Source organism: Lissotriton vulgaris, chromosome 1_1 (assembly GCF_964263255.1).
Source record: "Lissotriton vulgaris chromosome 1_1, aLisVul1.2, whole genome shotgun sequence".
Classification (NCBI taxonomy): Eukaryota; Metazoa; Chordata; class Amphibia; order Caudata; family Salamandridae; genus Lissotriton; species Lissotriton vulgaris.
Genome location: NC_141685.1, coordinates 823,134,467 through 823,278,645, shown reverse-complemented (window position 1 = coordinate 823,278,645; position 144,179 = coordinate 823,134,467).

Genomic DNA, 144,179 nt, shown 5'->3' with positions numbered 1-144,179 from the left:
AAGGTTTTTTTGGGGGGTTTAGGGACGGGTAGTAGCTAGGGGAAATGAGGGATGTTAAGGTTCAGGGAAGGGTAGTAAATTGCGATAATAAAGGGTTTGTAGAGTTCATGAAAAGTTTCCTGTTTTGAGGTAGTAATGAGTTTTTAGTTTTCAGCTAAGGGTAGTGTTAAGGAGTTCTAAGGGGTTTTTAGTGTTCAGGGAAGTGTAGCAGTAAGGGATGGTAAGAATTATTTAGGCTTCATGGATGGGTAGAGTTTAGAAATAGCAAGGTTTTTTTAGGGTTCAGAGAATAATAGGTTAATGGGTTAGTAAGTGCTTTAAGGGGTTCAGTGAAGGTAGCGTTAAGGTGTAGAATTGTATTATTCGGGCTCAGGAAAGGGTGGTGTTAAAGGGCAGTAAGTGGTGTTAGGGTTCAAGGAAGGTGCCTTAAGTTATAGTAGAGTGCTTGCAATAATTTCAGTCCATCATCCACTTTGGTTTTGCTTTGTTCGCCCTAAGTTGGCAGGGTATGCCCAGACGTGGGTCCCTTTCTCATTTTGCCACTGGATTCAAGCAAGCCTGGCTGATGACAGCTGATTAGCCAGAAACCGGCCCCAGGATGCTTGTTTTCTGTCCAGAGAAGACATGGCTTGGCAATTCGGGCTGGACTGTTTCCATGAGGCACAGGGTCAGACTGATTTGCATATGGCCATGTCTGAACTGGGGTGACGGAGTGAGCTCCGTCACCGTGATGTCACTGACCATGTCATGAATAATCTAATATGTGTCATCATCAGCAGTGCATTGCGGGTGTGCGAAATATAGTTAGTCCAACTAACTATATAGGAGCAATTTCAATGGTTTTGTATGAGTGAAATGTCCAGCAAACTATAACACCCCTAAAACTTTTTTTGAGTGAATTTCAAAGTTTCTTTTAAAGCTAATTCCTAACTATATAAGGCCTGAAACCTATGGTTTTTTCAGTGAATTTCAAAGGTTTTTTAAATGCTAATTCCTAACTATATAAGGCCTGAAACCTATGGTTTTTTAAGGAATTTGCAAGGTTTTTTAAATGCTAATTCCTAACTATATAAGACCTGAAACCTATGGTTTTTTTAAGTGAATTTGCAAGGTTTTTTAAATGCTAATTCCTAACTATATAAGGCCTGAAACCTATGGTTTTTTAAGTGAATTTACAAGGTTTTTTAAATGCTAATTCCTAACTATATATGGCCTGAAACCTATGTTTTTTTCATTGAATTTGCAAGGTTTTTTAAATGCTAGCTCCTAACTATATATGGCCTTATACCTATAGTTTTTTCAGTAAATTTGCAAGGTTTTTTAAGTGCTAATTCCTAACTATATCTGGCGTGAAACCTATTTTTTTTTTCAAAAAACTTCAAAGGTTTTGTAAATGCAAATTCTATTAGCAAATAACATTTTTATAAGTTAATATCCTTCTGGTACCACCTGAGCAGCCATCTCATTTCTCAGTAGAACTGAGGCACAAGAGAGCACAAAACAATAGTGGAAAATGCAAAAAGGGGGCAGGGTAGAGACCCCCTGACCCCCTAACCCTTCTCAGGTTGTCCCAGAAGGACCCCCAAGGGAAAAATGTTTTTGATGAAATCACGGGGTGCGCGCACCCCGCGATGTTTTTTTTTTTAATGCCTTTGGGGGTCCTTCTCGGACCCCCTGAGAAGGGCCAGGGGGTTGGGGGGTCTTTACTCTGCCCCCTTTTTGTGTTTTCCACTCTTGTTTTAGGCTCTCTTAAACCTCAGTTCTCCTGAGAAACAAGATGGTGGCCAACTCTTCCTGGTTTGGACAGTTTGGAATGTTGACAGTCGACTGCCAGCTAATCAGGATCGTGCTCCCGCACGCAAGGGTACGCGCACGTACGCGTACGGTACGCGTACGGTGCGCGGACCCGTAAGCTCATATAGATATATGTGTTTTAGAACCTAATTTTCATAAAAACAACTGGAGAAAATTTCACCAAACATAGCAAAGGCACATCTGCGTACCAGTCCCTACAATTTTGCCAAATTTGGAGTAATTCCGTACAGCGGTTCGGGCTGTAGACTTGTCAGACCGTCCTATGGAAATTAACATGGGGAAAACACGTTTTGGGACCCCCTTTTTACTCAGCCCCCACTTCACGAACCCCCCCGAAACATTCAGGGAAGGAGCGCAGCGCAGCGAGACCATTTTAAGGAAAATGACAGGCAGATCCCTCAATCGGCGCTAAAGTTATTCCCAATAGAATGTTCAGAACTTCCTATGGTAGTCGATCCTAACTATATATACCTACTGGCTATCGGCAGTAGGTTATATATATATATATATATATATATATATATATATATATATATATATATATATATATAATCCAAGGAAAACCAGGTTAACGTTGCGCTCTCAGGAAAAAGACAAAGCGAATCCAAAGTGTAATATTAGCAGTTTATTACACAACGCGTTTCAGCATAGAAGCCTTGTTCACGTGTAACCACAACACAAGTGACTCCGGTATTTAAACATAAGTTTTCGCGCAATATCAGACCAACAACATAAGCATAGGACTAATCCCCATGTAAGAGGGCAGATTGGCAGACATGTTGTGTGGTACTATACTGCCACGTTGTTGTTTTGTTGATATCGCGCGTAAACTTTTTTGCTCGATAAATGACTGGGCCAAAACACACTGTGATTTTGTTGTATAATAATCTTTTACCTTCATATACGTGATATCAGTAGAACACTTTGACAGCCAGTGTACTATTACACCTTTCCAACATGTCTGCCATTCTGCCCTCTTACATGGGGATTAGTCCTATGCTTATGTTGTTGGTCTGATATTGCGCGAAAACTTATGTTTAAATACCGGAGTCACTTGTGTTGTGGTTACACGTGAACAAGGCTTCTATGCTGAAACGCGTTGTGTAATAAACTGCTAATATTACACTTTGGATTCGCTTTGTCTTTTTCCTGAGAGCGCAACGTTAACCTGGTTTTCCTTGGATTATTGAAATTACCGGACTGCTTCGCCGGCATTTGCGCCAACTCCCACGGGTCCCAGCACTCCAGAAGAAGCGTTTTCTGGTCCTCTATATATATATATATATATATATATATATCCAGTCAAAACATCTCTAAATTACTTTGGAAAACTTGAGCATGTGTCAGACCTGTCTTTGAAACAAGCAGGATTGGAGGAGTATATATATATATATATATATATATATATATATATATATATATATGTATATATATATATATATATATATATATATCCAGTCAAAACATCTCCTCCGTGCGGATTCGATTAAGCAGGACACAGCGGGGCTTCATTTTTCTGAACTTTATTAAAAACTGGTTTGCATGACCGGTTTCGGCTGATAGCCTTTTTCAAATGCTTTCAGTCCAGCATCCTTTCGCCCACTTTAATAGATTGTTTGCTCCGACTTGCCACGTGGTGAATAACTCACTGCACCTGTGGTGGTTGGCTCACCGCACTTTATCATCCTTAGCGAATAACAAGGGACTACCAGTCCCATAATGCCGCAGAGTGATGTCTCCGTGCCGCGCCGTGGGTGATTAGATGTAATCCATTCAGGAATTGAATGCCCCTTGCTTTCATCCACCAACCTCCGTCTTATTACACAGTCTGTTAAAGCGCCGCTTTCAACCACAGCGCTTCCGTTCTTCGTACAGATTAGCTGTTTCAGGTCAGGTTCCGACTCTTGAGAGGGTACGGTGGAGGGCCAGGAAACAATACCGCTTCAACGATTAACCTCAGTTCTTTCCCATGATTTACTGGCCGCTTCTCTGAAAGGGTCCTGCCTTTGCGTCATAGGGAACGCAAATAACATCCAGTCAAAACATCTCCTCCCTGCGGATTCGATTAAGCAGGACACAGCGGGGCTTCATTTTTCTGAACTTTATTACAAACTGGTTTGTATGACCGATTTCAGCTGATAGCCTTTTTCAAATGCTTTCAGTCCAGCATCCTTTCGCCCACTCTAATAGATTGTTTGCTCCACCTTGCCACGTGGTGAATAACTCACTGCACCTGTGGCGGTTGGCTCACCGCACTTCGTCATCCTTAGCGAATAACAAGGGACTACCAGTCCCATAATGCCGCAGGGTGATGTCTCCGTGCCGTGGGGTGGGTGATTAGATGTAATCCATTCAGGAATTGAATGCCCCTTGCTTTCATCCACCAACCTCCGTCTTATACACACACACATTGAAAATTTGGGGGGGTTCCGTCAAGGGGGGGCCGAGAAAAAAGGGGGGTCCTAAAACACGTTTTTCCCATTCATTTTTCCATAGGGCCTTTGGCCTCACTTTTAGCTCGAACGGCTGAATGGATTTACACGAAACTTGGCAAAATTGTAGGGACTGTTTGCCCGATGTGCCTTTGCTAGGTCTCAATATATGTGCTTCAGTGGATTTTGAGAAATTAACGTTTAAAAAAACAGATATATCTGTGACAGCGTCCCAGATAGCGCACCAGATCGCGTACTTTTCGCGTAACGGAGCTTTGCGTAGCGAAGCTGATTGGCTCTCCGGTGTCTGTCAACATTCTAAACAGTCCGGTGCGGCCGCTATCTTGTCTCTCGGTAGGATCGAGAGACAAGAGGAGGAGAAAAACGAAGGGGGAATTTAATGAAAGGGGGCAAGGTAGATCCTTCTTGACCCCCTAGGAATGATGTTGGGGTTATTAAAGGGTCCCGTGGGGCAAATAATAAAAATTTGATTTTTCGCGGTAGAAGCGCTTCTCGGTTCGCGAACCGGGTCGCAAACTGGTAGCGAACCGTGAATTCGCCATTTTGTGTTTCGATTTAATTAAATTACTAGGTATAAGGGGGTACGGGAGACGTATCCTGACCCCTTATGTTTTCTGAGGGTGGCTGAGGAGGCTCATATATGTTGATACATGTCTTCCAGCGGCTGTGCGTGAGCGAGTTTTTTTTTTTTTGCTGCGTGACGTCTGTTAACGTTCGATTCGATGGAAATCAGGAACTGTTGACCGCCTATTTGTCACTGCGATTAAATATTTTGTTAAAAATAATTGTTATAAATTAATCCTTATTGATAAACATTGTCTGCGCCATCTTGCCTTTTTTGCAATGCCACACTTTTGTTGAGCACGGCAGCCATTTTAGATGCCTTGACCAGACCCACTCTCTGCACGCCGCCGATCCTCAGCATGGCTCCCCACCCTCGCAAGCATCTCCCCCACGCACTGGTCACCCCCGCTCTCTCTCTCATGCATGGGCCAGAAAACTCCTCCCATCTGCGCTGTTCTTCTCTGAGAATCACACCCTGTGCCCGCCCGACACCTCCCTTTCACCCTATTCACTACCGCACCCTCTGACACTCCTCTTCCTCTGTGTCCGATTGTCCAGGCCGGTCCCAGGCTATCTCCTAGCCCTGCAGATGTAGTTTATGGCCCCAGCTGTAGAGAATCACCCCTCTTCAAAGGAGTTACAGTAGATCAAGGCCCCCACCCGATGAGATCCGTCACACCACACGCGTTCCTACTATCTGATAACCATCCTGTATTGTACTTGGGGAGGGGATTCTCACTGTGAGGGTATGTGGGTCCGAGCCTGAAGCGGAAGATTCCAGGGATGCCTCTTTGTACATCAAAGTTTTTACAATTATGTGTCACATTATAAATATATAGCACTCCAACAAAGTTGTAGGATTATAACATTTTAATAACTTATAAATATATACAACGCAACAAAAACAGTAAATACATTTAAACATTTTTAAAAAAAAGAAGCAACAATGGTCAGTAGCTGTGTTTTGTGCGAATAGTCCCAAGGCAGCACAACGTGCTGAGTTCTGGACGGCACCCAGGTGATGTCACCTGGGTGCCGCACTGGTTTTTGGTATCCTACAATGCAGCTCTGAAAAACAGCGTGGGGCGTCCCGGGTGGTGCGGGGGGAAGCCTCGTCAGTAGCGGTCTGTTGTGCGAATAGTCTCAAGGCAGCAGAACGCGCTGAGATGTGGATGGCAACCAGGTGATGTCCAGTAAGTTGCCGCACTGGTTTTGGCATCCTACGATGCTGCTCCGAAAAACGGCGTGGGCGCCCCGGGGGGGGGGGGGGGGGAGGCGGCGTGAACGGGCCTCCCCAGGTGGAGGCTCGTCTGCTGTACTGGGGCGCCCCTTTACCGTTTCAGTTGCCATTCTGCTCGCTTTTGCTACACTGTGCCTCATCCTCCATTCAGCTGTTTATCGCCCGCTCTTGCGGCTACAGCGTCTCGCTCACCATGTAGTTGAGTTGCGCCCACTCTTGCGGTGCAGCGATCGGCGGCTGCCACAGGACTCTTAAAATGGCGGACGGCTCTTCGGATTTGGGCCTGGTCCACTAAAATGGCCCTGGGACACCTTGGAACTCGGATGTCCCCTGAGCCTTGAAGATTTTACAAAAGTCTTGGGGGCCCCGACTCCTGCAGGCTTCCGGTGAGGAGCGGCTGCCATGATTGCTCGTGGAATGACCACGACGGAGCCACGAGATGGTGGTGCTCTCATGCTGACGCCAGCTTCAGTCTGAAACATCCAGAAACAAGGTGGGGCTTTCATCGTTTGGGAAAAAAAAAATGTTTTAATCCAATGAAAAGTGTTATTTTTAGGTCATATGATCAAGCCTTCTATCATTAGGAAACCAAAAGTAAAATGAACCAATGAAAAGTTTTATAAACAAGTCACATGACCTGTTATGCTTACGTTACGCGCTGCTATAAAAAGCGTAGAAAATCCGTTGGCACGTGAGGCGGCGTCAGTAGCGGACCGATGTGCGAATAGGCCGAAGGCAGCACAACGCGCCAAGATCCGGATGGCACCGAGGTGGTGTTCAGCAAGTTGTCGGACTGGTGTGGCCATCCTACAATGCTGCGCCGAAAGTCGGCGTGGGGCACCCCGTTGGCCTGTGAGGTCGCGTCAGTCAGTGGGGGCTGTTTGAGGATCTGACTGAATTGGAAAGCAATGTGATGCTGTGCGTCGCCCCCAAGATGGCGGCTCCTCGGCTGCAGTGGGGCGCCCCTTGGTGTTTCACTCGCTATCCAGCTGAGTTGCGTCCGCACTTGCGGCTACAGTAGGCCGAAGGCAGCACAACGCGCCGAGATCTGGATGGCACCGAGGTGGTGTCTAGCAAGTTGCCGCACTGGTGTGGCCATCCTACAATGCTGCGCCGAAAGTCGGCGTGGGGTGCCCCGTTGGCTTATGAGGTGGTGTCAGTAGCGGACTGATGTGTGAATAGGTCGGAACCAGCACAAGGCGCCAAGATCCGGATGGCAAGTCCTGGATGTTGGGTGCCATAGTTGAGAGTTCTGAGCAGTGCTTTTAACACTGTCTGAAGCTTATTTGCACCTGCTGCAGCTTCACTATTGCCCTGGTGTGGCCAAAGATCGCCCATGACATAGGCGGCCGGCTTCCGAGGTCTGGCGGAACTTTTTTCCTTTTCCTTTCTGCATCTTGTCCCACAATCCGTTTGACCTGAAGACACAACCAGGTCCCTGAATGTGTGCAGGGGGACGCTATTGATTGAATCAAAATGGCGGCTTCACACAAAGCTGACTGAAGCGTTGCTGGTGATGCTATACAGACAAAAACTGGTTTTCAGTTTGTACATTCTTCAGGATTTTTCCATCCAAGGCTGGTTGAGAGTTTGTAGAACAACGGCTTCAGATCTTGCCCTCCCCTCTTTTGACTGTTGGTTCTTGTTGCCTATCTCTTCTGTTGTCATTTAACTGAACCTTTTTTGACTGCCGAAAGGGGTTCTGGTCCGACCGCTGGTTGGTGGAGAAATTTTGACTATATCCTGGACCTGCCCGGCCTCGCCCAAAATGGCGCCGGTATAAATGGGACTCGTAACTCCTTGTTGTGTACTGGTTGTACATCTTTGATATCACGAGATACGTATGCAGTTTTGAAGCACATGGCGGGCGGGGACGAGAATTGATTGAATATTTCAACATCCTTATTGATATTAAGTTCTGATGTGTTATTGATTACTGTACTATTGAAAGTTCGAATTAACGTCACCCATGGTACTTGCCCTGTCGTATTTTAATTACAAAATGTACGTCCAACGATTCCGCAACTGTTAGACACCTTAGTTCTTGCAACCTAATGGCCCGCTTGTTACGTTCCTCTACAGAGTAAATGTCTCCTCATCATATACGATTCCAGTTTGCTCCGTGGCCGGCCCACGTGGTTATAGGCCCGTATTTGTATACTGACATTTTCACAATAAAGGTTTTTAAAACAAAACATGGTAGTAGTATTTACATTGGTAAAGTTTTTAATTTTAGTCACTGTTTTCGAATCAGTAAAAGGCAAGTGAAATAAAGCAGTCTAATTACATGACGGATAAAAGGTATAATACGCAGGAACGCAGTAAAGATAAATGGTCAAGGGCTGTTGTGTTTTTTACTCCTGCAACATAAAGTGATCAATAAGAATCTGATATTCAGGCGTATCGGCGACTAAGACAGCAGGCCGAGCATCTTTTGCTCAACGGCTCCGTCATGGGACGAAGAAACGCCCGTTTGCTAGAAAAAGGAATATATTTTACTTGCAGGACAGTTGTAAATTTTCCGGGAAAGTACATTAGCCTGGAACATTATAATATATATGTTTAAGAAAAAATAATGTTCGAAAGCAATAAAAAGCGTAATTTTTAGGTCATATGACCAAGCCTTTCATCATTAGAATAACAAAAGTAAAATGAACCAATGAAAAGTTTTATAAACAAGTCACATGACCTGTTATGCTTACGTTACGCGCCGTGCCCCGGATCGCTTCCGGGAAGCTGCGCTTCGCGCACCGGAGCACTTCCGGGTGCGCTAACGCGGCGTGTCATATAACGCATTACGCGACAACGTAGGTCCAGAATATACTCAAAATGTCTCCACCAACCAGCGGTCGGAGCACAACCCCTTTCAGCAGTCTAAAAAGTTCTGTTAAATGACAACAGAAGGGACAGGCAACAAGAACCATCAGTCAAAGAGGGGAGGGCAAGTTCTTCCCTACCGGGTCACGTTGGGGTGCTACCGGAACTGATCGAATTGGTAGTCTACAGTGTTTCTGGATGTTTCAGACTGAAGCTGGCGTCAGCATGAGAGCACCACCATCTCGTAGCTCAGTCGTGGCCATTCCACGAGCAATCATGGCAGCCGCTCCCCACCAGAAGCCTGCGGGAGTCGGGGGCCCCCAAGACTTTTGTAGAATCTTCAAGGCTCAGGGGACGCTTTCGAGAATGGGGCCCAAGCCCTAGCAGACAAGCGTCTGAGTTCCAAGGTGTCCCAGGGCCATTTTAGTGGATCACGCCCAAATCTGAAGAGCCGGCCGCCATTTGGAGAGTCTTGTGGCAGCCGCCTATCGCTGCATCGCAAGAGTGGGAGCAACTCAACTACATGGTGAGCGAGACGCTGTAGTCGCAAGAGCGGGCGGTAAACAGCTGAATGGCGGAAGAGGCACAGTGTAGCAAAAGCGGGCGGAATGGCAACTAAAACGGTAAAGGGGCGCCCCACTACAGCGTGTCTTCAGGTCAAACGGATTGTGGGACAAGGTCCAGAATGGAAGAGTCATCAAAAGGCAAAAAGTTCCGCCGGACCCCGGGAGCCGGCCGACTATGTCGGGGGCGATCTTAGGCCACACCAGGGCAACACGACTTGGGGAGGGGGCAGGAGCCAAGCGCCCCCTCCCAGTCCGCGCCACCACACCGTATGTTGAAAATCTGAAGCCATCGTTCTACAAACTCTCAACCAGCCTTGGATGGAAAAATCTTGAAGAATGTACAAACTGAAAACCAGTTTTCGTCTGCATAGCATCAGCAGCAACGCTTGCTATCAGAGTGCATGAGTTTCATGCTCGATCGATTGAGCTAGCCGGATCAGGCAACAAAAAGTATAAAATAGTTATGTAAATAGTCATTTAATAAAATGTTTTACCCTGTTACTTTGCTGGTGTGTTGTATATATTTATAATATTTGCATAGAGTTTATCGTTATTTTGGGCGGGGTGGGTGGCGGAGCCGAGCTGTCTTGCAGCCATCATGGTGTGGATCTCAGTTCATCTCACTATTTTCGTATTTCTCATGAAGGGTTGTTCCTAATGTTTCTATTTTAGCGAGGTCAAAAAGAGATCTCATTAGTGGCCTACTGATTTTGCTCGATTACTTTTGTTTTTTTACACGATTTTTCACTATCTGCAAAGACTAAACAGAGTATTGCGACTTTGTGCTTCTTTGTAAATAGAGAATGAACCAAAGAGAATCAATTCTAAAACAGTAAATGCTTGGATAACAATCAATCAAATGGAGAGACAAGCAGGCACGACGGATTACAACGGGGGCAAAGGCCTGCGTTAACTACCCTTCACTATCTGCAAAGAGAGAGTACTGCTAAGAGAAAAGTGAGGGGGGGAGAGAGGGGGGGCAGCGTTCAAAGTACATCAGCGTGCATAAATACGAAAATGTTTTTACCTATCACGTACTTGACATTTGACAGCTTTTGATATTTGCTATTAAAAAACCATTGAAATTCACTGAAAAAAACATAGGTTTTAGCCCATATATAGTTAGGGATTAGCATTCACAAAACCTTAATTTACTCGCACAAAACCATAGAAATTTGCATATATAGTTAGATGCAATAACTATATATCGCGCAACCGCAACCCACTGCTGATGATGTCACATATTACATCATTCATGACATGGTCAGTGACATCACTGATGACATCACTGATGACATCTCAAATGACATCACTGATGACATCACTGATGACACCTCAAATGACATCACTTATGACATCACTGATGACATCTCAAATGACATCTTAAATGACATCATTGATGACATCTCATTTGACATTACTCATCACATCACTGATGATATCATTCATGTGATAATACGATGAACCTCTTCAGATTCTAATATAACCTTAGATACAATCAGTGTAAACAGACACTCACAGACTGTCACTCATCCATGGAGTTACTCACACACCTAGTCACTCATGTATAACATCAATCACACCTCCATTTCATCAACTATACAGTTATACACACCTTACTTATTCAAACATATACTAACACATATTTACTCTCTTATACAATCCCTGATACAAGTTTACAATGATCCATACAGCCACTCACACATTCACTGGCTCATATGCACAGTAATTTATATATGACAACTCTCACATGTACTGTGTTTTACATATGTACTTACTTTGACATGTAGCACTGAGATATACATTCACTCACCAATACACCCATGAACACAGTCAACAACCCATACAGTTGTTTCCACATGCAGTTTTGAATCCATACATCTAGTGAATCAACTGTTGACACATCTATGCACAGAGTCACACACCTCCCAGCCACTCACACACACACACACTCTCCCATACAAATACTTGGGCAACCAATCAATAACCCATATAGTTACTCATATAGCTACTGATCAACACATGCAGCAGTTTACAGAACTACAGTAATAATGATGCACAAATTAAGACAGTTTAGTCACTAACCCATGCACTCAGTGAGACACATTTAATCATTCTCTCATACAGTCAGTCATGCACCTACTAAATCCTTCATCCAAACACTTATACATCCACTCATTCTTCAATATGTAAGACATATTTTAACTTTACAGAAACATACAGTCACTGGATGTTGTCATTTGAGATGTCATCAGTGATGTCATAAGTGATGTCATTTGAGGTGTCATCAGTGATGTCATCAGTGATGTCATTTGAGATGTCATCAGTGATGTCATCAGTGATGTCACTGACCATGTCATGAATGATGTAATATGTGACATCATCAGCAGTGGGTTGCGGTTGCGCGATATATAGTTATTGCATCTAACTATATATGCAAATTTCTATGGTTTTGTGCGAGTAAATTAAGGTTTTGTAAATGCTAATCCCTAACTATATATGGGCTAAAACCTATGGTTTTTTCAGTGAATATATATATATATACATATATATACATATATGCAAAAAAACTGAGTTTGCTGCTTCTTTTTTGCATCATTTTTGTGGCACTTTTAGCCTGAAAGCGTTTTGTTTTGACTTATACTGGGTGCTCCCTTATGTCTGAACAAAGCTATACCTCTCTTAAGAGCTCTTATGAGAGAGAAACACCTGTCAGGGGATGCTTTTATTAATTTCAGTTTGGCTTGGATGATATTTTACCCATCCAAAGCTGTAATACTCTGCCTGGAGTGGTAAAAGGTTTTGATCATTCTACTGCTCGGCATGGATAGCACTGGCTAATCCTATGCTTAAAGACTTCGCTGTAGAAATGGCAAAATACTTTTTCCCTTTTTATCTCGGCATGAATGGCCCTGTGCTATTCCTATGCTTAAAGACTTTGATAGAAAAGCAGAGATTTGAGGTGCGCAAATTTAGAGTGTCACTGTTGTTGAGGGTGCTCTATACAGGAGCTGCTTTCCACCTAAACTTGAGAATTACCCAGAGTTCTCTTCTTCTTTTTTGCATAATTTATGCATCACTCTATGCCTGAAAGAGTTTTGACTTACACTGGGTTCCCCAATTAGTTAAGATATCGCTCTAAACCCATCATGTTTCTTCGTTCTAAAAATATTCCCCAAGAGGGGTTCATTGTGCTTTGAGTCTTATCGACATGTGCATGAAAGAAAAAAAGTTTGCCCATGATCCTATACATAGCTTATTCATGAGTGCCATTAAAGTAGGTAGCAGTAAAACATGCCACTTATGGCACTTAGAAGTGGCAGAAGTGTAGTATGAAGTGCTATCAAGCAAATATAAAATACACCACACAATGTGGCATGCCGGGAAATTCACGTTGTTTTTAAACAGCAGCAAAAAATGAAAGGCATCACCCACCTGAGGATAACACCGTCACGGCAACCAGCACACTACAAGATCCAGCATGCCCTTAAGCACAGTCAGCCCGTGGGGGTGGCCACTGGATGGCGAAACATCTTAAAGGAGCCGAGCTGAATAGTGGACTGCTAAGCCTGTGTAATGCCTGGTCTCTCTCCCTGACGAAGGTCGAAGTGTCGACCGAAATGCATTGGAACCCGGCCGTGCTGCAACATGGAAATAAATGGTTTTAAAGTGATGAAATTGTGTGCGGCTCAACTTCCTTTCCACCTGAGAGGTTTTTGTTCGATATATATACATATATATATATACGCAAAAAAACTGAGTTTGCTGCTTCTTTTTTGCATCATTTTTGTGGCACTTTTAGCCTGAAAGCGTTTTGTTTTGACTTATACTGGGTGCTCCCTTATGTCTGAACAAAGCTATACCTCTCTTAAGAGCTCTTATGAGAGAGAAACACCTGTCAGGGGATGCTTTTATTAATTTCAGTTTGGCTTGGATGATATTTTACCCATCCAAAGCTGTAATACTCTGCCTGGAGCTGTAAAAGGTTTTGATCATTCTACTGCTCGGCATGGATAGCACTGGCTAATCCTATGCTTAAAGACTTCGCTGTAGAAATGGCAAAATACTTTTTCCCTTTTTATCTCGGCATGAATGGCCCTGTGCTATTCCTATGCTTAAAGACTTTGATAGAAAAGCAGAGATTTGAGGTGCGCAAATTTAGAGTGTCACTGTTGTTGAGGGTGCTCTATACAGGAGCTGCTTTCCACCTAAACTTGAGAATTACCCAGAGTTCTCTTCTTCTTTTTTGCATAATTTATGCATCACTCTATGCCTGAAAGAGTTTTGACTTACACTGGGTTCCCCAATTAGTTAAGATATCGCTCTAAACCCATCATGTTTCTTCGTTCTAAAAAAATTCCCCAAGAGGGGTTCATTGTGCTTTGAGTCTTATCGACATGTGCATGAAAGAAAAAAAGTTTGCCCATGATCCTATACATAGCTTATTCATGAGTGCCATTAAAGTAGGTAGCAGGAAAACATGCCACTTATGGCACTTAGAAGTGGCAGAAGTGTAGTATGAAGTGCTATCAAGCAAATATAAAATACACCACACAATGTGGCATGCCGGGAAATTCACGTCGTTTTTAAACAGCAGCAAAAAATGAAAGGCATCACCCACCTGAGGATAACACCATCACGGCAACCAGCACACTACAAGATCCAGCATGCCCTTAAGCACAGTCAGCCCGTGGGGGTGGCCACTGGATGGCGAAACATCTTAAAGGAGCCGAGCTGAATAGTGGACTGCTAAGCCTGTGTAATGCCTGGTCTCTCTCCCTGACGAAGGTCGAAGTGTCGACCGAAATGCATTGAAACCCGGCCGTGCTGCAACATGGAAATAAATGGTTTTAAAGTGATGAAATTGTGTGCGGCTCAACTTCCTTTCCACCTGAGAGGTTTTTGTTCGATATATATAAATATATATATATACGCAAAAAAACTGAGTTTGCTGCTTCTTTTTTGCATCATTTTTGTGGCAGTTTTAGCCTGAAAGCGTTTTGTTTTGACTTATTCTGGGTGCTCCCTTATGTCTGGACAAAGCTATACCTCTCTTAAGAGCTCTAATGAGAGAGAAACACCTGTCAGGGGTTACTTTTATTCATTTCAGTTTGGCTTGGATGATATTTTACCCATCCAAAGCTGTAATACTCTGCCTGGAGTGGTAAAAGGTTTTGATCATTCTACTGCTCGGCATGGATAGCACTGGCTAATCCTATGCTTAAAGACTTCGCTGTAGAAATGGCAAAATACTTTTTCCCTTTCTATCTCGGCATGGATGGCACTGTGCTATTCCTATGCTTAAAGACTTTGATAGAAAAGAAGAGATTTGAGGTGAGCAAATTTAGAGTGTCACTGTTGTTGAGGGTGCTCTATTCAGGAGCTGCTTTCCACCTAAACTTGAGAACTACCCAGAGTTCTCTGCTTCTTTTTTGCATAATTTATGCATCACTCTATGCCTGAAAGAGTTTGGACTTACACTTGGTTCTCCAATTGGTTAAGATATCGCTCTAAACCCATCATGTTTCTTCGTTCTAAAATAATTCCCTAAGAGGGGTTCATTGTGCTTTGAGTCTTATTGACATGTGCATGAAAGAAAAAAAGTTTGCCCATGATCCTATACATAGCTTATACATGAGTGCCATTAAAGTAGGTAGCAGGAAAAAATGCCACTTATGGTGCATAGAAGTGGCAGAAGTGTAGTATGAAGTGCTATCAAGCAAATATAAAATACACCACACAAGGTACTCAGAACGTGTAATATTGTCAAATTTCATGGAACTTTGATAAGCTTGCTGAACAAAATGATACGATTCTAACCAACCCATGTTGTATACATTATTAGGGGGTTCAAACTACAAAACTCAGGGCCACACTTACGGCTATGTCACACAACGCAGTACAGCACCAAATGCTTATGCATTGCACTACACTGGTGACATGGAAGGACTCATATACGGGGAACTGACCTAGGGCAGTGTCACAAGTCTTCCTGTTGCACTGCCCTTTGCCAATGTGAAAAGGCATGAATGCACCATATTTATTTAATACAGTGCATTCCTATCCTCCCCCCCTGCGCACAATTAGCAGCCTAGCACCAGTGCAGGCAACCTAGCATCATGGCGCAAGGGTGTCTGCTCTGCATGCAGGATTGTTTCGGTGCAGGAAGGGGCACTTTCCTTCACAAAAACAATCCTGAGAGGCATTTTCCTCTTTCTATGTGTGCTGCAGAATGCAGCACACATGGAAAGAAGAGAAAAAGAGGAGAAATACAAATTTTTCTCCTCGCAATGCCTGCTCTGCCGAGGCAAAAGGTTTTGGCACTGCCCCAGGTTTACGTGATTAAGTAAATTTGGGGCGGCATCAAAATCCATGGGTATCGGTGAGAAAACCCACCGCCACACTGATGTAATACGACTCCGGCACAGAGTATAGTAATGTAGCGACTGGCGCTACTTTGTCTTACTTCATATCGATGAGGCCATGCAAAGCCATGCAAAATGGCTGTGCGTGGCCTCATAGAAATGATTGAAAGGCTTGCGCTGCTGCAGCGTCAAAACAAAGTGACGCTCCAGCGACGCAAGCCTTCATAAATAAGAGCCCCAAGATTGGAGGAAAGTGTCATATCTTCAGAGATATGGCACTCTCCTCCCTTCTCCCTAGTGCTTGTGCACAATCAGGCTGCTGCACACCACCCATGCACTTTTGCACCTAAGTGCAAGGGTGCCTGCATGAGTTTAGCATAGATTTGGTACAGGAAGGGTACCTTTCCAGTACAAAATGTTATGCCAAGACAACCTGTACACATTTTGCCACTTTGTATGTGTGCTGTGCAGTGAAGCACACATGCCTATTCAGAATGGAGACGATTTACAAAAGGGGGTGGTGGTGATGAACAGAGTGTCTGAGTTAAACAGACCACTCTTACCCAGTCCAAAGATCAGGGCTTGATCCATCACCGTTATTTATCTCACTGCCCCATCCCAGCTCAGAACCTGGCTATATGCAAATCAGTCTGTCCCTGGCCCAGTGCATCATGGGAACAGGGCAGACTAAACTACCAAGCCAATTCTTCACCAGAAAGGAGACAAGCTACCGGGGACCGGTTTCTGGCATTTCAGCCTTCTTCGGCCCGGCTTGCTTGAATCCTGATGGAGCAGTGAGAAAGGGACTCATGTCTGAGTATACCCTGCCACACCTATAGTGGCCAAAAACGATTTACAAAAGGGGGTGGTGATGAACAGAGTGTCTGAGTTAAACAGACCACTCTTACCCAGTCCAAAGATCAGAGCTTGATCCATCACCGTTATTTATCTCACTGCCCCATCCCAGCTCAGAACCTGGCTATATGCAAATCAGTCTGTCCCTGGCCCAGTGCATCATGGGAACAGGGCAGACTAAACTACCAAGCCAATTCTTCACCAGAAAGGAGACAAGCTACCGGGGACCGGTTTCTGGCATTTCAGCCTTCTTCGGCCCGGCTTGCTTGAATCCTGATGGAGCAGTGAGAAAGGGACTCATGTCTGAGTATACCCTGCCACACCTATAGTGGCCAAAAAGGATTTACAAAAGGGGGTGGTGATGAACAGAGTGTCTGAGTTAAACAGACCACTCTTACCCAGTCCAAAGATCAGGGCTTGATCCATCACCGTTATTTATCTCACTGCCCCATCCCAGCTCAGAACCTGGCTATATGCAAATCAGTCTGTCCCTGGCCCAGTGCATCATGGGAACAGGGCAGACTAAACTACCAAGCCAATTCTTCACCAGAAAGGAGACAAGCTACCGGGGACCGGTTTCTGGCATTTCAGCCTTCTTCGGCCCGGCTTGCTTGAATCCTGATGGAGCAGTGAGAAAGGGACTCATGTCTGAGTATACCCTGCCAGAAACCGGTCCCCGGGAGCTTGTTTCCTTCCCAGTGTAAGAATTGGCTTTTGTAGTTTGGTTTGCCCTGTTCCCATCATGCACTGGGACAGGAACAGACTAATTTGCATACAGCCAGGTTCTGAAACTGGGATGGTGCAGTGAGCTAAAAAACGGTGTTGGATCTAGCCCTGATCTCTTGACTGGGTGAGAGCTTTCTGCTTAATTCAGAGACTCTGTCCCTCACCACCCCTTGTTGTAAATATTTTTGTCCACCCTAAGCGTGGAAGGGTATTCTCAGATGTGAGACCCTTGCTCATTGCACCATCAGGATTCAAGCAAACCGGGCCGAAGACGGCTGTAATGCCAGAAACCGGTCCCCGGGAGCTTGTTTCCTTCCCAGTGTAAGAATTGGCTTTTGTAGTTTGGTTTGCCCTGTTCCCATCATGCACTGGGACAGGAACAGACTAATTTGCATACAGCCAGGTTCTGAAACTGGGATGGTGCAGTGAGCTAAAAAACGGTGTTGGATCTAGCCCTGATCTCTTGACTGGGTGAGAGCTTTCTGCTTAATTCAGAGACTCTGTCCCTCACCACCCCTTGTTGTAAATATTTTTGTCTACCCTAAGCGTGGAAGGGTATTCTCAGATGTGAGACCCTTGCTCATTGCACCATCAGGATTCAAGCAAACCGGGCCGAAGACGGCTGTAATGCCAGAAACCGGTCCCCGGGAGCTTGTTTCCTTCCCAGTGTAAGAATTGGCTTTTGTAGTTTGGTTTGCCCTGTTCCCATCATGCACTGGGACAGGAACAGACTAATTTGCATACAGCCAGGTTCTGAAACTGGGATGGTGCAGTGAGCTAAAAAACGGTGTTGGATCTAGCCCTGATCTCTTGACTGGGTGAGAGCTTTCTGCTTAATTCCGAGACTCTGTCCCTCACCACCCCTTGTTGTAAATATTTTTGTCCACCCTAAGCGTGGAAGGGTATTCTCAGATGTGAGACCCTTGCTCATTGCACCATCAGGATTCAAGCAAACCGGGCCGAAGACGGCTGTAATGCCAGAAACCGGTCCCCGGGAGCTTGTTTCCTTCCCAGTGTAAGAATTGGCTTTTGTAGTTTGGTTTGCCCTGTTCCCATCATGCACTGGGACAGGAACAGACTAATTTGCATACAGCCAGGTTCTGAAACTGGGATGGTGCAGTGAGCTAAAAAACGGTGTTGGATCTAGCCCTGATCTCTTGACTGGGTGAGAGCTTTCTGCTTAATTCAGAGACTCTGTCCCTCACCACACCTTGTTGTAAATATTTTTGTCCACCCTAAGCGTGGAAGGGTATTCTCAGATGTGAGACCCTTGCTCATTGCACCATCAGGATTCAAGCAAACCGGGCCGAAGACGGCTGTAATGCCAGAAACCGGTCCCCGGGAGCTTGTTTCCTTCCCAGTGTAAGAATTGGCTTTTGTAGTTTGGTTTGCCCTGTTCCCATCATGCACTGGGACAGGAACAGACTAATTTGCATACAGCCAGGTTCTGAAACTGGGATGGTGCAGTGAGCTAAAAAACGCTGTTGGATCTAGCCCTGATCTCTTGACTGGGTGAGAGCTTTCTGCTTAATTCAGAGACTCTGTCCCTCACCACCCCTTGTTGTAAATATTTTTGTCCACCCTAAGCGTGGAAGGGTATTCTCAGATGTGAGACCCTTGCTCATTGCACCATCAGGATTCAAGCAAACCGGGCCGAAGACGGCTGTAATGCCAGAAACCGGTCCCCGGGAGCTTGTTTCCTTCCCAGTGTAAGAATTGGCTTTTGTAGTTTGGTTTGCCCTGTTCCCATCATGCACTGGGACAGGAACAGACTAATTTGCATACAGCCAGGTTCTGAAACTGGGATGGTGCAGTGAGCTAAAAAACGGTGTTGGATCTAGCCCTGATCTCTTGACTGGGTGAGAGCTTTCTGCTTAATTCAGAGACTCTGTCCCTCACCACCCCTTGTTGTAAATATTTTTGTCCACCCTAAGCGTGGAAGGGTATTCTCAGATGTGAGACCCTTGCTCATTGCACCATCAGGATTCAAGCAAACCGGGCCGAAGACGGCTGTAATGCCAGAAACCGGTCCCCGGGAGCTTGTTTCCTTCCCAGTGTAAGAATTGGCTTTTGTAGTTTGGTTTGCCCTGTTCCCATCATGCACTGGGACAGGAACAGACTAATTTGCATACAGCCAGGTTCTGAAACTGGGATGGTGCAGTGAGCTAAAAAACGGTGTTGGATCTAGCCCTGATCTCTTGACTGGGTGAGAGCTTTCTGCTTAATTCAGAGACTCTGTCCCTCACCACCCCTTGTTGTAAATATTTTTGTCCACCCTAAGCGTGGAAGGGTATTCTCAGATGTGAGACCCTTGCTCATTGCACCATCAGGATTCAAGCAAACCGGGCCGAAGACGGCTGTAATGCCAGAAACCGGTCCCCGGGAGCTTGTTTCCTTCCCAGTGTAAGAATTGGCTTTTGTAGTTTGGTTTGCCCTGTTCCCATCATGCACTGGGACAGGAACAGACTAATTTGCATACAGCCAGGTTCTGAAACTGGGATGGTGCAGTGAGCTAAAAAACGGTGTTGGATCTAGCCCTGATCTCTTGACTGGGTGAGAGCTTTCTGCTTAATTCAGAGACTCTGTCCCTCACCACCCCTTGTTGTAAATATTTTTGTCCACCCTAAGCGTGGAAGGGTATTCTCAGATGTGAGACCCTTGCTCATTGCACCATCAGGATTCAAGCAAACCGGGCCGAAGACGGCTGTAATGCCAGAAACCGGTCCCCGGGAGCTTGTTTCCTTCCCAGTGTAAGAATTGGCTTTTGTAGTTTGGTTTGCCCTGTTCCCATCATGCACTGGGACAGGAACAGACTAATTTGCATACAGCCAGGTTCTGAAACTGGGATGGTGCAGTGAGCTAAAAAACGGTGTTGGATCTAGCCCTGATCTCTTGACTGGGTGAGAGCTTTCTGCTTAATTCAGAGACTCTGTCCCTCACCACCCCTTGTTGTAAATATTTTTGTCCACCCTAAGCGTGGAAGGGTATTCTCAGATGTGAGACCCTTGCTCATTGCACCATCAGGATTCAAGCAAACCGGGCCGAAGATGGCTGTAATGCCAGAAACCGGTCCCCGGGAGCTTGTTTCCTTCCCAGTGTAAGAATTGGCTTTTGTAGTTTGGTTTGCCCTGTTCCCATCATGCACTGGGACAGGAACAGACTAATTTGCATACAGCCAGGTTCTGAAACTGGGATGGTGCAGTGAGCTAAAAAACGGTGTTGGATCTAGCCCTGATCTCTTGACTGGGTGAGAGCTTTCTGCTTAATTCAGAGACTCTGTCCCTCACCACCCCTTGTTGTAAATATTTTTGTCCACCCTAAGCGTGGAAGGGTATTCTCAGATGTGAGACCCTTGCTCATTGGACCATCAGGATTCAAGCAAACCGGGCCGAAGACGGCTGTAATGCCAGAAACCGGTCCCCGGGAGCTTTTTTCCTTCCCAGTGTAAGAATTGGCTTTTGTAGTTTGGTTTGCCCTGTTCCCATCATGCACTGGGACAGGAACAGACTCATTTGCATACAGCCAGGTTCTGAAACTGGGATGGTGCAGTGAGCTAAAAAACGGTGTTGGATCTAGCCCTGATCTCTTGACTGGGTGAGAGCTTTCTGCTTAATTCAGAGACTCTGTCCCTCACCACCCCTTGTTGTAAATATTTTTGTCCACCCTAAGCGTGGAAGGGTATTCTCAGATGTGAGACCCTTGCTCATTGCACCATCAGGATTCAAGCAAACCGGGCCGAAGACGGCTGTAATGCCAGAAACCGGTCCCCGGGAGCTTGTTTCCTTCCCAGTGTAAGAATTGGCTTTTGTAGTTTGGTTTGCCCTGTTCCCATCATGCACTGGGACAGGAACAGACTAATTTGCATACAGCCAGGTTCTGAAATTGGGATGGTGCAGTGAGCTAAAAAACGGTGTTGGATCTAGCCCTGATCTCTTGACTGGGTGAGAGCTTTCTGCTTAATTCAGAGACTCTGTCCCTCACCACCCCTTGTTGTAAATATTTTTGTCCACCCTAAGCGTGGAAGGGTATTCTCAGATGTGAGACCCTTGCTCATTGCACCATCAGGATTCAAGCAAACCGGGCCGAAGACGGCTGTAATGCCAGAAACCGGTCCCCGGGAGCTTGTTTCCTTCCCAGTGTAAGAATTGGCTTTTGTAGTTTGGTTTGCCCTGTTCCCATCATGCACTGGGACAGGAACAGACTAATTTGCATACAGCCAGGTTCTGAAACTGGGATGGTGCAGTGAGCTAAAAAACGGTGTTGGATCTAGCCCTGATCTCTTGACTGGGTGAGAGCTTTCTGCTTAATTCAGAGACTCTGTCCCTCACCACCCCTTGTTGTAAATATTTTTGTCCACCCTAAGCGTGGAAGGGTATTCTCAGATGTGAGACCCTTGCTCATTGCACCATCAGGATTCAAGCAAACCGGGCCGAAGACGGCTGTAATGCCAGAAACCGGTCCCCGGGAGCTTGTTTCCTTCCCAGTGTAAGAATTGGCTTTTGTAGTTTGGTTTGCCCTGTTCCCATCATGCACTGGGACAGGAACAGACTAATTTGCATACAGCCAGGTTCTGAAACTGGGATGGTGCAGTGAGCTAAAAAACGGTGTTGGATCTAGCCCTGATCTCTTGACTGGGTGAGAGCTTTCTGCTTAATTCAGAGACTCTGTCCCTCACCACCCCTTGTTGTAAATATTCAGAATGGAGAGCAGAAATAAAAGTATTTCTTCTTTTAACTTCAGAGTGGCGTCATTTTTTGGCATTAACTGCTTCATTGTGGCATTCGTTTTTTGACACAAACCCCTGTCTATTATTGTCAGTAAATAGGATTTTATGTAAAGAATAATTGGTGGTTGAACGGGAACACCTATGTACTACCCATGCTACGCCCTACTGAGGCAGCGCACGAAACAAGTTTTGCGCCGGAAAGCAAATCCAACAAAAAGCGTTTTGCACTGGTTTGCGTCACTTTTGTGACAGAACGCTGGCACAAAAGGTTTGTAAATCTGGCTCACAATGTTGCTTATTGCGGCACTTTTGGAGACATTTAGCACAAAAATAATTTGGACACAATAGTTTACCGACGCTATCCTGGCCTCACTTTGCCCCACTTGTTTTTTCAGGCAAAACTGTAGCAAATCTGGGCACAAATGTCAATCCAGTTAGTAAAAGACTAGCAGCTAGATTCATGAAGCATTTTTGCGGGCGCAAACGGTGCGAATCGCAGAATTCGGCCGTTTGCACCCGCAAAAATGACATTTGAAATTCATAATTGGGTCATGTACTCGCAATTTGAGAAATCGCAAAAAATTGCGATTTCTCAAATTGCGATCGCATTCAAGGAATCTCAATTTGAGATTCTTTAAGTGCTATTCATGACCCAATAAAAAATTCTGAATTCGCTATTTTGTCCCGCTATTTACCGCAAAGTCAGACTTCGTGGTAAATAGCGAAAACTGAGAAAAATGCAGTTTTGTGCATTTTTCTCAGTTGTATGTTACACACACACATGTCCTTTGGACATGTGCGTGCGCAACATAAGTCTAAATTTACATTTCAGGGGTGCTACAGGGTGTCCTTTGGACACCCCTAGCACCCTTGAAATCGCATCCTTATTTGCGATTAGCAAATTGCTAATCGCAAATAAGGAATAACTCCCCATTCAATCCTATGGGCCTTAGGCCCATAGGATTGAATGGGGAGTTATTCCTTATTTGCGGTTAGCAATTTGCTAATCGCAAATAAGGAATGTGTAGGAATCGTAATTTATTTTGCGATTCCTACATGAATCCCGTTTTGCGAGTCTGTAATAGCGATTCCTTATTATTCGCAATTACAGACTCGCAAAACATGCCGATGATGAATCGGGCTGTAAATGAACACATGACTGAGTCTTGTGAGATGCCCTGGAATGACTAAGGTTTAAATGACTTGCAGAAAAGGGGAGTTTTGCGACCGTCGATGTGACCTAACAATTGCTTTGCATTATGATGCCATTGGTAGCAGATCTGGACCTAGCTCCTTCCGTGCTGAAGCACAAAACGATGAAAGTGCACACAGTTCAAGGAGCATCTTTAATATCCATGGAAGCACATTTACAGCCACAATACGGGCAGCATCAGGGATGCTCCTAAAACTGACATGTTTAACGATTCTTCAAAGCATCTCACAAATGCGCCCTTCATAAACCCCGACCATATAAAACTCTTAGCAATAATGGTTGGAGAATCTGTCATTGACTTTGGAAACCATCTCTTTTTTGTGTAACAGCAATGGTAAGATTCTAAATGGGCTGACGTTTTTTCAAAGCATTCACATTTGAAAACGTTGAGGATCTTTGCTCTTGTCAGGGGAGGATTCCATTGGCTTCCTTTCCAGAGACATGTGCCAATTAAGGTCCTCCATATTAAGCTTTCAGACTTTCATGTTATTGGTCCTTCTTAGCCACAGGGAAATTTATGGCAATGGCCTGTTTGATCCCTTCTTCCAGGCTATCAGTTGCTCCTTTTTCTTGAGCATTTAGATGGCATGTAGGTCTGTCTGATACACCGGAATCTTGTTTCTAGGACACATCAGCATATTGTTCAACATAGAGGTTAGATTTATGTGAAGGTGATGAATAAATCTGGAGTGTGACCATAGGGTTTGTGTAGTCGTAGGTGGTATGCAAAACCGGCCCCCAGTAACAACAAGCATTTACAATGCAATGGTCTCGGCGTTTTTAAAGTTAGAGCTATTGCATTGCTCATGACAATTTTTTATTTATGTTATTGTTTTTAAAACATATAAATAAATGGCATTGTCATTTACAATGCCAATAGCTTAATCTCTCGCAAATGCGAGACCTATTGCATTTGCACCCACACACAGAGCCACACACACAAAGCCACCCACACACACATATAGAGCCACGCACACACATGCAGACAGAGCCGCGCACACACACACAGACAGAGCTGTGCACACACACACACAGACAGAGCCACGCACACACACACAGACAGAGCCACACACACAGACAGAGCCGCGTACATACACACAGACAGAGCTGCGCACACACACACAGACAGAGCCGCGCACACACACACACACACACACACAGAAAGAGCCGCGCACACACACACAGACAGAGCCGCGCACACACACACAGACAGAGCCACGCACACACACAGACAGAGCTACGCACACACACACAGACAGAGCCACGCACACACACAGACAGAGCCACGCACACACACAGACAGAGCCAGGCACACACACAGACAGAGCCACCCACACACACAGAGCCACGCACACAGACAGAGCCACACACACAGAGGCACTGAAAAACCGGGATGACAAGCAGGGAACAGAGGCACAGAAAAAACGGGGGAACAGAGGCATAGAATACCGGGGGAATAGAGGTACAGAAAAACCGGGAGAACAGAGGCACAGAAAAAACGGGATGACAAGCAGGGAACAGAGGCACAGAAACACCGGGATGACAAGCAGGGAACAGAGGCACAGAAAAACCGGGGGAACAGAGGCACAGAAAATCCAGGTTGACAAGCAGGGAACAGATGCACAGAAAAACCAGGATGACAAGCAGGGAACAGAGGCATAGAAAAACTGGGATGACAAGCAGGGTACAGAGGCACAGAAAAACCGAGGGAACAGAGGCACAAAAAACCAGGATGACAAGCAGGGAACAGAGGCACAGAAAAACCGGGATGACAAGCAGAGAACAGGGGCACAGAAAAACCAGGATGACAAGCAGGGAACAGAGGCACAGACAAACCAGGAGGACAAGGGGGGAACAGAGGCACAGAAAAACCGGGATTACAAGCAGGGAACAGAGGCACAGAAGAACCGGGATGACAAGGGGGGAACAGAGGCACAAAAAAAAGGGATGACAAGCAGGGAACAGAGGCACAGAAAAACCGGGATGACAAGCAAGCCGGGATGACAAGCAGGGAACAGAGGCACAGAAAAACCGGGATGACAACCAGGGAACAGAGGCATAGAAAAAACGGGATTACAAGCAGGGAGCAGAGGCACAGAAAAACCGGGGGAACAGAGGCACAGAAAAACCGGAATGACAAGCAGGGAACTGAGGCACAGAAAAACCGGGATGACAAGCAGGGAACAGAGGCACAGAAAAACTGGGGGAACAGAGGCACAGAAAAACCGGGGGAACAGAGGCACAGAAAAACCGGGATGGCAAGCAGGGAACAGAGGCACAGAAAAACCGGGATGACAAGCAGGGAACAGAGGCACAGAAAAAACGGGGGAACAGAGGCACAGAATACCGGGGGAATAGAGGTAGAAAAACCAGGAGAACAGAGGCACAGAAAAAACGGGATGACAAGCAGGGAACAGAGGCAAAGAAAAACCGGGTTGACAAGCAGGGAACAGAGGCACAGAAAAACCGGGGGAACAGAGGCACAGAAAATCTGGGTTGACAAGCAGGGAACAGATGCACAGAAAAACCAGGATGACAAGCAGGGAACAGAGGCATAGAAAAACTGGGATGACAAGCAGGGAACAGAGGCACAGAAAAACCGGGGGAACAGAGGCACAGAAAACCGGGATGACAAGCAGGGAACAGAGGCACAGAAAAACTGGGATGACAAGCAGAGAACAGGGGCACAGAAAAACCAGGATGACAAGCAGGGAACAGAGGCACAGACAAACCAGGAGGACCAGGGGGGAACAGAGGCACAGAAAAACCGGGATGACAAGCAGGGAACAGAGGCACAGAAAAACCGAGATGACAAGCAGGGAACAGAGGCACAGAAAAACCGGGATGACAAGCAAGCCGGGATGACAAGCAGGGAACAGAGGCACAGAAAAACCGGGATGACAAGCAGGGAACAGAGGCATAGAAAAAATGGGATTACAAGCAGGGAGCAGAGGCACAGAAAAACCGGGGGAACAGAGGCACAGAAAAACCGGGATGACAAGCAGGGAACAGAGGCACAGAAAAACCGGGATGACAAGCAGGGAACAGAGGCACAGAAAAACCGGGGGAACAGAGGAACAGAAAAACCGGGATGACAAGCAGGGAACAGGGGAACAGAAAAACCGGGATGACAAGCAGGGAACAGAGGCACAGAAAAACCGGGATGACAAGCAGGGAACAGAAAAACACACAAGATGATGGTGGTGTGGAGTGCAAATAAACTATGGATTTAGGCCCAGATCTCTGTACTGGGGTGAATGTATGACATTGTTCTGCATTCTGTCCATCAACTGTGGTTTTTGCATTTGTCACCCTGAGTGGGATGGGTATGCTCAGACGTGAGTACCATGCTCTCCACACCACTGGAGTCAAGCTATCCTGACTGAAGACGGGTGATAGCCAGAAACCGGTCCTAGGATGCTTGATTCTGGTCCAGGAAAGACATGGCTTGGCAGTTCGGGCTGGACTGTTCCCATGAGGCACAGGGTCAAAGCTGATTTGCATGTCTGAACTGGGGTGGTGTGGAGTGCAAAAAAACGATTGATTTAGGCCCAGATCTCTGTACTGGGGTGAATGTATGACATTGTTCTGCATTCTGTCCATCAACTGTGGTTTTTGCACTTGTCACCCCAAGTGGGATGGGTATGCTCAGACGTGAGTACCATGCTCTCCACACCACTGGAGTCAAGCTATCCTGGCTGAAGACGGCTGAAAGCCAGACACCGGTCCTTGGATGCTTGATTCCGGTCCAGGAAAGACATGGCTTGGCAGTTCGGGCTGGACTGTTCCCATGAGGCACAGGGTCAAGGCTGATTTGCATATGGCAATGTCTGAACTGGGGTGGTGTTGAGTGCAAAAAAATGATGGATTTAGGCCCAGATCTCTGTTCTGGGGTGAATGTATGACATTGTTCTGCATTCTGTCCGTCAACTGTGGTTTTTGCATTTGTCACCCCAAGTGGGATGGGTATGCTCAGATGTGAGTCCCATGCTCTCCACACTACTGGAGTCATGCTATCCTGGCTGAAGACGGCTGATAGCCAGAAACCGGTCCTAGGATGCTTGATTCCGGTCCAGGAAAGACATGGCTTGGCAGTTCGAGCTGGACTGTTCCCATGAGGCACAGGGTCAAAGCTGATTTGCATATGGCCATGTCTGAACTGGGGTGGTGTCGAGTGCAAAAAAATGATGGATTTAGGCCCAGATCTCTGTACTGGGGTGAATGTATGACATTGTTCTGCATTCTGTCCATCAACTGTGGTTTAAGCAGGGAACAGAGGCACAGAAAAACCGGGTAGACAAGCAGGGAACAGAGGCACGAAAAACCGGATCACAAGCAGGGAAACAGAGGCAGGAAAACAAGAACACGGGCACAATCAGGGAAACAGAGGCACGAAAAACCGGATCAAAAGCGGGGAAACAAAGGCACGAAAACAAGAAAATGGGCACAATCAGGGAACCCGAGGCAAGAAAGAAACTTACCGGCTTTGGGGGGGGAAGTCCCTCGAAGACTTCCTCGGCTGCCGGTGTGAAATCCTGTGGCTGAGAGGCGGGCGGGAAACCGAGCAGCACCAATATGTTTCTCCGAGGCGAGGCAGAAATGCCTCGGAGAAAGCATCGTCATTTTCTGGTTTGGGGGCGTGGTTTTCTTTCTCTCCTCTTCCCATTGGCTGGAAGATAACATTCCAGCCAATGGGAAGAGGAGAGAAAGAAAACAAGAAAGAAGCAAAAAAAGACGCCCCGAATCGGAAAAAGACGGGGCTTGAATGGAGTGACGCCCCTCTCCTCCAATGGCTGGCCTCCGTTTAGGAAGCCAGCCAATGGAGAAGAGGGGCGGGTTCAAGCCCCCATACTAAGAAACATTAAATCTCGGACCGAGACTGCGCAAGCGCAGCCTATGGTCCTCGACCTAAAAACGGCTCCCACTGATCCAAAACGAGCCCCGACCCTCGGTGCCTGCTACGGCCAGTCCAGCCCTGGTTAGGGGCCAACTTTGAAACTGTAGACTGGAAGCTGGTTTGGGTTGCTGTTAGGATTGTGTATAATGTGTGATGGTAACACTGTAGTTTGCGGTTTAGGAACCTTGGGAAGATGGTTTACACTCATTCTGCATAACAGGTTTAAGTGATGAGTGAATGTATGACAAATGAGTGTGCTGCCTTTTAAAGGAGAGAGAGTCTAGGGGCTCTTCTTACAGTTTGTATATTGGGAGGGATATTTTGAGTATGAATATATCACAGGCTAGGGTATGCCATGAGTATGCCAGATGTATGCAGGGGAGCCCTGAAGACTGTAGTGGTGTAGCTCCACAATCACCAGGGAAGTGATACAGCTCTGTGGCCTGTAGAAAGAGAGGTGAAGAGAAGAAGGTGTATCCAGAAGGGACCCATACTTAAGAGGGGGCACCCCTCTTATGTATGGGCCCCTCACCTTTTGGCCAACATGAAGAGTGTCTGTCAGGCTGAGCATAGGTCAGCCTGACAGACGTTCATTATGTTTAAGTCAGAGGGCCAGGTGCAAACATGCTCTAAATGCGCAGGCGCCTGGCTGCCTGAGCTTCACTTCACTGGGCTGAAGATGTCACAGCCCTGTGGGCATGGCCTCCTCAGCCTGGCAAAGCACTTGAAGTACCTCCCACGAATGACAAGGGGGGGCATCACTTACAACCTCAGACCTGGGTGCCTCTGTTTAAAACCCTGAATTGCCCAGGGCCAAGTGTCAATCAGTGATACCTCGTCACAGAGTGCGGTGGGGTCAGCAGTCTTACTGACCCCATCCCGCTCTGTGATGAGGTAGGGACTGCCACCTCCTCTCATTGGCAGACCTAAGGTCAGCCAATGAGTGGAGGCTTCTGCCCCAATTTTCCAGGAACCTCAGTGGCCGAGATCTCTGCCGCAGCCGGTAAGTTACTTTTTTAAAAGCTTGATGTGTGCATGCATGTGTGTATGTATGCATACATGTGTATTTGTGCATGCGTGCTTGTGAATCGTGGGTGTATATGTGCATACTTGTGAATGCACAGGGTGTGAGTGAGTGTGCATGTAGATAGTTGTGTGTATGTATGTGCATGTGTATCCCATCTGCTCCCCTCCTGTTCGAATTACTGCCCACCACTCCTTGTGTCTGTATGCGTGGTATTTGTTCCTGATTGTTCATGGAAATGAACTCAGTGCTTGAGGTTTGCCTTTTCGAATGAGGAGAGAGATTGAAACTTATGTCTAAGGAACTCTCACCACATCTTCATGGTGTTCATTCTTGTGGCACACATGTAAAGGTGAATCTGGGTCTGAGCAGACATTCCGTGCATTTAAGAGACACAGGGGCACTTGGAGAGGGTGTAATATAGCATTTGAAAAAAGTGAGCCAAGCTGGACCTTTCAGTGATGCTCAAACATAGGTTCTACCACAAGGATAAATAACTGTGTGGGTGGACAGGGCAACAAGGAGTTCCACATGTTGACACTCAAGGTAAATGGTAAACCCACAAATATAGACAGTTTTTCACTCCAATCATCCTAGACTATTCAAGCTAAGAGTGAAGGTAAGTTCAGATCATTATCCAAAAGAAGGGTATGGAGGTAAAAACTAGAGGTATTGCAGATCCCTTGCCTTTCACCCACATCTGTTTTAACGTGTCTAGTATTCCAAGTGCTTAATTTATAAAGAAATGTAAGTGCCAAGGCCCAAGGTCTTCCACTGTAGTTGGCAACATCCACAGCTTCTGCCACTGCTGCTGAATATCAGTGCCAACATCACTTACTAATCTGTTTACTTAAGTGTGACATTTTGGGATAATGCAGGTCATCCAAGCTTTGGGAACGGCCTGGAAGTGCTGGTTCTACATATGCGTTTTAGTGTATAGAATTACTGAACACTCTACCGAAGTGCACTGCTCAAAAATAGGCAAGGAGGGGCTTGGCAAACAGCATGGCGGTGTAAGACGCGCTTTTGCCGAGCTCCAGCGGAAAGCACCATCCAATGATAATTCCAGCAGTTTACAGGCTCTGAGAACACCTATTTTTACACCTCAGGTGTTGCTGACACCCTAACCGCACTCGAGGAGGACTTTTGAGCAGTTTCTTGTCTTGGAGCCACTGATCTAGGTCCCGGAGAGACGCCGTACCCGTGCTGACTTAATGGCGCCGGCGTGGCCCTGAGCTGATACGCAACGTTTACTCCAGAGCGCAAAGCCTTGGGGACCCGCTCGTGAGGATTATCAGCCTCCGGGTGTGCCTGCCCTGAGCTCCTGCAGGGAGGTGCAGTGGGGGCTCTTCTCCGATGCCTGCTATACGCTGTCAGACTGTGTAGCACCTGTAGACGCGGCCTCTTGCTGATCGGCTCCACAAGGGAGGTGCGTCCTGTTGCTGGGGGCCTGCAGCCTGGGACGGCGATCGAGGAGCGCTGCACCACGCAACAACCCCAGGTGAGCTGGGCGGCCATGGGATTCTGCGCCACCCAGTAGCAAGGCCTGGGGGTCGGAACTCTGGCAGAGGGGGCACAACAGATCGGCATAGAGTGGTAAGCGGCGACGGACCCCTGCATGATTGAGGCCTGCGGGGGTGAACCCTTCTGCTCCCTGAGACCATGCCTTCGCCTCCCCCCCTTTTCTTCTGTGAGCTGGGGCCGGAACTGAGCTGGAATAGGAGTTGACTGTCTATGTAGGAGGGCGGCCCTCAACCACACGCTGTGTGAGCCTGCTGAGACCTGGGCCCCCGTCGCTACAGGGAGGACAGTGGCACACATCCTGCACCATGCTGTGCCGGCGAGGGGTTCGGAGGAACTGAAGTGGGGACAGCCCTTCTTCAACTGCCCTCCCATTAAGGGGGGTGCTTTTGCTTGGCCTTGGTGGCTCTGATAGGCCTGGACCCCTGGGTGCATGTGGGGGTGGCCCTGTAAAGTGCCTCTGTTCGACGGTATCGGCTGGAGGGCCCAGAAATTGGCAGATTTGGTGAAGGAGCGAAAATACCCTGGTGGGAATGAACAGCCCTCAGCTGAGATGGCGCAGGGCTCTGCAGCCTGGGGTTCCCTAGAGAGATTGTCCTGCAGGGGGGTGGTGGAGAACTATTCCCCCCTCCAGCATCACAGCACTGAACCCCGGCCTTGACGTCCTGCATCACGAGCCCCACTCCTGAGAGCTACGAATATGGGTAAGGACAAAGACCCAAAGCCGCTGTGACAGGGGAAAATGGATCGCTATACAAAGGTAATCACCCCCCCCCGGAGGAACGGCTGGCTGCTTGCACCGATACGGACACTTTCCTCCAGGCAATCCAGTCTTCTAGGACGGCATTGAAGGGGAAGATGGGAGAGGTGGGCACATAGGTGACGCTCATGAGGCAAGACCTACAAAACCTGGTGGCCAGGGTCACAGAATCAGAGACCAGGTTGGGTGAGGCTTAAGATGCCCTTCAGGACCTCCGCAAAGGCATGGCAGACCTCCGGTCCTCGACCAAAGTGCAAGAAGCAACAACCTTCACTTCGTGGGCTTTAGAGAAGGCATCGAAGGGACAAATATGATGGAATTTCTTCACTCTTGGCTCTGCCACACCTTCCCAACAGATCTGTTCTCCTCTTGTTTCGTCATAGAAAGGGTGCATAGGACTCTTATGGTGCGGCCAACCATGAGGGCACAGCCGCGCCCAGTTATAGTGCGTTTTTTGAACTTTCTAGACAGAAACATGATCCTTCAAGAAGCGAGGAAAATCGGAGATATCAGACACGAGAACACACATATAATGATTTTCCTGGACTATAGCAGGGAGGTTCAGAAGACATGGCGGACCTTTGATTCGGTGAAAATAAAGCTTAGAGAGCGCAAAATTCAATATATGCTCCTATTCCCCGCAAAACTGAAAGTGTTATTCCTGGGGAAGACCCATTTCTTCCAAACACAAAGGAAGCGTGGCAATGGATCGAGGAAAGGCCCATCTTGAAGCAACCGGAAATCCCACCACGTCGTAGCCAACCATCGTCAGGGAACACCCAGCGAACCTGGGATCATCACGGAACGCACCGTCCCCGGGGTAACCGGAGAAGCCGTCTGAAGGAGGTGACGTCTTATGCATCAAGGGGTAGCAGCAGGATCCGGCGGCCTAGTGGTCGTTCACTGGACTCTCACCTGTCAGCGGGTTCACACACCCTCTCCCTCCAGACCACCCTGAACCTGGCACAGAGACAGACACTAGAGACATCACATCCGGAGACGAAAGCAAAGACGAGCCCTCTCTGCATCCCTTGGCCGCCGCAATAGTGGCATTGGAGCAAGACGTGGGGACAGAAACTTTGGTATCACAAGGGGACCCCCCTGACTCACACTCCTGAGTATGAGCCTTTGGGACTGGCCATGGCATCAGAATAGCACGATGGAGCTTGTTGATTGGACACCCCCCCCCCCCCCTCGAGATATATAGACAGCGAGTCCTGCAGATGAGAAGCCGGGAATGGCCATTGACTTGGGCTTTGGAAAGCCCTTTCTTTTACATTTTTCTTCTTCCTGCTTTTCTTCTCCTCACTCCACTCTTACCTCCCCTTTTCCGCCCTTCCTGTCCTTGGCTCCTGCCTGTCCTTTGTTATTTCAGGACTGTTCTTTTTGGATTAATTGGGGTCGCTGCAGGAGTTTGAACTTGTAGTTGGGCACGGGCGGGCTACAGACCTCTACCGCCCTTATACACTACCTCGAGCACCTGGCAAGAGGTGTGATACTGAGGGAGGTGAGAGGTGGGGTGGGGGGTTGGGAGTAAGGGGTAACATTCAGGTTCTTTGTTGCTATGGTTCATTATGTTTTTGCTAAGGTACAGTCATGGAGGTTGGAGAACGTGCACAATCACCCACATTTTCCCGACAGGTTATTATTTAATCACTCACATACACGTGGCCCACCAATACACAATAATCGATCGTGAAGGGTCTAGAGGCTAGCCCCTTTACAGTGCTTACCTGGAATGTTAACGGCTTAAGTGACAAAATTAAGAGAGGACTGGTGTTGGCATTTATAAAACGCTCCCACCCGGATGTGGTGCTCTTGCAGGAAACCCATCTCTTTTTTTTATTATTTTTTTTTTATTGATTACCTGGTGCAGACCATTGAAAACAATATACAATAACCAAAAAAAACAGCCATACACGTATCACATAGTTAAAAACAAGACAGATATAAATAAATTCACATTTCAAGAGATACACATACAAAAGCAATACGACAGTTCAACTGCGTCAGAGGTAAAAACCATAAAAATCAAGTAAGACCTCCTAAAATCCCAATTCATATTATAGGCAAGATTCTCTCCACGTTTTTAAAGGGGCCCATAGGTTTTGCCCTAGTTCTCTCATTCTCCTACCTCTTCCCCTATATAGGGCTGTCTCAATATTGTGAATCCCTAGCAGGCGAGAGTGCCACATCTGGAAGGAGGGAGCCACGATATCCTTCCAACCTGCTGCCAGAATAATCCGGAGGATCGCCACAGACAAAAAAACAAACGCTTCTTCCTCCTTATTCAGACTTAATTTGCTATCAGACCCTAGGATCATTAGGGTTGGGGATAGGATGATCTTAATGCCTAGCAGCCCCTCCCAGAATTTCTGGATATTAATAAGAATCTCTGATAGCTTTTGACAGTAATCAAACATATGGGCACGATCAACTGGTCCCTCAGAGCATCTAGGACATTTGTCGTCTTCCCTCTTACCCCACCCAAATAGCTTAGCCGGGGTAAAATATAGGTTGGATAACGTCTTATAATGCTGGGCTCTCAAATTCGTAGAGCGGAACCATTTCCCAGCTAATTTGAGAGCTTTGTCTAGATCAACGTCTGGATCCCCTAATTTCACCATCCAGGCTGTTTCCATTTTATCCACTTCATCTAGGAGAGTTGAAATTAGGACTTTATATATCGGGTTAATTTTAACACCCCCACCTAATACATATTCCACCACATTGTTTTTACCCCCTGGAGCAATGGGTGGTATAATCCTTAATAGCGTTTTGTGTATCTGCAAGAATTTAAAACCTTGCGAAGCGGAGATTCAATATTTTCTTTGAATCTCATTAAAGCTCAGCATCGTATTTCCACCAAACAAATCTCCCAATCTTCTGATTCCTTGTCCCTCCCACAATCTCCAAAGTCTATCCATATTAACATATGGAAACAAGCTAGAGTTCCAAAGTGAGGTATAATAGTTAATTTTCGGGATTCCCAGATGCTTCTGGATGCATTTCCGGACCCTCCAAGCGCTTTCCAATATCTTGTATTGTTTTTTATTATAATAACGTGTGTCCGTTTTACGCAACAAGACACTGGTCGTTTCTTTGCCTAGCAGCAGCTCAAAAATGGAAGGGGGGTCATTTACCCCTGAAGAAAAGTCAGATCCGCTTGACATGCCATCTAATAAGATAGCCATCTGACTGAAAAGACAGCTCAACATATAAAATCTAATATTAGGAGCCGCTAGCCCCCCTTATCCAGTGGGAGTGAGAGATGCTTCATAGACCGTCTACTTTTGCCATAGTTCCAGATACAATTCGCAAAGGCTGCCTCTATAGACTTTAGCACTTCCTCCCCAACCACCAATGGGATAGTATGAAAAAGATACAGTATCTTGGGGAACATGGTCATCTTAATAACATTAACTCTGCCTATTGTAGACAGGTGTATACAGTCGATTCTTTTTAACTCTGCCGTAATTGAATTAAGTGCTAGCAGGAAATTCTCCTTAACAATTGAATCTACCCTGGAATTGATCCTAACCCCCAAATATACTGCTGATTCCAGATATCTACCATCCCCTTTGGAATATTATTAGAACAAATTATCTGGGTTTTTGATTCATTGAGATGGTATCCTGAATATTGACCAAATAGCCTGCTCTGGGTCTGGCGTTGTTATGGCCAGATCATCTGCATACGCCAATATTTTGATTTCAAACCCATTGCACACCACAGGATTAATATTCTCACATTCTGAGATCTTTCTAACCAGAGGATCGATGTACAAAGTTAATAAAATTGGCGAGCAGGGGCAACCCTGTCGGGTCCCTCGAGATATGTAGATTTCCTCAGAGCTATCACCCATTAGTTGAACTTTTGCTACTGGCTCGACATACATGGCTTTATTAGCCCTCAAGACATTAGGGCCAAATCCCCTTTGCTCCAATATCCCCCACAAATAGCTCCAGGTGACACGATCGAAGGCCTTTTCCGCGTCCAGGATGGAAACCCATCTCAAGGGCACAAAGTGTGAGTTCCTTGCACGGGGTCTATATGGTCCTGGCACATGTGGGGTACATCTCAGGTTCTGGAGGAGTTGCTATCTTGATTAAAAAATCACTGCCTTTCCGGATCACACTGGACATGGATAGATCCCCAGGGAACCTATGTGGGATTGACAGGGACATGAGGAAGGAGAAATGCCACTATCCTCTCTGTTTATGCCCCACCGAAGCTGCAGACCAGGACCCTACACGGGGTGACAGACATACTGCTAAGACACTGGGATCGATGCACATCATTGGGGGTGACTTTAATGACGTGATGCATGTCCCTCTAGACCGCTCAGGCTCTCAAGCTCACCCCTGTTACACAATTAGCCCACCTGGCCAACACTCTGTGCCTGGTGGATGCATGGAGACACTTGCACCCAGGGGATCGACAGTACTCGTATTACTTGGGGTTGCACAGAGTCCATTAGCGATTGGATTATGTGTTGCTCCCCCAGGAAGCCATCCACGACATTTATGAGGTGGAATACATACCCCAGTGTTTGTCCAACCACTCGCCCCTATACGTTCTAGTGGACGAGAGGCCCGCACCAGTCAGGGGGTCTGGAGATTAGCGGCCTGGGACTTATAGAATAAGGAGGTGCGGACACTAAGGTCTTATTTGCTGAAAACGTGGGCTTGGTGCAGTCAGGGGTCATGATATGGGAAGCCTATAAAATACTGTTTTATTTATTTATTTATAAAGTTTTATATACCGCAAACTTGATTCCGAAGGATATCAGAGTGCTTTACAGTTAGAGGGAGAGGAAGGAAAAAGATCACAACAAGACTAAAATGGTGAAACTAATATGCATAAAATCATATAGTACATACATAACAGATCCTATCTAATTCAGGGTTAACGTAGATTGGGCTAGTCAATGATAAAATGACCTCAAGGGAGTGATGATACATAATGATGTAAGGGGGGCGAATACAATTGTAACAAACAGAATTACTAACCAATGCTGTAGTATTTACAGAGCGATTAGGGTCCATCGTGTTAAGGTAAGAACCTATTCATGAGAAATCTTTTTGCTTCCGATTTGAAAGCAACCTTGGAGGAGATTCTATGAATTTACGGTGGGAGAGAGTTCCAAATTTTTGGTGCAGCGCCAGAGAAGGTTCGTTGGTATGTTCTCTTTTTGAGGAAGATGAGAGCTTTCAAGAGGAGGGAGTTAGCACTCCTAGACAATCTGCACCCTCTGGATAGTACTAGTTTTTGCGCAATGTAGTTGGGGGTTTTGAAGTTGAGGGCTTTGTGGGATAGGCAGGCATTCTTCAGTTGAATTCTTTCTTCATAGGGCAGCGAGTTTAGAAATGTTAAGACCGGGGAGATGTGGGCATTTCGCTTGGTGTTCGTGATCAATCTGGCCGCCGCGTTCAGTGAAGCCTTTAGGGGGACCAGAGTGTATTTGGGGAGGCCACATAACCTAGCACTGCCATAGTCCAGTTTCGGCAGAACGAGCTCTTGGACCACTTGCTTGAAGTCAGATTGAGGTAAGAAGGGTTTGAGATTCCTGAGTGTTCTCAACACATGGTTAGCACCCTTGCACACGTTGCTAATATGGGTCTTCTAATTCAGATGCTTTTCCAGGGTGATTCCTAGAGATTTAGCTGAATCAATAATGCGGGGGAGCAGTTGAAAGCGGTGAGTTGGTTCATCCAGAGGTTCTATTTTAGGAGTTTGTTCGGGGGAGAATTGAGCAGGAATTCTGTTTTGGATGTATTTAACAGGAGGTGGTTCTCATTTAACCAGTTTCGGGTAGTCAGTAGGGTGGAGTTGAGTGAAATGATGTCATCCGGGGAGGAGATTTTCAGATAGAGTTGGGTGTCGTCTGCATACATGTGGAAGCGAATGTACAAGAATTTTAGAACATTAGCTAAGGGTTCAAGGAACAAGTTGAAAAGAATGGGAGATAGAGAGGACCCTTGGGGAGCCCCCATGGTGACGGGGATGGCAGGGAGAGGGAGTGGTTAGCTTTAACTCTTTGGGACCTGTGCTGCAGGAAGGATGAGAACCAAAGAAACACCTGACCAGAGAGGTCCATCCTATGTTCAAGAATGAATAAGAGGTTGTCGTGATTGACAGTGTCAAAGGCGAAAGAGAGGTCGAGTAGGAAAAGGAGGCAGGATTCATTGCGATCAAGCATCATTAAGATGTCATCCATCTCATGAGTGAGAGCCGATTCAGTGCTGTGCCCACTCCTAAAACCAGATTGGTGTTGGTCCAGAAGATTGAAATTTTCGATATGCGCACAAAGTTGAGACTGGATGCATTTTTCAAGGAGTTTGGCAAGTGTAGGGATACTGGAGATAGGTCTGAAGTTGTTAAGATCTGTAATGTCAGCTGTTGTTATTTTAAAAATAGGTGTTACCTAAGCCTCTTTTAGGCATTCAGGGATCGTGCCTTGTGACAGAGATGCATTGACGATCTTTGTCCAGAAGGGGGAGATTACTTCCTTAATTACTTTGAAGATGGTGGGTGGTAACGGGTCGTTGAAGTGATTAGATGGGTTAATGCTCCGAATGAACCTTTTTGATCTCTGTTTCAGTTAGGGGAATAAATGTATCCCAGGTAGCGTGTTCTTGATACCCCAGCTGACTGGTACTGTCTTGTCTAACAAGGCCAGGGGGGGTGCGGGTTCATTGGGTAGCAATAGAGCCTTCCTGTTCTCCAGATCGATGTTAATAAGTCTAGATTTCTCCATAAAGAAGGCAGCCAGATCATCACATGAGGGAGGAATGACTTCCGCAGCTGAACGGTTAGGGGCTTCCACAGATTGTCGTTTAACCAGTTCAAACAATTTCTTGGGTAGATTAGTCGCTTGGATACGTTGGGATCTGAAATATTCTGCTTTAGCTGTCTTGATTTGTTTGTTATACGCGCTTCTTGCTGATCTAAGGGTTTTTAGATGGTCCGCAGATGGTGTGGATCTCCAGTAACGTTTGATGGCCCTTAGATTGGGACGTTCCGAATTTAGGTTGCCATTGAACCAAGGTTTAGATCTTTTAGTAGGTGCATTCTTTTGTTGGAGTGGTGCTATAGAAACCATGATACTGGCAATAGAGGAGTTGTAGTTGTCTGTGAGTGCATTGACTTCATGTATTTCCCCTTGGGGAGAAAGGGCCCCCTTACAGCAGGTTGCTAGGTCAACTGTGTTGATATCTCTGAGGTCCCTTTTCCACATCTTTGGTTTAGTTGTTTGTGCCTTACACCGGAGAACCTCCGAGTTGAAATGGAATGAAATGATGTGATGATCCAACCAATTACATGGTATGATGGAGTCCAAAGTGATGTTATGACCTTTGGGGATGATGAGGTCTAGAGTTTCCCCTTTAGTGTGTGTGGGTTGGTCACAATTTTGAATTAAATCGTGATCATTCAAGAAGGACTTGAGGCATGATACTGCTTGGTCATTAGTATTTGACCAATGTACGTTAAAGTCCCCAAGGTAAATGTGGGGCTGAACTGAATCCACGTTGTCAGAGATGATTTCCATTAATTGCTCAATGAAGGGAAGATTGTCGCCTGGGGGTGATAGAAAGTGTGCAATTTGCAGACCAAATGATTGTTAGTAGAGATGTTGAGGCAAAGGTTTTCATGATTAGCTGGTGAGGAGGACTCTGCGAGGGAGACCGCAAGCGTGTTCCGATGTATACCGGCTAGACCACCTCCCTGCTTCATAACTCTATCTAGGCGAATTATGTCATGTGTGGGGGCACCAAAAGGTCTAAGATTGGAGTTAACGAAGGGTTGAGCCAGGTTTCAGTGAGGATAATGATATCTATCTCATTATGTTGTATGAGGTCGAAGATCTCGGAGGCGTGTTTGTTGGCAGACCTGCAATTGAGTAGTATGCACTTGAGTGGAGCCGGCGTGAGGGTGGGAGGAGTCTGAATGATGTTTACTCTCTTGAGGATGCCATTATTTATGACGCTGAGGTTGTGGTAGGGGTCTCTGTTGGGATTAGAATGAATGGTTTGAATTATACCCTTAGGACTCATGTTGCTATCTGTGTTAGACTGCTAAGACTTGAGTAGGTTGTCAATTTCTTTGGGCGTAAGGCTGGATGAGCTTCTTGGATGAGAGGCTGCGTTGGGTAGGGGAATGGAATTGGAGATAGAAGGGGAAGAGGGATGGTCACGGGGAGCTATGTCAATAGTGCTGGTGGGGGCTCTGGGCCAGTTAGGACTAGAGAGAAGGGGGCTTAACAAAGGGAGCTATTTGAGTGAAGGGGATTTCAAATTGTGGAGTTTGAGGGAGAGGAGGTGCATCTGGAGGGAGATATCGTCCAAGCGTGCCTGCAAGTCTGGGTATTGGGTAATGGGGGGGAAGTTGAGGAGGTTGAGTGTGGAGATCTGTGGAGGGGGTGGGTGTCTGAGTGTGTTAGGGGGGACTGAGGCGGTAATGGGTGGTTCAATATGAGAGGGGATGTCCCTGAATATAGTCGGTGTTCCAGGATGCATTGTCCAGGATGATGATTGAGTGTGGAAAACAGGAGAGAGGGTAGGGTGTCAAATTGTCAATAATGGAACAGAAGTGGTGATGGGAGATCCCAGAGGGGGAGAGGGGGTAGGCTTTTGTGTGTTAGAGGGGTCGGGGTAGAGATGAGAGATCCCAAAGCGGGGGTTCGTCACTGAGTACTAGAGGTGTACCAGACAACCATGGCAAAGAGGTTGGAAGTAGTGGTAAGGTTACTGGCCGCGAAGTCTGTAATTTGGGCCGTTCAGAGACCGGCAGGGGCAAAGGAGGGGTACTGGGAGAGGAGGGAGGTGAATCAGAGGAGGAAATGGGGGCATTGGTTTGGGGTGGCCTTGAAGTAGTTAGTGTTGAGGCTTGTCGTACAGGGGTTAAGTTGTTATTTATAAAGCTTTTGATATTCAAAAAGAGTTTATCGTACTGCTCAAGGTTTCGATTGGAAGCTTGAATGAGGACGATCCCATTGTTGTCGATTGTAATGGTGAGATCTACTTTGTGGATAGGGGAGGAAGTGATAGCAAGACTAAAACAGTGGGGAGTTTTTCTTATCTGTTTGCACTGGAAAAATTATATGAGAGATTTTCTCCATTGGGCTCTCCTATTAGTGTAGAAGATTAGCTTGCACAAGCTGTAGTCCTTAGACATACAGAAGTAATTATCTGATATAAGTGTTTCTGGGTTTCTTTTTTTTATGCTGTGATAGAGCCCAGAACCGTATAGCCTGGGAAAAGGGGAAGGCTGAGGAAGAACTCGCCGCATTGGAAGCCCAAATTCTTACCCTAGAATGGCGGCACCTCACACATAGAGACTCGCAGCTGTTGAGGCAGTTAACGGACGCGCACCACCAATATAGGGCTCTTGCCATGCAGGAGGCTAAGGCACAGGCCCAAGCAACCTTGCATAGGCTGTACAACGTGGGTGACAAATCGGGAAAGCTCCTGGCATGGCTTAGCCGTAAAGAGATGGAAGCTTGTTGGGTGGAGAGCACGGTAGACTCCCAAGGAATTGCACAGACACAAGATACACAGATAGTACAGACGTTTGAGTCCTACTATCAGCGCTTCTGCGAAGCCAGAGACCTGAAGGCGCCTGCGTCCATATCCGACTATCTGATGGGCATTCAATCCCCATCATTGGGCGATGATGATAGAGAGGGCCTAGATTCGGACATAACTATAGACTAAATCAGAATTGCTATAACTGGGAAGGCCCCGGGCCCAAATGGCCTTCCTGCAGAATTTTACAAGAAATGCGCCGATCTCAAAGGTACACACCCCCTGCAGCTTTTCCAGGATACCTCTCAAGAGGGAATCCTACCTCTGGATCTGTGAATGGCCACGATTACCTATCCACAAGCAGGGGAAGCCCCCCACGGACTGTGCTTCCTATCGCCCCATCTCCCTCCTTAATATGGAGGGACAAATATTAGCGACTATCCTGGCCCTGCAACCTCGTCAGGTCATCACTAACCTTGTACACCAAGACCAAACGGGCTTCCTACCCTATTGGTTAACACGGCTGAACCTACGAAGGACCCACAACTGGCTTATGGTGGTTGCGTTCACTTTGTCCACAAAAAGACCACAACCCACAACGATCCTCAACCTACTCTGCGAAGAAACTGGAACAAAATCACCACCGACCAGATCTCCTCATCGCTTCTTCAAAACCCCCCTGCCCACTCTTCGAACCCCAACCAAGCAGCCATTAACCTCACTCAATGGCTAACCAACAGCGCCGACAACCTAGCACATCTGAAAAAACATCAAATCAAACTAGGCAGCAAAAACGCCCCCTGGTTCAACGATGATCTTAAGAAATCCAAGAAACTCTGTCGCTCCCTTGAGAAGGCCTGGAAAAAAGACCCAAACACCAGCACCAGGGACGCCTTCAAAAATGCCACCCGCATACACCACCAACTGATCCGGACTGCCAAGAAAGCCGCATTCAAAGACCGACTAGACAACAACGCCCATAACAGCAAGGAATTATTCAACATCGTCAAAGAGTTTACCAACCCTACTGCCAACTCCAACGACATCACTCCCTCTCAAACCCTTTGCGACTCCCTAGCTTCGTTCTTCCACGACAAAATCGCAGACATCCACAACAGCTTCGACAACCAACCCGGAGACCAACCCACCCAACCTTCTGCCGTACCTTCACCCCCCTTGAACATCCTTAATGACTGGAACCCAATCTCCACTGAGGACACCATCCGCCTGATGAACTCCATCCACTCAGGATCCCCAACAGACCCATGCCCTCAACACATCTTCAACAAAGCAGACTCCATCATAGCACCACACCTCCGAGACGTCATCAACTGCTCCCTCAACTCCGCCATCTTCCCGGAAAGCTAGAAACACGCCGAACTCAGCGCCCTTCTGAAAAAACCCACAGCTGACCCCACCGAACTCAAAAACTACCGCCCCATCTCGCTCCTTCCATTCCCGGCCAAAGTCATCGAGAAAGCTGTCAACAACCAGCTCGCCGCCTTCCTCGAAACCAACAAATCCCTCGACTCCTCACAGTCCGGCTTCCGAGCCAAACACAGCACTGAGACCGCACTCATCGCAGCAACAGACGACATTCGAACTCTACTGGACAATGGAGACACAGTCGTCCTCATCCTCCTCGACCTCTCCGCAGCCTTCGACACAGTCTGTCATAGCACCCTGTTACAACGCCTCAGAAACATCGGAATCCAAGGAAAAGCACTGGAATGGATCACCTCGTTCCTTGCCGGAAGAACTCAGAGAGTCCGCCTCCCACCATTTAAGTCAGAGGCCACTGAAGTCATTTGCGGCGTGCCACAAGGATCTTCACTCAGCCCCACCCTCTTCAACGTATACATGAGCCCCCTCGCGGCCATCGCACGCCAACACAACCTCAACATTATCTCCTACGCTGATGACACTCAACTGATCCTCTCACTCACCAAAGACCCTAACACCGCCAAAACCAACCTACATGAAGGAATGAAAGAAGTAGCTGAGTGGATGAAGCACAGCCGTCTGAAACTGAACTCAGACAAAACAGAAGTCCTTATCTTAGGTACCTCCCCCTCCGCCTGGGACGACTCTTGGTGGCCAGAGGCCCTTGGAAAAGCACCCATCCCGACGGACCACGCACGGAACCTGGGCGTCATCCTGGACTCCTCACTCTCGATGACCAGACAAGTCAACGCCGTTTCATCATCTTGCTTCAACATTCTTCGCATGCTCAAAAAAACATTTCGCTGGATCCCCACCGAAACTAGGAAAACGGTCACCCACGCACTGGTTACAAGCCGCCTGGACTACGGAAACACCCTATATGCCGGTACCACCGCAAAACTTCAGAAAAAACTCCAACGCATCCAGAACGCATCAGCCAGACTCATACTTGACATCCCGCGTAAAGACCACATTTCTGGTCACCTGAAAAACCTCCACTGGCTCCCCGTCAATAAGAGGATAACATTCCGCCTCCTAACCCACGCACACAAAGCACTTTACGAACTTGGACCCGAATGCCTCAACACACGACTTTCCTTCTACACCCCCTCCCGCCAGCTACGCTCTTCCAACCAAGCCCTTGCTGCTGTACCTCGCATCAACAAAACCACCATGGGAGGAAGGTCCTTCTCCTACCTGGCGGCTAAAACCTGGAACTCACTTCCCATTCACCTTTGCCTCACTCAGAACCACCTAGCATTCAGAAAGCAACTTAAAACCTGGATATTCGACATGTAATTCCCCACCCTTCTTCAAGCGCCTTGAGACCCTCTGGGTATGTAGCGCGCTATATAAATTAATTGACTTGACTTGACTTGACAGGACCGAGACGACCTACACTTGCTACTGTCCCTAGATGCGGAAAAGGCGTTTGAGACGGTACACTGGCCCTTCCTCAAGGCCACCCTGGTTAAATTTGGTATAGGCCCTAAGTTATGGCAGTGGATAGGGCTTTTATACAGGGATCCTCGGGCAAGGGTAAAGGTGAATGGCCAGATCACTGATGATTTCCCCATCAGCATGGGCACCCAACAGGGATGTCCACTCTCCCCACTGTTGCAGGGATTCTGCTCCTACACAGAACTGTGCACAGAGACCCAGGACCTCAGTGAATTGTGATGGACCAAAAAACTCACCTCAGTACCTAGAACCCTAACCGACTAGCATCAGTCTCACATTAGCTCCTCGTCCTATAGCAAAGGAACCAATGATTAGACAACCCAGAACATGCGACTTAGGCTATACTCAGGAATGGTGGGAATCAAGAACACTCTTTCGTTTGTTATTTTCATACCAGTCCACAACAGGAGTAAAAAGATTCACAGGAAAGGTTAAAATATTTATTTTCAACGACGTGCTCCAAGATGCAGTATCTTTGCTAACATAAGCAGACATATGATTAGAAATAATATGATCAGCATTGTTACAATTCCATAAAATACAAAAGGAGAAATCATATTACAATGATGGTGAAAACAGGTTTTATAGTGCCTAGTTAACACTCTCCCTAGCTGGGAACTATGTTTTATAAAATATAGAAGGTCTCTTAGGCTTGTTTGGGGGACCCCATACCTCCAAGATCAGCAGGAGTAGATCACATCAGGAGCTGCAAACGCTCTCTGTCTCTCTGGAAAAACGGGTTTCTTCCAAGTGTCTGAAATCATGGTTACAGTGCAATATTGAATGTGCCAGAATCGCCGTTGGCTGCAGCTGCATGTATGTTATGTCTAAGACGTGAGCTGATCAGCCCAAACAACAGCTACCTTGTTATGATAACCTTGGAGGCTTTAGCACTTACTGTGCAGACTAGCGTCGCGATGTAATTCTAGGGATGCCGAAAACAAGCCATTCTCGTGTGAAGCATTTCACGAAGCCTAACTTACAATAACAGCTATATGCAGAAGCAAAAGGTAAAATGGCGTTTAAACTTCTAATAAGCCTATGCTAACTTAACAATGTGCGCAACAAGGCCCAGCCCTCACTTCACCCTCCCTTGATCAGAGAACGCACAAGAAGGGGGGCAATTTTAGAAGAGTTCAAGTTCGAATGAAACAGAACCAAGTTCAAAATTTTGCCAAATTGCATAATTGGGAGTAAATTCCGAATTAGTAACCAAAAAAAAATCTTTCAAAACCCAACAGGCGTGAAAAAATGAAGAAATGAAGAAATAAATCATGAGTCCAGTACGTGTCTATGAAGCAGAAAAAATGTTACTTCAATCCAACAGCGTATAGGCACAATACGTTGCAACCGCCTCTAACAGGAAGTCATTGTTAGCATCAGCGAACATTTCAGCCATCCAATTCAGTAGTGGAAAAGAGCATCAATGTTCTTCAACAGCTGGAACCTCTAGCACCATCAGAGGACAACTCGGGTATTCTTCGAGATAACTTTGTGCCGGGAAGTCATGGGCTGCAGTCCATATTCCAATTGCCTAGAACTCCATGAGCCACTGCGCAGGTCATAATCCTGACACCAGAACAGTCTAGTTCATGAGAAACTAAGGGACTCATTAGTAGATCATAATCCGGGTTAGGAGACACTGTATTGCAGAGACACGAAACCAGAGCCCATCCAAAACTGCAATCCAGGCAGTGGAAAACTGGCTGCAGGCACGTAAAGTACGAAAACCGGAAAGATAAACCATATGCAACACTCAAAGTAGCGATCCATAGTATTCATGCATCCGGTTACGAAGTTGGATCAGCCGGGGCAGATTGTCGTGCGGCACAGAATGCACAACCATTTTGTAGCAAGCAAATTAACAGCTGTACACCGGCAGCCAAGGCGAGAATTAACGGGAAACCGCCAAAGATGCTGGAAAAATAGAATGAAAAAATGCCGGTATCACACCAAATATAGTTTGAAATGAAGTCACAAGGCCAGAACTTACTTCTTTAAAAAGTGTACCAAGCCTGTGGCTTTGAATATAGTGTGAATCAATGCGCCAAAATTCAGGGGGAGATCAGTATTGAGCAAGGCATGTACCTCAGTACGAATGTTAGCCACGTGAAGGACGAATGTTTCACGTGCTGATGTAAGGGTAATTTCTTTTTGAGACAAAAGAGACCTTATTCTGCTCATCTAGTTGAACTCTGCTTTCAAGGTCGGAATGGAAGGCCAGATGGATACATCGAGCTTCCCATACGGAGGAGGAAACAGCACATTCTTACAACAGACTACACGTTGGGAGACAGTCACTATGTACGGTATCCCTGCCAGCATACCACAGCAATCTTCATTATTTAATAATAAATAACTACCATTTGCTAACAACGTGAAAGTAGGTGTAATAGCCGGGGCGGGTATACCTTTAAAATACAGGACAAATTCGGGGCTTCAGAATTACTCGCGCCGTGCAATTGTATATTCCTACAGACCAATGAGTGATCGGGTGTGGAAGTGCAATCTTCACCTTTTAAATAAACCTACTTTCCTTCCCTCAAGCACCTATAGGTAAGAGGCAGAAACCAAACTTCATGGAGATATGCGCTACCTAATGGTTCATATCTGCCTATGGCATAATGTTTCATGCATGCTTCGAATTTAAACAGTGGAAAAGGCAGCATTATTAACCCATGGATAACCCAAACAGCAAAAAAAATTCTGCCACAGAGAAAGGTAAAGGTTCTAACTTTTCAATATGCAATAGTGAAAATGTTGCATCTTTCATTGACATAAATTGTTGTTTAACAGTCAAATTAAATGGTAAAAATAGTGAGGAAGTGTTCATGTAGTCCCAAGGCACTTTCCCAGCCTTTAACGTTTGTAAAGTTCATGCAAACTGCATAATAGAACGCAATTGATTTTGGCCATGATACAAAACTGAGACTTCATCTTGCACAATATCAACGACAGGAGAAACATTTTTATCTAATGTGTAAATTAGCGAAGAAAGTGTGTTAATTCTATTATCTACAACTGCAAGCACTTTTTCTAAAATAGCCTGATCAATAGCTCTTAACCTAGAAGCAGCTTCAATTTGGGACAGTTTCCAAACTTCGTTGTAAACAGCATAAATCCATCTTTTGGATCTGCCTGCTGCAGGACCTTTCACTAAGTCATTCAAATGAACATCGTCAGTCAATTTAGACAAATGAAGCTTAACTGATGCTAAAGTGGAGTGTTTGAGCCAGCTCTGATATAGCTTGCCTACAGAATAGGTAGTGACAGAATGGTCACTCTCAAAACGGGGTTTCACCCTAACCTGTGTATAGCCAGGGGCCAAACCCAGAAAATTATGCTGGCATGAATCTGTACTTTTATGCCATAACAGCCAGCCTTGGGGATACAAACTGGAAATGTTAAACGACAATTTAGTAACAGAGTATATAAATCCCTAAGGGACCTACTGATGTGATCGTTCCATTCGGGGTATTCCCCCAAATCAGGAATCGAAGGAGCATTTAATTGTTTAGACGTAGCCAATACAAAGCAGGTGGTTTGTGAAATAGTCAAATTCAGAAACAACATATGGTTTGGGATGAGACATGCATGATGCAAAGCCTCAGTGCCTTGCACTTGCCAACTTTTAGAACCCCAAATAGATTTAAGATCAATCGTATCTTTCCACTGCTCATAGCCTCCTATTGCAAATTGGTCGATAAAGGACTTTGAATATAATATTTTAGTGTGAGTAAGTCTAACTTTGGAAGAGGACTTCTCCGTCACCTTAAAATAAAATGCATCAGGGTTGGATTGATTAAAATCAGTAAAGTAAGAAAACTTTTTCAAAAGAGTTTTGGAGCTGTCTTCAACGGGAGCGGGACAGTGTTCCAATTGTGTATAATTAACCACGTTCTTAAATGTATTTGCTTTGTGCAGAAAATGATTGCCATAGTGTTGGTAACAAAACAAGTCAGCATAATTTGCAGAATCTAGGTACAAATCTTCAGCATCAAAGGCAGCATAATATTTTAAATCCGAAAACAAAGCCTCTACTGCTTGGACGTCCCAATCATCAGAGCGTATATTTTGTTTAACCACATCCCTCATTGAAACACGAAGTACATTAAGGACATTAATAACCTCTGTGGGACCATGTATCTGAAATTTAACAGCATCCCATACAATCCCATCTAAGACAGGCCAAGCAGTGATATTCACAAAAGTCTGATCCCTCTTCATGATGTGTGATGAGAAGTGGGGTGCCAAAGTTCCATCAATCATTCTAATGGTAGATCTTTCTTTAACATAGTGTCCATTCGCAAGACGGAAAAAATACACCACAAATCCAATAGACATGAATGTAAAAATTGAAAAAAGCAACAGCCAAATGTAAGACCAGGGGGGAATCAAAAAATGTTTTTTAAACCAAACAGCAAAAATCGAAACTTTCGAGGGGGACTTTGATGTGGTAGAGTCAGTGTCAAATGAAAACGTGACTGATTAGCCACACAGGTCAGCAAATCGGGCATTGATAAGTCTGTAGGGTAAGTGTACTCAGTATCATCAAGAGGATCACCAGCCGGTGGATTCAATAAAGGATTCGTAACTGTAGGCATCTCAATGGCAACGTCAGGCCTGGTGGTAGGTGCCGGAGCCAAAACAGAGTTTCGCAGCATAGCTGGACAAGAGACCGCAGGTGTCATACTAAGAAGAATCTGACACTCTGTGTAGATTGACATTGTCAATGGAGATGTACCTGTTTTCCTTACGACCAGGAAGTGGAGGTAAAATTACTGTTCTTGTACCCTGCACGGCAAGTACAGGAACTGGCGCACGATACAAGGGGCCGAATTCCTTCTTGTTCTCGATCTTCTCTCGGACCAGTTCACCAACTCGGGGTAGCCAGCCAACTACCGGAATCTTCAACGCAGCATCAGTTGTGGAGGGCAAATGTTCCTTTGCAAGACTGTCATACGTCTTTTGTAGATTCTGGAAAACAGCACAATGTTCCTATACGTCAAAGGGAGCGGCAGGCGCCACCTGGTCTAGACCCTCAAGGTCCGGAACAAATATTTTGATGCCAAAGAGCATTTCGTATGGAGTCCTCCCACCCAGAGACCTTCTAGGGAGATTATTAAGTGCACGCTGAATGCTATTGAGGTGGGCTAGCCAGTTCCGGCCTGTACCTAAAACCTTAGCTGTCAAGGATTGCTTTAAGTCACGGTTCATCCGCTCCACAACACTATTGCCCTCAGGCCGGTATGGAGACGAAAATTTGACTTGGACCCCCAACTAACACATGGCATCCTTGTACGCCTTAGAGGCGAACTCTGGACCCTGGTCCGAGTAGAAGGTACCACATGCAAAAATTCCCACAAAGACAAGCAAATCCCTTACGACAGTTCGAGAATCAGAACCCCTTTGGGGCCACACCCACACAAAGCACGTGCAAAAATCAACTGCAACTAAGATGTACTTATACGCAGCATCAGAAGAGAAAGGACCTCAGTGATCTAAATAAACACAACCAAGTAGTTTATTAGATATATACAACTGTGTCTGGGGCGGCGTGCAGCAGTTGAAGGCCTAATCTGCTGGCAAATGTCACAATGAAGGACATAATCAAGCTTTTGTTTGCACAATCCACACCACCAGTAACGCTGTTGTAAAAGTGATACAGTAGCAGAGACGCCGGCATGAGCAGAGGCCATACCCTCGTGAGCAGCTATTATCAGTGTGGACCTGCGGTCTGCGTTGGGAATCAATCTGTCACCAATGTCGTTAATTCTCACATAAGGAACTTTATCAGGACTTAAGTGATAAGAGTACTTTGAAGGGAAACCTCTAGGGTAATTACTTCCCTTCTCTGTTGCGGCAATAGCTGCCAAGATGTCATCATCAATCTTACTTTTGGAACGTGTAACTGCTACAACTACATATGTCGCAACTGCTGTCTTCGCCGCCACATCAGTAAGACTATTGCCAACAGAGTGAACTCCAACACGCAGGTGACCAAGAGTATGAATCACAAATACGAGTGGCAGCCGTTCTATAAGCTCAGCCACTCGAACCCAGATAATTTTATGTTTTACTGTGCTACCTTTGGAATTTTGAGGTCAAAAGAACAAATTGTCATTGTAAGACTGCACACAGTAGTAAGAGTCACTTACGATAAGAGTAGTCACACTAGGATCAGCATACTCCAATGCAAGCATCAGAGCACGGAGCTCTGCCAATTGGGCGGTACAGTCCCCTAATTTCTGTTTATGCACGACATCAGACTTGAATTCTCCATTCACCATAGTACCAACCACTGTTGCGCAGGCTGAAGAATATGGGTGCTTTGAAACCGTCGCTGGTTGCGCCGAACCGTCAATGTAAATGATACAAAGAAAATCCTCCACCGGGCGCATGGTCAGAGGAGCCGGATGAACAAATTCATACTGCAAATACTCCTGAGTCTGCAAAGAAGAGTCGAAAATGAACGTGACCTCCGGAGATGTCAAGGACGTAGCTCATTATATCCACCTAGGGTGCTAAGCTTTTGAATTTGAAACATTGGCTTATGTCACTGCCTCCAAGGCAGGATACGGAGTATCAACTAAAATGCGATTTCCCTGCGACAGTGCACGTTCTTTCAGAATCGCCTATTTGCACTGCTGTCAAAACTTTTTCCACAGTGGAAAACCGCAACTCAGCCGAAGTGTACAAGTGTGACTTGTAAGTGATAGGGACTGTGTCACCTTCATTAAAAGCCAGGTACGTGAAACCCACTGCCCCAGGTACGATTCTTATCACCAGGTCGGTGTGGTTATCACGAGTCAATAAGAATTCAGATTCTAGAAGATCAGCCTGCAAAGATTGCAAAATGGCTGAATGAGCAGGCAGCCAGCACGATTTGTTGAAAGTTGGTTGTACCAAAGCGTAAAGAGGCTTGGTATGCTGGGCATATTCGGAAATGTAAGTACGCCAGAAATTCAAAAAGCCCAGTAAAGATTGTAGTTTCTTCAATTTTGTAGGAGTGCGCAGCTGTGCGCATTTCTCCAGGAAGTGAGGTGCTCAACCTCGACCTTCGTTGTTGAGCTCATAGCCCAGGAACAACACTGTGTACTCTGCAATGTGAGATTTTGCAAAGTTGAATTTGTAACAAAGTCCGCAAACTGATAAATTAATTATGCTGTCAAAGTCGTCTGTGAGATAAATGTCATCCACATACGAACATGCATCTGGGTCGAGTCTCTCCAAAAGAGAGAGTCTATGTGGGCAGCAAAGATGCCTGGACTGTTCTTATAGCCCAAAGCCAATCTTCTGAACTAGCTTTGTTTGCCACCGCAGGTAAAAGCTGTCCATTGACTACTACTAGAAGACAGGTTATGGCTGAAAAAGCCATAGGATATGTCCAGTGTGGTTTTAAACCTTTTACGCATGAGACTATCCACAAGGGCAGAACTGTGAGTGTTCTGTACCGCACAGGTCCGACAATGAGAGTTCAACTGCTGGTAATCCAACACCAAATGGTACGAGCCATCAGGCTTAGTTAGAGTAAAAAGAGGGTTATTCATCGGATACACACACGTTTCAATCACACCTTGATATTACAATTGTTCAAGGATTTCTTCCACGGGAGCTTTCGCTTCACGCCGCATTGGGTATTGGGGTTGAGGCTGTGGCATAGACCGCAATGGTATCTCATGTTGGGGGGAAAATGTGTCCCAGCCACAGTGAGTACGGTTCAAAGCTGGTGCAAGCACCTTAGCCCACTCTTTTGCAAACTGTAGGGCCTGCTCCTTAGGCACAGTGTGCACAAAACTAGGGAGGATCCCCTCCTCCCCTTGCGGAGCGACTAAAACAAAAGGTGGGGGCTAAGTCGGGCTCCGCCAACAAAATGTCATAGGTAGTAGTTAGATTCTCCCAAAATACCACTTTTATAGTACGTTGTATGTCACCTTCAATTAATAGGACTATTTCATAAAGTCTTTCAGGGGGAGCCACTCTAGTGTCAGCCGTCTCAACAACAACTAACGTGTCAGTTGCTGTCACCTTCAGAAGTGGACGCAAAGCTTCCAGCACTATGGTAATTTCCGCCACGCTGTCTAGTAGCTTCAGCGCCCACGTCTCGAAGCTGTGTTCTCACTATCCTTGGCATACCTCGCTGTTAAAGCAGCAACTTTCTTTTTCTGAAACTGGGGTCTTTGACGTGTAGAGTCATTCTGCTTGCCTTTACCGCCTGTCTTGCGGGGTTGCTTTTGTTTTGCACCCCGTCCTCTGCCGCCGTCTCCTCCACCGGTGGGTGAGACCGATGTTTTCTGCAAAGAGCGAGGAGAACGTTGATCAGGAACCTGAAAACGATCAGGTGACTTAATAGTAGCGCAGTCGAGCAATTCATAAGTAACCTCAGTAGACGTTGGCATTGGGGATGCAAGACTGGACCCCTGTTTCTGTTGCTGTTTCCCCTGTTTTTTATTCTTATTCCAATTCTGTTTTGGAACAAAAGGCTGTTCATCCTTATCAGATTTCGCCGCCTGAGTTTGCTTTTGCGCTGCTTTAGCAAAAGGCTTAACACCCAATCTGTTACGGCCAATGGTCTTATAAGCAGCCGTACAAAATGTCGGTAACTGACAGGGTTTCTCTGTATCTGGGACATCGCGCAAACCATTAGACACCTGGAAGCTTACCGCATCTGGAGTGCCGAAGCAATTAGCATAGACTGCCGCAAAAATCATACCCCATGTGTTACAATCAGTGACTTCCGGCACTAAGTCTTTCTGCAAACTAATTGTAAGATTCCTGTGTTTCTCAACAGGAGTCGTATTAGGAAACACGGCCTCCAGTTGGTCAAATTTCTCAGCAAGCCAAAAAGGCATTTCATCCTTATACTTGGAACGCTTGCCCATAACCGCATTCACTATGACGGGACTAAACTTCATCCCGCCCGGTCCAACTGAATACGCCGCAACACCAGGTGCCCCGCACTGGAAGTTGCGGGCAATGTATTGAACCAAGGCTCTAATAACCCCTATAGCAGAGGTATAAAGCGGCCTCAATTCAGCAACCAGAATCACCCCCGCATGGGGATGCGGTGTAAATCATGCCAAAACAGGCCAAGAAGCGCCTGGGATGGACAAAGGACCTAATCGAACCACCATTAAAGAGTGGGGGAGGGCGCCATTAAACCAAATTCGGTGCTGCCAAGCTGAAATCGGAATCTCATGTGCCCTATAAGGAGCGTACTCCATAGGCACGGCAGTGGGAGTGTACACATGACACTTATTAGTATCCGCGTTCACCACAGTTAAGGTAACCCAAGAGTAGAAAATCTCAAATGGGTATGCTGCGTCAGCACTCACCACAAAAACAACTACCATGCCCTCCAAGGGGACGGCATAAGCCAGCAAATTATTGTGGACCGCCATCCGGCTATGCTGGGGTATTTCAACATCACCCATAATGACACAGTAGAGATAAAAGACAACACAAAGTAATGTAGCACAACTGGGTAGTAATTCAATAGAAACCGTTTTAAATTATCAATCATGAAAAGACCTATTCATCTATAGGTAGGTTTATCCGTCACGACTGTCAACCGGAAACAATAGTGAGGGAGTCGTGGACTGATATAAGCACTAGGCGAGAGTCTCAAAAAATAAGCCCACTAAGTTGGGTGCGCCATGTTACAGGGATCCTGCTCCTACACAGAACTGTGCACTGAGACCCAAGACCTCAGTGAATTGTGGTGGACCAAAAAACTCACCTCAGTACCTAGAAACCCTAAACGACTAGCATCAGTATCACATTAGCTCTTCGTCCTAAGGCAAAGGAACCAATGATTCGACAACCCAGAACCTGCGACTTAGGCTATACTCAGGAATGGTGGGAATCAAGAACACTCTTTCATTTGTTATTCTCATACCAGTCCACAACAGGAGTAAAAAGAGACACGGGATAGGTTAAAATATTTATTTTACTAACCTGCTCCAAGATGCAGTATCTTTGCTAACATAAGCAGACATATGATTAGAAATAATATGATCAGCATTGTTACAATTCCATAAAACACAAAAGGAGAAATCATATTACAATGATGGTGCAAACAGGTCTTATAGTGCCTAGTGTAACACTCTCCCTAGCTGAGAACTATGTTTTATAAAATGTAGAAGGTCTCTTAGGCAGGCCTGTGTGGGGGACCCCATACCTCCAAGATCAGCAGGAGTAAATCACAGCAGGATCTGCAAAAGCTCTCTGTCTGTCTGGAAAAACGGGATTCTTCCAAGTGTCTGGAATCATGGCTACAGTGCAATATTAAAGGTGCCAGAATCGCCATTGGCTGCAGCTGCATGTATGTTATATCTAAGAGGTGAGCCGATCAGCCCTAACAACAGCTACCTTGTTATGATAACCTTGGAGGCTTTAGCACTCACTGTGCAGACCAGGGTAGCGATGTAAGTCTAGGGATGCCGAAAACAAGCCATTCTCGTGTGAAGCATTTCACACAGCCTAACTCACAACAACAGCTATGTGCAGTGTCACGTGCAAAAAGCAGCAAAAGGTAAAATTTGTTTAAACTTCAAATAAGCCTATGCCAACTTAACAATGCGCACAACAAGGCCTAGCCCTCACTACACCACTACTCTTCGCTCTTACGATAGAGATTGTGGCATGTGTGGTTAGGCAGAGCTCGGAGATTTGAGGTTTCCGCATCACCCCAACGGATGCTGCAGAAGAAAAGATTTTGCTTTATGCGGATGACATCCTGCTTTATATTACTCATCTGACTATCATGATCCCCGCTCTGTTTGAAGTCTTGGACCTCTACGGGGCATGCTCCGGTTAAGCCATAAACTGGCACAAATCGGTGATCTACAGCCCAAGAGCTGTGGCCGCCTGGCCAGCCCTCCCTGGGACCCTGCAGATAGAACATACTGGGTTTACATATTTAGGGATCTACCTAACCACAGACAGGAGGCTTTTATACCAGAAGAATATCCAGGGGGTCATAACCAATTTCGCAACAGATGCACAGAGATGGCAATCCCTCCCCCTCGCAATCCTAGGTCGTACGGCTAAGTTTAAAATGATTACCCTGCCCCGTTTTCTTTACGCCCTCCAGAACAAGTACTTCCCCCTCTCCAGGAAAACCTTTCAGGCGGTAGATGCTGAGCTATGTTCCCTTCTATTGCTCGGAAAGCAGCCGAGGATTGCATTGACCACACTGCACCACAACCAATACGATGGGGGGATTTCACTGCCTGATATAGAGGCCTACTACTGGGCGGAACATCTAACCCCGGTGAACGAATGGCTCCACGCCACGGCAGACCACCCACCTACAGGCTTGAAAGAGACACCATGGCAAACTGCACATTCATGTATTATCTCTACAGGGGAAGGGGCAAAAACTTTCTCAAGCCACACAAGTTACGCTGGAGGTCTGGGACAAGGCGTCGAAAGCATTGGGGTGGGATTGCAAACCTACAAAACAAACACCTCTGTGGCATTGTCCCTGGTTAAAGGAGATACACAAACTGAGGGGCTTTGAGGGATGGGATGCCATTGGCATTTCTACCAGGGGTTACGTTTTAGCCAAGGGAAAACTCAAAAGTTTCCGTGCGCTGCAGATGGACTTTGGGTTACACACCTCCCAATTTCTCAAATATGCACAGCTTCGACATGCCTGGCAGGCGGAGGGCTCCGTATCCTCCTCACTGCCGGAGTATGCACCATTGGAGGGATGCCTACTATAAGAGCACGTACTTACTAAGGCGGTCTCGCTAACATATCGGACCTTGAATAAAAATGCACCAGACAAGTTGGGGAGACTGAGGGAGTCCTGGTAACTTAACCTAGATACACTTGAAAATATAGACTGGGAGGCAGCTTTAATGCACCACCGCGAGGTGGCCATTAAATCACATCTTCGTCTCATTCAATACAAGGTCCTACATAGGGTTTATTATGAAAGGGCCCGGCTCCACCGCATGGGCCATGCCAGTAACCCGAATTGCCTGAGATGTGGACAAACACAGGGGGACTTTCACCATACCATCTGAGGCTGCCCCGTTATACAGATTTACTGGGAAACGGTGTTGGGTGAGGTGAGCAAGGTTCTAGGCGTAACACTATCATTGGACACAAAATTCACGCGGCTGGGCATTCCCGGAGATGTAGACTTAGGCCACCCACAGCTCATTTTCCCCATGTTAGCTCTGGTGGTGGCAAAACGGAATGTAGCTTGAACATGGGGAGAGACAGCCCCACCTCAGCTCAGAGAATGGAAGACAGGAATGGATATGTACATGGCGGCAGAGAGGGTCACATATAGGGCGAGAGGCTGCCCTAGAAAGTTCCGTAGAGCATGGGGGCAATGGAGGACATACTATGGGCTGGATGGAGGACTGGGGGATGATTAGCGAGCCTTCAAGAGCTCCTTACATTCCCTCTAGATGGAGCCGTCGACCGGCTTGTCCCCGAACATTCCAGACGGGGAAAAATCATGGCTCACTTCAGTGGGGAATGGTGAATGGGTGGGTTACACAAGCTCCAGATACCCGAAGGGGTGATGATGTGGGATTATTTGTGCTGAAGATTGTATATGAATGCCTTTGTATGACTGTAACCAAAGTTTTCTTTTGTTTTTTGTTTTGTGCAAAATGCAAATAAAAACATAACAAATATATATATATATTTAAAAAAAATAGGCAAGGAGTGCTACCTTGTGTTGTACTGTCCTAAATAAGTGCCAGTGTTTAGAAATAAGTTGTGGTGCCAAGCACCTTCAAACAGTGGCACAAATTAAGCATTGACTGGATAACCCATACCCAGTAGTTGCGACTGATGGCCTTTGAAACTGGTGGAGGATAATGCTAGCTCCAACTTTATATGGCTACGTCAAGGAGGATTCGGGGGCCTCTCCCCTGAGAAGCACTTGAACAAGATGGTGTCAAACAGTGCATTTTAAAGGATCATTCTCATATAAATGTCCTCATAAGCTATGGAATATAGCAAACGCTCATTAAATATTCCAGTACTGGTGTGACAAGTCAATGAAGCCTAATGCTCCCCATGCGTTGACCCCCTGTTTTCAAAATAAGCAGGGGATTCCTTCTGTATATCAATAAGGATCTCCATTGTACTATTTTGGGTGCTTGATCTTGAGTACATTTCTACTCTGTGGAAGGACTTTGCAAGTACTTTTTCATATTTGGATCCAGTTCATAGTTCTGTGAATGGGGTATAAAGTGTCTCATGCCCAGAAGAACATTATTACTGCCACCAGATATCCTGTTTGATGACTGCCAGAATTCTGCTTGCCAATTAGAAAATTCTTCTTAAACTCTTATCTTTCTAACTTGACATTAGACTGTTCTCTTTTTGAACTTGTTGAAGAAAGTATGTGGTTCATTCGTGCAGTTGAGAGGGACATCCGCTTTCATCAAATTTTAGGACCCTTTTCCACACAATAGACACTTCACAATGAGTGCCCCAGAGTGGAGGATTTTAATTCTACAAGTCCAATCTTAACAATATCAACAAAATTAACAAGGATTACGCATTGAGCCCTGAGAATCTTCTCAGGAATGAGGAGTTACATGGGCATTGATTATTGTATATTCATTTTTTCCAATAATACTGCATTCTCCCAAGTGGCTATCCCAGAGATTTAAGTTGCCTTCAAGATTCCATTCATTTTTACCTCATACTGCTTCTCTCAGACTTAAGCTTTTTGCTCAAATGTACCAGGCCAGCAAGTTAAAAAAAAATAGGATGTATTCCCTGACCTGATATCATTTAAGGAACAAGGAATAGCAAGAAAGTGCAAGTTTTTTGAGTGAGATAGGGGAAATTGATGACTGTATTTCTCTATTCTAGGTTAATGGTTCACCTTTGGATAATTTTATGCATCTATGTGTTGATGGTATATTAGTTCATTCTGACGGCACGGGTCAAATCTGTTTTATTTTCTTGTGACTAGATGACATCGGACTTTCTCCTCTTACTGTTGTTGAGGAAAGATAACCAGGACATACACATGTGAACATCTCAACACATATATTTTCCGTTAGTTGAGATGGCTAATTTTACAAACCCCTCATAACAATTACAAGTCCATAGTTAAGAACAGGCAGTGGATTTGATGTGCTAATATCATATCCTTGATTTATGAAAAATATGGGCAGCTAACATTATTTATTTTATGTCCTTCTATTTTATTTTGGGTATTTGTGAAGCCCTGACCTAGCCTTGGGATGTAAGTAAGAAGGTTAGCACTTTTCAGGAGATGGGACATTTGCTTTATGGAAGTAAGAAGGTTAGCAATTTTCAGAGAGATGTTTTTACGCTTTGAAACATGCATACTCTAAAGGAAAAAAAGCCTACTGTTAGAAAAGATAACTCTGCAAGTTAAAAATTGACTGTTGTTATCCATGGTCTGATACAGATGACCCATTAGATTGCAATCCCTATCAAACATTTATTTGCACAGGGATAGCACTTATACACGATGTGTAGGAAATTAGGCTTTTAGTTGTGTGGCCTGCACAAGTAATAGGTCTACTAGTTCCCCTTACCTCGGATCAAAGCACCCTATTGTGGCACTTGATTCTCTCAGGGTAGCAAAACAGAGCAATCCAAGGCCTACTCTGGGGCGGTGGTGTGGGCTAATAATCACCACTCACGGGCATGCAATAATAACATTCAATAAATGATTGCTCAGTCAGTGCTTTTTCTTTAGAAAAAGGAAAAGTAGATTTATTACACACACACTATTAAATACCATGCATTAATGTACAAATATATACATTATTCAGATATATGACATTACATAATCACCATTTGACCCCCTAAAGGATCATACAAATATACAAATATCCAAGGTAAGTCTATTTGCTTATTCAAAGAATAAATATCATCAAGCCACATGTTAAAAACACCATAATGTTGTGCATAAATGCAATAATCCATAATAACCATGTGCAAATGCACTTAATAAAGTGAGTAAAGCATATCCCCCTTGATCAAGAAATACTATCAACATTATTATATCAATAAAGCATTTTAATAGGTGTCTTTGTGTGTTTTTTGCATACCTTCAGGCAACATAGAATGCAACCGTACAAACAAACCCAAGAGAGTGCCACTTTCTGATCACATAAAACTCAACTATAGGATCAGCCCCTAGAGAACATTGCACACAATGTTCCTTTCTTAAACACATTTAGGCCACATTAAATGCAGCCATAAACCCAACCCCTAAAGGGTGCCACCTTCCTAGGTGTAAAGCAGAAACTCCAGCCGCACCAGTGCTTTAAACAATTGAGTGGAAATCCTAAAGGGTCATGATTTGCTTGATCCCACAACATAAGATCAGCTGTACCAAGTTTACTTCTAGGGTTGATGTTCCTTCTACAGCCCCCCCCCCCCCAACCTTTTTTAAGTTTATTGGTTGTATCCATGATGTCCTGGGGCCACCACAAGGCAAGAAGTATACTCAAATTAGAAAGGCCCACAGGGTATTATGGGGTGCTACAGCTAGGAGCAGTGAATATCTGATAAGTGGATATCCCGCTGGGCCAGGAAGAGCCACTGTCTGTTTTCCTGACAGGCAGCCTTACAATATTCACCTCTTTTCTTTTTTCTTCCTTTTAATCTTGGGGATGCCTAGTCCCACCCGAGCACGCCTGTGACGCCTTTTTTCAGGGTAGCCCAGGTGGTGTAGCCCCGCTGGCCCATGCACAGCAGCATCATCTCTGCTGCCATGTGATCCGGAAAAAGACACACAATTTATGGACGCTGGGACATAAGGGAGCCGGCAGTGCTGCTCTTTCCCTGCCCGCTCCTGTGGTTAGGCTCTGGTGAAGCTGGTGGCTGCCCACGCCCTCAGACATGTACTCGGAGATTGAGGCATGCCAATCAGTGATGGGGTAGTAAGGGGGTACTCCCCATTGCTTCTTATCACCATTGGGGCCTGGAGTTAGTGGTCCTGGGCCCCGTTTGTCATCTTTGAGGGGCGCAAATGCACACCACGCAGTCCTCCTCATGGTGGGGTCTTCGAGTTGGGGTCCCAGGCCCCCCTTCAAGTGAAAATCCAGCCTATGGGTTGAGATCCCTGGGCATTTGGAGGTCTCGTGAGGGGTACCCAGGTAAACCCCCTCCCAGGGTTAAAGAAGGTGACTCCTCGGTGCAGTGACCCCTGGGTGTTGGCCCACCCTGGGGTTATTATCACTGTGGCAGCACAGACCCAAGTTTAGTATAAGGTTGCTAATCTTCAAAATGCCATAACTCTTGCCCGGTGGGATGATCTGGATGATCATGGGCTCATTTTACTCCTGCTGGTGAGCTGCAGTCACCAAGAGCAGTTTCAGCAACCTCGTCACTTCCAAAGCGGTGTGATCTACAGGGGGCTGGTTCTCCTGTCTCTCTGCCCCAGCCTTTGTCCTTGTCTTTGTCTCTGGGTGCTGAAGTCAGGGCTTTCCCCTAACTGATCCTCAGGGGTCTAAAGGGGGCCAGCCTCACTGGCCTTGGGGAGCCCCACTGGTCCTGGGGTCAACTGGGGCAGAGTCCTTGGTTTGTTTTGAGCATCAGGATGTTCACCCTTACAATTGTTCATGGCTGTCACAGTCCTTGGGTCGAGCTGCGAAGAGCACAAAAACACCAACCAAGAGCCTCCCCCTGGGAAAGAGCTTTTAAAGGGTGCCGGAAGGTTCTAAAAGCTAGTCATCCATGGACAATCCTGGGGTGCCACATCACCTCTCCATCCCCATCCCAACCCTCCTGCACAGCATGCTGGGAAAGTTCAAGATGTAATCATCCAGGAGTCACTGGTCACATCAGCTCCACCCCTTGCTGACATCACTGCTGGAGCCTTTCCCACCAAAGTTCAAAGAGTAGGAACCTCCTGTGTTGGCTACAGTTCTCTGGGCTTCCCCCTTTGTTCAGTGTGCCTGGGCTCTCCCCAGCCCTGTTGCAGAGTGACAGGTACTTAATAGATGCACATTTTTTGTCCCCTCACTTCACTCCTCAGAAGCTGAGGGAAACACTGTTAATTACTCCTTTTATGTGGGAGGCCTTTGGTACTGCTACTGGAGAGAAAGGTAGTTAACTTGGCCCGGCAGGGTGACAAATGTCATGGCTTCTGATCCTAAGCTGAGCCAGAGAAATTTGACAATTCAACCCCGCTCTGTGCCACTCTACTCCATGGAACTTTACTCTACATCACTCACTTTAATGCACTCCATTCTACTTTACGCCACTCCACTCTACATCACTCAATTGTACGCCACTTCATGCCACCCGACTCTGTGCCACTCCACTCTACACCACTCCACACCACAGAGTACCTATGGCACTCTATGCCACTCTACATCACTCCACAATATGCCTTTTTAATCTACACCACACTAGTACACACCACTCTACTCCATGCTACTCTACTCCACTCCAGTCCACTTTATGCTACCCACTCTATGCGACTCTACTCTATGCCACTCTACACCACTTTACTCTACGTTACTTTATGCAAAATCAGTCCACTCCACACAATGCCACTCAACGCCACTCCACTCCAATCCATGCAAATCTGCACCACTCTACACCACTCTATTCCACACCACTCCACTCTACACCACTCCACTCCACTCTGTGCCACACACTAATCTATGTCACTCTACCAGTGGCGGCTCCTCCACTAAGGTGCAGGAGTGTCGCCCCACTGCTCGAGTAGCAGTGTAAAAATAAATTATGATAATAACACAAGTTATTTCTGTATATTAGCTATTTTTTTTCTTCCAGGATGGATGGAGCTGAGCTCCGGTGATGTCCGTACTGCAGGAGGAGTGGTTGCTGAACACTCCAAAGTGCTCTTGACTGCTTGGATGGCCGTCTCAGGCCTCCCCAAGCAGTCATGCACACTTTACATGTTCCTCGCCAGGCTGCATTACACAGCCTGGTGAGAAACATGACAACCCTCCCAGGTTCCGTCTGAGCGCCGAGCTACGGTGCTCAGACCAATCACAACACTGCAGTGCAGCGTTGTGATTGGTCAGGGGATGGAGCCTGGGAGCTTCCTTGTTAAGGAGAGACATGGGACGACACGACAGAGGGGAGGAGGCACGCCGGCTCAGCAAAAATGTAAGTACATTTGTTTTTTTGTTGTGCAAAGCCCCCCACATTGCCCCCTGCCCCTCCACTGTTGTTTCCTGCCAGCTGCTACTGCACTCTACAACATTTCAATCTACTTCATGCTACTTTACCCTATGCCACTCTACTCCAACCCACTCTATTCCACGCCACTCTATACCAATGTAGCCTATGCCACTCTATGTCACTTCACACTACTCCATTCCCATCTATGCCACTCCACTCTAAGTCACTCCACTCTACACCACTCCACTCCATTCCACACAATGCTACAGCACTCTATGCCACTCCAATCTATGCCACTCTGCACCACTCCACTCTATAGCACACTCTACACCACTCTATGCCACTCCTTTCTTCTCCACACTACTCTTTTCCACTACCCCAGTCTATACCACGCTATCCAAAGTCACTCTCTGTCACTCCACTTCATTCCACTTTGCTCTACACCGCTCCACCGCTCGATACCACTCCATTCCACTCCACGCCACTCCACTTTATGTACCTCTACTCTACGCCACTCCGCTGTACACCAAGGCATTCCACTCAACGTTACCATAGGCCACTTCACATCATTCTGCTCAACTCCTGTCTACTCTACGCCACTCCACTGTATGCCACTGCACTCTAGGCAAATGTACTCTACGATACTCTACTCTATGCCACTTTACTCTATGCAACTCGATTCTTTGCCACTCTATTCTATTCTATTTTACCCTATGTCACTCCACTCTAAGCCATGCCACACTATGCCACTCCATCCCACTCCATACCACCCCAAGTCAATGCACTCCACACAACTCTACATCACTCTAGTTCACTTTACACCTCTCTACTTCACTCTCTGCCACGCTACTCAATGCCACTCTACTCTATGCCACTCTATGCCCATCCACTCTACTCCACTTCACTCTATACCAATCTGCTCTATGCCACTCCACACCACTCTATGCCACCCACTCCACTCTACGCCACTCTATGCCACTTCAGTCTACTCCACTCTATGCTACTCCACTCCACACAATGCCACTCGTAAGCAGTTAATGTCACTCCACTCTACACCACTCTACTCTAAGCCATTCCACTCTACGCCACTCTATTCCCCTCTGCGCTACCCTACTCCACTCAAGTATACGCCCCTCTACTCTATGCCACTCCAGTCTATGCCACTCAGCTCTACTCTATTCTGTGCCACTCTACTCCATGCCACTCTACTGTATGCTACATTACTGTATGCCACTTTACCATGCCGCTCCACTTTATGCCACTCTATGCTGCTCCTCTCTACTCTACCCTACACCACTCCACCTACGACACTCTTCTCTATGCCACATCACTACACTCAACTCTACGCAACTACTCTCCACTCCACACAATTCCACTGTATGACACTCTACACCACTCCACTCCACAACACTCTACTATACACCCATCTATTCAATGCCACTCTACGCCACTCCAATCTATGTCACTCACTTCCACTCTATGTCACCCTACACCACTCTATTGTACACCACACTACTCTATGCCACTCCACTCTATGGTACTCTAATCTACACCAACCCAGTCTATGTCACTCTACTCTACGCCACTCTATTCTTCTCTACTCCATGCCATTCTATTGTAGAACACTCTACTGTACCCCAATCTACAGTACATAATTTTCATGTTCACCACTCGACTCCACTCTACATCACTCCACTCTACCCTATACAACCCCACTCTATGCCACCTCATCCCACTCTATACCACCCCACTCCATGTCAATCTACTCAACACCACTCCACTTCAGGCCACTCTACCCAACTGAACTTTACACCACACTACTCCACTCTGCGCCTCTCTACTCTACTCTACTCTATGTCACTGTAGTGTATGCTACTCCACTCTATGCCACTCTAAGCCACTCCTCTTTACTTTGCCCCATGCCACGCCACTCTACTCTACGCCAATCTACTCTACGCCACTCTACTCTTCTCCACTCCATGCCATTCTACTCTCTGTCACTCTACTGTACCTCACTTTACAGTACACCACTTTCTTGTACTCCACTCTACACCACTCCACTTTTTTTCTTACCTATATCACTCTACTCTACATCCCCTACCCGATCCTACTCTACACTACCCCAATCTATGCCACCTTCACGTCAGACCACTCCAGTCTATACCAATCTACTCTTTGCCACTCCACTCTACATCACTCTGTGCCACTACACTCTCCTCCACTCTATGCCACCCCACTTCACACAATGCCTCTCTATGGAACACTATACTACTCCACTCTATGCCACTCCGCTCCACACCACTCCATTCCATGCCACTTCACTCTACACCACTCTATGCCACTGTATGCCATTCTATTCTTTCTTTAGCATTCTGCTCTACGCCACTCCACTCTATTCCACTCCAGTCTACCCCACTCCAGTTTACACAACTCTACTCTACCCCAATGTATGCCACTCTATCTTATGCCACTCTACTATACACCACTTTACCGTACCCCATTCCACTCTACGCCATCTACACCATTCCACTCTACTCTACCCTACGCCACCATACTCCACTCTACACTAATCCTCGCCACTCCACTCTATGCCACTCTACTCTATGCCACCCCACTATCTTTTAGCCATGCTGAACATCAGCCGCCTGCTATACAACATGGCTAAAAGACATTGGCAAAGCCAAAAGCTCTCACAGAAGCTCGACCTTGTTTTTCTCCGGAAATAATGTTTCGCATTTTAAATTGATACAAGTTTGAGAAAGACGAGGATCAACCTGCCAAGTTATCTCAAATCACTACATTTTAGCAGACATATATTTTCCTTGAAAGTTGTAAGAGAGATGAATACCTAAAACGATGGAGTCTGCTGATTAAGCGAGTGGTGATATGATTTGTTGGCAGGTAGGGCCGCTGGGTTGCGGTGTTCTCATGATGTTTACAAATCCCACAGAATATTTATCGTTTTCCCTCCGTCCATTCCTTATTAAAATTCCCTGTCATTCGTAGGAGAATTGGTATTTCTTAATGTAATCACATCATGGTCAGTAACCTTCAAATTAGTCCCTGCCTCCTCATTTATTATCACTGTGAGCTGCCAAATCCCTCGCTCTGCCTCTTCACCTCAGTGTCTTCCTGTTCGACACTTTTTTGCTGATTACAACGCAAAGGCACCTCTACCAATTCTTATTCCGCCCTTCTTTTTTCTTGATATGGAACACTTTAAAGTCTTATTCACAAAGGTTTGTCAAGGACGCTAGACCAACGCAAAGTGAAGCAAAGCAGCCCAAAGAGGCAACAGCGGTGTCGGCTTTCCAGCGAAAAAGCAGTTTCCCAATGAAATGGCGCTCTTTTCTCATCCCCAAGTCGATAGATACTAGGGTGAGACAACATAAACACTCGTAGTATTTGACTCAAATCTCGATCTACTAAGATATACAGACAAGGCTTTGCATCAAGTGCTAATGCCTAGTAAAAGCAAGTGAAAAAGAGAGGTATGTGTTGATTTCCTCCAGAAACCGGTTTACCATTGCTGTGCTGTAGTTGTGTCGGACGTTTCTGGTTTTGGCTATGAATAGGAATTGGTACTGAACAGTGGCGGCTCGCCGTGGGAGTGCTGCCAGGCAGTGAGGTGGGGCATGCTGCATCGCCAAGTTGGCGATGTAGCGTGCGCAAGGTAAATTGTTTTATTCATTTAGGGGCAGATGTATCAAGATTCCATTTTGGGATTTCTTAATAGCGATTTTTAAGGAATCCCTATTTAGAAATCGCAAAATGGGATATATGTAAAAAATCGCTATTTTTTAGCGATTTCTTAATCTTCCTTATTTGCGAATTCGCAATTAAGGAATAATTTCCCATTCAGTCCTATGGGCCAGGAGGCTCATAGGAATGATTTTGAAATTAATCTCAATTTGCGATTTGCAATTTGCTAATCTCAGATTGAGAATAATTTCAAGGGTGCAGGGGTGTCTCAAGGACACCCTGCTGCACCCCTGAAATGTACATTTGTGTGCATATGGCGCACATACATGCACTATGGCCATGTGTGTGCGTCACATGCCACCATCAAAAATGCCAAATTGTGCATTTTTAAAAGAATTTGCAAATTAACATCAACTACAAGTTGGTATTAATTTGCGATTTCTTAACCAGAATTTGCAATTTAAAAATGCTACATACATAGCATTTAAGGAATCGCAAAATTGCGATTCCTTAAATGCTATGGCAAAATAAGGAATCGCAAATTTTTGCGATTCCTTAATTTGCGAATTTTTGATGCATGCCAAAACATGCAAATAGACCGTTTGCGATTCGCAAACGGCTTGATACATCTAGGCCACAATTACTTAGCTTACTCCTGTCCGTCGTATGTCGGACTCCACTATCCCTCACCCTGCCCCTCCCTTTCCCACCACCCGGCAGCACTCCTATGGCGAGTAGCCACTGGTACTGAATGGATATCCTTCCAGTAGAAACCCAATGCTACATACCGCACACTCGCCTATGCACCATGGTGCAAAAGTGTGGTTCGTGCAAAGCAGCCTGGTTGCGGATCTGCCTACTGGATAAATGGCAGCAGCAGGCCAAGGTTTGTGGCTACGTCTCTATCCTGTGCTTTCCTTGTTGCAAATCCAAGCAAATATGGATTCAGAGATGTGCTGTGTTAAATCTTTACATATCTGGCACTTAGGGGCTTATTTACAAGCTCCTTGCGCCACCGCTGCGTCACCTACTCCCATATTAAAGCTGAAGTGCAAGGCAGAGATTCTCCTGCCCTGTGAAACCGAGGGAGGGGCAGAAAGATACTCAAGCCTTCTTTCACGGGTGCCTGCTTGTCTGAAAGAAATGTAAATGTGTGTAACTGGTTAATCCGCAAATGGAAAGAGTACTTGGAAACCAGTATTGGTCTAAATAGATGGAATCACTTACAGCTACCTGATGACATAAATGTATGATAGTATCAAAGAGTTACAAGCTGAGCTGTAAAGTGTGTGCTTTTAAAGAACAGTTATAAAAAAAATACACTATCTACAGTCTGGGTATTACTAAAATCTATAATTCTGAAGCACTTTTTTTTATATTAAACCTTTTTCACATTTTGTAGCAGCCTATCATATATGTGTGTAATGTAAGTTTAAAATAATGGCTTATTTGCTTATAGTGCTTTCTGTCACAGACTGGGACCTGTAGCACTAGACATATACAAGTCACTATTCTCCAGTGCACCAACCAGGATTCAATTCTGTGACCCTCTGGGGTCAGACACAGGCCTGTGCAGTGCATTGGCTAATAAAGGTATAATAATGTGTGACAGTGCATTTCCTACTGATTAACTTAGCTTGCATTTATTTTTAATTTAGGATGTAGGTTATATTTTATGTATTTACCTGAATGTGAAAGACAGAATAAAGTTAAGTATTTTTTTTTTTAGCCACGCATTTGACCCTACCCATAAGCTCACTGGCCCCACTTTTTTCAATGAGCTTCGACCACTGATCATGACTAGAGTCTATTACGCGCAAATTGTCAATTATGAAAATTGTCACATTTTCTGGGATGAACCCCAAGGCCCCTTCACGTCTGCTTACGCAATAAGGTTGGCAGTAATACCGATAGCAGCAGTATTAATAATTTAGGGCTGCCTTATTGCTGCTGCAGGATTACAATGAATCACCCGTAAACTCAAACGAAATGTGGAATAACCTACACAACGTCCATATTTTATTTTATAATTCCAGGACTGTTTCTTTGGACAAATACCCAGAAGATTTGTCACTGAAAACTCATTTGTTATAACTATATATTGTACTACTGTGTGACTCGTAAAACCCATTTGGGTAGAGTCTGAATCATGTCTCTACTTAAGAAAAAGTTTAGAATTTATTTTTGAGCCCGAATGTGTTTCGTCTCCTCTATGCTTCAAAGAATGCCTTATGTGTTGAACTTATGCTGACGACCCATTTTATGATCCACAGCTCCTGAGTAAAAAAATGTCAAGGCCAAGCCAGAGAGCATTCCTTTCAAACAGTTATGTGTGCTCTGGATAATAATGCCACTTTTTATTTTTTTAAGAAAAAACGGCTGAACTTCAGTATGAAGTGCTATATAAGAAACACGTTATTATTAGTGTACAGATTTCTCCTTCAGACCAAACTCACTATTCATGTTCCAATAACTGCGGTCGGAAAATGGGTCTCCCTCTGCTGTTTGCCTGACCACAGCAACAGAGAAAGGATGAGTATTTTAAGAAGTTGCTTCCTTAGCTCTTAGCTTCTAGAGCGATTCTAACAGCATTTTGGTTTTAACTTACCTGCATCTTCATTTGTGTGATCGCGCCTCGTTACCAGTGAACCCCCGGTCCACCGCAGTCAAGAGCAGACTTTTTGCGTGGAGGGAGGTCACAGAGAAGCGAGGCACTCTTCACTACAACCCATTTCCGGGTTGTGCCACACGCCGCCGCCATCTTGAGGTAAGGGACGCTCTAGTGGTTGCATTCCCTTCCCAAAGCGGACCCTTTAAAAGCAGCCTATGGAACTGCGCCAAAGGTGAGCCCGTCTGCGCCCGTCCGTGCCAACCCGGGACCCGGGGCCCAAACCCCTGCCCTCCCGAATAGCGACAGAATACAGTTCACCTCCACCCAGCTGCTGAACCTCCGTATGAACACCCGGTCTGCCTGCGCCTGCCTTAATGTGGATGGGAACCTCCCCGTCTGCCTTGGCTGCAACTTCACATTCAAAACTGTTCTTGATTAAGTATGGGCGGAAAATCCGTTCCGCTCGCGGATTTTGCGGATTTTCGGTAAATTCGCAATCCGCGAGATTCGCGAATTTCCCGCAAAATCCGCAAATCCGCGAGCAGCGGATTTTATGGCTTGCTCGCACTGTTCGCGTGAGTTCGCGGCTTCCCAGTTCAACTTCGCGCCCCGCGAATAAGCGCTAAATTGCAGAAATACGATCTTAGCAAAACTGAAACTACTTACCAGGTTCAAAAGTTCAAGCTCATCATTAGTAGCCATTTCCTGTAGTGCTTCCTGAGGGGCCCCTCCAGAGTTCAGTTGCCTACTTGCAACTATTATGTGACCCTGCTCTGACCCTCAGAATAGTTACACATATGCCACAAAGGTCCTGAATTACAGCTAAGGGAGACAAGCAGGATCCAGGCTGGAAGTTCAAATCCAGTGACACATTAATCAGCCCCTAATTCATTATTGTCAGTTGGGGCAGGGCAGGTGTTGTAACTAATTTTGCAACAATGAAAGCACTTAGCAAGTGCAAAAGATCACTAATCAGGAAGCACTAAGGAAGCAGGTGCCAGCTAAAAAAATATTCTGTGACACATTAATCAGCCCCAAATTAATTCAGGTCACTTGAGGCAGGGAAGGTGTGCTTTGCTTTGCCACAATAATGTACACTGGACAACCAGAGGGTGCTGTGATGAAACAGAGGGTGGCATGGGTGGGCCAGAGGGTGGCATGAGTAGTCAGAGAGTGGCAGTGGTGACAGAGGGTGGCAGTGATGAAGAAGAGTGTCCCAAACAGGCTGACCACGTAGAAACAACAAGTACGCAAAACTTGCGACCCGACAGGTAAGTTCGCGTTTGCGAAATTGTACAAAACCCTCGCTAACTGGCAGAAACCCGCGCGAACACACAAAAAAAAATCTGCAAATTCGCTAGAATTCGCCGATTTTGCGGATTGCGAGTTCGCAAATCCGCTAAATTCGCGAACGCGAGATTCGCAAAATTCGCCCATGCTTATTCTTGATGAATCAGGTAAAGCCATAAGACTAGATATTCCAGCTCACCATCACATGCAATATGACACGAAACCTAACTTAGTTCTCCCCAACAACTTCTCGTTTTACAATATTAACTGTCGCTCCCTCTCAAAACATCAGGCAGACATTTTTGATCTCCTGATAGACCTACAACCTGACGCCATTTTCCTAATGGAGACATGGCTTAACAACTGCTCTGGGCCTGACATAGCCAGTGCCGTTCCATCTTTTTTTCAGTTCAAAATAAAGTTTATTGAGAATTTTTGAAAAGTCATATAAACAATTAAAAGAAATGAATACATGAGATTAATACAAAAATAAAGCACACAATATTGAGAATCAAACAAATAGATTAGAGAAAACAATTCATAGAATGTAAATACAGAAATAACCAGCCAGGAAGTAAAAAATAATACAACCATTTGAAATACAATATTAAACAACAGGGTAATAATGTAGTTATTAAGAAAAAGAAAAAAGATAAAACAATAAAAGGAACTCAAGGAGGTTTAGCAACTTCTTGTTGAAAGTGAGATTTAGGCAGAGAGTGAAGAGCACATGAATCAAAAAATGAAGTAACCGGATCCCATAACTGTTTTTGTTTTGGGGCTAAAGCAAGTGGGTAAACATACGTTGTGTCTAACCTATGATTGTAGCAAACAGCATACCACCAAGCCTGATATGAGAGTTTAGTAAAATCCTTCCAAGCCTTGGTAATTTGCTGAAAAGCTACTGCAAGAAGCAGGTCAATTATTTTTATGTTGAGATTGCAAGGAGTCCAAATAGGGGATATACTTCCTAAAAATATATGGGATATATGAAACAGATGTGTAGTGGAATTTTTTTTGTTAATTTGAGACCATACCTGAACCCAAAACAGGCGAACCGGAGTACAATTGAAAAGCATGTGTAGCAGATCTGCTTGAGGTGTTGAACAGGACCAACAAGCGTGGGACAGGTCAGGATATCTTTTACTAAGTGTTAATGGGGAAAGTAGGAGTCGATTATAGATGAAAAATAGAGTCTGGATAGTGTTTGCAGCCCTAGATGATTTCCGTAACTTTACCCATAGTCTATCCCAGAGTTCTACAGACCATGAAAAGCCCATGTCTACTTCCCATGCCTCCTCCACCTTTGTCTTGATGCGTGGTGATGGTGGAGCGTGTAAGAAAGAATACTTTTTGGACGCCCTAGTTCCTCTGGTAAGCAAAGTGAGTAATTGAGATACGTTAGAAGACTCCTGAGGTGGTGTAGAGGATAACTGGATATGCAAATCATATGCAGATTGAAGTGCTTGTGTTAATCTAAGATAATTGGTACGAAAGGAAGAAGGAAGATGAAAGGACTCTGCAACAACTGAGAATGGGAGAATACGTGATTGATGAAATAATTGATGTACCCATATAAGACAACGACTTCTCCATGACTTCCAGAAGAAAGGTTTATTATTTATTAAAATCGATGAGTTATGCCAGATAGTTTGATCGTGGAAAGAGGAAATTAAAGGAGGCGGTAACATTTTTAAGGTATATTTGAGAATCGGAGTAGATATAGACTGTGGTGAACAAGAAAAAGAGAGGTATTCTAGGAAAGAAAAGGGAGATATGTACGCCAGTTCTAATGTTGTCCATAGGGGGGAGAAAGTGGGGCGAGCATCAAGCCATCTAGAAGCTTGGTTTAACAAAAAAGATTTATGATACAAAGAAAAATTTGGGAAATTCACCCCACTCTCAGTCTTTGGTCGTGTTAACTTAGATAAATCATGCGAGCCTTTTTGTGACCCTGTTAGAAATGGGATCCCTGGCTGGCCAGGGCTTGCGCCAAAGTCAGTCAGAGACCACCACTCTCAAGTCAGGGCAAGGGAGTTACACGCCAAGATAACCCCTGCTCACCCTCTAGGTAACGTGGCACGAGCAGTCAGGCTAAACTTGAAGGCGATATGAGTTAAGTATTTGCGCACGCACCCCAGCAACAACACCCAAGGCCCACCACAAAGGAAACTCCACACAAGGTTATATACAAAAATAGCCTTTGTATTACATCAAAGCACATTAGATAAACACACACTTTACAATGTGCCAACAGGCACGGGCAGAATTTACAGGGGATATGTACAAGACAGGGCCACATGGACCACTGTCAGGAATCAGCACTTTTAGAACTTAGAACTAGGTAGAATTAGCACTTGCACATAGAATAATATTCACTTTAGCATCAAATAGAACATAAGCACACAACCAGTATCTACTGGTACCAGGTGAGCACCACCTATGCAACCCTCACTACCTTAGGAGATTACACAGGGAACCTGGGCTTCGCTAGCAACACCTGTCCTAGCAAGAAAACAACCACCTAAGTATCACAATACCTGTAGGGGTCTAAGGAAGGAGAACACATGATGCAGAACCTACATTCAGCAGTGTAAGGAAGGAAACACATGATGCCTAAAAAAACATTCAGAGGTGTAAAAGCAAAGCACATGACGTATAAAAACACATTCAGAGGTGCAGGAAACACATGATGAATAATCTACCCATTCAGAGGTGTAAGGACAAGCAACTATGCAACACAGTCACGTAAACCACAACCTGTGGCAGTCCCAATGTCAGGGTCCTAAACGGTGCAACTGCCCACGAAGTGCTGGGCAGTTGAAGGAACGCTGGTGGGGATACGTTGGAGCCTTCCAGGGCTCAAGAACATCAATGGGGCTAATGTGGGAGCCTCGCTGGACTCTTTAAACAAATGTGGCCTCTGAGAACCTCACAGGCTCTGTAGGAATGAAATGTCCCCCTGAGCCTCTCGGGCTCTCAACAAAAAGATGTAGCCTCACTGGGCGGTGGGGTCCCTCATGGGGGACCCGGGAACACTGGGGGTGCCCCGAGCCTCTCTAGGCTGTATGCCCAATTGCGGGCATCGTTGGAGTCCCCCTCCTGGGGACTCGAGAACAAAGGAATGCCCCCTTGAGCCTCGTGGGCTCTTAAAACAATGGTGGCGCCTTAAGGAGCCTCTCAGGCTCTGATCCAATATGCCCCCATGAGCCTCTCCTGGGCTCAAAAAGCAGAATGGCACCTCAGAGCCTCTCGGGCTCATGGCGCAAGGTGGGGGGTTAGGCGGAGTCCCTCTCGGGGGACTCGGCATCACTCGAGGCCTCACGGGCCTCTCTGGACAAGGGTCTCGCTCTGGAGAGGAGGGGCGGGCACCGGCAATGTGCCCCGACGCCCCCCTCCCTTCCGCACACACTCACCGGGTCTCTGGTGCTCGGCGGCGCTCTCCTCCTCCACCGGGGCTCCCTCCTGGTCCTGGGAGCCCCGCGACATCTGGCGGTTGCTTCCTGGCAGGCCGGGGGCTCTCCACAGCTCACGGGAGCCCCGGGTGGCCATCACTCGGCTTCTTGCTCCTGCCAGTGGCGGCAGGCGGGACTTCCGGTTGGGGCCACGCCGGGATTGGCCGGCTGCCCAACCGCTTCCGGGTCGTCGCAGGCAGAGCGGCAGCCCGGCAGTAGACAGCAGCAAATGCCGGGTGGGCACCGGCTTTAATTTTAAATAACTGGCACGAGGTGGCACTCCAGCGGGGCAATGCCGGGTGGGCACCGGCTTTAAAATAACAATAAAGTGAGGTGGGTACTTGCTCGGCAAAAATAGCGGCAACCTCTGGGCCAATGTCGGGTGGGCATCGGCTTCCAAGAATAAAGCGCTCGGAGCGCTATCAGCAAAATAAAGCGCTATGGAGCGCTAGGGGCTAAAAGTACAGCGCTCTCTGGCGCCAAGGGGCCAAACAAAGTGCTCTCAGCGCTTAGGGGGAAAGATAAAGCGCTAGACAGCAAATACAGCGCTTCCAGGCACTATAAGCCCTATTAAAGTCCAGCAAAAGTTCTTCAGGAGTCCAGGGGCTGGGCAGGGCCCAGGGAGGCAAGCCTTCTCCGGGCCCCAGCAGCACCATGCCCCTGGTCAGATTCAAGTTGAGAACAAGAACATTTTCATGGAGTCACAGCCCCTCTTTTATACACCTTTTCTTTTGTCTGTAGGTGCAGGGTGGGGGCAGAACCAGTCGCATCTGGTCTGTGAGCACTGTTGATGGCTCAACCACCCCTTTCATTCATCAGGCAGGCTAGGGTCATCAGTCGCACCACAGGGGGCGGAGCCAGCATTGTGTGGGGGAAACCCAGCCTCATTCAGGACACAGGCGCAGCCCCTCCCTCACATCAGCATGCTAATCTCTCCATTCACCACCGGGGCAGACCCACACAGACTTCCTGGAGCCTGGCAGCCCAGCCAGCTCCAGCCAATCACACGCCAGGCATATTTTACACTAATATGCCAACTCCTAGAAGTGGCGCTTCCGCACAAGACACATACACGCCGCACATACCATTGCGCAGCATTCACTCTCACGTGTTCGCACATACCAAACTTGAGCATGCACACCTCATGCATCATGAACTACCAGGGACACAGACATTCCCCATGCATTCCTATGGGAGAGCGGGCCAATTTCACAAACGCACTCAGGGAGCGCACGCACTTTACACTGCGCCACAGTGTCAAAGTGCGCAAAGACCAGAAGTCACTAGGCAAAAAGTTCAGGGGTGAACCTGCCAGAAAGGCCAAGTCCAACACAACCCCCTTCCAGCCAAAACGCAGGGGAGAACAATCACCACCGTGATGGACTTCCCTGCTTGGGGCGATAGAACACGGACGCGGGCCCGCACTGCAGGGACACCCTCTGGTTCTACGCCACGTTTATCCATAAGACAAGCACATACTTTAAAAAAAAACAGGCCCAACTAGGCTACCCCACTGGTACTCCTTAGTTGCCCACGCCTAGGACCAGACCCTAGGCCACCCAGATACCACTGGTCCCTACCAATCCACAGAGTGGGGGGTGGTAACCCCTGGCCTACATAGCCATTCTCCACTCCCTTTCTCAGTGTAGTTCCAAACTACCACTGATCCTTCAACCTAGGGTCCACACCCTCAGGCTGACCAGAGGTCACGGGCAAGAATGCCCTACCCTACCTCTACTTGTGAAGCACCCTCCAGAACACAACTCTCCCACCAGTTCGGGACCTTTACTCCCTCAGCAGCAGTGACCACAGTCAGACCAGCACAAGAACGGTGTAGTGAGGCGTTGCACTTTGCGGGTTGCCAGATGCGGCGCAGGCGGCGGCTCGCGGACCGCGTCGAGACGGGGACGGCAAGCGGCATAGGCTGCGCGGCCGAAGGCAGACGCGGCTCAGTGCGGTGCCTACAGGACACCAGGCTGGTCATGACAGATAGGTCACCGCTCCCTTAACTGGTCTACCACCTGGGATTCAAATTCTCTCCTCCTTCAGCAGCAAGGCAACCACTGCAGGTCAATCCCCCATACAGCTTACCCGGTTCCTTCTCTTCAGGCAGGAGTTCCTTCTTGTAACTTCAGGACACTACGTACAGTTGCCCTTTCATCCAGATCCGGACACACCGGCTGCTGGCTCCCCAACCGAGGGACGTACCCCTTTGGTCAGATGCCTGGCGCACCAGGATTTCCTTGAGGGTGACACAACTAATGTGTCGTGTACAAGTCTGCCTGACACTCAGGACAGAAGTGGCATCACCCTGGTCACTTCTTGGCCACACAACCCTTCTGGCTGGCCCCTGACCCACTGGTTACTCCACTGGGGAACCTATCCCCCTCGCACCCCTCCATCTGGACTTCTGCACCCTCCCAACTGGAGCGGTACTGCCAGATAGCAGAACTACTAGAGCCCTGCTTACAGGCGCTCCACGTTCTCTCCACACTGGGTGATCTCCCTAGAAGGACGCTCCATACGGACATGCTAGGCTCCCTCACCTGGTGTTCCTAAGAAAACAAACACCCAGACTACGAAGACCAGGCTTGTGCTCCTCTGAGCCACTTCCACCACACTGGGCTGGAAGACCAGAACTTTCCTTAGGGTCACTCCCCAACAATGGCACAGGGGCAGGGGAAACTCCCATGAGCTTCAGGCCCACCCATGAAATCATGTTCAATGATGTTCTACATTCTTCAAATATTATGGGAGATCTTCCTCAAATGACCTATTGGTACAGCTTAGGCCCCCGACCTGATGTTCCCTGCAGAAACATTCTAGGCCCTGACACTGGGTTTCGGGCACCTGGAGACATGCAGTCCCACCCACTCCTTCTCCTCTTGAGACAGGACGTGAGCCCCTACACCGAGACCTAGCTGGGGTACACTGCACCTCTTCCACCACACTGGGCTGGAAGACACCTCAGCCACTCCTTTTGGAATCACTCCATCCCCTATGCCTCCCTCCTCCCAGAACATTACCAACTCCAAATATCTGTCTCTAAACAGACCACAGAAAATCAGAAGCAGGCTCCACTGTCTGCAGACGTTCTTGGGAAAAGTTTAACACACAGAACTTAGGTATCTGAGCAAAACAAGAGTACACAAGCATTCAGCAAGCTCCCCATCCAGAGAACTCACACACACGTCCAGTGCCACACACCATTCATCCACACACACCCCTCCCCAGACTGGTAAGGCAGTTTCTACCACCCCTGATTTCACAACCTGACCACACGTTACACAGGTACCATAACTCCACGGCAGGGACGGGGGACACATGCACTGAACATACTTATGCTGCCACCACTGGATGCCACCCTTCTGGGGAATCCAGAAAACACACTGCACTTAGGGGATGATCTACCCTCCCGAGCTAGGGACACCTAACTCACAGTGCACAAGAAACTCATTTCCACAGAAATGACATTTTTAGCAAACTCCATACAATAATCCCCAAAATGTGATTTATCTACAATGCAGAGTTTTGTAGTGCGGCCAGTTGCCACTGTGGTACAACGCAAACACAAATCCTTATCCTCACCGCTGCGTCCAATGTTAGAAATGGGATCCCTGGCTGGCCAGGGCTTGCGCCAAAGTCATTCAGAGACCACCACTCCCAAGTCAGGGCAAGGGAGTTACACGCCAAGATAACCCCTGCTCACCCTCTAGGTAACGTGGCGCGAGCAGTCAGATTAAACTAGAACTGGCGATATGAGTTAAGTATTTGCGCACCCACCCCAGCAACAACACCCAAGGCCCACCACAAAGGAAACTCCACACAAGGTTATATATAAAAATCGCCTTTGTATTACATCAAAGCACATTAGATAAACACACACTTTACAATGTGCCAACAGGCACGGGCAGAATTTACAGGGGATATGTACAAGACAGGGCCACATGGACCACTGTCAGGAATCAGCACTTTTAGAACTTAGCACTAGGTAGAATTAGCACTTGCACATAGAATAATATTCACTTTAGCATCAAATAGAACATAAGCCCACAACCAGTATCTACTGGTACCAGGTGAGCACCACCTATGCAACCCTCACTACCTTAGGAGATTACACAGGAAACCTGGGCTTCGCTAGCAACACCTGTCCTAGCAAGAAAACAACCACCTAAGTATCACAATACCTGTAGGGGTCTAAGGAAGGAGAACACATGATGCAGAACCTACATTCAGCGATGTAAGGAAGGAAACACATGATGCCTAAAAAAACATTCAGAGGTGTAAAAGCAAAGCACATGACGTATAAAAACACATTCAGAGGTGCAGGAAACACATGATGAATAATCTACCCATTCAGAGGTGTAAGGACAAGCAACTATGCAACACAGTCACGTAAACCACAACCTGTGGCAGTCCCAATGTCAGGGTCCTAAACGGTGCACCTGCCCACGAAGTGCTGGGCAGTTGAAGGAACGCTGGTGGGGATACGTTGGAGCCTTCCAGGGCTCAAGAACATCAATGGGGCCAATGTGGGAGCCTCGCTGGACTCTTTAAACAAATGTGGCATCTGAGAACCTCACAGGCTCTGTAGAAATGAAATGTCCCCCTGAGCCTCTCGGGGCTCTCAACAAAAAGATGTAGCCTCACTGGGCAGTGGGGTCCCTCACGGGGGACCCGGGAACACTGGGGGTGCCCTGAGCCTCTCTAGGCTGTAGGCACAATTGCGGGCATTGTTGGAGTCCCCCTCCTGGGGACTCGAGAACAAAGGAATGCCCCCTTGAGCCTCGTGGGCTCTTAAGACAATGGTGGCGCCTTAAGGAGCCTCTCAGGCTCTGATCCAATATGCCCCCATGAGCCTCTCCTGGGCTCAAAAAGCAGAATGGCACCTCAGAGCCTCTCGGGCGTGTGGCGCAAGGTGGGGGGTTAGGCGGAGTCCCTCTCGGGGGACTCGGCATCACTCGAGGCCTCAGGGGCCTCTCGGGACAAGGGTCTCGCTCTGGAGGGGAGGGGCGGGCACCGGCAATGTGCCCCGACGCCCCCCTCCCTTCCGCACACACTCACCGGGTCTCTGGTGCTCGGCGGCGCTCTCCTCCTCCACCGGGGCTCCCTCCTGGTCCTGGGAGCCCCGCGACATCTGGCGATTGCTTCCTGGCGGGCCCAGGGCTCTCCCCAGCTCACGGGAGCCCCGGGTGGCCATCACTCGGCTTCTTTCTCCTGCCGGTGGCGGCAGGCGGGACTTCTGGTTGGGGCCACGCCGGGATTGGCCGGCTGCCCAACCGCTTCTGGGTCGTCGCAGGCAGAGCGGCGGCCCGGCAGTAGACAGCAGCAAATGCCGGGTGGGCACCGGCTTTCCTTTTAAATAACTGGCACGAGGTGGCACTCCAGCGGGGCAATGCCGGGTGGGCACCGGCTTTAAAATAACAATAAAGCGAGGTGGGCACTCGCTCGGCAAAAACAGCGGCAACCTCTGGGCCAATGCCGGGTGGGCACCGGCTTCCAAGAATAAAGCGCTCGGAGCGCTATCAGCAAAATAAAGCGCTATGGAGCGCTAGGGGCTAAAAGTACAGCGCTCTCCGGCGCCAAGGGGCCAAACAAAGCGCTCTCAGCGCTTAGGGGAAAGATAAAGCGCTAGACAGCAAATACAGCGCTTCCAGGCACTATAAGCCCTATTAAAGTCCAGCAAAAGTTCTTCAGGAGTCCAGGGGCTGGGCAGGGCCCAGGGAGGCAAGCCTTACCCGGGCCCCAGCAGCAGCATGCCCCTGGTCAGATTCAAGTTGAGAACAAGAACATTTTCATGTGGGTCACAGCCCCTCTTTTATACACCTTTTCTTTTGTCTGTAGGTGCAGGGTGGGGGCAGAACCAGTCGCAGCTGGTCTGTGAGCACTGTTGATGGCTCAATCACCCCTTTCATTCATCAGGCAGGCTAGGGTCATCAGTCGCATCACAGGGGGCGGACCCAGCATTGTGTGGGGGAAACCCAGCCTCATTCAGGACACAGGCACAGCCCCTCCCTCACATCAGCATGCTAATCTCTCCATTCACCACCAGGGCAGACCCACACAGACTTCCTGGAGCCTGGCATCCCAGCCAGCTCCAGCCAATCACACGCCAAGCATATTTTACACTAATATGCCAACTCCTAGAAGTGGCGCTTCCGCACAAGACACATACACGCCACACATACCATTGCGCAGCATTCACTCTCACGAGTTCGCACATACCAAACTTGAGCATGCACACCTCACGCATCAGGAACTACCAGGGACACAGACATTCCCCATGCATTCCTATGGGAGAGCGGGCCAATCTCACACACGCACTCAGGGAGCGCACGCACTTTACACTGCGCCACAGTGTCAAAGTGCGCAAAGACCAGAAGTCACTAGGCAAAAAGTTCAGGGGTGAACCTGCCAGAAGGGCCAAGTCCAACAGACCCCATAAAAATGAAGACAAGATGGAGTTAATTTTCTTGAAATGAAATAAAGGGACAGAGAATGGAATGTTGGAAATCATGAATAAAATCCAGGGGGAAAGCATCATCTTGATTGTTTCCAATCTACCCCACCAAGAAAGATATAAAGGATGCCATTTAGTAGTAAGATCTGTCAATTTTTTAAGGCAGTCATCCATACAACGTGAAACCGTACCGGAAAGAGAGGGAGTAAAGTGAAGACCCAAATATTTGATGCAATTAGGATTCCACGTAAAGCCAGAAGAGATGAAATCTGATTTATAAGTAAATTTGGTGAGAGGTAAAATTTCACACTTATCTTTGTTTAATTTGTAACCTGAAACAGAGGAAAATAAATTGACTTCATTTAAAAAAGCAGGTAACGAAGTCGTGGGTTCAGACAAGAATAATAAAACGTCATCCGCATAAGCAGCCATTTAAATTGTGGATTGTTGAAACGTAAAGCCCTTTATGGCAGCATTTTGGCGAATTCGCAAAAGGAAGGGTTCTAGGGAAAGATTAAATAGGAAAGGCGAAATAGGACAACCTTGACGCACCCCTCTAGCAAGAGGGAAATAAGAAGAAATGCCACCATTCGCTGCAATAGCAGCTCTAGGGTGCAAGTATAAAAGCGAAATGAGGGTGAAAATTCGTGGACCAAATCCAAACAATTTCAACGCCTGGAAAAGATACAACCACTCAACTCCATCAAAAGCCTTTTCCGCATCCAAGGCAATAGCAGCAATAGAATGAGAGGAGTGCGAAGTCTTGGAGAGAATGTCAAAGAACAGTCTGGTATTATCTGAAAGCAATCTACCCTTAACAAATGCAGACTGCTCCTTCCCTAACAAATCCGGTAAGAGGGATTCCAAACGAAGAGCCAAGGATTTTGAAAACATTTTGTAATCAATATTTTCCAGAGAGATGGGTCTATAATTTTTACAATACTGCCCGGTCTTTACCTGGTTTGGGAAGAATGCAAATAAGGGCGTCAGAAAAAGAAACAGAATCAAGAAAAGAAGAAATAAGAGAACTTAATTTTGGGATAAGTAATGCTGAAAAATGAAGAAAAAATTCTACTGTGAATCCATCTGGACCCGGGGCCTTATCTTTTTTGAGAGCCTTCAAAGCACCAATAAGTTCTTTCTGAGTTATATGTGATTCTAATGAAGAGAAATCAGGAGGGGTAGTGAAAGGAGAGTCAATAACGGAGAGAAATTGAGAAATATCCTGTGATGTGGAGGTTGTTTCCGAAGAGTATAGTGATTTGTAAAACTGAAGAAATTCCATTAAGATGTCTTCGTCTGTATGTCTCAAAACAGAATCCTGATCGTAGATACTATCTATATTAGTCTTATTCTTTTTAATTTTCTAATAATTAGCCAATAGTTTGCCAGCTTTATTTTGGCCTCCATAAAATTTAGCACTAGAACGCAATAAGTAGTTGGAAGCGTTATTTGTGGTATCCTTATTAAATTGCAACTTATTGTTTTTGAGCTCCTTTAAGCATTCAGAAGATTTAGAAGCAAAGTATGAATGTTCTAGTTTCTTGATCTTAGAAAAGAGGTCATTAGTGAATTGCTCAGCTTTCTTACATTTACGAGAGACATAACTAATAATGAAATCCCTAGCAGATGCCTTAAAGGCATCCCACACAACAGGAAAAGACACCTCAGAAGATTCATTACGTAAGAAGAAATCGTGAAAAAAGGCAGTAAAGAGTGAAACAAAATCAGAATCAAGAAGGAGGGAATTATTAAAACGCCATTTTTTATTTAGGGATGGCTTCTGCAAAATGTCGAGGTGAATGGAGACTGGTGCATGATCCGATATCAAAATGGAACCAATATCGGAAGCAAAGAGAGACTGAGTAAGATGGTGTGAGATAAAGAAATAATCTAGTCGAGATTGCGTCTGATGAGGTGGAGAGAAAAAAGAATATTCTCTTAGATTGGGGTTACACAACCTCCAAGCATCAATGAGTTTAAATTGATGTATGAGTGCTGTGAAAGATTTGTGTGATTTGTGGGGATTGTAAGTGGTGATAGAATTCCTATCTAGAAAAGGATCAAAAACTTCATTACAATCTCCCGCCAGAATGAAATTATCTTCATAATATTTGGTAATGTGAGGAGATAGAGAAGACCAAAAAGAAGCATCACCTTTAGTTGGGGCATAGATATTGAGGAGGGAAACTGGAGTTTTATCTACAACAAATTTAACCAAAACCCATCTACCAGATTGATCCGCTGAGTCAGCAACAAATTTGACGGAAAGGGATTTATGAAATAAAATGAGAACTCCATTACGCTTACCATCACCTGGGGAAAAAAAGACCTCCCAACCCAATTTCTTTTAAGTTTGATAGATTCCTCAGGCAAGAGGTGTGATTATTGTAAACAGGCAATGTTGGCTTTAAGTTTGGCTAGGTGTGTCAGAACTCTCTGCTTCTTTATGGGGGACTGCAAACCTCTAACGTTCCATGAAACAATCTTTAAAGGCATTCAATAAGATAAAAAAAATACATAATAAGCTGGTTGAGACAATTCAATAATATGATGAGAACCCGAATGATAGTTAAGCAATCAATAATAAATCTTATGAATAAATGACAAAAAACTATTAAAGTGTGGAAAGAGGAACAGTACATAATACAAATTTTTTGTATGTATAAAGAAGTAAAGAAGTGTGAAAATGAACTTTCAATATAGTAATACAAGAGAAAAGAACTGTATTCATGAATAATCAAAGAAAACAAGAGAACAAATGATGAAGGAGCTAGAAGTACGAGAAATAAAAGAGAAGAATTGAGAAAGTAGGAGAGCGTCCAAGAGAAGATGAGAAGAGTGAAAAAAGTTGAATAAAGGATAAACTTCAGAGGACGGGAAGAAGAGAGAAACACGAGAAGAAAAAAACAAAAAAGAAAGAAAAGAAGAGAGAAATATGACTTACAGAACATCCAGGACACGTACAGGTGGGAGGAATGGAGGCCACATAGGATAATGACGGGTGCGTAACTCGTAAGGCAAGGCGGGAAGGAGAGACGAATCAGCGAACTCCAGGAATAAAATTAAGAGAGGAAAAACACATAGGGCAATGATCTATAAAATGGAGACAAAGAACAAGAAAAGCATTAACAACTATGTAATTCAAAGAAGTAATACAAAACAGAACAGTACCTAAGAACTAACCAACACAGTGAGAAATAATATGTAAACAGCACCATAAAATAACCATGGAGAACATCAAGTAAATTGAGAAACAGAAGCAACATCCATAGCACCAGAACTATGTGAATACAGAAAACTTTTAAGTTTTAGCGGTTCTTCATAGGTAGTGGTTTTGTTATTGAGAATCACCCTGAAAAGGCAAGGATGAAACGAACCATAACGTGCACCAAGTGAGCGCAATTGAGGCCTTAATGATAAGAATTCCTTGCGTCTGTCAGCTGTTGCTTTAGCATAGTCTTGGGAGAAAAAGAGGGGATTGCCTGACCATGTGATTCGTTTCATAGCTCTTGCAGCTGAGATAATCTTGAGCAAATTCGTATATTCAAGGAAGTAAATGATAACTCCCATAGGTTTCCTGACAGCTGAGGAGGAAATTGCATTTGAAGGAGGAGATAAGCTGTGCGCCCTTTGTATATTGATATTGGTACTATCAGGCTGTGAAAGAACTTTTGGCAAGAAGGATTTGAAAAACCCCAGGGGGTCTGACCCCTCTGTCCCTTCCGGAAGACCATAAATTCATAAGTTATTCCTTCTATTGCGATTTTCCAAATTTTCGAGTTTTCCGACCATCAACAGCTATTAATTTGTCTGTTATCGTTTGAAGTGTGGCTCTAGACTCATCAATGAAGGGACGTAGTGCTCTTATTTCTTCCAATAGGATATCCATGGTAGCCGAGTTAGGCTGCTTTGGAGGAGAAAGAGGGTCCTTTTTAAGCCTTTTCATTGAACCTTTATTAGCTCAAGAGATAGACGAATTCGATGATTGTGACGTTTGCTTAGAAGACCACTCCTGCGAATCCTCCATCTGTTATGTTATGTTATGTTATGTTATGTTATGTTATCCTGATTTATTGAGCGCACAGCTGCCCCAGCAAAGGGGCGTCCTGGCGCTAGTGCAGAATAAAACCGGACAGGAGGTGGGAAACACAACACGACGGCAACAAGAACTAAGGGGCTAAGGGGAAAAGAAAAGTTTTAACCGCCTTCCTAAAAGCCAGGAGCTCATCGATGGCACGGATGTGGACGGGCAAGGAATTCCACAGTTTGGCAAGGCACTGAAATCTGGAACTTGTCTGAATTAAGAACTTTCGTGAAGAAATTGAAGGTTTATGCAAGTCTTTTGAAAACCTACTCATGAGGAAAAAACAATTGAACCAAAAATAGAATAACACTTTACATTACATAAATGTGCATATACTTAAAATAAAACACAGAGAAGTGAGAGGAAAACAAATATACAATAATAAATTGAAGAGAAAATATGCAAATGACACAAATGCAAAAGTGATTAATTAGAGTTGCACTATATGCAAGGTACTAGCATATCAAAGACCAGTAAAATGCAATAATATGAGAAGGTGCGAACATGTATCAAAGAAACCATTCAATACAATATAAAGAAGGGTATAAGGATATGTTTGCATACAAATGTTAAAGAGGCATTGCACAAATGGCCTCAATACGGCTAATAATACAAAATAAGATCATGAGGAAAAATATATGAGGTACTGTATAATAAAAGTCAGGAAGAGTATAGGAATGCCAAAGCAAACCGCTTGAGTAATTAGAAGAGCAAAGGCTCCACAAGCTCAAATGAAAAGATGAAAATGAAGCATTACGAGTTCATGCACAACTGACTTCCAAAACTGAAGTAGGAATGTTAGACTGTGATATAAAAATATTCAGAAACTGCACTTTATCCATGAAACTGAAAGGTGATGGAATAGCAACTTATAGTCAGGTCAGGAATTGTGCTGTAAAACAAGCTGTATTAGCTATGAGAGAAGGAAGGATACCAACTGAGAAACTGCATTCAGCGATGAGAAAGAAACTTGAGGCAACAGATGACTGGAGGAACCATTGCAGTAGAAAACAGCATTAGAAACTAGAATAAAGCCGGCTTCCATTTGCTTCCATAGATAAACAGCCGAGTAACCGCTAGGAGCGAAGCTCAGTCAGCGGGGCTCGCAAAATGACGGCCGCGCCACTTCAAAGGCACTGCAAACAAACAAAGCGGCAAAAGAAAGGCTGCATCCCGCACTTAAGGCTCCACACAACGAAGGCAGTACAGCAAATGCGCAGAGGGAAGGAACAGCATGATAAACCACCTTATGACAGAGTTAAGGACCGGAATATCGCTAGGAGCAAAGCTCCGTCAGCGAGGACCGGAAAATGGCCGCGCTCTCACCAGGCGTCACAACCTCTCAGAGATGAAAACAGATCCTTCCGACCTCCAAATCTCCAGCAGAGGGGAAGCTCGAATGCAGCAGACAGTCCGAAAGCCGGTGTGGCTGTTTGAACGCCTCAGGACATCGAAGGGAGCCGCGTCATGTCCCCCTTCACCGCCGCTGCCCGGGAGAGCTACGAGAACACCGCCATCTCCTGCGGGCACTAGCCACGCCCCCCACAGTGCCGTTCCATCTAATTACGCTATTGTCAGGAAAGATAGAGAAGACAGGATGGGTGGAGGGATCGCCATTATTTTAAAAAAAATCTTTCGCTGTAAGTTTGATGAGATACTGATTTCCGGCTGCGAAGCAGCAGTGTTTAAATTGTCCCTGACCCCTCACTTCACCCATTCTGGCCCAGCAGGCTCATGGGCTATACATTTGCCCGATCTTGTCACCCCTTTATTGCTTGGTTCAGCCAATTTTACAATTGTAGGAGATCTCAATTTTCATCTAGAGGACTCCAACTGTACCATCAGTAACACTTCCATCTCCGACTTGGTAGCCATGAACATTGTCCTCCATAACATGGGACCCAGCCATAAAGCAGGTCACCTTCGTGACCCTATTTTTTCCAATCTTCCCTCCCTACACTGCCTAGCAGCCATCCTGCTGTGTTGGAATGATCACTTTTTAGTGGGTTTCAGCTGTGAAGCCCTTCATCTCGCGCATGTGATCAGCAACGTCATTGCCAACCCCTCCAGGAACTGGAAAAACCTTGATATTGTTAAATTTAATTCACTCCTTTACACCAATGCCCCTTCTTTCCAAAACAATGTTGTCCTTGATCTTGTGGCATTTCTAGACTGGATCCAGTCAGCTCTTGACACTTGTCTCCCCACCTCTGTCAGGAAGCTTAATAATCACCAGACCCCAGCCCCCTGGTTCACCGCAGAAATAAAGGAGAAAACCAAATGGAAAAACTCGGAGCGACGATGGCGAAAGACTTATGCGCCCGAAGCTAAAACCACCTATCTTACCATCAAGCGTGCTTATTCCCACTGCAGATCTGCATGCGCAAATTACGTTGCTACATCCATCACTCAGGCAAAAAATTGCCCCAAAACTTTATTTAATATGGTCAATGCCCTATCCGGCTCAGCGGCCATGCAGTCATCCCCCAGCCTAAATACAACACAATGAGGGAATCTTGCCCAATTTTTCCTAAAAAAAGTTGAAACTATCTATTCTGCTCTGGCTAAAACCGCTCCCTCTCCTTCTCTCACACCCACAATCATCCTTTCTCTTGACCATCATGTCACTGTGCCCGATAGCTGCATGGCGCCCGCTTTGGCTCAGATGCATATGAATACTCTAGACACCTGACCACCCCTGGACATGGTGACACTTACTCATCATCTTAGTCAAATCAAATCGGGATCCCCCTGTGACCTATTGCCCATTACGGTTCTACAGCAAATCGAACAACACTCACTTCATCACATTCTCAAACTTCTCAACACATCCCTAACGGACTCCGTTGTTCCCCAGATTGGAAACATGCAATGGTTGCACCACTCTTAAAAAAAATTAACTCTGACCCCTCACTCCCTTCAAACTATTGTCCAATTTCTCTGCTTCCTGCTCTCTCAAAAATCCTTGAGCGACACATTAATGGCCACCTATCTAAGTTCATTGAAACCAATGGGCTCTTACATCCCTCCCAGTCCGGTTTTAGGACCGGTTATTCTACGGAGACGACACTCTTAGGTGTCACAGAAATGCTGAGACAGAACCTGGATGCCGGCGAAACCATGGCCTTGGTATTGCTTGATCTAAGTGTGGCCTTCGATACGGTTTCCCACACCGTACTCATAAAGGCCCTTCAATATTCTTGTGTCACCAGAGCGGCCCTAACCTGGCTTAAGTCTTTTCTTTCTGACCGCACCTTTCAGGTTTTTTCCTCCACCTCTAAATCCAACTCACATGTTTCACCTTATAGGGTTCCTCAGGGCTCTATTCTCAGCCCCCTGCTGTTCAACATTTATGTCAGACCCCTGGCAGTTATGGTGGAGGAATCTGGGCTGTCGCTCTTTTCATACGCAGACGATACCCAGATCCTCTTATCCCTTTCAGAGGGTAAAACCTCAGCGCCTTCTGCACTCAGGTCAGGCCTCAGCAGAGTCATGGCCAGGATGAATGCAAATTTAAAAAAAATTAACGGCGATAAAACGGAGGTCCTAATCCTGGGCAAAGAGAGAGATCTCTGGGGCCCTCAACATTGGCTCCCAGAAATGGGTGCGCTTCCACAACCCTCCACCCAGGTACGGAACCATGGCTTCATCATAGACGATTCCTTATCTATGCGTCACCAAGCTACCAAGGTTGCTGCTACCTGCTCCACCATTCTGAAATGGTTGAGGAAGATCACGTGGATGCTACCCCTTCATACCCAGCGTACCATAGTCCAGGCCCTTGTTACATCTAGGCTGGTCTACGGGAACATCCTCTATCTGGGAGTTAACAAAGAGGTAACGCGTAAGCTGCAGCGAGTGCAAAACTCTGCTGCTAGACTGCTTTGCCGAGCGTCCAACACTGCATCCACGTCCAGGTTGCTGGGGAATCTCCACTGGCTCCCAGTGGAGAAACGGACCAAGTTCAAGGCCCTTACCTACATGTTCCGTATTAAGCATGCTAAATCCCCCCGATACCTACAGCATTTAGCCTGCCCTTATGTTCCCTCTCGCACACTTCGGTCTTCTACTCAAGAGAAATTCCTAGGGGCAGATTTACAATAAGTGGCGCATCCCTGCATATCAGCAGGGATGCGCCACTTATTGTGCGTCATGCCTCCGCCACCACGATGCGCCGTATTTACAATGGGGCGCACAAATGGGCAAAAATGGCACAGATGCGTCACGCATCTGTGCCGTAAAAGTGGCGCATTGCTGGAGTTGCGTCGCAAACGCAACGCAGCTCCAGCAAAGCTCTGGGGGCCCTATCTTGTTAATGCTGCGTCAATCCTTATGCCTGCTTCAAGCAGGCACATGGTTTTGACGCAGCATGGCCCCCAAAGTGACTGAGTGAAATCTTGTTAATCTCAGCCGGAACGCCCCCCGTGCACAGGAATGACTCCTTCTGGCGCAGGGCTTTACAACGTGACGCATCTCCCAGATGCGTCACGTTGTAAGTACCCCGCACCATGGTGCTTCTTTTGCGCCGCCGCTGCGTCACAAAAGTGAAGCAACAGCGGCGTAAAAGGGGCGCAAGGGGCTTGTAAATCTACCCCCTAGACCCTAAAGTCAGACTTTCTAGAATGGGAGGGCACTCTTTTGCATACTTGGGTCCTGTTTTATGGAACTCTCTGCCTCCTCCCCTCCGCATACAATCCAATCTCCTCTTGTTCCGCAGATCTCTCAAAACTTGGCTTTTCAGCCAATAGGTCTTGCCACTCTCTCCGCTGTTCTTCATGGCTCCGGGAAACCCTTTTTGGGTAGCTGTTGCACTTGCATATAAATTCAAACAAATAAAAAAAAAGAATCTTATGTGGCTTTTCTGCACGTTTAGCGCCCATCTCACTGATGCCTCCCGCACCACCTTTCTCTCCTCAAGATACCCTTTAATCGCCAAATTTAATATGACTTCTATGTGCCTTTGATAACATGTTGCCTTGCCCCTCAACCAGTGGAGGCTTGTGTCGCTCCACTGCTATTTCAGCAGTGCATAACAGAAAAAGAAAATTATATTAAAAGGACGTTATTATCATTTTATTTTTCAAAACAACAGCACTTTGAATCGAGACGGGGCTGGGCTGTGTGAAACCAGAGCAGAGGAAGGTGTGGTTTGCACTACTCCAAGTGCGCCTGATGGTTTGGAAGGCCATTTTGGGCTGGCCAAACCGTCATGGCACTTAGCATGTTCTCCTCAGGTCTGTGTTGAACAGCCCCATGGAGAATATGCTTAACCAATCACAACGCTCCTCATGCAGCATCATGATTGGCTGGGAGAGGCCAGAAGCCTGGGTGCTTCCGGTGCTTTCAGCACATCTGAAGAGGTCGGGGAGAGGCGTGCAGCGGCACGGCGGAGAAGGTAAGTTTTTTTTTTTTTTTTTATGTTTAATCAATTCCCCCGCCCCACCACGCCCATTCCGAGGCAGACGCCACTGCCCTCAGCTCTTTGCTTCTCCTGATGGTCGCTGCTAGGCAAGTTTTCCCACCTTTTATTTTTTTCATGAATACTTTGTACGAATGTATTTATTTCTTCATTGCAATAGGTTCTGCATAATAAGAAAATGTTTTCTCAAACTATGACCTAAGTAATATGTGTAAGAACTTTTTCAGAGGTCCACGGGGCACTCAGAGGTTACTTGGCCCATTCATGGTGGTTGGGGTCTGGTTGGTGTCTTTTACTCCTGAGGTCCTGGTACCCAACCTACTACGGATCCTACTCAACTGGGCCAATTACCACTTCTGCACTTGAATCTCAGTGATAGCTATTAACGAGCAGTCAAGGCTCCCTCGATGGGATGTAGATACCTACCGGTCAGTGAACAGGATTCATAACTCAAAGTGCAAACAGTATGAACAATAAATGAAGTTCTAACCAAATACTTGCTTTAATAAGAAAAGTAGTCTTTTAACTCTACACATTCAAAGGAATTCGACATTTAGAACCAACAATACCCCTTGAGGTCCGGACTCTAGTAGTTGTCAGACGTCCTGCCCTCCTTTCTGCAACATGCTCAGGGTTATGCCCCATTCACTGGTGGCCACATCCAGGGAATGCAAACTATTAGGTCATATTTGAGTTCTCCCTTTGACTCTTTAGGAATTTAGTGAAAAGTGTCTATGGTGCAGCAGCACAATAACAGCAAATCTTCCTGAGCCCAACTAGCTCTTTTCATGTCTTGGCCACACTATCAGCGCGGAAGAGGTCCTCAGCTTGCATCAGTATTTTCTGCTCAGTTCGGGAAGTAGGGTGACTTGCAGCCCAAGCGACAGCATCCTGAGAGGCGCTGCCGGAGGTCTCTCATATGTAGGAACAGCTCTATGCTAGCGAAGATGCAGTAAGTTGACTTTGCTCACAAGGGGCGGGGATCCTTTCTACTTCTCCCAACTGGAGCCACCGAGGATGCAACATCATCCATGGTGTCCCTGGTAGTACTCAGTGGTTAGTCAGGGGCACATCTCTCGCATTGCGTGTTCAGCCCATTGATCGTAGCCTCAGTCCATCTTTCTGGCAGCAGCCCAAATCCTTTGGCAACCTTGTTACTGGCAGCCCCTTCTGCCACTCAGGATTGCCAAGGTACATAATTTAAGGAAGGATCTTCCAGCACAAGCACTTGGGCCCAGACACTCACAAGTCGTGGCACTCCTGGAAGTGGTAATGCTACCGGTGGCCCTTTCTGGTATGAGGGGTCCCCACAGTGTGGCAATGTGGGCGTAGCGAGACCTTCACGGCTCACAACACATGGCTCAGTCTATGGCAACCCCCCTCCTGGCATACCGAGGTCACCAAAAACAATCATGCACATGGGTTAGGGCCTGGTTGGTGCACTGCTAAATCCCCACACCTCACAAAGGCAGTCCTCATGGTAGGACTCCCCACTGAACCTTGCTCTCTCCAATGCTCTCCACTTCCTGACAAGGCACAGTGGTCTTGATAAGCAGGCATGCACTGGTGCTCCAGGCTTCAGGGCAGGTGATCTTGGTTTCCCTGAGTGATATCTCCTCACCCTAGCAGGGCTTGGCCCCCAGTCCGTGTCAAAGGCAGAAGCCTTGCTGTTCTTCCCCTCTTCACACAGTGCATCTGGCTGCTGGGCAGGCAGCATTTTGAGGACTCAACCTCCCATTTTTATACTCCTTTCCAGACAAATGTGATTTTGGGTCGGTGTCTTTGAAGTTTTATGGTGGGGTTCTGCTTCTTTTGGGGTGTGCATTTCTCCTTTTCTTCTCTCTTCATGAAAGATGTTTGTCACAGCAGGCACAATTCAAAAGCTGATTGTCAACAAAACAATTCGGTTTCAGTTCAGTTCAATAGAAACTTTATTCTGTCTTTTACAACTTTAAAAGTATACAAATAGGCAACATAGCAATCAAAGATAAGTATATAAGCATTTTAAAATAACCTATACACATTCTTAAAGCCAATAACCCTCTGGTCTTTTTAAAAATATTTTCGAATTTCTAAAACACACCATTTCATTTTAATCTCATAAAACATCGTATATTTCTTACCACATATCTTTTGGCTCATTCTCCTCGTACGCTTAACACCTCATCTTCTCAATACTCATTATATGTAAGGAACTCTTTAACTTTTATTATATATTTCCCCATGGCGCAAGCTATATCTAAATTAATCATTTCCACTAGAAGGTTTACTGCTTGCGTCATACTTTTTAAAAATCGGGCATAAAAATTATCTTCGAATTTCTAAAACCTTCTGGAAATCCAATAAAATATATATGATAACACATGTTGCTCCTAAAGTACGGGTGCATTTTCCTTTATCATTTATCATGGAACTTTTTACCCCTTTGTTCGCGTAGCATGGGTTTGCCCTGATTCTTAGCCTTAGCACTTCTCAACTTAACAGGCAGCTTGGTAGCCTGTCAGTAGGCCCAACACTACATCTATCATGTAATGTATTCCTCTCGGGCATTCATACACCCAGCACATGTACTAACCACACATGCACTAAACAGTACTGCTCCATTCTTGTACTGTACCCTTCCCAGGCACACACAAAACCAATGCAGAGTCACTACTCCTACGCAGCACAGCACTCCATAGCTACCTGATGTAGGCCAAGAGTGTGTTAAGTACACAGCAGCTGAACTTTTAAAAGGTGAGTTAGCCTCTTGGCCTCACTCCTATGACATAAAGTAAAAAAGGTCCTGTTTGCGACCACTGATCACTACACAGTGTGCTGCCACCACTGTCCTGCAAACAACAACACAGATGGACGGTTGTCTGATGGAACAACGCATGCATGAACAACACATGCCTGAACCACACAGTCTTAACCATGACCACGTCTTTACCACGCATTACTTTATCACACCATTGTGTGGTAAAGATATGATTGATAAAGGGACATGTGTGCTAAAGGTCATACCCCAGCCCTGAAACTGTCCCTTTTCCCCTGCCTGAGTCCTAAAAATCAACACCATGCCCTAAAAACTACCTCAACCCCTGCATCCCTGTCCTGAGCCTTAAAAATTGTCCCCTACATCTGTAAAGTACCCCAACCCAGCCCCCCTGCCCTGAGGCATAAAACTGCCCCAACCCTTAAAACTGTCCCTTTTCCCCAACCCTGAACCCTAAAAACAGTCCCCCATGCCCTAAAAACTACCTCAGCCACCCCGCCCTGAGCCCTACAAACTGACCCCTAACCCTGTAAACCACCATGACCCACCCCCTCTGAGGCCTAAAACTGCCCCAGCCCTGAAAACTACCCCGACTTCCCTTCCCTGCCCCTTAGCCCTAAAAACGTTCTGTTACCCCTGTACAGTACCCTGACCCACCCCCCTGAATCCTAAAACTGCCCCCTGCCCTAAAACCAACCCTGAACCCCAAGCCCTAGAAACTACCCCACCCCAAAAAACTACCCTCCACCCCCCAAGATGCGGCCCCAGCCCCAGCCCTACTTACCTCACCACGTCTTCTCCCTATCCTTCTACTTCTTTTCTTACTGTGCCCGCCCATTCGCTATGCGTTGTTAAGGCATATGCATGGTAAAGGCATGCACGGTTTGGTTTGTGGAGAAACAGCACGTGTGGCTGAGTCCGTGTTGTTAAGGCCGTTTCCCCAGCTGGGGACTCAGGGCAGGGGTACAGGTGATTATCATGCAGAGGACTTTTCCCTACCAACAGTATGTGATGGAAATTCCCTCATTGCTGCAGGGGTTAATGTGAATGCAAGAAACTCTGGTCCTGTTGGGCTATTTTTCACTGAGTTTCTTGCATTTTATGCCCAGTGGGGTGCTCACCCACCAGGTGTATTGGTTTAGGCCTACTGGTCTCTAAATGTTTAGCTGATTTCTAGAAGGGTTGTATGATGGAACAATGCACGCATTCATTACGCATGCCTTTAATACGCATACATTACTACACACGACCTACTACCACGCACCCCATTACCACGCATACCATTACAACGTGCATGCATCTGAACACATTGAAAGTGCAAAAACAGCGCATATACTAAGCACTCATACCAATTCCACTCAAACTTTTATATCGAAACTTTGGTAGGCAGTAAACATGCATTCTCGCCCCCGTACTACCCGCTCTTGTCGATGCACCCACCACTTATCCATTATTCGCCCTCCTTGAAATCCCCACCACTCACACTCTCCTTTGGCTTACCTTGCCGAGGCTGGTTTGTTCTATTTTTAACCTAGACACCCCCTGCCTTTCTTATATTCCAGCATAACTGTGTGCGGACTTGCTGTCTGAATGCAGGCCTTTAGAGAGGCTCCACATACCCTTTTGTTCTTTTGGTGTGCACGGCTGGCCCTGTACTGATGGCATAGTGGCATCAGACGCCCCATGCACAGAAGACAAGCTCAATCTTTCTGCTGTTGCAACCTGCCTTCGGGCTTCTGATGAGTGTGCAAACTGAAAACCACCAGAGCGGTTCGATTTGTCAAAAAGCTTTGAAGTGATGAATAAAGAATACCCCTGATACCGAAGCTCTCCAGGTGTTGTAGTCGCACCTGCTAGTTGGTGGTGTGAAAGCCTACTGAGAGATTTGCCATAATCATTGCTGCCAGAATGCATTTGTCCGCATACAGGTGTAGCATTTCTAATATAGCCATTAAAATCCTCTCTGTACTACGGCCGGCACGTGTACCTGCTTGCATTAGATGAGGTACATCTTGGGCTTATCCAAACATGGATAGTTGATTAAATAGCTCCCACTTTGGTAGGTGTGTCATGGATGGGTGTTGGGATACTGTTCGAAAATGTTCTACCTTATCTGAGTCTAGAGACAGTTTCTTCAATAATGGATGGATGTGTGCCCTTTTGAATTCATCCTGAACAACAATTCTCTCATGAGGAGTATATGATATCCCGAGCATGTTGATGTGTACTCATCAATGACACTTTAAGAAGTTTGGCAGGTACCAGACCTGCTCCCAAACCCTTTTGACTTGCCACTCCTTACCAGGGCATTGCAGTTCTTATCATTCAAGAAGTTAAATTAGAACATTGGAATGTTGAGTGCTCCATTGAAGACAATGGAGTGTTCTTGTATTCTAATGGCCGGTAGAAGCCTGGAGCATCAACATTCCTATGTTTGTTCACAGCTGTTGCTGTGAACAAAGGCCACAGAGAGCCTGAGCGGATTTCATCCCCCTTGGGTCTGTGAGACCTTTGTTTAATAAATTAAAACATTCTACACTCTAGGGGTGGAATGTTTTAATAGCCTTAGAGCCGCCCAATATAGCGGTCTCTACCAGCCATCAAAGGCCCGTTTCCTTGTTAAAGACCCTCGCTGAATGCTGGAGCGGGCCTTTAATGGCCCATAGAGCCTGCTATGTTGGGCTGTAAGGCTATATTAAGTCAGTTCCTGATTAACCTTCAATGTCCCACTCTCTTGAGTTCCTATGATCAGGTCAGTATTTCACCTCTATTGGATATTTATGTCTGCTATCTTCTGTTTAATGAAATCTGCCAAGATGCTGCATTTCTTTCAGATGTGAATAATTTAGAGATATTTGGTGCATCCAAACTTTTATTCAAGTAATTCTTTAATTTTGTTTCTCTAACCAGTCTTTTATATTTTTTATTTAGTGATACCCATTCAACTTTAATATTACTGTCATGACCCTTCCATCATCTATGTTTAATTTTACGTAGTTTTCATTTCTATTCTACAAGCTCACCATTAAGCATTTTCTTCTTTGAGTTGTGTTTTGTATCTTGCTGGAACTTTCCCCAGAAGGTCACCTCGTCTGATGCTTTCTTTAACCTCTAATAATATTGGGTTAGTTGCTAATTAGCATTTAATACCTTAGCAGTAATCTCATCTGGAGTTTGTAATTTGAGGGCCAGGCTCCTTGCCTTACAATTGCGCTAACTACGGACTAACATAATGAGCCCCAACACTGTCTTTACCTATAAGATGCTGCCATTTGCCAGCCAAATGGCTAAATAAAATGGTCAGTTCATGGCACTCCCTAAGCCTCTGGTGTCTTGCAGTCCTCGCTATCACGACAGATTATGTCTAGCATTTGAAGATCTCTGTGCCCTGGGGGGATCTTTGTCATACTTAAATTAAATAAAGTCAGTGACTATTAAAAAAAAATTGGATTCGGATCAGATTAGATATCAAAACAACATTAATGTTTTCATTTATTTTAATACCAGCTTTAGCCATTTGGGGCACTCTGGTGTGAATTTAAATGACCTAGAACTGCTTTGGGACACCTCTTAGGTGGTAATTGTATATTAGAACATTCGAATGTTGGGCGCACCATTCAAAACAATGGAGTTCTCTATGATTCTAATGGCTGATAGAAGCCCGGTGCTCCAACATTCTAATGTTTGTTCACAGCTATTGCTGTGAACAAAAGGCCTCAATGAGCCCGATCGGATTTCAATCCCCTTGAGCTCCATGAAGCCTTTGTTGTACAAATTAGAACATCCTGCCCTCTAGGGTCTGAATGTTCTAATAGCCTTAGAGCCCTCAGTAGCGGGCTCTACCAGCCATTAACGGCCCACGCCCGTGTTAAAGACCCTCACCTTCGGCTTAGGCCTTTAACGCTGGAGCAAACTAAGGCTATAATAGTATACGTCAAGCAGTTTTCAGCGGTCGATCAGATTTACATACAGGATATCTGGGGTGGATGTCTTCTACTACCTTTGTGAATTTTATTGATATCTTGGTATAGAAGCCAAGCTTCCCCCTTGTTCATCTATATGACAGGCTGGTATTATTTAATAATCTAGAGGCACTAAATTGTTAAGCATGGAACAGCAATAATCTCTCATCCCTGTTTCTGTCAGCCCAACATATCTAAATTAATTTCAGTAACCAGATCATGTACATTGTAACAGTTCTTCACAACAGACCGAGGCTTTAATAATTCTCCTGAGAACCAGCTCTCACTCTGTTGATTTTTTTTCACTTTTTCCTTACATACATTGGCAGTGTATCTCCAGTGCACCATTTCAGTATTGTTTATAGCTTCACGCATGAGTAAACAAAGAAAGTCTGTAAGACCAAACCCTTGAGTGCTTCTTTAAAGGAAGGATTTACATTTGGCATATTGCATAATTCTAGGCAGGTGTAACGCCGACCCCATTTACCCTCCTCCAGTTCTCTGATGCAGCCTCTCCAGCTGAGTCCAGACTGGCTCAAATGGACTTGCCTTTGGTGTGCCACCAGCACCCACATAAGCGTCCAAGCAAGGATGCGTGTTTGGCCCATTTATGTATTCTCCTTGTCCCATCCCAGATTAACTAGACTGGTCGTCATACAGCACTTCCGATGTCATTACTAACCTCCCCTCACCACAGAAATAATTTGATAGGCTGAGAGGTTCTGGGGAGTGTGGTGGGTTCAAAGAAAAGTGTTCCCAGTACCTTTCAAAGACTGCTCCAGTCCAGACCAGTCCACAGGAGAAAGGGGAAAACAGATTTTGAGAAAAGAAGACATAGTCTTGTAAGTCTGGCCAGTTTTCCATGTGGTGAGTGTCCTGTATGTCCTCTATAGGAAGTCCTATGTAGAGATGGGAGGACATTTGTGTCTGTCTAGCAATAGGAGAAAAGGCAGAACAAACTAAAACATATTAGAGTTTATTGGAAGAGAGAATTGTGCAAGGTTGCTCCTATTCCTTAGATACATATATTTCTCTTGTTACCTAAGTGTTACCTCTTTCCCACTAAGGAGTCTTTATATATTACTTTTCAGGATATACTTAACAAGTATATTTTCTTTTTATTCTTTGACATTTTGATTTTATTTTCTGATTGTCTGGGTCCTGTTATATTTTTACTTTATTCTATGGCATGTTGATTTTTTTTGCTTGCCTGGGTCCTGTTATATTTTCACTTAATTCTATGCCATTTTGATCATATTTTGCGTCTGCCTGGTTCCTATTGCATTTTACTCTATTCTGTGCCATATTGTTCATTTTGGGCCTTTTCTGTTTCCTGGGTGCTCTTTGAGCCGCCTGCCATTATTTCCACTCTCGATTCTCGCTGCTTCCTGCCCTCCCGCCAACCCCTCCCACCTACCAGGACTAGTTATGAAGGCCACTGGCATGCCAAAGGCAAGCCCTCTGTGCCCGTCCACTCCTGGACCGCGCCCAGAGCCAGAACTCTAGCAACAACTACAGCTGCATCACCTCACCAAGACACACGGAAGGACCTTTCTCCTGCCATCGTTGCCAGCTCACCTGCAACACAGAAACCCCTACAGCGGCTACACAGCTGGCCTCCAACCCTATGGACCAGCTCCAGTGCATGCGGCTCAGCGCCTGATCGCCTGGCAAGCATGCCTCCGAAATCTTGGACATCATCACCACCTCCAGCCCCGATGTGATGTTCATCACCAAAACCTCGCTGACTCCATCCTCAGCACCCAACATCACCACCGCAATGCCCCATGGCTACAAGACGACACACAGAGACCGGGCCAACAAACATGGGGGATATTTTCAAGAGACAAGAGAACCCAATGGATCTGGGAGGGACCTTGAGTAAGAATAATTATAATGAAACAGTGGTCCCTTTCAACACAACTAAGAAAAACAAATCAACACAGAGATATAATAAAAACCGTGTCATACAGTATTAATGGGAAAATAACCATTTTAATTTTCATTACAAGAGCATCGAAAACACACAAAAAAGAAAGTGGAGTACTGACGAGCAATGGGGGTTAAAAGAACTCAGGCATAAATAAACAAACAAACATGGCCGAAATTCAAGCAATAATTAGACCAAAGCACATAGTGAAAGCAAGTGAAGATCCAGACCAACACACACAGAAACACCTGGGTTGAAAAAAAGGTAGAAAAAGAGAGACATTGCTGAACAGAGATGTTCCATTTTTAGTATAGATTACCTCACCCAGCAGAGGTGACATGCTTCCTCATTGGGGTTATCCTCACACCGTGAACGATGATGAAGTATGCCACCTCTGGTGGGTGAGTATATTCGTTCTATAAAAGGAACATCCCTGTTTAGCTAGGTCTCTCTTTTTCTACCTTTTCTTAGATCCAGGTGTTTCTGTGTGGGCTGAAGACGACTGGAATGCCAGAAACCGGTCCTCGGAAGCCTGTTTCCGGTCCAGGGAAGACATGGCTTGGCAGTTCGGGCTGGACTGTTCCCATGAGGCACAGGGTCAGACTGATTTGCATATAGCCATGTCTGAACTGTGGTGGCAGAGTGGGCTAAAGAACGGTGATGGATTAAACCCAGATCTTTTGACTGGGTGTGAGTGTTTGATTGATTCAGATGCTCCGTCCATCACCACCCCCTTTTGTACCACTTTTAACTCGTTACATAGCGCAGCACAGGGTCACATTACCATGTATGCTTTGACAGACGTCTGTTGGTGATCCGTATTTGTATTTTATTCCTTACAGGTGCAATTTCCAGGTGCAGAGGAAGGGGCAACAGGTGATGATCCAGACTAACACATACAGAAACACCTGGATCGAAGAAAAGGTAGAAAAAGAGAGACATAGCTGAACAGAGATGTTCCTTTTTTAGTGCAGGAGGTTGGCCACAGCCGCAGGACCTGGTCTGCGGCCAGGTCCTGCATCCAACCTCCGCTGTCTTACAACCCTGCGTGCAGGCAGCCAACCCCTGTGCTATGCATGGACTTTGGCCATATGTGGTGGAGGATTGATAGCAAGGCCTGGCCTGTGGCAAGGTCCTGCAGCAAAACTCCCCCCCACAGGCACCCACCCCCTATATATAAAGTAAATCTAGCATCTGTAGATAAAAATCAACATTCGTTTTAACCAAATGTATATTCCAGTCATATACAGAATGCAATATTTATTAATATTGATTACTTAAAAACCATTTAATAAAGTTTTATTAAAATACATGTATGTGACTTACTTTTTATATAGTTTTTATTATTGTATAAATGTGGGAATAGATAGTCAGAGACATATTGTATTTTGAAAAGAAACAAAATAGAACAAATAAGTCTTTCTTTTAATATTTTTCATCCCCAAAATTAAAGTATACAAATAACCACAATAGAACCTTGTATCTCTTTAATACATCTTCAGGGTACATAACGCACAGCCATAGTACCAGCACCTAGACAATGCTACACTCCCATGCGAAGAACAAAACATAGACCCGGGAAGTGCATTAAAAAATATGGCTAGTTTTCCTGGGGTCATGGTTTCTTTAACCTTGGAGACTTGATGTTTTTTTCTAATGTTGCTAGGGGAGCTGCAGAACTCCATGCAGCCCTTCACATAAAAAAATGTTGATGGTGTCCCTTCCCTTTCTAGGGACATCACCAAAAACAAAGAATATGTAAATAGCCCTTGTGGGCCATTATGGGGTGATCCTTGATGGAGCTCTTAATACTAAATGATTGGCTGTGGCCACTTGTTTTTTAATACCTTTTTGTGTTTCTTTAATATTTTCTGGGTATCTTAGTCCCACTGGGGACACCCACTGTTATTTTTGATTGGGGTCTCCGGGAGCCCTACTGACTTTCTGAAAGCAGCCCGATTTCTTGGGGTCTTAAAGGATCTTGCATTTATTTTATTAGAGGAGTGCCCCGGTGCCCCCATGGCCCTACTGACTCTCTGCAGGAGCTGGCAATTTTCTTTTTTTTATTAAGTGTGGTTTACTGGTGCCCACCAAAGGCACACCACAGCTGGTCCCTTGTTAGGGGCTTTGGGCGGTGGCCCAGGGCCCCACAGCCCCACTGGCTCCCCGTATGCACCCATCCTGGGTGCAGCATGAGCCGGCATTGCTCCTGCCCCCGCAGAAGCAGTTTTTGTTTGCTCCCACCAGGTGGGAACAATTATCTCTATTTCCCTGCCCCAGATTTGTGCTCCCACCAGGTGAGTGCAGGTTTGTGTCTAAAGGTCCTTTGGAAAAGTGAATCGGTAAAACGTGCTCTTGGACCCCCCCTTTTTTCTCAGCTCCCATTTCATTGTTCTCCCCAAGGCTTGCCGTGCACAAGCTAGACAAAAAAACATGATTTGGGAAAGTTTAATAAAGATTTGTCAAAAGGGCACAAAGTTATTAGCAACGCAAGAAAAGCATTTTCTGTGTAATCGTGGTCTTAACGATATGTAAAATCTAGCATTTTAAATTCCAATATGTGACTCATAAAGGAACTCACAGTTAATATCCAGGCCAGGTTTTTCAGCAGCCCTTGTTGTGAATCTAAAGAATTAAACAAATGTTTTAATAACTTTATTGACAACCAGAGGAGTGCAGTGGTGATGGTTATAAATGTGCTACACAGATGTTTAACAAAATAACAAAAAGGAAATTTGTCCGAGGAGGAGGACAAGAAGGGAATTGGAGAAACAACTTTAATCAAAATAACTTGTGATTAATAGGAATATGGGAAAGAAGGAACTCGTACTAAAATATATATTTGCTTAAACGAACGGTGTGATCCAAAAATACTAAGTGATTTTAAAGGTAATTCAAAATAAAAAAAAGGCTAATAACTGACAGATGCGCCAAAAGAGAACTAATGGCAAAGGAACTGTTTGGCAAGGACCAAGTAGATAAAGAAGGAGATTCCAGGGTTACAAATACATCACCCTTAAAATCGGTTAACGAATTGGAACAAACAAGAATTACAGAGATAAACAAAAGGTGGGAGATGACAACTTAAAAAATTACCTAGACTTTGGAAGAATACTGAGAGGACTGCATATCTTCGTGTTCCTTAGTCTGAGAGATTTAGATGCAGATCTATCCAAACAATGGCAAGATGATACAACAGAATATTCCAATATAATGATGCGCACATTGATTATGATTGCAGAAAAAAAACTGAGGAAAGCCGTAGCCAGGATCAAAGAATTGGAGGAAGTCCTAGTAACTATACAGGAGAGAGAGGACGTGAGAAATGCACTGCTGCAAATGGAAAAGAAACTTGAACAACATGAGGAGGAAGTAGAGCAAAAGAAAGCAAAAATGTTTAACAGAGATAAAAGAGACTACGCTGCAGGTCGAATATACACGCTCACCAGAAGATTCGATTACTTATATGCCAAACAAACCGCAACTATTAACGCAACTTGCCCAAGATCAGCAGCCTCAAATGTTGAGAGCTCAGAAGCTAGTTCGGGGGACGAAGAACCCATGACATCACTTTCCCGGTTGGACATTTCAGACCTAATTAGACTTTATCAAATGACGACCAGAGAAAACGGAAGGGGAAAAATGAACACAGTCCAAGAAGACTCCACAAAACAAGAAGATCAAAGGGGAGGCGCCAAAAGAGGAAGAGGAATGCCAAATAAAAGGAGTTAGTCAAAAAAGGCACAAGATAACAACTTAATTATCAATCTCTCACAGAAAATCATCACTGAAACCACAGGACTCTTTTAAATAAGGGGCTAAGGGCCAGATGTAGGAGCCCTAATACCGGTCGGAAACGGCCAATTTCGGCCGTTTCCGACCGGTATTTGGCTTTTGAGATGTAGGGGGCATTTTATTTACAGAATCGGTATATTTACCGATTCGGTAAATATACAGAATCGGTAAAATACCGAATCGGTAAATATACCGATTCTGTAAATCAAGATGTAGGTGGCACCGTAATCAGTGCCACAAGCCCTTACCGAATCGTTATTTACCATGGAATACTATTCCATGGTAAATAACGAATTCCAGTGTACATGCACATCTGTGCATGTACACCTGTGCCATGTGGCACACAGACATGCCCTAAGGGCATGTCTGTGTGTCACATGGCATACAAGCCAGAAACAGGGGTGCAACAGGGTGTCAAATTGACACCCTGTCACCCTTGCAAAATCGGTAATTTTACCGATTCTGTAATTACAGAATCGGTATTTGCCATTGATTCCTATGGGCTTCAAGGCCCATAGGAATCAATGGCAAATACCGATTCTGTAATTACAGAATCGGTAATTACCGAATCTTACAGATTCGGTATTTTTACCGAATATTTTACCTACATAGCAATTACCGAATAGTGAATACCGAATCTGTAAAATTCGGTATTTACCATTCGGTAAATTGCTATTACCTACATCTAGGCCTAAGTCTTTATCCCAATTCTAGATTTGATTTTGTTGGCACAAGAATAGATTTATACAAATTCACAAAGAAAGTGAATTAAAAAATATATTATACACAAAAGAGAAAGGAATGGAGTAAACAAGAAAAACTAAATCAATCACCATCCATAATTACAACAAATGACCTGACAAAGTTAAGAATTTTCACTAGTCTTGAAATAGAAGCATCTGGATCAGTAACCCCGCCAATTACATTTTTATCAAAGATAACATGGGGACAATCGGCAAGAAACTTTCATTACGTTTTTGACATTGGGGTCCTGAGTAATCTTATAGTACACATCACAGGCTATTTACTATTACTATATTTATTTTTGTACTCCTGTGTCTTTGTAATCTTGCAGTTTATATTTTGGTGCTTTCTGCTAGTATATAATAATAATAATTTAACTATATATACTACTATATTTATCTTTCTAGACCTCTGCATTAGCACTTTAGGATCTAGTCAATTATGCACGTTAGCAACTTTTGCACAATAGGAAGACACTCTAAATCTTTAGTCCAGTCTCAAATGTAAATTGAATAAAAACAAAATGCTCACTCTTCTAATACTTAAAACATTAGATGCTGGATAAAAGTAGAACATAATATATAAAATATAGCTTACAAACTCACGTATATATATTTTTTACTTCTAGCATGTCTGGTATGATTCAAATACTCAGTTTAGAGAGGGGTTAAAATCTAATGGATAGTTTGCACTTTTGATAATCTTCACCCTTAGTACTATATATTAAGTCACATGCTTACATACTTAGCAGCATGCACTTTAATACATGATTAAGTACTTTAACTGTACTGTATATAAAATCATATGTTTACATACTTAGCAGTATCCACTTAAATACATGATTAAGCACTTTACCTACACAGGAGCTCCTGGTAATATTATAATAGTAACAAACACTTAATTGTTTGTGCTACTATTGCATGAATTGGAATATCAAAAATAATATTCTCCCACACCTTTAATACATATATAAAGGGTAAATTTAAGACCTTAAAAGATTTGATTAGTTCTTTCTTCCATTTAACTGTGAAGTTTCAATTTGTAAATAGTTTTCTTAACTATTCCTAGTCCTAGTTAGTAATCCTCTCTAGGATGTTGTGATTGGTTGTCTTCTGTACCTTTATGTATTTATTTATCTATTTATTTATTAATTTGATTTTAAAGGTTGTATATAGCGCTGGCTAGACCCGGAGGTATCAGAGCGCTTTACATGAGTGTTAGACCAAAGTTGCAGTTTACATCGTTACAAATGTTACGCAATTATTAGAGCTTGGCAAACATAGTTACATGTAAGGTCGAAACAAACAAAAAGGACATATACGTAAAGGAAAAAGCAGGCAAGGGGAGAGATTCAGGGGGGTAGGAGCAGGGGAAGTAGACAGAGAATGGAGGAGAGGAAGAGGCAGGGAGGATGAGAGACTCAGCATGGAAAGAGGAGGGGGAGGGTGACAGGGACACAGATAGGTAGACGAGTCAAGGCTGCGTCCAAAGTCCAGTAAGCTGTGATCCCTGGAATAAGAGTAAAGAATCCCCACAATCCCCATAGGCCCCTTAACGCCAAACATATTTTCCCCCTGAGAATTGAGGATGCACTCGCTAATTAATATCTGCATGTATCTCTAAGGGCATTAGAGAGTAGAAAACATGGGAGGAAAGTATGTTTTTTTTTTTTAAAATTTTTATTTTGCAGTATAGTAAAAAAAAAAGATAGGCGACATACCGCCACGAAACCCCACACAGGGGGCGCAAAGAAGGGGGAGGGACTCATCCAAAGAGGAAGGGCGATAGAGCTCCATAGTCCACCAGTAATAGGGATTCTAGTCCAGTATAGGCATCTTCAGAGCGAAGCACCGCTCAAAGTCCGCACATGGCACCGTAGCCCTCCCCAGGCATAGTTAGTCGCAGTGAGAGAAAAGGGAGGAAGGAGAACATAAGACGGACACCCCAACTATCCCCCACCCACAACCCTCCCCAACATCACCCTCCCCCCGGTGGCGGCGACTAGCACTCATAGCACACAATACAGACATTCTTGAGATCAAATCTGGAAAAGATGGAGAGATCGCAGCGTTGGCGGGCATACAGCTGAGGGCAAACCTCGGGACAGAAATCTCACAAGTGAGCCCCAATTGTACATAAAGTTCTTAAAGTTCCCCAGGAAGATGTCAGAGAGGCGTTCCATGCTTAACAGACGCCACAGTCGGGCATGCCACAGGGAAATAGCCGGGGCAGATGGGGACTTCCACGCTGCCGCTAGAGTCTTTTTGGCCGCACCCAAACACAACCACATCACCCGCTTATCCGCCCTAGTCTGGTGTTCAAGCAGCGGGTCTCTAAGTCCCAATAGGACAAAGTCCATGGAGTTCGGTATCGGGTAACCCAAGATGTCTCTAATGTGGGACAGAATCTCAGCCCAGAACGGCTGGATGGTAGGGCAGTCCCACCAAATATGCTTAAAGTCTCCCAACACCCCACAGCCCCGCCAACACCTATCCGAAGTAGCTGGGAATATGCGGTGCAACTTGGAGGGGTACAGGTACCAATCAAAGATGACTTTCATATGTGCTTCTCTGAGATCAGCAGAGTGATTGTGCGCCGTCACATCCCTCCATAGGGCCCGCCAATCGGTAGCAGAAATGTCTCTCCCCAGCGTGGATTCCCAATGGTCCTGATATCGTGGTCGTGGTGACACGGCAGAGTCTAATAACAGTTTGTACAGGAAAGAGACCGTACCCCTCATGGTAGTAGTGTGAAGAAGGAACGACTCAAATTTTGACAAGGGTCTGGTAGCCGCGTCTACCACGGCAGGCGATGTCGCCCAATGTAGGAGTTGGAGATGCCTGAAGCGTTCCGTCGGGGGGACACCATAGTCCCTCATACAGTTGTGGAAAGTGAGGGGTTCGGCGCCATGGAACAAGTGGGTGAGTGCTCTACAGCCACCCTCCCTCCAAACGTCAAACGGTCCCTCCGCCAGGGCCGGTGGGAAAGCCGGATTGAAATGAATTGGGGTGAATGGGGACGGGAACGTGGTCCAGCGGTCGTCACCGCTCACCGTGTCCCATACCTTCAGCACCGTGCTCGTGGGGGTGCTAATGTAGGCATTCCTGGGGCGGTCTGCCTTAGGCTTCCAGGCTAAATCCCAAATGGAGCGGCCCGCCACGCTACGGTCCATGTGGAGCCAGTGCTTCTCCGACTGCTGTTGGGACCACTCTACAATGACCCTCAGCTGGGCAGCTTTGTAATATAAATGCATGTCCGGAAAGCCCACCCCCCCCTCTAAGCGTGGGCGCCTCAGGACGTGGAATGGGAGCCTTGCCCGGCCGCCCTGCCAGACATAACGCAGCATCATGGTCTTCAATTGGCGGAAGTAGTCCAGCCCTATCGGAATAGGCAAAGCCTGAAATAAATACAACAATTTGGGAAGGAGTACCATTTTAAGGGCGTGTATCCTGCCCAGCTACGAGATGTATTTAGGCTTCCAACGTTCCAGCTCAGTTCTCACGGAGGATAACATCGGAGGGAAATTAGCGTGGAACAGGGCATTCACGGTAGAGGTCAACCGCACGCCCAAGTAGAGCAAGGACTCCGACGCCCAAGCAAGTGGAGTGAGCAGCCCGGCCGCGTGCATTTCCCCCGCCGAGAGAGTCAGGTTGAGGATGTAGGATTTATCGAAATTAACCTTAAAACCCGCCACTTCCTCGTAGGCCGAGAGCACTGAGTGGACATGCGGCAGCGACAGCGCTGGTTCCCTGATGGACAGCAGTACATCGTCCGCAAAGAGCGAGATCTTGTGCTGTTCGCCCGTAAAGGGAAGTCCTAAAATCCCCTCATTATCTCGCACCGCTAATGCTAATGGCTCAATACTCAGAGCAAAGAGAAGGGGTGAGAGGGGACATCCCTGGCGCGTCCCTCGGGAATGGCGAAAAGTCGTGGATCTATGGCCATTGACCAGTACGCGGGATGTGGGCCCACTGTAGTTAGCCTCAATCATCTTCACGAATGCAGGTGAGAAGCCGAAAGCCACTAGAGTCTGATGCAAAAAACCCCAGTCGACGCGGTCGAAAGCCTTCTCCGCGTCGAGCCCCACGAGCACCGCGGGTATGCGGAATCGCTCCGCCTTTTCGATGAGGTGCATGACGCGGCGCAGGTTATCATGGGTCTGTCTGCCCTTAATAAATCCCGATTGATCAGGATGGATCAGGGCAGGCATCAGGTCCTGCAGCCTACCCGCCAAGATAAAGGAATACAGTTTGGCGTCCAAATTGAGAAGCGCTATCGGGCGGTAGGATGAACAAAGGGTAGGATCCTTCCCCGGTTTGGGAATAATGCTGATCAGTGCTTCAGCCATAGAATCCGTGGTCCTGCCATCAACCGCCATTGCGTTGAAGAGGGAGACCAGGTAATCGCATATTTCAGAAGCAAACGTTTTGTAGAAGAGGGCCGTGTAGCCGTCAGGCCCGGGGGCCTTGTGCAGCTTCAGGTTTTTAATGGCCTCCAAGATCTCCTCTCGGGTGATGGGGGAGGATAGTGATTCGTTCCATTCCCTAGAAACCTTCGGGAGAGACAGGCCCTCCAGGAATTTGGATTGTGCGCCGGGATCGAGAGTATCACTCGAATAGAGTGCCGCATAAAAGCGCCCGAATATGGCCGCTTTGTCCGCGTCTCTATGCTGGACAGAGCCCGCTTGATCGCGAATACCCCCGACATAGTCCTTCTCGTGTTTGTCCCGCAGTTGCCGGGCCAAATGGCGCCCGATCTTGTTGCCCTGGGAATAGGAGGTATGTCTAAGTCGCAAAAGGGTGAATTCCGCCCTGTTATTATAATGGGCCCTCAGTTTCCCTCGGACCGCCGTCAGGGGGCGTAGGGTCACCCTGGAGGGGTTCGCCTTGTGGGCCTGTTCCAAAGTAGTCAGTTCTAATTCCAGAGCTTCCCTCTCCTCGCGCCGTAGTTTATTCAGGTTCGCGTTGAGAGCGAGGCACGTGCCCCGCAAGGAGGCCTTGCACGCGTCCCACGTGGTATATACCGACGTGTCTGAGGGTGGGTTAAGGAGGAAGAAATCACCAATCGCCTTACGTAGGGCCTTACACGACGCCTCATCCCGGACCAGAGCTGCCGGAAAATACCACTTACGCCAACCATCCCCCCCAGCGGCCCAGCGCAGTCCCAGAACAACAAGGCTGTGATCCGATAGCGAGAGTGGAAAAATACTCGCCAGTTGTATATCCCCCCGAAGTGCCTGACTGAGCAAGATGTAATCAATGCGGGAGTATGAGTGATGTACGTTGGAAAAGAAGGTGTAATCTCTGGCCTGTGTGTGAAGAAAGCGCCAACCGTCAAACAACCCTAGATCTCCCAACTGCTGTTTAGTTTTGTCCGAAAAGACGCCTGTGTCTGCCCTGCGGCCCCCAGAGCTATCCTGCCCTCTGTCCCACACCATATTGAAATCGCCTAGCAACAGTAAATGACCCTCCACAAAGTCCCCCATCCTGTCCAGCAGATCCTGCAGAAAGCCATTCTGTCCCGCATTAGGGGCATACAATACAGCAAAGGTACACAGGCGGTCCGGCAACAGACCTTTCACCAGAAGCCAACGGCCGTCCCTATCCGCACTCACACCCATGGGCTGAAAATGAAGGGAAGCCCGAAAGAGTAGGGCCACCCCTCTGTGCTTCGTGGCCGCAGAGGCCCTGTAGATAAGGGGGAACTGCCGATGCCGAAGCCTCAACTCATCTTTCCTAGCCAGGTGGGTTTCCTGGAGGGCCACTACATCCAGATGGTGATCTATGATGTACTTCCAGAGTTTCTGCCTCTTCTGCGGGGAGTTAAGGCCCTTGACATTCCAAGTTCCTATGCTGACAGACATAAGGGCTTACACAGATTCCACGCCATGCTCACAGTCAAACAGCCACGGGGCCCGCTCCAGTCTCGTACCTGCTCCACAAACCAAGCCCAGGGAAAAAGAACAACCATGGGGTCTCCAGGGAAGAAACCCAGCCACAACCAACCCAGGAGGCCCGCCCGGCCACCCCGCGAATCCCATGGGGCAACCACAGCCCTAAGGCACACAAGGGTCAACGAAGGCAGATCCCAGAACCATATGTAAAACACAAATGAAAGTATCGACAAAGAACCTGTCAACTCACGCTCACCACACAATGTCGCCGCCACCCCTCGAACTCCCAACCCCAACCCAAAACATCCCGCCATGACACCCATATTCAGAGCGCCAACAATCCCCCCCAGTACCCTCCCAAGAACAAAGAACAACAAAATGCCACTCAAGGCACTGAACCTGAACCTCGCAGTCTTCAGTTCCAGCAGGTCACAGTTCAAAAGTCCCCCACTGGACTGTAGTTGGGGCAGGGGAGTCCACCTGGGGACCCCCAGGTCCGAAATCCGGGGTGTCTTCTCCAAAAGTACCTTAGTACCCCGAGGACCTCAGGCCAAGAGCCCACTCCGACGCCATTCCGCTAATGTGGGGTCAAGCTGCTCCAGAGCCCAGCTGGGAGTCCGCCACGGTGGCGGAAGCCACTGAGGCCACCGCGGCATCCCTCTCCTGCGCACTAGCCGCCGAGTCCGGTCGTCGCCACTCCGGGGATGGGCCCACCCTGTGCCACGAGGAAGAGCGCCGCCGCCTACGAAATGGCGAGCCACGCGCCTCCTGCGATGGTTCCGTCTCCTCGATGCCCAGCAGATCCTTCGCCACCGGCAGGGAATTGATCTGTCTCAGTCTATTCTCCCACCGAAAGATGATCCGGAAAGGGTGACCCCAGGAGTAGGACACCCCGCGCTCCCGGAGAAAGGCGGTCACAGGTCGGAAGTCCCTCCGCTTCTGCAAGGTTGTCGCCGCTAGGTCCTGGTAAAGCTGGGGGCGATGGCCCCTGAATTGCAACGAGGAAATGGTTCTAGCTTTCCTCAATATCCTCTCCTTCACTTGAAAGTCATGCACACAGACAAGGATGTCCGGCGGCGGGCCCCCACCCCTCCTGGGCAGCCCCACTCTATGCACTCTGTCCATCAGGATATCCCGCACTTCTTCATCCTCTAGGATCTGAAGGAACAAGGCCTGGACGTACCCACGCAGGTCCCCCGCCTCACCATCCCACGGCACCGCCTTAATACGAATGTTGTTCCTTCTGGAGCGATTTTCCAAGTCCTCTGCGTGGGTCTGTAAATCCAGATTTTGCTCCGTGAGACGTAGGATGTCCTGCTGGAGTTGGTGAACATCATTCGCCATGCTAAGGTCATGGTCCTCCAGCGTCGCCACCCTCTCGCCAATCCCATCGACATCCCTCCGCACTTCCCTGAGGTCCGAGGCCAGCTGTGTACGAAGTTCGGTAATGTCCTCCTTGATGGTAGCGAAGAGCTCCTTCATGAAAGCTTTAGTCGCCGGTGCCTCATCGTCTGACTGTTTAGAGGAACCGCTGGCTCCCGGCGACGCAGGTTGCTGCGATGATTTGGGGGCCCCCTCCTTCCCCTTATTTCCCCCTCTGCGCTGTGAATTGGACATGGCCGTGAACTGCCGCCACACTCCTTCCACCAACCTCTTGGTAGGCGCAGTCGGGAGGACAAGTCACAGGTGAGGGACTCACCGCGTCGGGCCTCCTGTCGGCGGTGTTGTTCACCTCCTCCCGAGGTCATGCAGGCATACCTAGTCGGCAAGGCGGCCTCCTCCCCTCAAGGCGTTCTCTGCTCGCCGGCGCTCGAGTGAGGCACCCACCTCCAGCGCCCGCAGGACCACGCGGGCCGTCGCGGGGAGAGTCCTCCTCCCGGTGGTCGACGAATTCAGCACTCCACCGTCCGGTCTCCGTGCCCTCCAGCTGCGTTCCCTCCTCTACTTTAGGGTGCAAGGGGCAGCACCACAGGCCTAGCGGTCAGCCAGTCGCAGGTGTGGGGAGATTGCGGTGGGCGTCTCTAGCCAGCAGCTCAAGCCAGAGAGATCGCAAGGTCGAGCGCCAAACAGGGGTTCACAAAGATGGCGTCGCCAGCCTGCACGGCGGGTCGCCCACCTCAGGCAGCCAATCGTCCCGGCCGCCCGGACCGTGCAAAGTGCTCCTCCGGGCAAATCCAAGCAATGTAGAGGAAGCACCCCTGTCCTGTAGAAAGTGTGACAAGTGAAGGACTCTCAAAGAAGCAAGTGAAATGTTTCATTAAAGCACACACATGGCAGTATCTGTGGAACGAGGAGTGTCTTTGAGTGCATTCACCAAACTTTTTCCTCCATTCACAGTCCTTCCCTCAAGATGAGAACACTTCAATATCGTGGCGCTGTATCAGGCAGCATCCATGGTGCAGAGGAGCCCAGAGCGCTGGAAGGCCGAGAGAACTCCCCCGGCGCCGCCGGCCAAGCTCCCGCCCCCCTAGGGCCGAGGCGTCGCTCCCGGTCTGCCCCCGGCCCAGGTCTTCCTCTGCTGCGGCGCCCTCCACGTCTTTGCCGGTTCCTTGCGCCCCACTGCCGTTCCGGCTCACCTTCTGCCGCGCCCTGGCGGCGGGAGCAGCAAAGGCGCTCCGGCTGGTCCGTCTCCGTCGGAGCTCAGTGCTGCCGTCTACGGTCCTGCCTCGCCGGGACCGCCGATGCGCTCCTCCTCGCAGCACCCGCGCTCAGCGGCCCTGCAGGGAGGTGTGTCCCGTTCTCGTCCGACCCACGCCGGGGTCGCCAGCAACGGCCGGGCCCGACAGGGGCTAAGCGCCGCTCAGGCCGAGGCCGGACCCTCCAGTACGCGAGGTCGCGGCGTCACAGGCCGCAGCTTGGATCGGCTCCCAAAGGCGTCGCAGGCTCCAGATCTCCCCCTCGGCGGCACCGGAGCACTCCGCCAGTCGCCACTGTTCGTGGAGCGCCGTGCAGCACTCCCGGGACCCCGCTGTACGTTGCTTTGTCGGAGTGGCGTCGGAGAGGCTCAAAAGTGCGTCCTACTCCGACGCCATCTTGGCCACGCCCAGGAAAGTATGTTTGAGTATCAAAAATGTATATTTCTCAGTATATACTTACAAATTTAAATTAGGCAGCTTGTAACATCATTCTCATAAAAAAATGGTACTTTACCATTAATGAAAGTGACAGTTGAAAAAATCTACAACATGAAAAAATCTACAACAAGAAAAATGTGTTTAAACATTATCTAACACTGCATTTATACACTAGTACTTGACACATATGGCCTGGGATTAAGTATTTGTGGCTAGATACCTATCCTTAAAAAATGATGCGAAGAAGCTTCTGTGTAGCAAAAATGAGAAATATATATACAGAAAAATAACAAACAAATGCAAAATGTAAAAATATGAATAATATGTGAATGCACCTTTAGATTGAGGAGATGATTTTGGAGGGTGGTTTCTCTTTAAAGATGTTGTTTGTACATAAAAACTATATGACCCTGTTGAAGGCTTTGGCCGAAACATGTTTGTCTTTGTCTTGCACTTCTGGGTGATTAATTTATGAATAAATAAAGACTCACAAAGCCGCTGATATCTGGCTGTGCTGCTTATTCCTTTCGCCCTGGATCGTGGGGAATTCATTTGGAAAGTTGTTGGATAAATATATATATATGATGCAAATGTCTATATATAAAGAGAGAGACATATATAAATATATATATATATAAGAAAAATTAGAGCCCCAAAATTTTGGGCTCCAAGACCTAGTTTATGTAGTAATCTATTTGATCAGTGTAACCAAGAGAAAGAAAAATGTCTTTCTAGTGTCCCCTCACTCACCGTGAAGGAACACCCCACGGTGACATGCTTCATCATTGGGGCCATCCCAGTTCTCTACAAAAAGGGGCGTGCTGCGACTGATGAACTACGTAGGAGCACTTTATTTGTGAAGGACTAGGTGTGGTGCAAAAAGTGTGGTGGAGTGGGTGTAAGTAAATTAAAAATACCGTACTAGTGGGCCTCAACAATTTTATTCTGCTCCTAGGTCGGTATATTAAAAATGGGGTTTGTCACTGTGTTCCAACCTCTAGTAAGGAGTGGATCAGTGCACGGTCGACATGTTTCAAGCTACCCCTAGCTTTTCTTCAGGACCGTACAGGGACCAGCCCTGTGTATGCCACTCCTATAGGCCCTAGTTAGGGATTAATATAAAATGAAATTCAAAAGCAATATGTAATGCTGCTAGCAATAATATCATGCGTTATTAGATGCAATACATACGATTGTACTCAATCCTGGTTTTGAAAATGTGCTTGTTAGAACTTCATGGTCACAGAGGGGGGCGGTGTCACCCTCTGGAATCACTGTTTCTTGTTGATGAAACCGCGAGGAATTACCTAGCTGCTGACCTCTCCGTACCGCATGTTCATGCGGTCTGGAGAGGTCAGCAGCTGGAGAGACTTGACTTGAGAGTCCTTTGGCTTTTAGTGTCTCTGGAGCAGGCAAACAGGAGTTCAACCGCTTTTCATTTGGAGAGCAGTTACATTCCTTGGGTCCCTGCAAATGACAGGAGTCCCTGTCTAGAGTCATTGTAGTGCTTGTAAACTGCAGGTTTGCATGTGCACTGAGATGCTACTGGTACCCATACATTTTTGGCCTTTATGTAGCTGGTTTAAATATGCAATGAAGCCGAACATGAAATCTAACTTCCTCATCACAGGTACAATTTCTGCATCAGCCTACAATGGCCTTAATGGAAAGTTAAATACACCAAATCGATGAAACCAATTTTGCAATACGATTTTAGGGGCAGAGCACATGCATATTACCACTAAATAGCAGTGTCAAAGCACACAGAGTTCTGCTACAAAGTTGAAAGAGTGACTTTGGTGGACTGAAGACTCCGTGTTCCAATCTCTCAAACTCCTAGGTCTCCTTCACTGGAACGCTGTGTCTCCTGAGAGCACGTTCCTCAATCAGTGAGATTAAAACTGTCCTGAAGATAAATCTAAAGCAATTTGAAATTAAAAATAACAAATTATATTATTATACTCATATTTTGTACATGTAATTTGTACTTTTACCAATGCTTTTTAATATACTGTTTCATCATCACACTACAGATCCTTTGTGTAATATATAACAAATGCACTATATTTTATGTTACTCATCATACTTAACTCTCATGATATCTATTGCCCTCACTTTCATGTACGGTACAAAAGGGGGTGGTGATGGACGGAGCATCTGAATCAATCAAACAATCACACCCAGTCAAAAGATCTGGGTTTAATCCATCACTGTTCTTTAGCCCACTCTGCCACCCCAGTTCAGACATGGCTATATGCAAATCAGTCTGAACCTGTGCCTCATGGGAACAGTCCAGCCCGAACTGCCAAGCCATGTCTTCCCGGGACCGGAAACAAGCTTTCGAGGACCGGTTTCTATCATTCCAGCCGTCTTCAGCCCGGCTTGCTTGAATCCAGTGGCAAAGTGAGCAAGGGACTCACGTCTGAGCATACCCTGCCACACTTATGGCGGCCAAAAGCGGTACAAAAGGGGGTGGTGATGGGCGGAGCATCTGAATCAATCAAACACTCACACCCAGTCAAAATATATGGGTTTAATCCATCACTGTTCTTTAGCCCACTCTGCCACCCCAGTTCAGACATGGCTATATGCAAATCAGTCTGACCCTGTGCCTCATGGGAACAGTCCAGCCCGAACCGCTTTCATGTAGGCTGGCTTAGTATATGATGCTCACTTATGTAAGTATAGCACCCTGCACTAATCCAGACGACACTTATGGTGATTTTAGTGGTTTAGACAATGTTAGAAAGACTCTCTAACTGGTAGCTGTGGAAAGCCGCCTTCAGGCTTAGTCTAGGAGGAGTGTAAAGCAGTTCGGTTTACAGATATCCAATCTTTAGCGTAGGCTAAGTGAAAAAGAACCACACAGTGTACTTACAAAAATAGATATTTATTACAGTCACACACTAATACTATACAATATCTCCTACCCGGAGATATACAGTCAATGCAAACAATACTTCGAAATAAACCAATAAGAAGCACCAATACACAGTGGTCCGCAGAGCGAGACTATACCTTATATCAAAATAGTGGAATGCGAACCATGATAGTGGAGGAGATTGAACCCAGAGGGTGCAGTGAGTCGGGGACCCAAGATACCACCCCAGGTGAGAGTCTAGGTACCCCACCATAGTTGTATGCCCATGAGGATACACAACCTTATACTCAATACTACTCAAGGTATGTTGCAGTTGCAGTCTTGAAGAGGAGAGACCCTTCCCAGTGGACCCCAAATATACCCTGTGGAAGACAGAAGGTTGAAGAGCCACCCCACCCATGGATATCCTCGGAATCAGGATACCTACACCTACTGTCGAGCACAATTGAGGACTTCAGGACGAGACCGCTGTTGCAGAAGGATGAAAGAGTCTGTTGTAACCCGGGCACAGGTTGGTGTCGAAAAGTACCTGAAAGCAGAGGGGACAGAGTCTATGCCACTCCAGGTCATCCAGGAGGCACGGAAGACGAAGGCCACTCAAGTTCAATGAAACAGGTCAGTCAATAAAGAGGCTTCAAGTATGGGTACACTGAATCAGTAGCTCTATCCGAACTACTGTGACGCTAAAGACAACAGAATTAGTCCATCCAAACAACTGCATCGGCCCGGGTCGGGTATAGCGAGGACAGTCTCCGTTGTTACGAGTCGGTCGCTGTTACCGATGCAGTTACCATGTGTTGAAGAGATGCACCGACGCGGTGCACAGGGGTTTGGTTGCAGGGCATTCAACGGGGGATGCTGGCGTCAACTAGACGAGAGGACAACTCAGGCCTCGAGGGAATCCAGAGCCACCTATAAACCACATCTGACAGTGGAGAGCCCTCCACTGGCAAACAAGGGGTAAGAGCGGTTAGGATGTGGATACCTCCTCTCAACTAGAAATTCCCTACCAAAATTATAACTAGAACAATCAAAGCTCTCGAAACTGAATAAATCCTTTGTGGTGTACACCACAAAATGCGGTACGGAAGCAATTCCTTTTTGTTTATTTAACCCTCACACACCCTATTGGTGTAATGCTTCCTCAACGAATTCACCCTGACTCCTATTATTATTATTATTATTATTATTATTATTATTATTATTACTATATTTAAGTTTATAAAGCGCACAGCTACCCGGAGGTTTCCCGGCGCTAAGAACAGGTTGATGGCAGAGTACCGGCAAGATTAAACAAGAAAGGGGCGATCTATTGGTTAAACAACCAAGTTTTAACATCCCTGCGAAACTTGACGTAGCTGAGTTCAGTACGTAGGGTAAGAGGAAGGGAATTCCACAGAGATGGAGCTAGATAAGCAAAAGAGCGACCGCCCATTCTGGCTTTTTTGATCCTGGGGACCTGAAACTTATGCTGGTAGGATGAGCGAAGGGTACGGGAAGGGCAGTATTGGTGGACTGACGTTCTGAGATAGGGGGGGGCACTGCCTGCATACATTTTGTGCATAAAGCAGAGGGCCTTGAACTTTGAACAACTTTCAATGCGGAGCCAATGAAGGCTTCGTAGAGAGGAGGAGGTGGGTGACTTGTTGGGAAGTTTGCAAAGAAGCCGGACAGCCATGTTCTGTACTGTTTGTAGTTTACGAGTCACTTCTTTGCAAGCCCCCAGGAGGAGCACGTTGCCGTAGTCCAGTCTAGATGTAATTAAGGCCTGGACCACAGTTTGTTGTGTGTCCTGAGGAAGCATCCAGAAAAATTTTCTGAGCCATTTGAGAATGGTCGTGCAAGTAGAAGAGAATTTGAACGCATGTTGTTTCATTGATAGCTGGTCATCCAAGATTACGAGCGGTTTTGGAGGGGGCTGGGAGAGTGCCCATTTGTGATGGCCAGTGGTGGGGGCCCCATAAGGTGGTGTTATGACCAAACAAGAGAAGTTCGGTTTTCCTCCGTTAAGTTTTAGTTTGTTTTCGTACATCCAGGTAGCAATATTGTTAAGTCCTATGGAAAGGGAAGAAGTAGTGGAGTGCTGGCCAGAAGAGAGGGAGTAGATGATCTGGGTATCATCGGCGTAAGAATAGATGATGAGTCCAGCTCGCTCCGCAATGGTAGCCAGGGGTCTTACATATGTATTAAAAAGTAGGGAACTCAAAATAGAGCCCTGGGGGACACCATGAACAGATTTGTGTACTTTGTAAGCCGATGTGGAAGAGAAGAATTGGAAAGTACGATTGGAAAGGAAGCTTGCAAGCCACTCAAAAGCTGAGCCAGTGATGCCGGAAGACTTAAGGATGTTAAGAAGGATGGTGTGGGAAACAGTGTCAAAAGCGGCACTTAGGTCGAGCAGAATGAGTGCCACTGTTTCCCCTTTGTCGACCTGGCATCGAATACTCTCAGAGACGCCCAAAAGAGTAGATTCTGTTGAAAAACCAGATCTGAAGCCAGACTGAGATGGGTGAAGAAGGTGTTTGGTAAGTTGTGTATTAATATGTTTCTCCAAGATTTTGGAGTAGACCGGAAGGAGTGAAATGGGGCGGAAATTGGATGGGTTGTTGGGGTCTGCATTTGCTTTTTTTCAATAGTGGTACTATCATGGCGTGTTACCATGTGCTGGGGACCTTGGCTTCCCTAAGGGAGGTGTTGAGTAATTCAAGAATAAGATTATGGGAGGGGGTGTCAAGGGATTGTAAAATTTGAGGGGGGATAGGATCCATCGGGGAGCCAGATTTAATGTTACTGATGATCTCCTGCAGTATGGGGATAACAAGAGGGTCCCAGGTGGTTTGCTGCTGTAAGGGAGAGTGAGGAGTATGATCCGATGACTCGAATACACAGGGGACAGGTATTGAAAGCCTCTCTGAGGGAGGGTGAGTGGGTGGGTGGATGGGGATAGGGTTTCCGAAATCGGCATAGATATTATCGATTTTGGAGATAAAAAATTCTGCCAAAGTATTGCATTGCATAGTGTCTTAACATGGTGCTTTAGGTGGACATGATGCACCAGAGAGCTCCTGTACAGCTTTAAAAAGCGCTTTGGCGCGGTTATGTGCATTACGTATTGTCACAGTGACATATTCTGCTCTAGCTGTGTTACAGAGTGCATAATATTTGGCTAAAGCTGTTTTGTACAGTTGCTTAGAGCAGGGATCGTAATGAATGCGCCACTTCCGCTCTAGGTTTTTGCAGATGGTTTTTTCCCTTTTTTAACTCCTACGGGTGCAGGGTGGGCTCATCCATATTTCAGGGAGCTCTTCGGAGATGTGGGGCCAGGGGGACTTAAAGATAAAAATCCTACTACGTTCCCCAGGTATCCCTTTTATTCACGGGGATGCAGCGGATATTAAAAAAGGTAATCTTGGAAAGCATCTCTTTCTAGGGTGGTCCCCATAGTGCCATTTTGACTCCTAATGTATAACTATTGGCTGAATAGGACTAGCATTTATCCTACTATTGGCCTATGGGGGACAATCAAAACCCAAGACAGAAGCAGATGAAAATAATTATCAATATAAGAACAGAGAAAAGGGTAAACAATTTCACCATTTTGCTAAAGCAGTGTATATATGCTGACATATAATTACTGTGTATAGTGTACTCCTGCTATGCATTTCCTAACCTAGCTTGCCTGGAGTGGGTGCTCTGCCAGAATCCCTTATTGGATGATCTAACTCCCCATTGCCTGTGGGTGAATTTGTTCAGGTCCCCGTCTTGGTCAAAAGTTGGACATCCCTCCTTGCAGAAGGACAACAGGAATCAGCTAGGCTGAGACTCCAACAATAGCAACTTCTGATTTGAACATGGAAATGTATATAGTCCATGCTCCATACATAGGCCACAGCAAGGCTGTCCTTGTTTATCCTCTTGTGATAGCTATGTTGCCTTACGGACAAATAACAAACAACAACATTTGCACAATGTATGTTTAGGCCTTGCACTAAATGTTCAAGGTGTAGTGATAGTGTACCTACAAAGTGGAAATGTAGCCAATGTGTCTTCAGAGAAACTAACCCTACACTGTCACAAAAGCAAATGTATGTCAAAAGGCATTGTTTAGAAAAGAAGGCAATTTAGGAAAAGTGTGCATGTAAAATTGCAGGGTTTCCTTCCGGGCCTAACCCAGCCACATAACATGAGCAGGTTCAGCCTCATCCAGTCTTTCTCTTCCCAGTGTTCTTCTGTCCCCAGGTTTGCCCTAAGTTCTACTCCTAATGAGGAACCTGGTACCAATCCAGTCACTTTTCATAATGTCCGGTTCACAGATAACTGTGAGGACGTTTCTATGCGGTCACAAGGCACCCATTGTATCAATTGAGATCATTTGCTGGTGGTGCCCCGGAGACACTATACTATTATCACCCTAAACGGAATACCATTAATACCCCTTTAGTACCTGATACTCACGGTAGCAAAAACAGAGCAGTCCATAGTTCTCTCAGCGGGGTGATTTGAGTTGTGAACTCAGAATTCAGTAATGTGCGTAATAACATATCGGGAGGAGAAATCGCCATTGTCCACAGAAATACCCTCAGAATTTCGACCAGCACCGAAGACACCCTCAGCGCCGCCAAACACCTGCGCTTCAAGATACACACCGATCCCAACACAACCCTCAGAGGAACCCTGGTCTACAGACCTCACTGGACCGCGGCAACAGCGATATCACAAACGTCGTCAGCATGCACGCACTGGCCTCCACAGACTACATCCTCCTCGGAGACCTGAACTTCCACCTCGAGAATGCCAACAACCGCAATTCAACCCCCCTGCTCGACAACCTCGCCAACTTCAGACTCAAACAGCTCATCATAACACCTACTCACTACGCCGGACACATGCTCAACCCCACCTACTCCGCCAGCAACCACCTCATCTTCAGCCACCCCACCAAGGTCCATTGGACCGACTACTGCTGCATCCACTTCTCCTTCAAGAAACACACCAAGCACAACCACCCTCAACGAATCTCCCACCGCAGCTGGAACAAGGTCACCGAAGACCAGCTAATCACCACCCTCGCCCGAGACCCACCAACCGACCCCACTGACACCGAAACAGCCGCCTGCAACCTCAGGCAATGGATTGACGACTGCACCAACACTCTGGCCCTGATTAAGAAACCCTCAAAGAGATGCACCAACAGAAAGGCTAGCTAGTTCACCACAGACCTCCAGGCATCCAAACAGACCTGCCGAAGACTTGAGAAAAAGTGGCGCCACGAACAGACACCGGACAACCACGCTGCCCTCAGGGACGCCAGCCGCAAGCACCACCAACTCATTCGAACCGCCAAAAGAACCTCCTTCAAGGAACGCATAAACTATAACAAGCACAACAGCAAAGAGCTCTTCATTCACGTGAAGGAACTCACCAACCCCAGCTCCAACGACATCCTGCCATCTCAAGATCTCTACGACTCCCTAGCCAACTGCTTTCACAGCAAGATCACAGACACCCACAACAGCTTCAACACCTGGACCCCCCCAACAGCCGCCAACACCGCAAACTCACCGCCCCCCAGCCACACCGAACTCCTGCTCTCCTGAAACCACATCAACGACGAGGACACCATAAAAATCATGAACACCAGCCTCTCCGGCTCGCCATCCGAACCCTTCCCCACCACATCTTCAACAGAGCGAGCTCCATCATCTCACCCCAACTCCCGAAGATCCTCAACAGCTCCTTCAAGACCACCACCTTCCTGGAGAGCTGGAAACACGCTGAGATCAACGCCCTACTCAAGAAACCCAAGGCAGAACCAAAGGACCTCAAGAACGTCCGGCCCATCTCCCTGCTCCCATTCCCGGCGAAAGTCATCGAGAAGATTGTCACAGGCAACTGACCCACTTCCTCGAGGAGAACAACACCCTGGACTCATCCCAATCTGGATTCTGCAGCAACCACAGCACCAAAACCAACATCATCGCCGCCACCGACGACATCAGGTCCCTGCTAGACAACGGCGAAACTATGGTCCTCATCCTCCTGGACCTCTCGGCCGCCTTCGACACTGTCTGCCACCACACCCTACGCACTAGCCTCCACGACGCAGGGATCAGTGACAAAGCCTTGGACTGGATCACCTCCTTCCTCACCAGCAGAACCCAGAGAGATCGCCTCCCTCCTTTCCGATCTGAAGCTACTAAGATCACCTGCGGCGTACCCCATGGATCATTCCTCAGCCCAACCCTTTTTTTTATGTCTACATGGCACCGCTCCCCAACATCGTCCGATCACAAGACCTCAACATCATCTCATACGCTGGTGACAGCCAGCTGATCCTTTCCCTCACCAAGGACCCCACCACTGCCAAAACCAACCTCCACGAAGGAATGAAGGTCGTCGCTGAATGGATAAAGAACAGTCGCCAGAAACTGAACTCAAACAAAACGGAGGTCCTAATCCTCGGCTCCACCCCATCCACCTTGGAAGACTCCTAGTGGCCTGCCTCGCAGGGAGCTGCACCGACACCCACTGACCACACACGCAACCTGGGGTTCATCCTCGACTCATCACTCTCAATGACCCAGCAAGTCAACGCCGTCTCCTTCTCCTGCTTCAAAACCCTCTGCATGCTTCGTAAGATCTACAGATGGATCCCCACCAGAACAAGAAGGACAGTCACCGAGGCCCTCGTCAGCAGCAGGCTGGACTACGGTAACTCTCTCTACGCTGGCACCACGGCCAAACTCCAGAAAATACTTCAACACATACAGAACGCCTCCGCACGCCTCATCCTCGACATCCCCCTCCAAAGCCACATCACTGCCTACCTGAGAGACCTGCACTGGCTCCCCGTCAACAAGAGGATCATCTTCAAGCTCCTCACCCTCACTCACAAGGCACTCCAAAACGCCGGACCAGCATACCTCAAGAAACAACTCACCTTCTACACCCCGAACTGCCAGCTTCGCTCCGCTGACCTCACCCTAGCCACCGTTCCACGTATCCACTGAACGACCACCGGCGGCAGATCATTTTTCCACCTCGCCGCCAAGACATGGAACACCCTCCCCATCCACCTGCGAAAGACCCAGGACCTGCTGACCTTCAGGAGACTTCTCAAGACCTGGCTGTTCGAGCAGCAGCAGCACTTCCCCCACCCCCTTCTCCCCCTTGGCGCCTTGAGACCCTCACAGGTGAGTAGTGTGCTCTACAAATTCATTGATTGATTGATTGATTGATTGATAACACTCAGTGCAGCATTGCCCAGTTGGTGCATTTACTTTAAAAAAGTAAAAGTACTTTAATGTACACAAATACATTAATAAAATATGCAATATGCAGGTAGCAAAATAGCATACCAAACAGTAATCATAATCACAGTGGGAACAGAGCTTTTTAATTCCTACTAGAGAGGGCATTGCAGGAAGCAATGAAACGTTAGGCCTACAGAGATAATCTGGTTAGCAATTGCCACTGAATGTCTACTGCCTTTGGTAACACATACAACATGTTAGACATAAGCCTATTGATTCATTCAGCTTTATTTACCATTCCTTAGTAAATGCCAGGCCAATTAGCTTTGACACAGCTTTTATATTTACATTAAATAATATTTTATCAAATATGCACTTTTCAATAAAAATGTGTTATCATTGAAATACACATTTTAACACGAAAATATACCATCTTCTTTTAAACTTGGTGACTGAATTAGAGTTTGGAAAATGAGTACTCCATCACAAACTTGACGGATATCTGGTCCACTTTAGTACAAATGTATTATATCCCAATGCACTTCTAATAACGCAGATGGGATATGACACATTTGTGATAGAGTGCCCATCCACCAATCTCTAAATCACACCTGTGGCTGCTTATCAGCTTCTACATTGGTGCCAAGATGCTGGCAGCTGGTCAATCTTTACCTGGCCTCTGAACACAAAATAATCCAACTCTCTCTAAGCCTTCACAATAAGTAGCCTTTGGCCCTCTTTAAGACAGCCTCCTTTTTCACAAGAGTCACTCATCCTTGACCTCGGAAGAGTTATTCTACAGTATCCTTTCCAGAACGTATGGCTTGTGGGGGTCTTGTGGTGTCTTGCTTTGACTCCTGGCAGCACCCTGAGTCATCATCACAGGCCAATTTACAGTCCCAGCCTTCCTAGGGCATTGCAGATACAGTAGGCGAATTCTCACAGGAGGTCCAAAGCCTTATGGGTCTTCCTTTTGCCCAATGCAGCAAATTCACTTAAAGCAGCCACAAGGCATGGGATTCTTTCCCTTTTTTGTTGTTCTTTTTTCAGCATGTACTGGGCTCAGCAGATCTTCATCTAAAAGTGCCAGTTCCTCCTTCAATTGGCCACCTATGTACAGTTTGGCTTTAACCACAATAACTGCACCAAAGCCAGATCCTCTCTTGCACTGGCACATGCTCCTCAGTACCAGACCGGGGAGAAGACCTCTCCTGCTATCCTCACTGCCTGCTCGGCTGCTGCTCAGCAAAGGGGGAGCAAATCAGAGTGTAGTCGGCACTCTTATGCCCTGAAGCGGGCCCTCTCCATAGGGCTGAGATGTTCAGGCCTGAGTGCTCCCCATGAAGGTTGGCTGTTTGCACCCTTACCTCTAACGGGGAATAATGATAAATATAGTGTGTTGTGTTGGAGGTCTAGTGGAGTGGACTAAAAGACTCACCGTTTCCACAGGATAACCATCTCTAAATCATTGTTTACCTACAAACACATTGAGGCCACTGGCCGCTCAAAATATTCCCCATCTGTTGGTTTTGTTAGACCCATGACTGTTCAAAGGATCTTCTCAGGCCAACCATTGTCTTACTGGCCCCAATGCTGAAGTTGAGCCAGTTGGTGACCATAAACAAACAAGGGAAGGATTTTTACTGTTACATGGGAAGGAGTCTGTGAGTTCCCCTCCCCCACATTTAGAGTTACTAGTCCTGGTTCCAGATGAACATTATTAGATTCCTATTACAGGTGGAAAATAGTAGTGGCTGTCTTGTTTTGCAATTCAGAAAAAGGCAGCCTCTTTTTTTGTGAATACAGTTAAAGGGCTTCTAGAGTGCTTTCTTTATCTCTGACAAAAGATACTATTCACCTTTCTGCTCCTCCCCCACCCCCACCCCCCAAGCAGGAGCTCTGGGAATTGATGTAGTATGGGTCTTGTTGCTGGGAAATCATCTCCACACACAGCATGGTCTGCTTTTGACTCTCACATTTGTCCTACACTATTTGCAAGTCTATTATCTGTAAGCCACTTATCCAAAGCTATGGTCAGCTGCTTGAACTGTGCAATCTAAGAGCCAATTTTAGAAGATTGTAAAGCCTCCAGATAGAGGTGCCTTTGAGGCAGTTTTGAGAAGGTATCTGTTGATCAGCCTGTCCCACAGAATGCTGAAAATACAAAACCAGCTTACTGTCATCTGCATGGCAGAAATAGTTCAAGCCATGATATCTTATTGGTTAGGCCAAGAGACACATGAAACATTAACAAAAGTTGGATTAAGGGAGGATCCCTTTGGAGCCGCAAACTCGGTCAACTGAAAATATAACTGGGTGAGGCAAAATAATAACATCTTTCTCTTAATAGCTCAGGAATAAATTTAGTCAGAAATTAATACTGTATTTCACCTGCTTCCTTCAATACAAGATCTTTTTGGCACTGCAGCCACGTCGACTTTCAGAGTAAAATAATTTAGGGTTGACATTTGTACGGCTTTGCATCATGCTCCACAGTTTAGTACCACATGCGTGATTGCTACGCTATATTAAATATGGCTCTCAGTGTGGTCATACCCATGCTAAGGAAACTGCGACATTTTATATTGCTGCAGCTCCTGCCATGGTAGGCTCACCTAACGTGTCTCAATTGACTGTACCTGATTTCTCATAATATTGTTACATAATTCATATATATATATATATATATATATATATATATATATATATATATATATATATATATATATATATTTCGCAAAAGTAAACGCCGCACTCAGGAACTGTAGTTGACTCATTTATTAAGCAAACTCCACAGTAAGTCTGTCACAGACTTACTGTGGAGTTTACTTAATAAATGAGTCAACTACAGTTCCTGAGTGCGGTGTTTACTTTTGCGAAAAAAAGATTATTGGACCTGTGGTTGGTCCCACGCACGCACCCGCTGAAGAGCGCTCCAGCTCTAAACCGCCATTGCTTTTTCAATATATATGTATATATATATATATACATATTTCCCTATTTAAGTATTCGTTCATGTTTGGAGCGCTAAATATCACAAATGGTCGAGCTGACTAACAAGAGTAATCTTCCTATTTGTGGGGCCCTTAGGCCAGGTGGTCTCTTCCATAATGGGTGTTTCCTGTACAGACAACTAGGGGGTGAATTATGTGCTTGAGTTCAGCTGTCAACATGAGCTGGGAGCACTTAGGTGTCATGTAGACCACCAGTCCTCCTTTCAAGGGCAGATGAAAACCATGTCAGGCGTTTCCTTCCCAAGTTTCCCAAGTCCTCTATCTTGCCTGCTCCGGTGGTCGAATAAAGGTCTGGCCTGAATTCAGAACCTGCCCATGAAGGGATCCACGCTTCTCCACTCCAACTCCTAACACATCAAACCTCAGGAATGCCGCAAGTCTATGGGTCTTTGAGATCAAAATAAAAAGCATGAGATGACCTGGTAGCTTTTCTGGATACCTCAGGGGGCACTGCACACTGTGAAAGTTGCCCACCTTGTCAGCCTGGAGTTAAACTCATTTGGAGATTATGTTCAAATGCTAGCCTTATTTGCCAGTGCTCCAGTTTACTGCAGTTGCGCTGTACTGCCGAAAGAGGGCAGCAGTGAGAAACCAAGGACACTAAAGGGTTGTAAATCTGCTAACTTACACTTCTTATTTTTACTTGGTCCATATGGCCGAAATCCGGTATTAGAGCGAGCCAGAGAGTGGGAGAGCTAGTGTGTGAGTGAGAGCGTGAGTGAGTGTATTACTGAGGTAAAATATTAATTGTCCAATGTCTGCGGTTAATGGAACATGCGCGGGGAACATGGCGAGACGCTAGAGTATACCAGTGCGAGTGAATGCCCAGCGTGGAATAACAAAGAGAGAAGCCGCTCGTTACATTCCTCTTCCCTCTCGCTTTGTGTGTTTCTTTTTCCTTTTTTGAAAAGCACACACTTTGAACCTTGAAATCATTAAAAGCAATTCCTTTCTTTCCCCTCTGGTATGCGCGCGAAAGAAGCTTGCCAGCTACAGAGCCATCAGCGATATCGATCTGTGTGTGGAAATTGGTATTGACTGCTGCTGATGCGGCTTTTGTGCTCTTCCCAGCTTTTAAAGACACAGTGAGTTAAAAATATCAAAGTGTGTTTCCAAAAGGCTTTATTCTTTGCACGCTGTGACCTTACGGGCGGCGAGTCCTCCGGGAGAGCGAGGCCTCTCCTACAATGCTTTCCGTAGCTCTGCTTCTTTGTTTTACTTCTAAGATGTCTGTCTTTGCAGTTTAAGCAGTGGCGGCTGGTGAATGTTCTAAGTGGTAAAGCGAAAACATGCGTCATGAATTGCACTGGGCGAGGAAACAACATCAGGCGGCCTATCTCTCTCATTTGGGATTAGAGAGGCCGCTGGCATTTATCTGCACAGTAGCACCAGTGGCAAAATGTACTACACGCCTAACTTTAAATGGGTTTCAACTGCACCTAATTTCTCTCTACCACAGATGCTTCTCATCTGTAGCGCTATGTTGTCTTTGTTGGCTCGTTCGCCCTACAGAATACCGTGTGCATGAATACAATTTAACTAGTGTTTTAAAAAGGCCGATACTGTCCGGCGGTACTGAGTATTGGTACTTTTTGATTTTGAGAGGGAGAGTACCAACACTTCTCAAGAGAGACCTAATACTTTTAATTAGAGAGTGTCCATGCACTTCTATTTTCCCATTTCAAACACTGAGGTTACCCATTCACCCCACTGACTAAAAGCTCAGAGAAGCCAACACTGGTTTCTGAGACAGGGTGAGACCCAGGGATGCCAGGGTAGGCGCACAGGTAAGAACGGTGGGCGGGGCAGGGCAGGGGGGAGCAGACAGATGACAGAATAGGTATTATTTGTTTATTTAATTATACCTATTCCGTTGTCTGTCGGCTTCCCCAGAATTCCACCCTGCCCCACCCCGCCCCACTGCACTTACCTGTGCCGGCCGCCAATGAGGGATGCCAGACTCTGTAGACTGGGTATGGGAGGGACGAGAAAACATATTTTTTTGGAATGCTTCATATCTGATCTGGTAGGCAAAGCAACCAGCATTGGCACAGGGCGACTGTTCTGCGAGGTTTGTTAAGAGCCATGCCACCAGAGTCACTGTGTACACAGCCATGTAGTGCACCAAGAACATTGAAGAACGTGTGCAACGTCTGCTGTGCCACAAAAGGAGAATGTGTAATGTTATCACCAGGCAAGGAAAGGCAGAATTGTAATAGTAAAGCCAGTATTATAGAGCACCACAAAGACAGGGAGTTCACTCGCAAATACACCAGGTGGAAGCAGAATCCGATTAACAGACAATGAACATAAGCTTCATCTGGAGACAATAGCACTTCTTTAAAGCATAAACTTGACCCGAATATATTGAAGTGCTTTACATGAGCACCAGTTACATTATGCAAAGTTTTAGACACTGGTAGATTAAGGGCCAAATGCATCAAGCATTTTACCGTTCGCAAATGGGCCGTTTGCGACCGGTGAAATGCCTTTACAGATGCATCAAAGGCATTGCATTTATAAAATAGGTAATCACAATTAATTAGGATTACCTAAATTGCGAATGCTTTTAGGGAATCGCAAATTTAAATTCCCTATTTGGGATGCAACAAGCCTTTCCTAAATGTGACTTCACATTTAGCAAACGCTAATTACCATCAACTGCAAGTTGAAGGTAATTTGCAAAAACTTTGAAAAATGCACAAAAGTGCATTTTACTAAGTGCCAAGTGCCATGTGGCGCACACACATGCCCCGAGGGCATATATGTGATCCACATGTGCACACAAGCCAATTTTGGGGGTGCATCAGGGTGGCCTTTTGGCGCCCTAGCACCCATGAAATTGCATGTGCAATTTGCGATTACCTATTTGGTGATCGCAATTTGTGAGTAGTTTCCCATTCATTCCTATGGGCCTCTAGGCCCATAGGAATGAATGGAAAGCCATTCCCTAATAGCAAATCACAATTTGCGATTTGCTAGTAGGAAATGTGTAGGAATTGCAATTTATTTAGCAATTCCTACATGCATAAGGAATTGAGAGTCCTTAATAGCGATTCCTTAAAAATCGCTATTAAGGAATCACAATTCCTTACTTTGATGCTTGTGCCCCTCAGTGATTTTCCCCAAATCACTGCCTGTTTAGGCTATGGTGAACTTCGGTCCCCAGATCTAAATGTTACAGCTCTGACCATAAGGCCACATTCTCTACCTGAATAAAATAAACATAAGTCTTTATTACTTACTTTATTGCCAACTGCATTAAAATAGGTAATCTTTTCACTTGAAGCTTTATAACTCAGGTATTAGCTCTGCAAGAGAGTCAGTTTAAGTCACTGTAGTAACCACAAGGCACGGGAATGAAGTTAAAGGCTTATTTGTCTCCTCAGTTACCTCATGAATGCTATCAATTTACAACCATTAACATTTCATCAACATTCCACAGTGAAAGCAAGGTTCCATGCGCTCACTGACTTTGTGACTGCTGATTGCACCGCGACCTGTGGGCACCTCACTCTGCACCACCTCGCTTCACCCCGCTGCCGCGGTCTCACACATTATCGCAGTAATTTTTCGAATTGCGGAACATCGTCGAATGCTCCCCCAAGCAACAGGTCCACTTATCAAAAGGATCGGCTGGAGAGGACTTATCCGGATACTGCAAGCTTAACCGAGGGCGATATAATTACTGGGTCACAGCAAATGAGGGAATGAATCTCCTCACAGAAACAGAACGTATATTATTAGAACAACATTTATCGACATAAGAATGTTTAATCTCGGATGACCTGTGCTTTGTGAAACAAGAGGATATTCACACCTCAGAAACATCGACCCCCGATTAGAAGATTTTATTATCGGCAACAAGCTGCAATCAAATATTTATTCTTTTGCTGAATAAAAGTATAATCGTGAGGCACATATGATATTGTGCTTAATCTAGGAGAGACAGATATTTTGGAAAGTCCCGAAGAAGGTGGCGCAAAATCATTTAGCACACCAAATGCGTCAACGCTCTTTTATTTGTTAAATTCAAGGAACATTTGAGTCTAATTTCTGAGAGTGATAGACTCCAATGTTACAGATTCAGTTGAATTAACATAACTTGATGATCTTTAATGTCACTTGTCTTTGTCTCTTATGTATATTAACTTTCTATGTGTATGAATTGATTTGATATAATTTGCATATATTGCAGTGTGTCTTATATTATTGATTGCCTTTTTAATAAAAGTAAGCAGTTTTAATACAGTTCGGCCTAATTTGTTTTGTGTTTATAATTGGTTGATGGGTTCTCATAATTACAGATTTATGATGTATATGATGTTTGGTTGAAAGCAATGATTGACCTTCTGTGAATTGCCGTCCAAGATAAATCTTTTTATACATTTATGTACTTGGCACCCCTTTTTTTGGATAGCAGGACCTCTCCCTTTCTTCATAGAATTATGTGTTGGTTCACACCTCTGTGATAGCCCCAGACAGAGCTATCCACTTCAAGGAACTATTTCTAAAGTCTATTCTTGATTTTGATGTTCTTGAGTAACTGTATGTTGGATTTTTATCGGTTTTGGTCTTGTTTTACACAGATAAATATTGCCTATTTTTCCAGACTTGGAGTGGTGTGTTTTTGTAGTGTTTTCAATGCATTACTACAAGTTATGTGCACATGCTTTACACACTGCCTCTGAGATAAGCCTGGTTGCTCGTGCTAGGCTACCAAGGGTGTGAGCAGGGGTTATTTTGGAAGTGTAAGTCCCTTATCCTGACTAGGAAAAAGGGTCCCTACTTTGACAGGGTGCAAACCATTGCCAACTAGAGACCCCCATTTCTATCATTGGTTGTTAGCAGCGAGGATAGGACTTCCATTTACACTTGACCTATGATGATTGGTGTACACTACTAACATATCGCAGACCACTACGTACCACATACTGTTTTCTTTTTGCTCTATTTTTGATCTTGCCATTTTTGTTGAGTTTGAACTTTCTATTTCATCATGCCTGAGTCAATAGCATCATCAGTTGCATCCCTAGAAGTGGATTTTAAGGAGGAAAGGTTAGAAACCTACAACTTGAAGGAGTTGGAGGCTATTTGCAAAAACCTGAAAGTCCAAATCAGAGGCCTCACTAGGAAAAAGAAGCTACAAAAGGCCCTGGGGTCCTGGTAGCAGACAGACAGGCCAGTGGGCAGTCTGGAGATCTTAGTGTGGAGATTGAGGAGCCTATTCAGAGGGTTGATGTTCTTTTGGGAGGGGAGGGCCCCTCAGGCCAGGCAGCAGTGGCTTGTCCGCAGAGGAGCTGGAGGACAGACAGGAAGCAATGAGAGATGCAATGGAGCTGGAGAGGGTCAAGCTGGCAATGGGAGAGAAAAGGATGATGTTAGACCATGAGCTTAGAGTAAAGGAGCTGGATCAGAGGAGTAGGACCAGCACAGATGGTGGCAGCAATACCTCAGTCAACTCAGAGAGTACAAGAAGGGAGATGACATACAGAGGTGGTTTCAGGTCTATGAGGCAGGCATCCACATGAATGGGGTCCCTGAGAAGAATTAGGGGGCAGGTTTGTGGAACCACTTTGCAGAGGAGGGGAGGGACACATTGTTAGCACTGAGTAAGGGGTACAACCTCGCCTACACTGACATGAAGGAGGCCCTTCTCACCAGTTATGTGTCTCACCCCTGACAAGTACAGCAATCAGTTTAGGTCCAGTAGGAAAACTGATGCACACACTTGGTTAGAATGTGTACATTCTGTTTGCAGAGCATTGGATGGTTGGGTGAAGGTCAGCAATGTGACATATTTTCAGGGGCTCTACAATCTGATTTGTCTGGAGCACTTGTCTAGACTATGTTTTGCAGAGCTGTGCCCGCACGTGACAGATAGTAAGCTGACTGACTTCAGGAAGCTTGCAATGGAGGCAGACTGCTGGGTGAGTACCAGGGTCCACAAGAAGGTGTATGGGGGAGACTCCACCAAAGGTGGGCAGGGTCTCCAGGGGGACAAGGGTAAAGAAAAGGAGTTCTCTAAAGAGCCCCAAACTAGCCCAGGGTAAGGAGTCCCGCCCACAGCAGATAAGAAACAAAGGGTATTTTCAGGAAAGCTTGCAGAGATGGGGCCCCGTAAGTGCTATGCATTTGAACTGGTGAGCCACATGAAGAGGCTTCCAAATGCCCCCGAAAGGCACAGCCACCCACTGGTGGACAACTCAAGGTGGAGCGTAATGTAGCGCTTGGAGAGGGTGGGGTTACCTGAGGAGGGTAGGCATCCATCAGAAATGACCCATGTCTCACTAGAAGACAGTGCAATTGTCCCAGGAAGCCAGGTGTCTGCAAACACTAAGAAGTACAGCACCAGGGTGAGCATCAATGGGCAAAGGGTAGAAGATCTCAGAGATACTGGACTGGAGTCAGTGTGACTTCATTCCGGTGTCACCTGATATCTGAGGAGCAAGTAATCCCTGATGCATATAGCCATTAGTTGCTGTGGACAACTCAGAGTGCATATGTACAGGCTCCCTTTGAGTGGAGGGGGGTCTAAGGTCCCTTGAGTGTGGTTGTGAGCCCTACCATGCATGTAGATTGTCTGCTAGGTAATGACCTGGAACAGTCCTTGTGGAAGAATGTAGAGCTCAGGTCTCACTTGGAGATGCTTGGGTTCCCAGAGTGGGCATGCATAACCACTTGTTCCGGGAAAGCCAGGCAGGGTGATCAGAAGGAACTGGCGTCTGAATCAGTGGCCCATGGTCCAGGAGAAGGCTGACCTTGAGGGGAATGCCGCGAAACCTACAGGGAAACAAGAGGCTGAACTGGGGTACTTATCTGAGCTGACCCATTGGCAGCAAGAAGGGGGTCCCAACAGGGAGGAGTTCTGCAGGGAGCAGAAGGAATGTCCTTCTCTGGAATGTTTGCACCAGCAGGCTGAATATCAGGCAACCAATGATCAGTCCGGATCACACTGGATCTACTGGGAGAATGGTCTCCTATATAGTGAGCCTAAGGTCGCTGAGCCTGGGTCAGCCTATGTGCTGGTGGTTCCCCAGTGCTTCAGGACCTTCATACTGGGTCTGGCTCACAACGTACCTTTGGCAAAACATTTTGAACAAGACAAAACCTTTGACAGGATTGTCATCCACTTGTTTTGGTCCTAAATGTGAAGGCAGTCGGATGCACATTTTAGGTCTTGCCAGAATTCCTAGGCAAGTGCTAAAATTGGGAGGAAGAGTAAGGCTCCTCTCCAACCTTTCCTGGTTGTAGGCATCTCTTTTGAGAGGGTGGGGATGGATACTCATGGGCAACAGGTACATCCTGGTCTTGGTGGACCATGCCACCCGTTACCCAGAAGCAATCCCTCTGAGGACAACAACGGCACCCGTGTTGGGCCAGGAGTTACTGGAGATCTTTTCCTGTATGGGGTTCCCCAGAGACGTAGTGTCTGACTGGAGGACCAATTTCATATCCAAGTATATGGCATCCCTGTTGAAGGCATGTGGAGTATGGTACAAGTTCACCATTCCTTACCACCCCAAGGCAATGGTTTAGTGGAGAGATTCCACCAAACTCTGAAGGGCATGATTTGTGGTTTGACAGAACCCATGAGTTGTAAGTGGGACATCCTCTTACCATGCTTCTCTTTGCTTACCCATAGGTACTGCCGAAGTCCCTATGCTTCAGTCCTTTTGAGCTTCTTCATGGGCACCCTGCTAGAGGACCTCTCAGTCTGGTGATGGGAAACAGCTCCCAAGAAACCTCCACAGGATGTGTTTGGTTACATGCTGGCATTTAGAAACCAGACTGCACGCTCAGGAAGCTCGCTCAGGTGAACCTGGAAGCCAGCCAGGAAGAGATGAAATGCTAGTATGACCAAAATGCCACTCTAGTTGAGTTTCAACCTGGACAAAAAGTGTGGGTCATGGCCCCAGTAAAGCTGTGCGCTCTCCAGGACAAATGGACTAGGCTTATTGAGCTGTTGGAGCACAAGAGTTATGTCACCTATCTGATAATCTTGCAGACTCCCAGGAACCCTCTAAGGGTCCTCCACGTGAACTTCCTCAAACCTCACTTTGAAAGGTCTGAAGTAGGTATGCTCTTGGCGACAGATGGTGTGGTGGAAGAGGAGACCTCTCTGTGACCTCCTGTCTATGAAGGAGCATGATGGGTTGGTGGAAGGTGTGATCCTCTCCCCTACACTGACCCCAGAGCAGCAGGGCAACTGTCACCCGTCGTTGAGGCAGTTTGCCAGCCTGTTTGCCCTCACCCCGGGTGTTACTCATTGGTGCGTCCATGATGTAGACAATGGGGACAGTCCTCCTTTCAAACATAAAATGTACAGGTTGAATGACAGGGTCAACACCAGCATCAAAAAAGAGGTTTCTATGATGGTGGCGCTAGGGATAATTGAGCCCTCCAACACTCTTTTGACCAGCCCGGTGGTCTTAGATGCAAAGGCTTTAGAGCCTGGTGCCACAACCAAATTTCAGTTCTGTGTGGATTACAGAGGGCGCAACTCCATCACTAGGACTGACGCCCACCACCAGAGCTGATGGGCTAATTAATCAGTTGGGTGCTGCCAAGTTCTTCAGCACGTTTGATTTGACGTCTCGGTATTGGCAGATTGGCCTTGATTGATGGGGCCAAGGAGAGGTCTGCATTTTCAACCATAAAGGGGTACTACCAGTTCCGGGTTATGCCGTTTGGATTGAAAAATGCCCCAGCCACCTTTCAGAGGCTGGTTAAACAGGTGTTGGCTGGACTGGAGGATTTCAGTTCCACCCACCTGGATGACATTGCAGTATTTACTTCAACTTGGGAGGACCACTTGCAGCACCTCTGTGAAGAGCTGAAGGCACTGCAGAAGGCGGGCCTCATAAAAAAGGCCAGTAGGTGCTAGATCGGGCAGGGATCTGTGGTATACTTAGGACAACAGGTAGGCAGGTGCAAGGTGGCACCCCTACATCCTAAGATTGACACCATTTTGGCTATGGGAGCCCCCAAGACTCAGACAGCGACAAGGGCCTTCTTAGGTCTCACAAGTTACTAAAGGAGATTCGTCAAGAGCTATGGCCCCATTGTTGCCCCCTTGATTGAGCTGACTTACAAGAAGCAGCCCGGGAAGATGATCTGGACTGATGCCTGCCAGACCACTTTTGATTCCCTGAAAGCAGTCATATGGCTGTTCTCAAGGCACCCGATTTCTTCAAGGAATTTGTCGTGGAGACAGATTCTTCAGAGCATGACATGGAAGCGGTGCTCTCACACTTGAATGAAGAGGGCCTAGACCAGCCTGTAGTCTTCCTTAGCAGAAGACTAATCTCCAGGAAAAAAAGGTGGTGTGCAATTTACGGTGCACCACAGAGCAAGCCAACGCTGATGGTCTGTCCAGGTTCTTCCGCCTTTAGTGAAGAGAACTCCCAAGAGGGTGGATAGTTCTCCCTACTTTTAGCTGGAGGGGACATGTGTTAGACCTGACATCTTCTGGAGTGTTTCCTCAGTCTTTTTGCTTTCTGACCTCCTGGTTTTGCTGGTGTGCTGGATACCATTGATGCTGGTTTAGTGTTTCTGCGTACTTTAGTAGTGCTGATCAGTACTAAAGTGCAAGTGTTCTTACAGTAAATTGTGTTTATGGATTGGTGTTTCCATGATTGACTTATTTGATTCACTACTAAGTCCCTAGGACAGTGCAGTGTGTGTGCCCATGGTCAGTAAGACAAATGCTGCTAGTGGGCCTGAAGCACTGATTGTGCCACCCACAAAAGTAGCTTTTCAGAGGGTTCTCAGGCCTGCCACAGCTGTGCCTGAGCACGGTTTTTACTGCCATGCAGCCTGGCCAGTGCACCCACTTGCCAGGCCCTAACCTTCTCTTTCCTTACATGTAAGACATCCCTAAAGTAGGCCCAAGGTATCCGTGTGGGCTGGGTGCAGTGTGTGTGAAAGGTAGGACATGTACTGGTGAATATTACATGTCCTGATAGGAAAATACTGTACATTTAGTTTTCCCCTGCAGTTGTAAAATGAAGAGTCCCATTTGCCAAAACTCTGCTCAGAAGACCACAGCTGGCACTATTAAATGTCAGTGTTCAAAATACCAAGGCAGGGCAGGCTTCAATCCACACCAGGTCTCTTTATTTCACTACCAGACACTCTGTACTCTTTCATCTCACTCTTGCAGATTCCTGCTTCCTCCTTTTGTAATGTTTTTTCCGTCTTTCTCTTCCTCCTTCTTTCCAATTTGTTTTTTTTCTGCTCATGCTTGTGTGTTTGTGGGACATAGATGATAAGAAAAAATATGTATCTATCACCAAAAATGAGTAGTGCTGATGGCCCTGACTGGCACACTACTAGCTCAAATTAAGCACTGTGTTGTTGTATTCTTTGCGTGCGTTAATGAGCATAATATATATATTTATGCAGAAAAGAAGCAGAGAACTCTGGGTAGTTCTCAAGTTTAGGTGGAAAGCAGCTCATGTATGGAGCACCCGCAACACCAGCGACACAATTTTCTCACCTCAAATGTCTGCTTTTCTATCAATGTCTTTAAGCATAGGATTAGCACAGTGCCATCCATGCAGAGATAGAAAGGGAAAAGTCTTTTATCTTTCTACAGCAAAGTCTTTAATCATAGGATTAGCACAGTGCTATCCATGCCGAGCTGTAAAAAGACCAAAGCCTTTAACCACTCCAGGCACAGTATTACAGCTTTGAATTGGTAAAACACCATCCAAGCCAACCTGAAATGAATCAAAGCAAACCCTGACAAGTGTTTCGCTTTCATTAGAGCCCTTCAGAGAGGTATAGCTTTGTCCAGACACAAGAGAGCACACAGTATAAGTCAAAACAAAACCCTTTCAGGCATAGAGTGATGCATAAATTATGCAAAAAAGAAGCAAAGTACTCTGGGTAGTTTTCAAGTTTAGGGGAGCACCCTCAACACCGATGACACTATAAATTTGCTCAACTCAAAAGTCTACTTTTCTATCAAAGTCTTTAAGCATAGGAGTAGCACAGTGCCATCCAAGCCGAGATAGAAAGGGACAGTGTATTTTGACATTTCTACAGCAAACAAGCATAGGATTAGCCAGTGCTGTCCATGCTGAGCTGTAGAATGATCAAAGCCTTTTATCACTCCAGGCACAGTATTACAGCTTTGGATTGATAAATACCATCCAAGCCAAACTGAAATGAATAAAAGCAACCCCTGACACATGTTTCGCTCTCATTAGAGCTCTTCAAAGAGATATAGCTTTGTCAAGACATAAGGGAGCACTCACTATAAGTCAAAACAAAACCTTTTCAGGCATAGAGTGCTGCATAAATTATGCAAAAAAGAAGCAGAGAACTCTGGGTAATTCTCAAGTTTAGGTGGAAAGCAGCTCCCTTATAGAGCACTCTCAGTGTCGCTGGTGGAGAAAGGGGGCAGGGCTTCCAACAAGCGCTCAGGAATTCCGCTGCGTAGGACTTACAGGAGGTAACACGAGGGCTTCTTGGCCCCCAAGGTAGTAAAGAGTGGACTTCATCCCCCAACCAGTGCGCCAGGAGGTTCGTTTGCAGAATAGTGGAGAAAGGGGCGTGGCCTCCGAAAACCTCTTAGCAATCCCACTGTGCGGGACTTACTAGAGGTAACAGGAGGTGTAATAGTTCCCTTCGCTGCTGGGAGTCTTTAGGGGCCAACTAGCCTGCCTGTTATCTCCAGTAAGCCCCACACAGTGGGATTGCTAAGAGGATGTTTCAGACCATGCCCCCTTTCTCCACCACCCTGCAAACATGCCTCCTGGTGTGCTCTTGGTTAGGGGATGAAGTTCCCTTAGCTCTTGAGGGTCCCTGGGGGACAACTAGCCCTCCTGTTTCTCCAGTAAGCCCCACACGGCTGGATTGCTGAGAGGTGGTCAGAGGCTCGTCCCCTTTTTACAGCACTCTGCAAACGCGCCTCCTGGCGCACTACTGCTCGGAGGATGAAGTCAACTTTAGTGCTAAGTTCCTCAAGGTACAAGGAAACCTCATCTCCCCACCAGCAGTGTGCCAAGAATCTCATTTACAGAGTGGTATAAAAAGGGGCGTGGCCTCAGACCACCTCTCAGCAATCCAGTAAGTATGGGGCTCACTGGAGGTACCTGGTGTGGTAGTTGGCCCCTAAGGACCCTCAGCAGTGACGGGGACTTCATTTCCAGCCAAAAACGTGCCAAGAGGTGCATTTGCAGAGTAGTGGAGAAAGGGGACGGGACCCAGGCAAGTTGCCGGTTCGTGCTTTTATTTTTTATTTAGGAAAGGGGGCTTGTGGCCCCACAGCCCCCCTCCTGAGGTCGATTTCAGCCTTGGGGGCCCCATTTCCCGGGGCTAGGCCTATCTTTAATTAATAATAGATTTAGTGAGGGGGCCTGCGCCCCCCAGGCCGATTTCAGCCCCACAAACCCCATCCCCCACGGCTTAGCCAGTTCTTTTTATTTTAAATTGTATTTATTTTAAAGAAGGGGGTCCATTTTCAACACTGGGGACCCCATCTTCCGGGGGCTTGGCCTCTTGTTGGGGACTGCGGGGAGAGCCCCTGCGGTCCCTGCAGCTCCCCACCTCCTGCAGGAGCCAGCATTGCTTTTGGACAGAGGGAGCTGCTAACGTGCAGCTCCCTCTGCCCAAAAGCAATTCTTCTCATGACATGCCATAGCAAACTGCAATGTCCAAGGGTAGACACCCCAGGACATTGTTGGAAAGGGCACTAGGGGCTGCGAACCCTAGGGTCATGGAGGGATCCATGAGGGGTCCGGGCAGCCCCCCTCCTCTGTATATCCCCAGGGAGATCATGGTCCCCGGGGCCAGGGGCCTGCAATGGACCCCCCGCATTTACTTAACTTGTGCCCCATGGAGGTGGTGATCCTCGGGGCTGTTGGGGGGCTCGAGCCCCCCCACACTTCATTTTTTAAGATAGACCCAGAAATGGTGACTGTCGGGGGCCTCGTAGCCCCTGCATTTAATGAATATAGCCCTGGGGAAGTGGTGTTACCTGGGGCTGCATGGGGCAGGAGCCCCCATGCATTTTTTAAAGAAATAAAGCTGGATGCAGGAGCCCTGCCTAGCAATTTTTTTTAAAAGCCCCAAGAAAGTGGCGACCCGTGGATCTGCGGGGGGTCCACTGAGCCCCCTGCATCATTATTTGTAATTGCCCCAGTGACCTAGCCCACCTGGGGGCTTTAAGAAAACAAAGCACGGGAGACCGCGCTTTGTTTTTTAAAATTTACGGCAGGATTCGCAGACCCATTGCGACACCCCCCCAAAAATCTTTTTTTTTAAACTCTTTTTGGCAGGTCTAGGGGGGGCAGGGTGTTTCTACCCTGCCTCCTTTTCTTGATTTTTTGCATTTTTTCACCTTTTTTTCTTGTGACACGGTTCAACCGAGTCACAAGATAGCTGCCAACACTTCCTGGTTTGACCTGTTAGCAGCCAATCATATCACTAGCTCCAGATATATGGATATCTAAGAAATGTTTACATTTCTCAGGAACTACTGAAAGAATTCACACCATTTAACAAAAAAGACTGCTTTCTGAGCTACCTTTTTGCCAAATTTGGTGAAATTCCGTTCAGCAGTTTCCTATGGATATTAACATGGAGAAAACATGTTTTGGGACCCCCCTTGTTTTCTCTACCCCTACTTGACGAACGGGGGAACGTCTCTAGTTTTGTATGAGTGAAATGTCCAACTAACTATAACGTCCCTGAAACCTATGTTTTTTTCTGTGAATTTATAAGGTTTTTTAAATGCCTTTTCCTAACTATAACGTCTGTAAAACCTATGGTTTTTTCAGTGAATTTCAAAGGTTTTTAAATGCTAATTTCTAATTATAATGTTCATTAAACCTATCATTTTTTTTCTGTGTTTTTTAATTACCATCCCATTCTCAACCTGGTGAAAACTGCAAATCTCACCACTCTTCCATCGATACCTTCTGGCAACAAAATCACCACAAACGAGAGCCACAACTAATGCTAATGATATGCAGAGTAGGCGTTACCATGCAAAAAAAATACGAAAAAACCACCTCTCCATATTTTCAACAATCAATTAACATCAAGAATTTAACTGGTGTAAGGAGGTCGACTATCTACTTCGTGAATTAGACCCAACTCACAGCCACATCTAAAGACCAACACGTGATAGATCTACTGATCATGCAGCTCCAACACCCAACAAGGCCACAACACCCAGCGCCACTACCACAGAACCTCCTCCCCCCCGGACCTCCCTCCGCTACTACCACCAAGGAAGCACAAAACAGGACAATGGACCTTTCCAAAATACCATGGCCCCTCAGCCGCACAATAGGTGAATGTTGGGAGATGTGGCAACCAACTATATATGAAGAGAGAAAGTCACCCATCAATAATAAAGCACACAGTGCCAAGTGTAACGCTGATTTGCTGCGCAGACCTCACTATGCATACCACAAATCTCTCCTTGTGGATATATACTATTGATACTTGTAGTGTAGTGCACAGTGGATGCAAACATGTTACCTCAGGCTGTGAGGAAGCTCTCGGTCATGTAGCTGTGTTGTCCCCCCCTGGAAGCGGAGTGGTCTGATCCAACAGACGCCACTCCAGTGTATGAGTATGAATAAATAGGCCAGGCCCTAGGCGTGGTTCACTTCTGGGAAGACCAACGAGTCTGCCAGAGCGGTGGCCCTCACCCTGGCACATGGCTGCCATGATCGCGGGCCTCCTTCATACAAGCCCCCTCCAAACCCAGCGGCACAGCACTGCAGACTTATGTCTGTACCGACTACTGCCTTCGATCTACACTGCGGACAGCAGGGTTCGCAATTTAAATTCAGCCTGGATTTATTATTTGCACAGAGAATTGTACTTTATGTCCTCTGATTTTGTCAAGAAGTGACAAAAAGCATTCCTCAATGTCTATGCTAACTGCTGCCTTCGATCTACACTGCGGACAGCAGTGCTCGCAATTCAGATGCAGAGGCGATTGCAGATGACTCAGTCCAGTTCGCAAGAGACGTTGCTCCCAGTGCGGCCCGCCGGGACCACGCATCATCGCAGAATGCGCACATGCTGTGTGCTTCAGGTGCTACTAACTCACTGCACCATAAGTCATCTCCACGTGGCCTTATCAAGGCAAGACATTGAACCTTGTGTGGCCCGCCGGAACCACGTATCAACGCAGGGTGCACACACGCTGAGTGCTCCAGGTGCCACTAACTGTGCAGCTCAACTCAACACCACGTGGCTGTGCGCCCATCCTGACCGCTGCCTGCGCCCTACACTGGGGTTACACGGTGCACAATTCAAGATTAGTAGCGACGCAAATTGTGTAAGGGACTATAATGGGTTAAGAAGACCAAATGCTCCCAATCTGTGCAGCCCAAGTCAACGTCATAGTCTGTGAGCCTTTGGTGACCGCTGCCTCCCGTCTACACTGTAGAAGACCGGCGACACGTGGTGCCAACAAACCCTGTTCAACGCAAGCCAATCCCACATGTGTAACTGGTTTCTGAGTCCTGAATGGCAGCGACCCCAACTTCGTTGCAGCAACCATAGCGCCAGACTCCCTTCAATCAGTGAGGGATATTTGCATATGGAAGGCCTGCGACACGTGGTGCCACTGAACCTGCACTACGCAGGCCGGTGGAGCCACCAACGTATGCACATGGCTGTGGGCCCTTTTTCATCGCTACCTCTGGCCTACACTACGGTCAGCAAAGCTCACAGTTCAGATAGAGTCCTGATTCCACATGACACAGTCCAGTAGGCAACACACATTACTCCCAGTGAGGCCGTCCACACCAATCACCATCACAGGCTCATACAGTGTCAATGCTTCTGGTGCCCCTAAACCTACTTAACACAAACCAATCCCCCATGTGTAACTGTGTCCTGAGTCCTGAACGGCAGTGACACCAACTTCATGGCAGCGACCACAGCATCAGACTCCCTTTAATCTTATTTCTTGTTCTTTTCTTTAGATAACTTTTTTATATGTAAATATATACATGACTAAGTTTCTTCTTTCTCCAACTGCACAAGGACACTTCCGGGCCCAAGAAGGTTGTTGGGGGTATGTTGGTAATGTGGGGAGAGGGGGGTCAAAGGAGTATCACTCACAGAAATAACTGCGATATCTTTTCACAAATGCCTCGGACAGATGCCAGTTGTCGGACTGAATCACAAAATGGTTTTTCAATACTTATGTAGTGTGAGTTATCAACAGTTTGGATCCAGGCTCACAGAGGGACAGCTGCGGCCTGTCCGCTCGACTCCCAGACACAGTACTACGAGCCGTCCGCGTCATTGTGTCTATCCCTGCCCTGTTCCGTCGTACGCCACGCCACTCCAATCCCGTTCCGACATGGCCCCACAGAGCTACCTGTCGCAGGCGTACTCGCTGTTGTGGTGCAGGTCAGTGGTCTAGTTCTCAACATCTCACAGCCACTCCCAGAGGGCAGGTTTGCACACACACCACACCCATCCAGCACATGCGGCACAGGCCATATGATCACGCAAATATAATAGATCGACAACGTCACATCCTCTATTGCCAGTGCTGACTAGCTGGCGAATGCTCCACGGGTCTCAATCATAAAGAGTCCCTGAAAAGTTACGCAGAAGGTTAGTCGCACCATCAGCTGTATGGCCGTCAGCGGCCTACCATCCTCTTGGCGCGGTTTTCATATGCATAGGGTTAGTGCCACCTCAAACTCATGTGGCCATCAGGAGCCTACCACCATGTGACACGAACTTGAGTTCCACAAGCTTAGCGGCACCAAACCCTGAGGTGTTCTCCGCCATTGACGACTCAGTACTCTGTGACATGTCTGAGATCTGCCGGGCCACGGAGAAGCTGAAGTGGTCTCCACCATTCAGGACACAACGACAACTGTCACATCCGTGGAACAGCTAATATGGTCTCCGCCATTCCGTACTCAGGACTCAGCGACATCTATAAGATCCGCACAGAATCTCATGTGGTCTCCGTCATTCAGGACTAATGACTCAGCAACACATCTGAGTTCGGCGGAGTATCTTGTTATGTTATGTTATGTTATGGGTGGTCTTATAAAGTGCTCAGCTACTCGGGCAGAGTGTCCAGGCGCTATACAGACCTGCAGAGGCTGGGCCAAAAAGCAGGAAAACTACTGTCCAAACAACCAGGTCTTAAGCTCCTTCCTAAAGGAGAGCAGGTTGTCTAGTTTCTGGAGGGAAAGAGGCAGTTTGTTCCACAGTTGAGGCGCCAAAAGTCTGTATGAGCGTCCTCCAATGCGCGCTCATTTGGTTGCAGGAACAATAGCCAGCGCTTGAGAGGCGGATCGTAGAGATCTAGAAGGAAAATAGAAACGCACTCTTCTCCTTAAATAGAAGGCGCCGGTGCCGTGAAGAGATTTAAAAGCCGTGATGAGAGTCTTAAAATGAATGCGTTTGCGCACCGGCAACCAATGGAGCAAATTCAAAAGAGCAGAGGTATTAGACCTTCGGCTATGGCCAAAGATGGCCCTTGCTGCCGAATTTTGAACAGATTGTAAACGGGTGAGGAGATATTCCGGGAGGCCTAGATAAAGTATATTGGCATAGTCCAGCCGTGAGCCGTGTAGTCTCCGCCATTCATGACTCAGGACTCAGCAACACATCTGAGTTCGGCGGGGTTTTGACGGGCACGTGGAGTCCGCCCACTGCTACACACACCGCCAGCACCAGGTAATTTTTTGCTCATGGATACGCAGAGGTGACAATCTCTCTCTCTCTCTCTCTCTCTCTCTATCTCTCTCTCTCTCTGTCTCTCTCACACTTCCCTCTCTTCTCTCTCTCTCTCTCACTATCTTCATTCCTTTCCTTCCATCTCTTTCTCCCTTCTCCCTTTCTCACTCCCTTTATTTCCTTCCCTCTCTTTTTCTCTCTGGCTTGTTTTTCCTTCTCTGTTTCTCTCTCTCAGTCCTTTGATATGCGCATTACACACGTCCTTATATTGTGCTTTATTTTTCAGGCTCTGTCGTCGACATCCATGGTCCCCACAGGATGCTTCCACCTTGTTTTTTCTATTATGTTTGTCAAATTTTGTTTATTGGTTTATTTTTTACATATATAATAATAAAAAAATAAAATTTTAAAATAGTTTATGGTTTATAAAAAAAATAAAGTTTTACAAAAAGAAATTATTAACCTTTTCAGTTGTTTTCTTAACTGCTGTGTGACTCTTTCTTGTTCTTATCACTGTTATTTGCTGGTATCCATCATGGTGTTAAATTTTGAACCACTTACCGCAGGAATACTGGTGATCTCTGCAGTTTGTACCAACTTCTGAATACTGTGTTAGATTTATCTCAACTTTAGTTGCATTAAAGTGCTGATAATGAAATACAGAGTATCCGTGCCTGTGCAAAAAGACACAAGGTGCACCTTTGCGATTTATTCTAAATACTAAATTCATGTATTGAATTGCAGAGGTTGTGCCTGCACTTACAATGTACACACAAAATCAATGAAGAAATCTCATTGTGTTTATATTGATTAGGAATAGTGCGTCAGGTGCTGGATCTTGACGGGATACACTGCCCAGTTCCTGATTTGTTCGGCACACGAAAAAATGACATCACAACTTTCACAACTGCAATGCGAAATTAACTCTGGCGATAACCCACGTTACCACCAGGAATTTTACGTCTGCTTTCTGCTGGTGTTAAGCAGGACGACTACCTGCAGCATGAAAGGAAACACAGCCAAGAGCCACACCAGAACAACCACAGGTGCCATTGAGTCAATCAGCATGATACAGGGATACCCATGAGGGCCACACGACTCATCGCAACAATGCCAGGACCACCAACTCCCCCCAAACCCGCACCTGAGCAAGTCTGTCCGTGTAGTCATTGCGTTAACATGATAGGCACGGGCCCTGCATATCACAGTGTGCTGTCTTCAGCAGACGTTACCATGTCATCTCAGCGTTGGCAGTGACCCTGGACATGTAGCTACACAATCATCCTCCTGCAAGCACAACATACGTGTGCTGGTCCGGCGTACACAGGTCAGCGCAGGGGTGTGCCTTTCCGACAAGGGAAACGGGGTGTCTCGGACATATCCATGTGCAGGAAGTGTGGTAATTGTGTCTCTGTGTTCTGGTGTGGCCTGTCACAAGGGCTGTAGCAGGTGATATTGTAAAGTGGCATACACCACCACCAAACAGCACTCTCATGGTGTAGTTTGAATACCGCAGGACATGCCGGAATAGGCATTACAATGCTGTGTTGTACAAGTGCACGGGAAACAACAGCGCACCGTACAAAAGTGTGGGGGCTCGTGGGAGGGAGGAGCAGCTGTTTGGCAATGTAACACACAGTGAACCCGCCCATGTGCCAGGTGCTCAGCATCTCATCCATAATGACCACGGTCGCTCACATCCCACAACAGCCACGACCGGCCTTTGTACGCATCCTATATGATGCAGCGTGGTTTTCACTTCTATGCTCGTTCAGTGGTGTGAAGTTGCCAGATTGTGTGACTTATGCGCCTTGTTGGTGAGTTTCATTTTGGCCATTGTTTGTCTATACTTGTGCTGTACTTGATTTTACATGTGTGCCATTGTGCCCATCTCCCCCTTTCCCCCCACTTCCTGCTTCTTCCTCTTCCTGCTGCTGTTGTTTCTATAATTTTGCTCCTCCACACATAAATACATGTAAAGAACAAATTAGAATACGTCCTTGATTCTTTTATGTTTCAAAACGTATCTCTATTTCAAGTCAAGTCAAGTCAAAGATGTTTTAT